Here is a 143,244-nt window from a genome sequence, read left to right on the forward strand (position 1 = left end):
AGTAACAAATTATATATGGATGGGGTAGTGTTGTTTTTTGCTGCAGTTTTGGAGCAACAAAGAGGATAAGCTTATAAAAGAAACCTCTGAGTCTCAAAATATAATGCAATAAGCATTTACATTGCTTGCCAAACATCTGTACCAAAACACTACTTGAAATACAAGGAGCATTTTCAACCCCATCTCTCTGCTCCTCCACTTTCACGGGAGATTTCAAGCCACTTCTCTTCCAGAAAAACATTAGGCAAAATACAACATTGAAGGAAACTAGAAACAAGCCATCATGGTGGGAATAAAATTGCCTTTGTCATCCACCCTCATTGTTCATACCCAATGGCATTGATTTTTAGAGTTCCAGCTTTGTTTTTTACCTGCACATAACTTATGTCTTTCCAGCCAGCCAGCAGTCTGAATGGCTTCAGCATATCCATGTAGAATGGGCTGGAGTAGCACCAGGATGTTCAAAGCCACGTGTGCTGGCTTTCTTTGGCTCCATCGATGGAATGTCTGTGGGAATTCCCGGATTCTTCAAGGGAAACATACTTGTGCCAGAGAAGGAGGATACTTTTGAAAGTTTTATCACTGCCTCTAAAGAAATCCCTTTCCTTGCCACTGTCATAACCACTATTGCTCCTGAAGCACTTTGCAACCACTGCAGGCAGTTGAGAGATGACAACCACTTCATCAGAGTTGTATTAAAAGGAGAATTTCAGGCAAGCAGAATAGAATTACTGTAAACTGGAAATAAGCCAGGCCACTTCAGTTAACATCTGAATTTATTCAAAACGGAAGGTAGACGTGGTTGTTTTGCCTACAGAGATGAACAATCTTTCAATACTCTGGACTTTTTTTTTTTTTTTTTTTAATAAAAACTCATTTTTGGATTGATCTGTGTTAGAGTCATCTGCCAATGAATTAACAGAAGAACAAATCTGAAGGTTAGGGCATCCTAACACAGCCAGACTGCTTGGGAAAAGACCAAGGATTTACTTCCCAGCTTACAGTTTTGCTATTTCCTCATTTTAAAAGAGTATCTATGGGAGCTTCTGAAAAAGAACTCTGCTGACTGAAAACTAACCCTGGCTTCCCCTCGAGGTTTCCACGTGGACTGAGCCTAAACCTGCCTAGCAAAAAAAAGATCAAGAAATGAGACAAACGAGCCCCAGAAGCCAGATTTCATTTCCAGTGTCAACGTTTTACATTCACCAGCTTTTACCTATGTTAGTGCCATTTACTCATCTCAGACATGCTCGTACAGTCATTGGGAACACGCAACCGAGAGGACGTCATCCAAGATTCAGTATAACAGTGAAGAAGTCAAAATCTGTTTGTTCATTTGTTTGCTTTTCTTAATTCTGCCATTTGCCTTCTACAGAGATCTTGAGCATCCTGCTGCCAGCTCTGGGCTCAGTGGCATGAGTCAGGGAACTTGTGGAAGGGACGGAGGTCCCATGCACACTGGTGAGCACACGGGCTGGGCAAGAAGCTGGCCAGGAGGTTACAATCCCATCTATTAGTCAGTTCTTGACTGAACGACAAGGTATTTTTTCACATCTCTGCAGAGGCCAAGCACCCTGTCTTCAAATATGTCCACACTCCATCTTCCTAAGAAACGAGATAAGTTAATTCTGAGAGGGTAAAGGTACAACCGTTGGTGCTGAGTAATAGTACATATTAAAAAGTTTCATCTGCCACTTGCCCAAACTGTTTAGTATCCTTAGTTACTGAACAAATCTTGCTCCAAATACCCACCTATGAAGGCACAATTGCTTGAAGCCATGCGACAGGAGGGAGAAGGCCCTTGCTGAGAGCACAACTCCAGCTGACTTGGATGGCAGAGCATCTTATTCCCACAAGCACTGTTTCCAGTTTCCAGCTTGACGTATGAATTATGGAGCTATTCCCTGCTCTAAACAAGTCTGGGAGAAAGCAGCTGGGTCAGCTAGTTCCTGGCATTATGTCCAGCTTATTTTGCTTTGTTTCTAAATTCACTTTTCATGTATATCTCTCTACAGGTCTTGCCACGGCTACTGTTTGTTGAATACATTTCCATTCAAAGCAAGCCTCTCTTGTAATTTCTATTGCATTCTTTCAGGTCCCAGTTGTGCAGAATTATGTTTTCCCTACAGGATCAAAAAGAAAACCAAGAAGAAATAAAGGATTAGGTGCTATAAAATAAGAAATTAAGAAAATTAAGCTGCAAAAATGGAACAATCTGACCTGTTAACTGAGTTCGAAACAGAGAAATTAACACAGAGCAATTCCATGCTTGGAACTAATTAGCCCCATCAGCTTCTTGCGTGTTTATTTATCCATGATGAAAGAGGACAGAAATAGAAGGAAGAAAAAATAATAATCTAGGAACTGTGCTTTCTGTACAAGTGCTGTGAGAAGGCAAACCCACAAAATCCTGCAGGCTGAAGCACGACACAGCGCAGAGCCCTGCGCCCGCAGCCACTTTCCCTCCCCAGAGCAGTGTTCTTGTGTACAGCACACATCTTCCTTCCCTGCAAAGGGCTGTTCGCAGGGATATAGCTGAGGGAGCGAGAGCTCCTTCCTTCTCTTTTTCTTCCATTAGTCTGCTCTCAGATGATGGCAGAACCAAGCGAAGCCTCTCAGTGCAGGTGGTTTCCATGACTGAGAGCCTGGCTGAGTGTCTGACAAAGCTTTTTGGGCTGGTGACATGTACCGGGCTGTGCTTTGGGTTAGTTAGGGGCAGAGGGATCTTCTCTGTAACTGTGCAGATGCAACACATGTGAAATAAAGGTTTGGGCACTATGCCAGTGTATGAAAACTCTCTGCTCTCCCTCCCCTGCTGAAATGTGGTGGGCTCCTATCAAGACCTCACATTGCTGAGCTTCCACACCTGAGGTTTGTTCAGTCTGACATGGGCAGTGCTGGTCCCTGGAACTCTTTGGGCTTTCATTTGGCTGCCCTATAACCACTCCTTAAATAATTTAAAGTCATTCCTATCATATACGTCACAAGAAATAATAACTGTACTTAATAATAACTGCTGCACAGCAAGGCTTTCCAGCAAGAGTGCTTCTGGAAAGCTGCTGTTAACCTGTGTAAAAACAAGTGAAAATGCACTAGGAGACATGGTGAGGAGGCAGGATCAGACAGCCAAGAGGTTTCAACCCCCAGTGTCTATCAGGGTTTTGTTACTATTTCACACTTCACTAACTGGCCTTTAGGCTTTATGTTAAAATTGGGAATAGAGGAGTAACCAGAACCTAAATTAAAAGGATGCAACAAGATACATTGCAAGAATTATGCTACACTCGTTCCATACACATACAAATTTCAGAAGGAAATCAAATGTGATACATTGGTTCCTGAGGAATCTGAGCAAAGACCCTTCTCCCTTGCATGAGACCAGATTTTGGACAGGAAGCAGAATTGCTGTATGACAGCTACAACCTGGCTTTCAAATATCAGATATATATATTTTTTTATTATTTTTTTTTTACTTTTATCAACCAAGTGTTTTTTACGGACAGAGATTTTTTTAAAAAATCCATCAGACCCTAAGAGTTCACGATGGCTGCAGACATTGTGATTTGCGGTGAATTCAGAGAAGAAAAGCCATATTATTTTGATAAATTGTACTGTTTTATAATATTAATTTGATCTGCAAAATTCCTCTCATCTGGGATAAAGCAGATTTTTCTTTGGGCGCAAGTAAAATCTTATTATGCTTTCTCATTATCGTTCATCATTGTGGTAAAGAGTAAGATAATATTGCATTGTGCCTAGACTTCCACATTTTGAGAGAATGTAAAAAGCTATATGAATATCTTATGAAGTGATTGCAAAATAAAATTGACATCAAAGTGATTCAACTATGTAACATATTATTCCCTCCCTGTAAAATTGGATTCTTACTGAAAAGCACTTTTCTCCTTCTACATTTGTGAAAGAGAGAAAAATGAATCTCCTGCCCTTATGGAACAAACCAGTATTTTCCCATGTTTTACAAGGGCAAAAGTATTTATCAGCATCTATGCTTGCATTCAGAATTTAATTTTTGGACTTGGGTGCTTAATAAAAAAGTGAATCCACCCCCTCCTCATTCATTTCAGTTTACTGCCCTAAAACCAAGAGCTGAGCAAGAGACGCAGAGCAGTGGACAGAAGCCACAAAAGCATTAACATTAAAGGGTGTTAAAGGGGGTCCAGAACAATCGCCACATATTTATGACCTACTCAGCAGCTGGAGCAAAATATCTATGCAGCATGGTGACTGCCACCAAGGTCTGCACAGCTGCACCATGCTGCCTTGGTGCAGGGCTTCATGCCATTCCTGTAATTTTTCAAGCCTTGAAATCAGTAGGTAAATTCCTTAATGAACCTCAGGGTTAATGTCAATGAACTGCTGGGTGGGAACTCCATGTGCTGGAAGATTTTAAGCTCCATTGATGTTTTCTGGAGGTTGCTCTGCACATGTGCCTCTTGCTGGCACTCGGGGAGCTCACTCAGAGGAACAGTAAATCCCCCCAAAGAGTGCCAGCTCCTGGAGCAGAAACGTTGCGTCCACATGATGCAAAGTGCCGATCTGGTGCAAACTCACTTTGCCAGTTTAAATCTGTTTAATATGCTTTGAATAGAAAGCTCTGTCCTGAGAGAAATTATAGCAAGCAAGGTATAGGCTGTCCTGCTGCTGTTGGTGTGTTCTGAACACCCCGGTGTCTGCAGGTCAGTGATGATGTTCACCCATCTCATATTTACCCTGCTGGATGCTCCAGCCATGCCTGGCTTCAATTTTGTGACTGTGAGGCCATCACTATTAATTTATTCCCAAATTTAATTGGATTTGTGTAAATTAGCCCACAGTTCGTAACTTCCTTTGTCTTGGTATGCATTTGGAGCAAACCCTCAGCCTCTTCACAGTCACCCACAAAATACCCATTGACTCCAGCGGTGCTGGGATTACAACCTTCATTTTGCAATCTTTCTTTAATCTTCCCTTAATTAATTTAATTCTGATATCATTATCTAGATTGCCCCATTCATTTAGCATCACAGCATCCTTCTCTTCATTCTCACTGGAAGGCTTTGGTAACTTTGCAAATGCTGCAGCTCTATCTCCCATCCATACCTTTTGATCTTTGCTAACGACCTTCCTTTCATGTCTGCTGAGCTCAGCCTTTTATCAGGCGAGGCACTCCGCCCAGCCTGGCCGAGAGGACACTGGTCTGATGAACATAGGCACCAGGAGCTCAACTTCTCTGCCTGCTTTTCCTGGGTGATCCTGCTGGCCCCTTCTGGCTCTCCAGCCAGTTTTCAAACCAGTTCAGCCAAAACGAGTTTAAAAATGAAGGCAGACAGGGTTTCACAAAGTTTTTCAAGGCAGCCCATTCTGGTTTTAATGAATTTCAGGATTGTGTAGCGACACCCACCTTGTCTTTGCTGGGGATTTTCCTTCTGCAGGGCCTCTGGTGGACAATTCCTGTGTGGGTGGGGAGGCTTTGTAATCCACAGCTTATCTGCAGCTTAGGTTGGAAAGCAGCTATCATCCATGATGTGCTGCTGCTCCATTTACTTGGCTTTATAAAATGGGCTAAACTGATACCTCTTTTTTATTTCATCTAGCTACACAAAGATACCAGGCTGCTGCCGCATGGGCAGTTGACCCTAGTTGTCTATCTATGTGTGGACAAGTTGTGCCCTCTTCTCCTTGCCCTTGGCATGGTTGTGGCTTGCTGGGGTGAAGCAGAAACCCAGCACAGCCTCAGGGGGATAGATGGGCCAAGGTGCCAGAGTGCAGATGGGCAGGACAAACAGCCACAGTGGCTTAGACAGTGTGCTGGTGTAACCTCTCCCTCTCACTTATACTGGCATGACTATGCCGTACTGCATTGCTGTAATTCTCTGGATTTTTGAAAAGTTGGGCTAATGAGCTCATGAAAACACGGAGGCTAGTATTGCTGTGAAATTGCACAATAACTTCCACTGTGCTGGGAATGACACTATCCAGCCTGTCGGTCCCTGTAGTAAACACTTGGTGGTTTATCTCTACGCAGAGATAAACCTCCTGCTTACAGAGGACCACCATGAAATAGCTGGCATGCTGGGTGTCCCCCATGCCCTTCCCTCTCAGCCACAGGAACACAGACTGGTTGAGGCAGGGAGGGAGCATCTGGTCATCTGGGGTCTACCCTGCTCCAGCAGGAACACCCAGAGCAGGGTCCCCAGGACCATATCCAGGAGCCTTGTGAACTTCTCCAAGGAGGAGACCCCACAGCCTCTCTGGGCAACCTGTGCCAGTGCCCAATGCTCAATGCCTTGGTTGTGGCCAGGGATGGGGTTGCACAGGGCTGTTGCACATGGTTTAAGACACAGTAAGTCAATTCTCAGAGGTGCCAAGAGTTTGCAGGTCCCATTGCCTTGGGCTGCAGTTGGGGATCTTCATCACTTTTAAAGATCATTCCAAAAAACTACTGCGGTTTTACTCTCCCAAAGAAATAATGATTTCTGGATGAAAAGATACCAGGGATGGGATAAATCTGGGGTACAGTCAGATACAAGTGCACTGCCTGCCCTCTGCCATTCTTTCTGGGTAACTTTACACTCTGATGCACTCCAGCTCTCGGGGGAGTCAAATTTTCAGAAGCTCTCAGATGTCAGTGGATGCAAAGCTCAGCTGAAACTGAGCACAAATGGAAAATCCTGTCCCTTGGTCTCTCCTGACACTTCAGGATTTGCTTTGACGTCTTTAAGACTTACCTGCTCTGCTCTGATTTTATCATCTCCATTCGCTGGTACCTGCTGTGACCACTTGGTACTGTGACAAACCATTGCGAGCAGAAGATCAGCGTGACTTCACCATCATGGGCTGCGAAAAAAAAACACATCAAACATCCCTGAAGGCTGAGGGCAGAGACTGGACACAGGCAAATAACAGCAAGCTGTATCTGTGCAGTGCTGGGCTTCTGGAGTGATAGTCCATGATTATTTATGGGATTCTCTTTATACAAAGCTCTGCTTTTTCTACCCATCATCACTGAGGTGAAGTTGCACAGCATGACAACAAAATGAGCTTCTCTGCCCAGTGGTGGAAAGGTCTTTTCCCAGCACGTACTGCAGCGTGCTTAGCTGGGTGGCTAAAAATGGTGTGTTGATTTTAACAGAGATTGATCGTCAACATGAATACACTGCCTGCCTCACTTCTCTGCTGGACACTCAGCAGAGAGCCCAGAAAACCTTAAACAATGGGATTGTGTGTTGATTTTTGGATTAAAAGCTGCCTGTGGAAGAGCACACTGAGAAAATGTGCTGAGAGCTCCTGCTGAAGGGGCTAATTCATAGTCTAGTCAAGTAGCTTCATAACCATGTCTATCATGAAAATTTGTTATCAGCATACTGTTTGAATCACAGATCAATGCACACTGATTTTGGCAAATCTAATTAGATTTGATGGGGAAGAACATGTTTGCATTTTTTCAGACTCTGTAGTTCCCGGCTCTTTATGTGTAATTTCATTTGGATTTGTTTAACAGCGATTAAGGGCTGTGAATCATGACACAGCAGAGATGCCAGCCGTGGTTATCCCACTCACTTAGCTAGCCCTGTCTGTCACCCAGTGCTGAGATCAGCAGCCCGGGGTCGGTCCCTCTCGGTTACAGCAGCCAGCAGGCAATGTGCATGTCCCGTGTGGCCACAGGCAAGGCATTTTGCATATCTACACCTCAGTTTATGTATCTGTGAGCTTGGGTACGATATATATATGCATCTCAGGGGCATTGTCTGACTTCACTGATCATTACTGCTTCTGAATTGCTTCCATTTCCTCTGTTTCTCCGACACAGTGCAAAATTAATGACCATGGCTTGCCATGTGGAAGGGGCACAGCCTGGTATTTATCTACTTGTATGAGTGCTGTGGCTGTCCTGCTTTCTGTTTTTGCCTGTCCTATGCAATTGCTTAAATCTCTTCATGGAATACCAGCTGCATGGGTGTCTGGCTTGAGGCTCAGGACTCAAAATGGGTCACTCTTTGGGACTAAACTGGTGAGCAGCTTATGAGAATTGCCCAAACCTGGTACTTCTCCCTCCTTCCTGCAGTCCAGTGCTTGTGGATTTTCCTTAGTAGTTGTTAACCATCCACCCATATTCATATTTCTGTCCCAGGGGGAAATGCTATGCCTTGTAGTGTAGGAACATCATCATCGTCATGGCTATGGAATGGGCTTGCAGGTCTCAGGAGAGAATCCTGCCCACACCGTGACCTCTTCCTTGGGACGTGGGAAGAAAGGGCACCGCAGAGGCCAAAGGCTCCTTGCAGCCTGGGAGCAGATGCAAAGAAGGGTGTCAAACCAGGTCTCCTGCTTCTTAGGGAGGTGCTGGGGTGTTGTACAAGAAGCGGGCAGTGGTGCCACTGTCACCAGCTATGCTAAAAAGTACAAAAGTCCCTAAACTGCTCTTGAGGAAGATCATAGTGCTGCAATCACAACCTAGCCAGTCCAAGCCCCCGAAGGACCCAGCTGAGCCCCAGCTCCTGCTCCAGGCACCCCAGGTGGGTTTGGGGCACATACAAAAACAAGCACTTTGGGAAGGTTCAGCTCTAAAAGTGGGTGTGCAGATAGCAACTGGGCTTGAGAGGAGAGGATCTAGTGTGCATTTTATCTCTTTACCCTCTGCTTCCATCCTGCTGCTGGAAGTGCATTGAGCACCGCTCCCAACATCAGGTCACATCTTTGCTCTGTCAAAAAGCCTGCTGTGACACTCTAGGGGCTGCCGGTGTCATTCGTGCTGGAAAATGGCTTCTATAAATGTTGTGTGTTTGTTATAGAGGGAGAGATTAGCATAAAGGCTAAAAAAGTAAACAGAAAGGGAAGGACCCTGGGGATACCGCAGTGGTTTACACCAGCTTGGCTGGTCTGACCTGTTTCTAGTGTCTAACACAATCGCAGGTGCCAAAGAATAACTGATAAGTTAAACAGTTTCCTCTCCGATTTAGCAACAGGAGCCCGGTGTGAGGAGGGCAGGGCCCTGCTGCTTTCCCTGGAGCTGAGCGCTTCCCCCGCGGGAAAGCAGGCACGAGGCTCTTCTCCAGAGCCTGGTGGTGCCTCACCTGCTGTTTCTGTCCTCTGCTGCTGCCAAGACACGCAGTCCCTATCTCAAGCTTCTCAAACTGAGCATCTCCTGGTGGACATCCCTTTGGCACGCCATGTCATAGAGTCACAGAATCACAGAATTGTAGAAAATCTTGAGCGGGAAGGGACCCACAAGGACCATCCACACAGGACCACCCAAAAATCAGCCCATGTGTCTTAGAGCATTGCCCAAACACTTCTCGAACTCCAGAAGGCTCGGTGCTATGACCAATGCCCTGGGGAGCCTGTCCCAGTGCCCAACCACCTCTGGGTGCAGAACCTTTCCCTAACCCCCAGCCTGACCCTCCCCTGTCCCAGCTCCATGCTGCTCCCTCAGATCCTGTCACTGTGGAACATCCACCTAACACCATGGCATTGGCTTCAGTGGGCTTGTGACATCTCCTATAACCAGACCCACAATTCTTACCACCCATCTGATGATGTTCTTCATGCCCTGGGCTTTCTGTCCCTGCTGACAGCACCACTTTTCACTTCCTCTCCCAGGCCTGCAGCTTCTGGCCTGATCTTTTGCCCTTCACACAAAACAAACTCAGTTCCTTCTCCCCAACGACTCACTCAGTCTTTTTCAGGCACTTCCTTGGGAAATCTGGATGGGACCCAAATGGTGCTGCCTCTCTCTCCTCAATTCTCTCTTCCTTCTCTCACATTTGTTTTTTCACTTGTGATGTCAAACCTCCAGCCTGTGGTTTTATTAACTCTCCTCAAAACTCAGGCATGCTCATCTCTGGGTCTACTTTCAATCCTATCAGTCCAGCACAAATTTAGTAAGGCAGACATTTTTTTTTCTCTTGCTTTATTATTTATTAAATCACATCCATGTTATTTATCTGAAATTCCCTCCATAATTTCAAATAGAGTTTTTGCACCTCTCTGTCCTATTAGATCATTCATGCTGCAGACTCAGAAAGACATCAATTTAAAATGTCACTTTTTATTATTATTGTTTTTATATATTTATTTATTTATTTTGAGTTCCACAGGCATGGAGAATATACAGAGCATCTGAATCACATGCTCCTGCAGTTGGGCCATCCGAAGCAAGCCTGTTATTTCAGTGCTTCATATCAACCCTCTTTTGTCACTCTGGCATCGCTGCTAAGCTGTTCTGAATTAGGGCCTGAAGGAATCTCCTTCTCCTTGGAACATGTTCCCAATTCTTTGCCAAACGTCTTCCCTACAGTCCTTTAGAGAAGGATTCAGCATGCATTTCTGGGGTCTGAGAAATATCGTGCCTAAGGGAGCTGTATTACAAAATCAATCATCTCTCTGCTTCCTTTCTGCGTTATATTTCTCCGTGCCCAATGTACCCCAAGAGAGGTGCCAACCTATGGTTATGGAGAATTCGTGGAAAGGAACAGATGGGCAGAAATCCAGTGACATGTTTACATCAGAACAAAATTGCATGTAATCTGGGGAGTGGGACTGGTTATGGTGATGGTGCAATCTGCTGCCACAGCTCTGGGCAAAGACATTTCTTGAGTATCTATAGTACTACCATGACACCTTCCTCTCCTCTTCCTCTTACATTCAACACTGAGAGCACACAGCAGGCAGTGGGAGATTTCTACCAGCTTCAGAGAGTTTCCAGTCTTTGCTTCTGCCCTGTTATTGCCACCTGCTCCTCGTTCTCGGAGCTTTGCACCCCCAAAAGCCCTGGGTGAGTCACCATACCCTAGGAACAGATCACCGCTTGGGGATGGGAACACATTTTCAGTAGATGAATATGAGTACTTAAATTAAAAGGCAGGGGAATATAAATAAATTATGAGAACACCATTGCCTGGTACCTTTATTTTATCATGGAATGAACCTGATATGGGCCAACACAACAGGGAGGTATGTGTAAGGGTGAGAAGAGCTGGTTCTGTCAAATCCTAACACCTGCTGCAGAGCAGACGGGTGGGCAAACACTTTGAATACATTCAGGATGGAAATTAGGTGCTTTCTGACCTTCGGAGAGGTGAATCTCCAAGGTAATATCCCAGAAGGTGAGGTGAGGACAGGACACCAATGCTCACCTTGAAGGCCTTATGGCGGGATGTGTGAAATGATGGTTTCCAGTAGGAGAGCAACAGATGCAGTGACCCAGCCCTTTCTTCCCAGCATTTGAGTTCATGTATGTTTTGGGATGGCTCTAGAGTCAACCTGGAACAGAATCAGTCCCTGGATGATAGGAACTATAAAGTATTGCCACAATGATGACGCATTCTCAGCTGTTTTTTCCTTATGTGTCTCCCCATGCCCTGCATCTGGGCTGGGGGATGATAATTTTCACCCCAGTCTCGTTGCACCTCCCTGCTCCAGAGGCCCATGCTCACCATCTGGAGACTGCCACCTCTATGCCACGTTAACCACAGGCAGCACAGCTCCTGTTCACCCTGCTGGCACCTCACCTCGCTTGGCCAGCTCCGCCTGACACGGATTAAGCAGCTCTCATGTGATCCCTGCAGCCGGCAGGGCTGGTACGGGCATAGACAGGGAAGCAACAGCAGGCTGCCGGAGGGCAGAAGCCTTCAGCTGGCACATATGTTTATATATGTATTTATTTATTTTTTTTTCAGCATGCCTCTTGCTCTTCCTTTGGCCTTGTGAGAGCACATCGCATCATTTGGCCTTGGCTTTGCTGTGTTTGAGCTCAGAGCAGTGCCACCACCTTGTGTGGGTGTGCGGGGCTGTCGCAAAGGTGATTACACCGATTGACACAGGCCGAGCTTATTCAGCCTGTAACGTTGGATAATTTGCAGAGTGAGACCACCACGCAGGCTGCGGAGCTAAACAATGCAGGCACTGAGCAGGTATTACACGTGTTTGTGGAAAGAGGATTGTGGGGTTTCCTCCTGCAATGGGAGACACTCAAGACTTTGCCGATCTTCCATGCCAGGGCTGGGGGGAATGCTTGGCAGCCAGCTGACACCCCACCACCAGCCTCCTGAGTGTGCCCTGAAGGGGCTCAGACCCAAAGGAGGGTTTGTGGGTGCTCACAGGGTCTGCACCCTGACTTCTGATCATCGGAGCTGCCTCACCGGGGGTGGCCACAGCAACACGTGTGACCATGGGTGGCTTCTCTGGGTAGTCGGGCAGCCGCTGGGTGGAGATGCCTCTGTCTCCTCATGGCACATGGAGCTGGCACAATGTAGCACACAGGCGAGTCTGGGGAGCTGGGAATCGCAGCTTCCTTTGGAGGTTATGTGGAACAGCAGCTCTGCATGTGTTTTGCAGAAGAAGGAAGGGAGTCCTAGGGAGAAAGGAATGAAAGCTCAATTTTGGGGGCTGTTTGATACATATTTCTCTTCCTCTCTGGCATCCAGAAGCTGTGAAGCAGCCATCAGGGCCCCAATAAGGGCAATATCCACGTGGAGGCACAGGGCCAGCTCTGTGCCACTGTTTCCGCCAGCCCCCAAAATGGGAACACTCTTGGTGAAATAATGTGCGAGACTGCTCCAGCACTCAAGCCCTTTCTGATGGAAGGATCCCTCATTTCCATCAGGACCCCCAGATTTTGGTCTTTATCCCAGGTTCACTGACCTCAGGATGTCACTTATTTGGGACCTGGGCTGCAGCCAGGTGGGAGAGAGTGGCCCAAATCCACCTTCATGTCACCTCCTCTGTCCCACTGGGGCACAGCAGCTCCCTGGAGGTATTCGGGTCCCCCCGCTCAGGACAGCTCTCCCAGCTCTCACCATGAGCATGCAAAGTTGTTTTTTTCCAATCCATCTTTCTGTGCCTGGCTCAAACTGCTAGACCACAGAGTCACTTTGGACAAAGCCTCATTTTGTACCCTCATTTTGTACCTTTTGCATTTGCAATGACTGGGCTGTTCCTGCAGATGAGCTTTTTATTGCACCATTCAAAGAGCTGTCGGGGAGTCAGGACCATACTCACTGATTAATTGAAATGGCTCTCGCTATTCATGTTTTCAGAATTACATCGAACATCTCACCTGAGCTGGGTATGGATGTGTGCTGTGCAGGTGAGCTTGGTGTGGCAGAAGTAGCTTCTAGCCCAGCCACTGCATCTGATGGGTACTGTTGGGGTGTGCGTGCAGTGGGGAGAACATGCAGCAGCTCCTGCTTCTCCCAAAGGTGCTCCTGGATGGAGCAAAATTTGTGTAGAAAAAAAAAAATAAAAATCACCTAGCATTGAAGGTTCCAGTTCCAGCCCTGAACGGAGGAGGATGCCTTTCATTTCACAGAACTGCAGAATCATCAGGGTTGGAAAAGCCCTCCAAGACCATCTGCTCCAACCATCCCCCAACCACCAATGTCACCCACTGAACCACGTCCCCAAGCACCACATCCAACCTCTCCTTGAACACCCCCAGGGAGGGGGACTCCACCACCTCCCTGGGCAACCCGTCCCAGTGCCTGACTGCTCTTGCTGAGCAGAAATGTCTCCTCATTTCCAGCCTGAACCTCCCCTGGCACAGCTTGAGGCCATTCCCTCTGGTCCTATCACTGGTTACCTGTGAGAAGAGGCCGACCCCCAGCTCCCCACCCCTTCCTTTCAGGCAGTTGCAGAGAGCAATGAGGTCTCCCCTGAGCCTCCTCTTCTCCAGACTAAACAACCCCAGCTCCCTCAGCCACTCCTCACAGGACATGTGTTCCAGATTTTTTTTTTTTTTACTTCTTACATTTTTACTTGCTGAAAGTAAGCAAATACATAAATAAAAAGGAAAATAGTGCTTGTTTTGCCCTCATTGTGGAGATTCGCTCTGCTTTTACTGCTCCACCAGCATCCGCATTTTCGATTATTATCCCCCCCACCACACCAACACACACTCCCCGCACTGCCAACCACCACCCTTAACCCGAACGGGGGCTGCCTACCCCCTCCTTTCATTCTGGGGAAGGTGTGCGGGACCCTCCGACCCTTCACCCCTCCATCCATCCCCGGGCACTTCGCGAACCCAAAAAGAGGGGGGAGTGTGGGGGGGGCGGTGACGTCACGAGCCGCTCGCCAGCACAACGTTCCATTGAGGCGAGCGCGTGCTCCGCCGAGCACATGGGCGCTCCGCGCTGCTTTGCCTTTTTTATTTTCCTTTGCAGCGCTCCATGGCTTATTTCTATTTCTATTTCTTTTATTTATTTATTTATTTATTTTGCTCCCGGCCCTCCGGACCCCTTTCTCAGAGAGAAAGGGAGAGAGGTTGTTTTTTTTTTTTTTTTTTTTTTTTTTTTTGGGGGGGGGAAAGGGCGCGGTGAGTACCGGGGCTTGCAGTTAACGGCGGTGGGGTGAGGGGAGGTTGTTTGCGTGTGTGCTCTTTACTTCTTTTATTATCATTGTTGTTATTATTATTTTCCCCTTGCTTTAATCATTTCTCCCTCCCCCCCCCTCCCCCCCGCTGTGGGGCTCGCAGGTCGCGGTGGAGTTTTGCAGCGTTGGCGCGGATGGAGGTGGGGAGAGGGTTTGTGTGTGTGCGTGTTTGTTGTTTTTGTTTTTCCTTTTATTTTCTTATTTTTTGAAGTCTTTTTAAAGCGTTGGGGGCGACGGTGGGCTAAAAATAGAGCGTGCGGAGCCAAATCCCTGCGGATGGGGAGGCGAAGGGGTCGGGATGCCTCCCATCGCGGCCATAAAGGTCGGCGGCGGTCGGGGTGCGGGAGGCTGGGGAATGCCCCGGCGGCGTCTCCCCCCATTCCCCCTGTCCCCCATATCCCGGCCCTACAGCCGGGGGGTGCTCCCCGAGGCCCTGCCAAGCCGTTTCGGAGCGGGGCAGCTCGGGGTGGGCAGGGGGGGTCCGGGGGTGCCGGCTGCGGGGGGCGTTGGTGCTGTGCGATGCGCGCAGCCGGGGGGCTGCGGGGGGCTGCGGGACCCGGCCCGAGCCCTCCTGATGTCAGCTGGGTGCCACCGAGGCCTTAGGAGGAGGATGCAAGAAGGGCTTAGGCCTCCTTTTCCTTAAAAAAAAAAAAAAAAAAGGCTGTTTTCGGTTTGTTTGTTTATTTGGTTTTGGAAGCCCGGGTTAATTTGGAGAGGCCACATCTCCTGGTTATGGATAAGCGGTGATAAAATGTTTTCGTCGACGAGGCACTTCAGGACTCGAGTCTTAACCTAGCAAACCGTCGGTTAGTGCATCTTAAAATACCCTGCGGAGAAATGCCAGCAGAACTGATAATCCTGCCTGAAAGATGCTGGAGGCCTGCGCAGAAATCTCTTTTAATCACATTTGTGTTGACAAGTTTAGGCATGTTGGCCTGTCCACGTATCTGGTCAGAGGCAGGGCGGTGCAAACCCCGTGCTAGTTCCTTTTTGCTAATGTGTTTGTTCCAAAATAGGCATTATTTAAGGCATTGATTTGGAACGAAACATGCGCCTGATGAGCTTTTCTGGGGGTATGTTAGACCGTATTAGCTAGTGTGTTGTGGATGTGTTATGGCTGTACAGAATGAGATTGTTTGTTTCTTCATCAAGCAGAAATAGGCTCGTCAATATCAGTTTGTGCCACTGGTTTGGATTGTCATAACAGCACTAGTACCTATTGCTGTAAAATACGAGTATTTTTAAAAAAATCTAGCTCAGAAGTGTTGACATCTCTGTTAGAAATGATGTTGCAGTGCAATATTCGGTAATGTCTTACAAACACCATTTCCTTTCCACTGTGATTTTAAAAATTATATAATAAGCATGTGTATTTTCCTAGCACGTGGACCAGTCGGATGCTCTTTTGTGCTAGGTGCTGTGTGTCTCTGATAAGTGCCAGTTCACACCCCAGGGACTTTGGAGTGTTTTTATGCATACTTTGCATTGTTTTAGAAACAAACCTCTAACTTCTGTTGTTTGTTTTTTTCTTTTTTCCCTCTCTCTCCCTTCTAACAGCATTAAGTCATAGGTTAGCAGTGCAATAATTCTGATAGATAAGACTGTGCCTTTGTGTATTTTAAGTTATATGAACGTAGTTAGCTGTGCAGGTGCAATTTGCCAGCCATTGGGAATGCCTCTGTGCTTGTTAGGTGTGAAATAGGCCGTGCATCTTCACCTCCAGCATCCCTGCACGGGCACAGCGAGAGCAGCGCAAGCTCCCTGCCTCCACAGGGCTGAAATGATTTTGCATCCAGAGGGCTGAAACGATTTTGCATCCCCTGCTCGATCTGGGTGCTGATGGCCACGTAGCGTGGGAGCAGCTCAGCAACAGTGAAAATAAGGGAAGGCTCAGGCCTGCCTCTGGTGAACAGCCCATCTGTTGCAAAAATGGATTATGTATATGAAGTGGTTCTTAAAATGGAAGATCGGTTCCTTGCGTGAACTTGCGTGTGTGGAATATAACTTTTGTGGGAGCCAACTGCTTTCTGAAACGGATGAAGTTGTGTCTGCCGACAGCACAGCCCATTTGTGCGGTTGTGTTTGTCTCTCCCCGTGACCCTGCCGAACCAAAGCATAGATTTCGGTTTAATTATCTGCTAAACTTTGAGCTTGTGCTTAATTCTTTGCAGGATCTGAACCATATCTTCCTGTTTTTAATCAGAATGCTTTGCAAAGAGTGCTTACAGTTCCCAGCTGTGTGTATTTCACCGACTTTTACACCAAGAATTGCTGGTAGGGGAAGCTGCCCATAGTGCCGAGGTTGTGGAGCAAGGGTAGGGAAAATTTGTATTTCTATGAACTTTTAATCTGTTGGAATATCTTGTGTTTTTTGTTACCTTTCAGATGAAGATGTTCAGTGGGTTACTACAGTATCGCTTTTTCTGTAATTATCTGGTGCAGCCATACTAGGAATTGCAAGGTAGGGCTTACATGAGCTATATCTCCATAAAAAAAATGTCAGATATATTTATCTATAGGTGTGTGCATGCACACAAACAGATATATTTCCCCTATTGGTCTGCGCAGGCACTGACAGGCCATGGCAAGGGGAAATGCTGGGCTTGTGACCTGGGAGGTGTTTCTGGGCTTTGCAGGAGCTCTGGGGCTCATCCTTTGCTCCTGACACGTGGATTTAGAGCAGGCTCGTGCCAGAACCTGTGGTGTGGTGCACTGCAGCTTGGAGTGGTGCCAGAGATTTGGGGACGCATTCACCGAGGCTGCTGTCGCTGGTGTAAGTGGCTGCTGCTTCGGGGCGGATGTCACGTCCAGCGGGTCAGTCCCCAGAGCGACAGAGGAGGACAAAGTGGTTTGTGTTTGCACCAGTTAGGAAATATGGAGGGGGGTCTCTCTGAACTTCGGGGGAGCCACCGAGCTGGTCTCCGTGCTTCTGCTGGAGGTGGGGGGCTTGCTGCCCCGACCCTCTGCTGCTGGCCCTGGTGTAGGGTGGCCACGTGGTGTAAGGTCCTGCTTTGCGAGCTGAGAAGGGTGCAAGGCTGCAAACAGAAATAGCACAGAGGAAGATGCGTACCTGCTCAGGAAGCTTTTGACTGTTTGCAGCAAGGTGATACAGATCTTGCTTTGAAGCACGGGAGGATGCATTATTTTCTGTCTCCTCGCTGGCTGATGGCTTTAACACCAAACACCTGCTTACCTCCTGGCTAGATTTATGGAGAACGTGAGAGGGGGAATAAAGAAACAACCTGCCTCTTGGACCCATCACTGCCGTGTATGGGCCACGTTTCCCTTTGGCACAGCTGCCTCTATTCTGAGTCAGCCTGCCTTATGTAGCAAAGTGCGTGGGGTCCTGCAAGGCATGCAGCAGTCCATGTGCAGCTCCCTGAGGTTTATTTATACCTATATACATGCAGGTGCAGTGCCTGCCTGCCCTGTGCTTGCTGTGCTCCCGGTTTGGTGGAGGACAGCATTTTTCAGAGACCAGCATTGTGCTAAAGCAGCCTTCCTTAGTGTTTCCTGAATTCTGGCTCTGGGAAGTGCCAGGGGACATTTGGGAGAGGATCGTGGCTGCCTGTCGCTGCACATGAGATGGATGACAAGCAGCGAGGTGCTTACCCGGTGCCTCAGCTCTGCCAAGCTGAAGGCAGCGCCTGCGAGGAATGCAGGGTAACATGAGCACAGGGACGGCCAGGTGTGCAGAGCATCCTCAGTTGTTTGCAAGCCAGACCTGTATGAATGAAATGCCTTTCAACTCATTCTGAGGTGGTGCTGTATTCTTTAGATACAGGTGTGAGTATCAGTGTGGAGCTGGGTCTTGGAAATCAGGGTCTGCCTGCATATCTCTTAGCATTTCCCAGCAGGTTTGTCCTGCCTGTGCTGAAGCCTCTGCTGTCACATCTCCACGGCTATTGATGTCTTAGATTTGTCAGCAGATCCTGCAGTTATACCCCCATCACCTTGAAGGAAAAATGATCCGTGTGTGAATTGCTGCTGGTGGAAATACATGAGGCAGGGAAGGGCTGCGTAATGCAGCAATGGGAGGCGTAGCTGGAACCAGTGGCTGGGGAGCCAGATGAGACAGTAAGCAACTGGAATCTGAAGTTATGGCACAGGTCTTTAATTGCAAGGTGATTAGCCACTGGAAGAAATGACCAAGAGAAGGGATGGGTTCTCTCTGTTGGTCATTTCTGCCTTAAAACCTGAGTTGGAAAAGGCAGCAGAGGAAATCTTGTATGGAAATTATTGAATGGGTTCCCGCAAATTGGCTCCCGTGCCAGAAGAAGAGAGGTTTGGCCATGGCTGCATCAGGGTTGTGTGGGTGGTGGGAGCTTGTCTGTGCTGCCAGAGGATGGGCCGAGCTGAGATGGGGTTTGCAGAGCAGCCTGGTGAGAAAGAGCAGTCCAAAGCCCTGGAAAGACTGTGCGTTTGCACATAGGAGCGTCATTGCTACAAGATGTTTTGGAAGACAGCGTTTTCTTTGAGAGTCATCTCTTTGAATGCTTTGGTCAGGAAAACCTGGTGCAACTGCCCTTCTGCCTAGAAACCCTTTATTATATTCCTAGTCAGAGCTGTGGTGGGGCTCTTGCTGTGCCAGGCACGACCTGGTGGCCTCGTGGTGCTCCAGAACCTGCACGTGGCCAGGAGCTGCAGGACATGGAGCGCTTCCCTGGGGGGGGTGAGAGAATGGCATTGCCAGGGCCCTCACCTGAAAGCTGGGGCCTTGTCCAGGTGCTGGCCGAGCCCCAGTCCTGCGAAGGAGTGCAGAGGAGCCCCCAAAAGCTCTCTTCTGTTTTGGGAGCAGAGGTCCCTACCTCAAGAGCAGTGCTCAGAGCTGTAGGCTGCTTTGTAAGGGCTTGGTGGAGAGCAGAAGTGGGTGGAAGAGGCAAGACAACATCCCATTACACACTGTGTGGAGCAGCTTGTGGGGGTCCTTGATGTGATCTGGATTGTACTGGGAGCCCCCAGGCTCTGAAGCAGGGCCACTGCAGGGATCCAGTCCCATTTCCAGCCCACCATCATCTTTCCTTTATCGAGCCAGCACAGTCCAGTCCACTTCTCCCTGGTTTCTTCTGAAAACCTTTTCCCTGCTGCTTGGCTTCCCTGGATAACTACTGGTTCCATGCCAGGGACACATTTTAGCATTACTGGTGAAGTTGAGCTGGTTAAGGGTATGTCACGCCAGTAACACCTTCAGTGTGGGTGGAGCATCACAGTGGTGATAGAGGCCAACATGTTAGAACTGTTATAAGCTCTTCAGCATTAGGATAGCTGGACTTCAAAGATTGCTTGCCTTGCTTTTTTCTTACAGTTAGAAGGACTGAAATTTTTGATCTTTTCACCGATTACAGAAGGTCAACGTCCTATGTGGTCCTGTATAAATCTCAGCTGGTGTCGGGGGACAGTTGTCAGTAACTTAGAAAGAAGAAGAAAAATCCAACTTAACAGCATGTGAAAGAAAAAGCAACAACTAACAACTTCTGATCGACTCAACACTTAGAAATTTGAGCCATAGGTTTGATCATACTGTAAAGCACTTCTTTTTGAAAGCTGAGCAAAATCTGTGCCAAAATAACTTGCATTGTATTGCCTTGTGCAGTGCCTTGCCCAGGCAGGGGCGAGCCCTGTGGGACAGGACTGGGTGTGCAGCTGGAAAGGACTTGCCAGCTGTGCAAGGAGAGTGTGGCTCAAGAATTTGGAGCCTTACTGCCTACATAGGGACTGCTCCCTGTGTGTGCCTGCAGGTCATCAGCACGTAGACCCCTTGGGGTGTGCTGCTGGTTTACTGGGGTGTTTGGACATGAGAGAGTACGGATGTAAATGAGTGCTGCAAGGTAAAGAATGAAACACAGGTATCAGAACTGTGAAAGCTGCTTAAGGGAAGGTGGCTTTTCCTGGAGAGCTTTCTGCCAGGTGCTGTATCCTTGCAGCTTGGTGTTCGATCCTCTATCACTGACCTCTGGCAACCATTGAGCTGCTGTTGTAGAAACGTGCTGCTCTGTGCTGGTTGACGTGGTGGAAACTGCAGCTGTGGGCTTGTGCCTGGCCTGTGTCAGAGCGTGTGGGACGTGGAGCAGCGGCCAAAGCCCAGGCTGCCCTCGGCTTTGTATTTTGTCTTTTCCACATGGAAACATTTCTAGCTTGGGTCCCTCTTTGCTAGTGTTAGAGTTTGGTAATGATACAAGTAAATACATTTTTAATATTAACTGTGGTAGAGACATGATGTTTATGAATGTATCCCTGCTGCATTCCCTAGATGTGATAGAGACCCTAACATTTATGATACATCAATGTAGCCCTGCTATAGCAGCCCCTAGATGTGATAGACCAAAACTCCTTTGTTTCAGTTGATTTTATAAACAGGTAGTCACACGTATCAATGAAGTGATCTGTAATTTATCACACAGAGCAAACAGCTAATATACGTCATTTTGGAAATATTTAGTAACATTTCCAGCCTCATTTAAATAGTAACAGCTTGTTTATTTTTTGTCTCCTACATCAGGGTAGGAAGGTGTGAAATACACTTTCCCAGAAATGATCATGAGGGGAGCAAAGGCCAAGAGCTTGGTGCTGTGGCACAGGTGGCTTGAAATGCCACTCTGAGGCTTTCAGATGGTGGTGTGTTTGCTTTCAGGTATCTCACAACTGGCTCTGGTTCTTATATTAGCTTGCTTTTAGGTGTATGGTGTGTAAAGCTTTAAATTTTTCTTAAACACTAAAAAGGCTTCCATTAGATGACATAATAATACTAACAAAAAAGTACATGCTTGATTTTACAGAGGAAAATAAGCAGTCTTGTTTACAAGATGGGAGGTTGGACTGGAGACCCTGGGGGGTTCTTCCTGCCAATGTTTCTCTGCTTCTGTGGTTACTGAGGGAAAAATGGAAAAGACAAGCTTCAGGTCTTGGTTTGTGGAATGAGATGGAAGGAGGCCCAGCTTTCTGGAATACAAATGATTAGTAAATAAAAACAGTTAAAATTAGAAGGAAGAACATTAGAGGGAGAACTCTGTCTCCATGATGGGGTGAAGAGCCTGTACCAGGTCCTATACCTACACCTGCAGCCCCCCCCAAGTACCTGGGCATGGGCACCAGCACCCCAAATGTGGTAGGATGGGTGAAGGCTAAGCTGCTACATGAAACGTGCAGCTTGGGTGAAGGTAGGGTTGATACCTTGGACCAGTGCAATCACAACAACATGAGTCAGATCAGGAATTTGATGTGTACGTAAAGTTGCTAAAGGAAATCATACTTGCACTTGTGTGGTGTCTTCCAAATTGCTGCTCGGGTGCGACTGAAGGAAACGCCCCAAGCACCTCAGTGAGAGGAGGAGATGCTGCTGCTATTTGCCATCCAGGAAGCTGAAGGAGTGAGAAGTTAGTTTTGAAATGTTTTCCATATCTTAGTTGGCATTAAGACCCACCAGAGCTGGTTGTCACAGGCAGCTTGGATAGACGGTGGGGTTCCCCGTACTTGGCTGTGGGCAGGGTGTGAGGGCTCTGCCCTCAGCAGCCATTTCTTCTCCTTCCTCTTCCGCTCTTCACCTTTGAATGCATCGGGGCAGTCACTGCATTTGTATTTTTGTTCACAGTGGAGGACGGCAGGGCCCTGATGTTACCTTGACCCTCAGAGCCTCACTGAAATAGTAAAGGTCCTGTGCTTGTGCTTGGCATGGTCAGAGATGGCAGTGGTGACTTTGGTAGGCTGTCTTTGAGGGGAAGGTCTGGTGACCACAACTGACACTACTGGGCAGAAAAAAACTTGAAAACTTTTCACCAGTTAGCTCTGTGAGGTCATGCAAGTGTTGAAGGACTGGAAATAAAATCTCCCTTAGCTCCTAGCTTAGTGCAGAAGGAAAATGTGAGTACCAGCTTTTCATCACCCATACCACAGTCTACTCCCATTCTTCCTACGGAGGTAGGAGCAGGAGGAAAAGGGGAAGGGAAGGGAGGTTTGCAGTAATTTTATAATTTTAATTTTAAAGTTAAGTGCATTAAGTACAATTTACAGGTTACTAAGTGGTAATGTGAGTATAACCATCTTTCATACAGTTTGCAGACTATTTGGAGCCCAAGAGACTGTACCTTAGCATAAGGCATAACACATTGCCTTGTATTGTAGGCTGTGCACTACTGTTGGTACCCTGTGTCCCTGTGTTCCTTTTAAATTTTGATGACCTAAGAGATTTTTAGCAAAAACCTTATTTTGCAGGATGTTTTCAGTGACTTCTAGTAAGTATTTTTCTTGGATACTTTCATGAGATACATTACAGGATTTATCTGTATTTTAAAATATCTGTGTTTTTAAAATTTATATTTTAAAATAGGATTTAAATTATTTTTATTCTTAGAATCATAGCATGGTTTGTGTTGGGAGGGGCCTTTAAAGATCATACAACCCACCTGTGATGGGCAGGGACATCTTTCACTAGGTAGGTTGCTCAAAGCCCCATCCCCAGCTTCTGTGGACAACCTGTTCCAGCATCTTATCACCTTCATTATCAGAAATTTCTTCCTTTAGTAACTGCTAACAGCACCTCACAGAGCAAGCATTATAGAAGGGGACAGTAAGACAGAGGGATTAAAAAACCTGCCCTCACTTGTGCTAATCCATCATGTCTGGGAGAGCTTATAGTTGGTCTTGGTAATGTAATAATATTAGGAGTGCTAATATTCACAGTAACCAACAGCGGTATCTTGTCCTTCTTAGAACATAGGGATACTGAGCATTTAAAATGCTGTTGTCTCTACTGTGGCAGCAGAAACAGCCTAAGATACCAACAGGGACAGGGTTGGTGTGTGGGATCTGGCTCCCAGGCCTGGACCCTCTCTGTTATGCCATGCACTCTTGAAAGTCTTGAAGTCTAGACTAAATCTATTTTAGGTCTCCTTGAGGCATGGCAAAGCCTGTAGACCCATGAAATACTGCTTATAACATCAATATTCCTTTGGAATATATGAAAGCATTTCAATGCCTATTAGAAGTTGGCAAACAGTAAGGTTGAGCTCATGCAGCTGTGGTTTCATTGGAGGCTTGGCAGGCAGAGAAGGTCTGCCCAGGGAGGTTCCCAACCTCCCTCCACCATGGCAGGCCACAGTGGGTCTAGAAGAAGGATCTTGTAATCATGTTCAAGTCCTTTTGGGGTGGCTGGTACCCAGGGAGAAACAATGGTACTGCCTTCTCCCACCAGTTTCCATGCTTGGGGCACTCAATGGTGATGATAAGCCTTAGCTCTGTTTACCCTTTTGCACCTCTCTGCTGCCGGAGAGACGAATTGTTAGACACTGTTGGCTCAGGGGTGAAGAGCAACTCTCTGAAGTGAGCTCCAGCAGTGCAGAAAAGCTGACAGTCATGAGGAAGGGATTGAAGAATCTGCTGCCTTCCTGGTGGCTCCATTCCACAACCATAGCTGGTCACTTGAGTTGGTAGGTTAGGAGTGCTCTTGAACTCTTTCTGATGATAAACTCTTCTCTAACAGTGCCCATCTTTCCATCATCTCTGGCTCATTGAGAGGGTAAATGCCATCTTCCCAGGCAGAGTCCTGCTCTTGGTTATGCTGACATTCAATGCATCTTGTCTTGACAGCAGCAATGAAAGACCTGAGTACGGAGCCTGCAAGCAAGGGAAACTCCATCCAGACCAGAAAGCTGCAGCCCATCTCTGCAGCGTGGGCAGCTTGCAATGCCTTTCTATATAGGCTTCTGTTGGAAATACAGATAAAGCAGAGGTCTTCTGTTCTCTTTTCAAGGTGCTCCCTCTGTCACCTCAGGTAGCAGAAGGACTGCTTAAATCTTTGTGCCAGAGACTAGAGGAGTTTTCTGCAAGGAAATGGAGCTCTGCTCTCTGAGGGTCCAGTTTCACATGGAGGGACTGGACATCCCAGGGTGATAAGGACCACCACAAAACTCATCATATTCTGCTCCAAGTGCAAGGTATGTTGTCCCTGACAGTCCTTTTTCTAAATATTTCACATTAATGTTTCACATAATGATTAAAGATAGTTAGGGAACACACAAGCAAAACCAGGCCCTGCTGGGTTGGAAGAAAGAGGAGAAACAACATGTATCAGATGTGAGTTCATTACTTAGTACATTAGCTGAAAGGTAATGTTGTGATGACTTCAGTCTTTAATCTGAGCATTGAGGAAAACATATTTGACTGGAATTCCCATTACTTGCAGTGATTTGTGCTTTTTCAGAATATATATATATAAAAGAGGAAGTAATGAGATTGAGGTAAGTGCCCAGACATCCTTAACCCTGTCCTGCCTTTCTGCTCTTCACCCTCTCCAAACTAGCGTTAATTACCAGGAATTTTCTGCACAGACAAGATTGATTTGTAACACCCTATCATGTTAATGTGGTCAAAACAAACCATTTTATCTAGCTGACATTTTAAATGTTAAATTACTATACTTAATTACATCACCTCCTTTACCACCCTGTGGATGGACTCACAGAAGTTAATTAATGTATGACTTTTGGTCCCCATCTGTTTTGAATGTCCTAAAATGTGATATTTAAACAAACCAGCATGCAGAAAAGGAATTGTAAAGTTGGGATCATGGTGGACATTGTGGCCACATTAGTTTGGGTTGTTTGCTGGGTGGTTTGATGGATGTGGTGATTTTGATATGGGTTACTACTTACTGCTGGTTAAGTAATGGGGGTTCTTTGCACCATTTCCATTAGTGGTTTAAGTGGGAATTTGGAGAAGAGGGAATGGGTGGGTCTTTGCTTGTGCTCTGTTGTGGTTCACCCCTTCCCAGATGCCTTTTTAAAGCAAGACTTTTGGATGTGCCCATCCAGGATTGCCATGTATGCTGAGGGGATGGTATCTCCTTTTGCATATCTCTTATTCCACTCCTCTTAGTCTGCCTTATTTGCTTTTACTTTCTGTATATTTTTTTGCCTTGGTCATTGGGTCTGTGGGACAGAGACTGGCCTTTCTATTCTATTTTTATATGATGTCAAGCACAGAAAGACACATCAGGTATCTCAAGCTCTTGGTGGTGTTATATGTAATGCCAATATTAGCACTGATAGTCCTCTGTGGCTCTCTGTGCATGCCTGATGTGGCAGCTGTAAACATGCTGCCCTGCTGTGAGCTTTCTTACATGGCTTCTGTGTTACTTTTGCTGTAAAAAAAACACCTCTGTGTGGAAGCTGTCTGTGCTGACCTGTCTGTCAGAGGCCTGTGGTAAAGCATTAACTTCTATTCAGGGCAACACAGGTAAAGCACAACACAATTCTGCTTGGGTGTGTACGTGTATATCTGTATCTATATCTAAGTATGTTTTAGGTATGTTTATATAGACAAACACTTGTGAAATCATTGTTGCTTTAACTTTCTAGTTGCTTCCTCCTCTTAGTTTCCATCCACTTCTCTTTTTCTGTTCCACTTCATGTTAGAATTTTATGCCTGTGGTGTTTTTCATATGAGTATTTCCCTTTTTTCTTACCTTCTTTCCTCTTTCTTTCCTATTCTGGCCATTCCTTGCTTACCTTTTACCCTGCATGTTTCTGCCTCCTTCTGCTCCAAGGTGTTTTATAATTCCTCTTTATAATTTCTCTTCTGTGCGGCTGGTACATTCTCAGAGACAGATTGGTCAAGCATCCTGGTAGCATCTCTGCATGCCCCTGAGAGCCAGCTGCTGTCTGAGGAGTGAAAAACAGGAATAGGGGAGCTAGAGCTGCTCCCATTTCTCTTCTCTGTAAATGAGTGTCAACCTGTCCATTTTTGCTTCTCTTACTGACTTCAGGTTGCAGCTTCTAAGCGAGTATAATGCACCTCAGACCTGATGGTAAGAACTGAAGGGTATAAGTGGGGTTAATGGCCATAGTGCTACATTGCTGGTGATTGCAGGCTGTGCTCAGAGCTCTGGGCCTGCATTCCAGCAATTAGCTCCCTTATCTGTCTGCTGCTAATTTTAATGGCATTCCGCCTTGCTGCAAGCCTGGGGCTTTCCACCCTGGTTTTGAATCCGTTTCCCCCCCTCCTGAGGGCTTTGGCCCCAGTTTGGGCTCAGCCACTTGATGCGGTGCTATGCAGGAACAGAGGGCTCCTGGGGGTGCCAGCAGCTGAGCAGGCTGGCTTGTGTGTGATGGTAACAGCTCGATCTGTCTGATCAGACCATGTCCCTGTAAGAAAATGCTGCGTGAGGACAGCACGTGGCAGTGCCGGTCCCACAGCATGGGCAGCAGAGGGAATTTTAAATGGAGCCGAGGCACCGTCCTGTACAACACTTGCAATTTCCATGAAAGCAGCGAGAGCTGTAAAGCTCAGCGTCTTTTAGTTTGACTTGTCGGCTATAAAGCCGAGTGTTTTGACTGCTTCTGATTATAGAAGCAGAGGGATCTGAGATTCGGAAATGCTTTGATGTTGGCAATTTGAAGAACATGCTCAATATCACTTTGTGGCAGGCGTTTTATTCTTGGCTGTGTTAGCCCCGTGGGCCCAGGGCAGCAAGCAAGTCGGTTGGATGGCTTTGCTTGCACAGCTGTTTTTTTCCAAAAAATCCCAGGACTCAGCACTGCATTTCCCGTGCTGGGAAGCCAACGCTTTCCAGGCTGCTGTTTGCGGCGTTGGCAATTGTGCCCGAGCATTTCTCCAACGGGTGGCAATTCCTGAACGTGCTCAGCCCGCACTCCTCGGAGGTCAGGTCGGGTGATCTCTCTAACAAGCGTGGTTTATGCAAGTGTGTCTGCGGAGGGGGCTTTCGTTTGGGTGGCAGTTGCCTCTCGGGAAGATGTAACGCGATCACAAAAATTTTAAGGGGTATCAGCAGGGTGAATGCCCAGAAGCCAAGCTCCAGACCCAACAGTTCATGTTGCTGATAATATGTGAGACTTCTTAAACGAGATGTAAACACTGAGTGTTATGTTTCACTCAGGATGACTCTTCATTTTTTTTTCTGAATGTCTCTGCAGTGCAGACTCCTCTCCAAGCAGTGATGTGTCCTGTCCACCCACCTCTGCCCCCATTGGGCAAGGGGCTATTTCAGGACACATCCATAACTTGATCTTTCTGGTGACTCTTGCCCACAAGGACCAGCTAGTGCCAATTGTTAGGGTGGATTTCTATTTTCAAGACCCAGTGGCCTGATCCTGTTTCCTTTGCATGCCTGAATGAGATTTTTTTGCTCTGGTTTAGTTCAGAGTGGCAGCAGACTGTTTATCTAACGAAGAGTTTGGTGGTGATGTCGGTCCCACATCCCCATGCAATAGCACGTGAACTTCTTTACCAGCTGCAGCCTTCAGCATGGGGCTGTTTGACATGGGAGCTGCAGAGGGACCTTGCCTTGAAACGGATAAGGAGCGAGTCATGTCTGAGGTAGCCTGGCAGGAGGAATTGTTTTTAAAAGCCCGATCTACTTAATGCAGAGCTGTCACCGTCTGGGGTTGTTCCAGGTTAGCGTTGATGGCGATGCTTGCACTCCTGCTCCTCCTACATTTTGGGCTCAAATGCAACAGACCTGCAGTAGTGGGGCAGATGCTTCTGTTTTTCATACAGCATCTTGTTGCTGGCCCTGGCCAAAGCCAGATGTTTTAGAAGAAAGTGGGTGAAAGTGAAATAGATGGCTAGAAATTGGCCAGACCAGATCGTTTTCTACCACAACATTTCAAGCTCAGGCTGGCATGTGCCCAAGTCATGCGTGCCCACTGGAGAGATTGTTTATGAGTTGTAGGTGGCAGATTTCAGCTAGCTTACAGCATCTAGACAGATAAATCTTTTTTCCCCTCTCTCTCTCTCTTTTTTTTTTTTTTTCTCCCCAGTATCTAAGTGTGTGGCCTTTGCTGCTTCAGTGTCTCTTTTAAGCAGCTACAAAGTTTTTCTAAATGAAATATGTTTCTAGGCTGAAGTTGAGAGATAAGTATGGCTCTGAGCTGGTGAATTGAAAGAAGGACATAGTAAGTGTTATGTTGCCTTGCCCAGTATTTTTTTTCCTTGTTTTTGTGGTAATTCTGTTCTGACTTAAAATGGAAAACCTCCTGAAAGACGTTATTTTTCCTGTTAAAAGAAATTACATGCTGGAATGCCATTCACTGGTTTATGCTGCAGCCAGTGAAGGATTAGAGCCCCCCCACCCCTCTTTTTCAGCCGAGTGCTGTGTGTTTGGAAAGCAGACGCGTTTGCAGCTGAGCCAACTGTAATAATAATAATTCAGCTTGAGAAGCGCAGAGCACCCTGTGATTAGCAAAATAATTATTGCATACTGTAGAAATTGAGAGATGTTTTTTGACATAGCAAGAGGAACGTATGTTGCAGCTGCTTCGAGAGGCAATCGGCTCATGTCACCCTGTTGATGTTTTCAGCATACAGTTTTGTGCAGGAGCCACACTGAGCAAAGCAAGCTTGTGAAAGGATGATTGCCTGATTGCCTTTGAGTTTTCCAGTGAATTCTGCTGATAAATGAGCAGCCAGAAAACTTGTAAACAAAAGTTTTACATACTGTGCTCTGATCCCCATGGTAATTTTTATTTATTTATTTATTTTTAATTTGGATTCAGTTGCTGCGTATGTTCTCTCTGCCTGCCAGGAGACCAGACTTTGGCTCTAGGACTTACAAAATGGGATAGGAAGTCTTCCAGAACTTTTCCTCTACGGGTGCTAGCTCAGATCCAGGTCGGTGTGAGTGTGACAGAAGTCTCTATTACACGCTGCTGCTCTGACATTTATAAAGTGAGTTCCTAGGCTTGTTGCTGATTACTTGCTGCCTTAAAATCTAATCTACCCTTCTGTGTAACAGCAAACTGTGGATTTTATGCATACTTTCCTTTGATGTTTTGTCAGCAAGGCTTGATAAAGAGGGCAGGGTTTCTCAGGCTGTGTGCTGCTGCCCTGGTTTATCTATCTCAACCTTTGGCGTTGGAGCTGTGGGGCCCTTTCTAAGACCTGCCTCGCTTCCGTCATCTTTGTGGCTTCAGTGGCCTCGTGCTGACCGTTTTCGGTATCAAAGCCCTGTGGTAGTGATAGATGCAGCTCAAGCAGTGTGGCAAACTGAGCCAGCCAAAAACCAGCAGAAAAACTGGTGAAATAGTCATGGCATGGAGGCGTAGTGTGAAAGAGCAGAAACAGCTACGGTTGGTGAGGCTGAAGGGAGATTTGGTGGTGGATCTGGGGGAGTTCACACCACATCTGTGTGCTCAGTGCTTGGGAAACATTTCCTTATGGGCACTATTGGGCTTCCCCAGCCCTGGGCTGTGGTTCTGCCCCTGCCTGGGCTGCTGCCCAACCTGTGCACCCTGCCCCTTTGCTAAGAGTTGATTTGTATATGAATACTGTACCAATATAAATAAGACTTCAAAAAAAATATATATATAAACTGATTTATTCCTTTAGGAGTACCCTATATTAATATTATCTGAAGTCTAGTACTCCTCTCTAGATCTCTTCAAAACTGCCTTAAGTATTTGCATAGAACTTAAGTAGGGCCCTTATTTTTCCCATGACACCTGCTACTGCAATAAAGAAACAATAATAATTATAGAAAAGTCTTAATTAGGCTTGTTTTTCTTCAGGCAAGCAGGTGGAGTATGTCCTTTGATCCCTTCCGACCTTGTTTTCTCCGATTTCATATTTTTCTATATATCTCTTTTGCTGACAGTAATCAGAAGGATGTGTGTGTTTATGCAAGTATGTGCATATATGGATACACATGCACACATTCACATACACACATACGTGCTCCTTTTGCTTTATTACAACACACATTTTTCCCTGATTCGAAAACAGCCTTTTTTTGCTTGTATGCAACTGAACAAGCCATTGAGTTAATACCACTGCATGAGGTTCAGGAAAGACCAGTGACCATTTTTCTAATAAGAGGATATTCTGGTCCTCTTGATAATCAGCCCCCCATTGTAAAGACTTTTTGAGTCACAGGTTTAAATCTTTGTTCCAGTGGAAAAGATTTTTGTGGTCAGCCCAATCATGTTTTTTAGCAGAGTTGCTTAAAATAGTACAGATATTGAATCGGAAGAGTGACTCCAAGGGAAAAGAGAAAAAGTTGAAACAATACATATCAAGGTCTGGTGGCACAGACCTTTTGTTCCACCCCAAACCCTGATAGAAATTTGGCAGAGACAGCAGGCTGGTTTTCTTTCTGTGGGACACTGCATGCTTCACATGGCTCTAAGGGATTGGATTTAGATCTTCCCTGAGGGTGGTTACCCTCCTTTGTTTTAGGGATTCCAGTAAAGTATTTTGGCATAGTTTGCACTGTTTTTTTTTTTTTTTTTTTTTTCTATGAAACCTGATTCCCTTGCTTCCTACACCCATTCTGTATTCGGAGGGAAAAGGATTTTCTGGAAAATGTACCCATGGTTTGGAAATATGGTGTCTTTTCAGGGTTTTGACCTCTTATTTCCTTACCCTTCTCCCATACTGTTTACGCAAGTAGGACTGCCCAAAACAGACCTGTAACTCTTCACAGCGGTTCTGCACAGCTTATCTGTTTCATTTGCTTTCAGTCACTGGGATTGCCATGGCAGCAGCAGCCCTTGAGATTATGATTTCATCACGACAGAACATTATGTCAGGACAGCCCACACCAAGGGGAGGGTGCGACTGGAGCATTGACGAGATGGTGGCTGACTGAGAGGAGCTCATGCTGAGGTGAGCTGGGAAACCTGCAGGATTTTCTGGGGATGTGGAGGGGCTCTGCCCTGAACGCGGTGTGTTTTGCTGGCAATGTTGCAGCAGTGGGACTTAGGGCTCTTAAAATGCATTTTGCTCTTCCTCAGAAATGTAGTATTGAAAAGGTATCATTTCCTACTTGTCCCTGTGCAGACACAGGTCTTAGTGCACACGTAGCATCTCTGTACCCCTCGTGTATGGTCTTGCTTCTGGAGCCCTATGCAATCACTCTTAGGTCTATGGTGCTGCAGGCAGTGGATACGCTGCCTCCCCTGTGGTCCCCTTTTGTCCCAGGATCTGTGCTTGTCCTCAGATGGGTGCCTTCCCCTGGTTGTGTCCCTTGCTGGCGCAGCTGGCATTTGGCAGCTCTCTGAGCTGACCCTGGAAACTTGGAGTGCAGCTGCCCTGCACATCTCTTCTTGCTGTTTTCCATGCCCTGTGCTTGAGCACCTGTCACCTCGTGTCCTGGTCCTGCCCTCAATCCTCCCACGTCCCACTTGCTTTCTTGCTCATGGTGGGGTGGCCAAAAGACTGAGAGCATCCACTTGGTTTGCTCTCAGTGAGGTCCACTGTGGAAAAGCTGCTGAAGTAGCCCTGGGAGCTGGCTGGAGGTGAGCGAAACTCTCAGTGCGTATCTGGGCTTGTGCATGTTTTCCCTGAGCAGACGAGAACTAAGCTTCCATTGCTCCTCTGTCACATAGGAATGGCAGTCATGGTATAAAGAGGTTTTCCTCTGCACAGGGTGTGAGCATGCTCTGCCTCCCATTTTTCTGTCTCAAGTACTTCCTTAGTTCTCGTGGCTGTGATATTGAAGCATCTTTCCAAAATGGAAAGATGGTTTTAGTCTTTTCCTTAAAACAGTTCCTGAGCAGGGAAGAACAGTGATGGTAGCATATGGAACTGACGTATTTATTATTGATGATACCTTTAAATGATTAAACATTTTTTCCTTGCATTATTTAGGGGAATTAGGATATTCATCATTAATGGAAGGATGTCTGTCTAGGGATATGCGTGATTCATACTCATAAGTACCTTCTCTCCTCTCATTATTTCCTTCCTGTCTTCTCCCAGCTCCTGCTTGTCCTTTTGGAGCAAGTGTTCATCCTTCTGTAAATGCTTTCTACTGCCTCCTCTGTTGGTGTAATTACCCTGTGGCTGTTACAGGGTGAGGTGTTTCTCTAGACAGGTCACTAACTTATATAAGATAACACTTATGTAAGAGACATGCCAATTCAAGTAAGGAAATAATGTTTAGAAAAACTAATTACATGTGAGAGCTCTTTCTAGGAAATATTATTCAGATTAATGTTCTTTATTTTACTGCCAGTGATACTGGAAGTGTGAAAAATCCCACTGTTATGTGTGTTTGTCTTCCCACAATATGGTGCGATATTGCAGCTGGATTTTATTGCAAAATACGACAATAGTAAATGATAATTTGGTTATGATAGAGTAGGCTTCCCTGAGTGCATGAAGACGTGAGTCAGGTTCAGCACGTTGTGGTGATTCTGTCAGTGAAAAATGTTATTTAGATATTGGATATGTCTGATGTCACATGAAAAGCTTCCTAATGCTGTCCTTGGGTCCTTAATGTCTCTGAAAATCTGCACCTTATCTCTCTTGACTCTTCAGAGTGAGTAATTCTTGTCCTAACACAGGTGTCTGCTCATCCATGAGAAGAGAAAAATGAACAGCCTTGCTCTTTCTTTTTTTTCTTTTTTTTTCTTTTTTTTTTTGGCTTTTTCTTGTGGAAATGGAGAGTCCCTCTGCACTAGTTATTTGGATACATGTTGTTAAAACACCTCTTTTTTCCCACATAGCAGAAATGGTGTGTTTTAAAGATGAGATCTGTGTGTAAGCTTACCTGCTGGTCAGGACATCAAAATATGTTGGTAAAACTTGGGTTATCTTCCCGAGCCCCCATGTTTCATGCATACTGAAAAACAGCACCTTTTAACTCACTGAAGAGAGCAAAATAGAATATCCCAAGTTGGAAGGGACCCACAAGGATTATCAAGTCCAACTCCTGGCTCCTCACAGGACCACCCCAAAATCAGACCATGTGTCCGAGAGCGTTGTCCAAACGCTTCTTGAACTCCTGCAGGCTCGGTGCCGTGACCAATTCCCAGGGAGCATGTCCCAGTGCCCGACCACCTCTGGGTGCAGAACCTTTCCTTAACCCCCAGCCTGACCCTCCCCTGTCCCAGCTCCATGCCGTTCCCTCGGGTCCTGTTGCTGTCCCCAGAGAGCAGAGCTCAGCGCTTGCCCTTCCACTGCCCTCATCAGGGAGCTGCAGGCCGCTATGAGGCTTCCCCTCAGTCTCTCCTCTTCTCCAGGCTGAACAATCCAAGTGACTTCAGCCACTCCTCATATATCTCGCCCTTAGGCCTTTCATCATCTTTTCCATCCTTTGGACACCCTCTAACAGCTTTGTGTCCTTCTCACACTGTGGCACCCCAACCTGCACACAGTGTCTGAGGTGAGGCCACACAGCGCAGAGCAGAGCAGGACAATCCCTGCCCTCACCTGGCTGGCGGTGCTGGGCCTGAGGCACCCAGGGTAGGGATGGCCCTTAGGGTTGCCAGGGCACACTGCTGGCTCATCTGCAACTTGCCATGGACCAAAACCCCAAATCTTTTTCTGAGGGACTGATCTCTAGCCTCTTGTCCCCCAGTTTGTATGTACAGCCAGGGTTGCCCCGTCCCAGGTACAGAATCCGGCACTTACTCCTGTTAAATCTCATATTGTTGGTGATTGCTCAGCCCTCTAATATGTCAAGATCTCTCTGCAAAGCCTTTCTACCCTCAAAGGAGTCAACAGCTCCTAATTTAATACCAGCTGCAAACCTAACAGCTTGTTGAAGTTTCATGCTTCTTATGTCTTTAAACAGATTCTAATAGATTTTAATAAATTAAGACTTTGATGTTAGTTTTCTTAAATCATCAGTCTAAAAGCTGTTTCTTAAAGAAAACAGGGTATTTAAATGGAATCTTGATTGTTGACATGAATTATTTTGGTTGAAACTGTAAAATGGATGGGATTATTTTTTTCTTCTGAAGTTGGATAGCAAGGACAGAGGAATGATGTCTCCCGCTAACATGCAGACTTGCTTCACTGACATTTGTAGTGTTTTGGATTTGAGATTTCTGTCTGAAACTTCCACTGGAAGGTCTCTCTATTTTATACCTGCCTCATGTAGCAGCAGTCTGGCCCTGAAAGACAGTGTGGTGGACAAGAGGAGGTGCCTCCAGGTGTGGTGGGGTGCTAGGAACATTGATGTCAAAGGGCTGTGTTGAAAGGGTAAAAACTGCACTTTGAGTCAGTAGCATCACAGAATGGCTCAGGTTGGAAGATCATCTAGTCCAACACCCCTGCTGAGCAGGATCACGCAGGGCATGTTGTGTAAGATGGCATCAAGGTGGGTTTTGAATATCTCCAGAGAAGGAGACTCCACAACCTCTCCGGGCAGCCCGTCCCAGTGCTCTGTCACCTCACAGTAAGGAAGGGCACCTCTCATACTCAGCCAGAACCTTGTGTGCTTCAGTTTGTGCCCGGTGCCTTTTGTCCTGTCACTGGGCACAGCTGAAAAGAGACTGGCTTCATCCTCTCAACACTGTCCCCTCAGATACTTGTACACATTGAGGAGGTCTCCCCTCAGTCTTCTCTTTTGCAAGGTAAACAGGCACAGTTCTCTCAGCCTGTGCCTGTATTACAGGTACTCCAGTCTCCTAATCATCTTAGTGGCCTTCCTGTGAAATTGCTCCAGTAGCTCGTTATCCCTCTGGTACTGGGGAGCCCAGAACTGGACACAATGCTCCAGGTGTGGCCTCACCAGGGCTGAGTAGAGGGACAGGGTCACCTCCCTTGTCATGCTGGTAACACTCTTCCAAATGCACCCCAGGATACTTTTGGCCTTCTTGGCCACAGTGGAACAGCATGCTGGCCACCAGGACTCCGAGGTCCCTCTCTACAGTGCTTCCTCTATAGTATGCAGAACAGAAATAACCATTAAGTCAAAAAAAAAAAAAAAAAAAGAGAAAAAAAAAAAGAAAGGAAAAAAAGAAAGAAAAAAAAAGAAAAAAAGGATGGATGTAAGAGATTGCTCCCCACCCCTTTCATTTTTCTTCAATCTCTGCTTGCCTTGATTAATGTTTGTTTCTGACTTTCAGCCTCAAAAACACCTGTAGGAGCCTGAAAAAGGGTTAATGTTTTTGTAGCTTCTCCCTGTGCAGCTGTACCAGGGAAAACAATTTACTGCTGCTTCACTTTGTTTTATTCCTGCCCTGCTTGCCCAGCCTCCAGCCTCTTGTGCTGAAGAAGGTGAGGTGCTCTTCACGTTGGCATCTCAGGCTTGCTGAAGTGCCCTTACACCGTCTTTCTGGGAAGAGTGGGGTAACAAGCTCACAGACGCCTATGAACCTGGTGATGTAGTGAGTTTCTGAGTGGGGCCTGATGAAGGTATCACAGATATTTTTGTACTCCATATTTTGCAGCCCCTAGCCTTTGGGCAAGCTGTTGAACTCTAATACACTCGGTTTCACAGGGCACCAAGAGGCTGTTTGCTGCCAATTGGCTTTTGCTGCCAATCAGCTCATTGCCAAGGACATAAGGATTTTTTTTTATATTCTACCTAATCTTCCTACAGAGGCTCTGTTTAATGTCTTACCCTTGTTTGAAATGTGGAATTCATCTGCTGCTATTATTATCCAAATGCAGAGAGGCTGCAAGGCTTTTTGTTTTGTTCAGTCCAGCAGGGATCACTTTGTGCTCGGTGTTTGTGCAGCACCGGCATGGCTGGGTGCAGGATGGGGCTGCTTAGGCTATAGAATACACAAAACAGTGTTTCTCCCCATATTCTCCAGCAGTCTGTCCTGCAGCTGTAATTCCTTTTTGCTTAAAAAATGCAAGCTGGGTGGCAGGCTGAGTTAGGGTGCTTCTAGAGGTCTCATTCCCCAGGCAAAGTATCCTTCGTCACCTGCAATGCTGAAAGCACCAAGTGGGGATGCAGAGCATGGTCTCTCTAGCTAGAAATCCCTTGTGACCCCACCGTCCTGCTACTGAATTGCGTTCCACTGAACTTGAACATGTCCTGGGGACACCCTGGGTCAGTTCCAGATAGGTGAAGAAATGTAGGTGCTTAGATGCTGATCTTCAGCTTACAGTCTATCAAGACGGCACTGTGTGGAGGTGCTGGGTGCTGTGCGACACAATTCACCTTCCAGATGAACTGTGGGGGGTGGAAACAAAAAACACATTTTTTTTTGCCTCAAAAATGTGCTGTTGAAAGAAATGGGAGTGGTGGGGTGTATGATGACAAGTGCAGGCATACCTTATGCGCTTAGCACAAGAGGCACCGCGGGGTTGTCCCCAGCTCTGCAGGTCCCCCCTACTTCATGGGTCATTGCTCGTCACTGCCTGACTACCACCTCTCTAAGGCTGTGTCCCCATCCCGGTGTTTTTCTCCGTGCCTCCTGTGTAGCATTTTGCAGCCAGCCTTCCCTTTGGCCTCGAGTAACCTCCTGTTTGTCTCCCGTTTAATGTGCGCCCCCCCTGCTTGCTGGAGAGGCCGGCTGTGGGGCCGCGCGTGTTTACGGCGGTCACGGGGCTGTGACGGGTTCCCAGGCGCTGAGCATCCAAGGGCACGTGGCTCGGGCGTGCAGCACTTGGCTGAGCAGAGGGGAAAGGGAAAAATCTGAATTCATAACCCTTGACTGCAAAGGGGAGTTAATGAGCGAGATGGCAGAAAGCCCCCCCTGTTTTGGGGGGGAGCCTGAAATGATGAGGCTGCTCTGAGTCTGTGCTCTGGCTCTGAGCTGTGAGGCTGCGCCGAATGAATCATGGGGAGGAGGAATAAAAGTCTGAGTCATAATCCCTAATACTACAGAGTGGATTTGCTTTGTTATTTTGTTCTTGCGTGCTGAACTGATGTGCGGAGGCGCAGCGAGAGCCCTTTCTCTGCTGTTTCATCGGTAAAAAATGCAGCCCTGGTCCTCATGGCTGGTTGGAGTGCAGCGGGACCCACGCTTTCCATCTGGGTGACCCACCCCACTGGGCAGTGCTGCCCCCAACCACAAACCCACACCCCCACACACCGGGGGCAGCAGTCTTGTGGCCTCGTCACTGCTGGGCAATGGGACGGGAGCCTTAAAATACCCCGGTTTTGCAACGAGCACCTGTTCATGGAGCTTCTCAGAGTGATTTACAAAGGCTTGGTGTGGTGATGGCCACCCAGCACCCACAGCTCAGCAATATAAATGCACTGACGTAAACTAGCTATCACTTCCCCAGAGATATTCCTACAGCTGCCTGTGTCTAAGACCCAAAAAATCTTTAAATAATCATATTTTTATAGGATAGCTTACTTTTGGAATGTTATTCTCTAAACCTGTTCTCATTGTGCAGGTTCAGAATGAGCAGTGAGTCCTATTCTGCTGAACTAATTTTGACTAGACCTCCCTCCCCAAAAGACATACATAAAATTAAAAGTAATTTAAAAATATATACCTGACCCTTTGCCTCCATTTGAATAGGGTCAGGAATAGAGCATTGATCCAAGTCCCTGGGACCAGCACTGCTGATGGCATGAGATGCAGTGGACATCCCCAAGGATGTGGCCAAGAGAGCGTGGTGGTCACAGGGGGTTAAATTGTGCCATGGTGGGTGGCGGAGCTGGTCCGCCCCCATGGGCAGCTTCTCCTTTTGGAGCCAAGTTTTGGCTCTCTTATTATTTTAGCTGATTAGATTAATTTCCTGGATGATGTAAGTAAGTGACATTAATTATGTTATATTACCAATAAGAGCTGCTGTTTTAGGCCCTGCATGCATTTAAAAATATTTTAAATAATTTCCTTTGCTTGAAGGTTATTGCACAAATTGAAAACTTGGGCACACACATTGCACACAGAGACAGAGAAAAGAGGTGTGGGTGATTTAAATTTCATGTTTCATTGGAAGATGAGGCTGTTCTTTTCGTCTTACAGTGTTCTTAATTAGTTTTTCATTATACAGGAATTGGTGATAGGATAAATGTTATCCCCAGAGAAAAACTGGCAGCATCTCAGTTCAGTCATGGTAGGCAGGAATTGCTGGTACCAGATCCAAGTTTCACTGCCCTTTGTGCACCAAAAAATGCTCTGATAGAGCTATAACACACAGTATGAAGCTTATAGGTTGTTTAGATTTTTTGTTTAGATTTTTTTTTTCTATCATTATTTTTCAGCCAGATCAGTTTCCTTACCAAGTTTGCTGCCTAACTTTAGGAAAGGAGGAAGCAGGATTTTCTAGGGGGTAATTTGTTGTTAGAGCAACATATATGGGGAGCTGAGAAGTGTGAGTGTGGGCTAGTGGAATTGGTCCACTGCTGCTTTGGATGCTAGACATCACCTGTGGCTCTGCAGGTTGAGGCACCTGGCAGGGGCATTTACTTGCTGCTATATCCCTTCTGCTGGAGCAGCCAAAACCTGTTCCCAGGAGGAAAGAAGCTTCTGCAGCAAAAAAAGATCTTTTTCTCTTTCCTTCATCTCTCCCCTCCCCAGCCTCTACAGAGTTTGTTCTAAATCAGTTGCATTTTGTCAGCGTAGCTGGGGCTGTGGGTGTATTTTGGAGATATTTATATATATTCATTTTAATTTTCTTTTAATAATTTTACAAGCTGCAAGCAAATCTTAAGTATAGATCAAGCCAAGGCAAATGTGAGATGTCTTGGTTTCTTGCCTGTGGAAAGGAGCTAGTATGCCTTTGGCTGTGAGGATGGGGAATTTGCAAGTCCTGGGTATGGATCCCCCCGCCTTGTGTTTGAGATTTAAGGGGGAAAGGAAGTCTTTGGATAATAAATTGGAATATATATTTTGTAAATACTAAAGCATTTCCTTGTAGGGAAAATCTTCACTGATTTGATATTTAATTCTTCATTTTTTTTAGCCACCTGTAGTGATACAGACATTTTGCTGATCTGGAATGCAGACAACCCTTTTCCAAGTCAAATAAAGCACTTTGACATAGGATCTCTATAATAACCTGCCTGATTTCTGCCTTCAGTCTCTATCTCAGACAGCCTGTTTAGGCCAACCCTGCTTCTGAAGTGATCTCACCCATGATGATACGATGATAGCAACCCCTGGCATGTGAGCAGGCAGGGACAGGGAGTAAATAATAAATATCCATCCAGTTGGCCCTGGCCAAGGGTCTGAAATGCAAAGTGCAATGAGATCTTTGCAAAGATCTCTCCCCCTCCCATTACACTAAATCTACATGAAATGGAGATGCTGATTTAATTCATGCATTCCTGGCATGTAGAAATGTCTAAATATGAGTGCATTAAAGCAGGTGAAATGATTCCAGCAGCTTTACTTGGGGGGAAGAGCATTATTGCTGTGAGGCTTTGATAGAATGAGGGCAAACTTGTATAAGTTGCCAACGCTTCCTGTTCACTCCGCATTTGCATAATTCTCAATGCCTTCACAGGGCTCCTCGCTTCCAAATGTTTGTCCAAACATTAAGTAATCCTCAGGAGCCTGGGGCTATCGGTGGCTGTAGTTTCTGCCGGGGAGGATGGGGAGGCTTTTGGATGGGGTTTTGCTCTTCCAAGAGATGGGCACCCGGCTGCCAGAGCCTGGGACAACCCTGCCAAGCACAGCAAGACCTGCCTAAGCTTGGGCTTGTTATATTTGAGAGTAAATTCAGGTGCTGCTTTAATTTGGATTAAAAGATCAAAAGATCTCTCTTGGTTATTCCTGAACAGCTGTGGCTGGAACATTTTAGGGGATTTACCCAGTTTTTTTTTTGCTTGTTGTGGGATGGCTCATGATTTGTCCCCAGATAGTTGCCCCTGTGGGTTATGGTTGCTGGGGTACTGCCTGCACTCAGTCTTTTACCCATGTAAATGTGCCGGTGGGATTTGTTTCAGCCTGGGTAAAGCCTGTGCTGCAGCCGTGCCTGTATACAGCCAGGTCTTCCTCCTTGCTTGGCTGAGAGCCTGAAGGCAAAGCCAGAGACCCAGCTTCACCAGGCACCTCGGATGGGCTCAGCAAACAGGCAGAGAGGTGAGGGTGTCCTAACTGGTATAAACCCACTCATCCCATGAAAACCCTTGCAGTCCACAATCAGGCATTGCGTTAGAAGGCAGTGGAGTACAAGGAATGAATCAATTCGCACATTCTGGTACTTGTGCAGCAGCCACGGGGTTGTCCAGTAGGAAATGGTGTCACACATTGGCAAGGCAGCAGCCGCATTTACTGCCTTAGTCGAGAACTGTTCATTGAAAATCTGCAGCTGAAAGGCTAAACTCTGGATGTTGGTTTTATCTAAACATACAGAGCTGAAAGCTGGAAACCTGTCAGAGGTACAGGCAAATTATTGGTGTGCCTTTGAAAACAAATGGCTCGGAAGAACATTGAGCGGTAATCTCCAAAAACATCCCCAAAAGAGATGGAAGTATTTGGGGGATAGGAAGCCTGAACATCTGCAGGGGGCTGCTGGACAGAGGGATGAAGACATGCTGGGTGGTGGTAGGGACAACCTCTGTCTTAAATAGGTCAAGGTTGTATGGAGTTTATTGTAGCATGTATAGGAAGAACATTTGGTGATGGGTGGGAGTGGTGGAGCTTTGCTTGTCATTTACGTGGTGGCAAAGGGTAACTAAAGTCAGGCTCAGCTGAAAGCTTCTGTTCTTGTTGTGGGGGCGGTGCTTAGAGGAGTGGGTAACGTGTTGATGTCTCTGTCACTGTGTGGTTTTGTCCCTGCTGGTAGTTCGAGTTTGGTGTGTAATTCATGTCAATCCTACATACATGGCACAATGCTGAGAGGTGAGTCCCTTTGCTGTGGAAACAGATTGCTTCTGTCCTCATTGCTGCACCTGTAAAATCAGGTATATAATACTTCTTTTCTCTTCAGCAGCCTTTTAAACCTCTGGGTTGCTGGAGTTTCCTGTCCCATGCCCAGAATGAGTTCCCAGCACAGTGGATGGCTGTAACAGTCGTGGCATGTCAGTGAGAGAGGATAGGAAAAAAACAACAAAGAGATGTGGCTAATGAGCAGAACAACACGAGCACACAATTCTGGTGGGACTATGAAGGCTTCTTTCTTACCCTCACGAGCAGCCAAGGGGTATAATCTCATTAATAAATTTCTCAAGATGCATCTTAAGGCTGATTGGGTTCCCTGCCCCACTGCGGCTGGAGTGCATCCTCTTTGCTCCAGCCTGAAGTTGTTCATAGACAGCTTATCCTCATTTGTTCTTGTGGCAATATTGTCCTTTGCTCTTTTTATCAGTGATTTAAGCTAATCTTATGCCCTCAGAGCCAGGCAGGTTAAATACAGCCAGCTCCCTGCCCTCCCTAGTAAGGGTGACTCCTCACCCCCCTTCTGCTCCTGGCAGCTCACTCCTCTGATGGGCTCTGTTTAAATGCATCGTCTTGAACAAAAGCTCCCAAATGGGGCATCTTAGAGGCAGGGTATTCTGCTCTTACAGGTATAGCCTTGTATCTTCTTTAAATCTGCCAGAAATACTTTGCCCTCTGACATTTGCCAGTCATGTTGCCCTTGAAGCCTGGCTGTGCTGACATCCCTGGCCTCTGGCAATGGCTAGAGGGATGCAGAGTTGGGTCTTCTAATTGCTAAAGCCTAATGCCTGGAGAAATGGCGGGGGTGATCCCAGTCCACCCACAAAGCTTGACAAAATTTCTAGTGGGAATGGTCTAAAACCGACCTTCCCCCAGCTCTCAAGCCAAGCCCCAGGCTTGGTGTCTGTGTGAAAGAAACAATGTGCAGTTCCTAGAAGGAACTGCTATTGAAACTATTTTTTTGCATGTTTGGGTCTTCTTTACTGGGATTGTTTGGCAATACGGGGTATAAAAAAGTACATCTAATTTGATGGCATATTTATTTTTGGTTTTAATTGTGGTATCGATGACTAAGAAGATCCAGTCCTTGTGATCTTTTCATTCATAATATACTTTCTGCTGCTAAAATTAAAATTTTGCTTCCAATTTTCTGCAGACCGGCAGGTGCTTCGGTTATTTGTTTAAAGCATTTGCATCTTTTTAATGGGGAAGACAGGAGCTGAAGTGAAGCACTGAAGCTTTTAGGCAGTGCTACGGTTCACCTGGCTTTCAAGGGGCCCCCTCTGCACCGTGGGTTTATGGCAACTCCAGCTACCCATGCAGTGAAGTCGTGACCAACTCCTGCTATAGATGGTTAAAGTTGCCTTTTGCAGCAGCACGGTGTGAAATAGGGGTGTACTCTGCTGTAAATAAGGGCTTTATCTCTGGGAGAAGTTTATCTGTCCAAGTTGTACTTTTGGTGGCTGTAATTTGAGGTCTGTCTTTCTGGATTGCCATTAGAAATGAACAATCAGTGCAGAACGGATGCTGACAGGGCCCTTGCTTTCCATGCTTCGTTTCATTTGTGTGGAAGGGAGGAAAAAGAAAGAAAAGCCAGCAAAAACAAAAGCAGAATTTCTGCTACAGCTGTTTGAAACAATAAATGAACCACGATGTGATGTTGTGGGATGTTTTTTTTTTTATTATTTTTTTTTTCTTTTTTATTTCTCATTTCCTCATCCAACTTTGTTATTTCTCAGTCCTGGCAGAGGGAAGGACCATTCTCGAGACTTGGTGCTGTGCCTCAGTGACTCACTGCAGCCAGATGTACTCTGTTTACTAGAGTGCAGAACCTGCTCGTGCCCCGCTGCTTCCCCCTTGCTGCGTGGCTTTCCCTTTGTGCGGGGTTATCCGTCCGGGATGGTCACGGGAACGTATCTCTGCAGAGCCAGCACCTGAGCTACTGAATAAGGGAGCCTGCAGTGCAGTCGAGGTCAGCATGCTACGTAACCACAGTGACATAATACATAAGGTTTTGACTTACGGGAGGTTCACCTGGGGTGGCTGAAGTGCTTGCAGACCCAGCCATCCGTGCTGCCCTTCTCTTGGAGTTTGCTCTGGGATGTGTGGGAAGGGAGAACATCACGTGAAGCAGCTCAGACCTTGCCATGCCTTGCAACTTGGTGTATTGAAGTCACTTGAAATGGGTTACAGGCAGTACTCTGCTCTTTTCTAGGAAGAGGAATGAAGGGGAGAGCAGTGGGTAGTAGACACCTAAGCTATATCACTGGGATTCACCTGTGGAAGGGAACCACCACCCTCCTCTACTGTGAGACATGAAATTGTACCCTGGTATGAAAGTCCAAGTAGGTCTGTTGGGGCAGCAACACAATAGGAAAACTACCTGCGAGATAGTATATGCATATCTGCAAAAAAAAAAAAAAAGTTGGTTTCCATCAGTGACCGTGTGGTTACATGGACCTATAAGGGCTGTGGCAGGTGGTCTCAGGGCAATGCAGCCGTGTTGTCATCTCTGTCAGCTGTCTGTTCTGCTTCCTGGAGGCCACTGGGCTTGCCATTGGTGGCAGAAGGGGAACTGCTACGGGTTGCAGCTGATGAATGAGTTCAAACTGCCGATTTAAGCTGCAGGTCCTCCGTGTATGCCTGGTGGGTGATGGGGGAGCTGGGTGCAGGTCTGCGTGCCAGAACATCTGAGGTTGGAGGCCGGATGCTGAGCAAGAGCGGTGGTTGGTTTTGATCCTGTCTGGTGATTCCTGTGTTACTATGTTTAAAAACCATCCATTTCACTGCCGGGCTCGTCACATGCATCACATGCAGGGTTCAAATTCTGCGGAGTTATTCCTGGTTCCTTTAGATACGCAGAGCTGTGATGCTTACGTATTAGTGCCTAGCGTGCCTCGGGGCATCCTAATGAATAGGACTCCATTGATGCAACTGAGCCATTTAAAATGACGGACAATAAACTGCAGGCTTCCAGGTTGTGCATGTCCATGGGGATACTTGAGGGCTTGGGTTTGGAAGGCAATTTCATGGGTTTCCGGAGGTCCATTGCTGTGGGGGGCATAATGAGGCAGAGGGCAGCAGGAAGTGGTGATGTTAAGGCAGTTGAGGATCACAAGGTCTCTAATCCCCCAGTGCCCCACAAGCGAGGCTATTTATGCCTCTCCGTTCCACTTCATTAGGGTCAGAGGAGAATGGACTCCTGCCGTCCTTTCCCAGTCCCACGTGCTGCCCTTCAGTGGCTTTACACCGTCATGAACACTAAAAAGAAAGGAAGATAGGATGCCGTCACATTGACTCTGCTGCACTCATGCAGATCTCTATCAATGTGATGGTTTTGCTTAAAAGAAAACCAGAAATTTCCCTTTTTGCTCGGTGCTGAGTGGTGGGAGTGCTGGTACAGGAGTAGCATATGGAACATGTAGAGGCTGTGCATGTTCCCGGATCTGCTGGAGAGCAGTCAGACCTCTACAGATAAAACAAAAATGGGCTCAGAGTAGCTGTAAATACTTATTTCTTGTTTGCAGCAAGTTATTTGTGTCCAGCTTGAGTAGCCAAATGGACTCAGGTTGGCAGCTCTGTGAAAGAGTAGTTCTGAGAGAGCGAATTCTAGCTTGAAATTGACTTTTGTCCACGTCATTGAGAATAAGAGTTACAAGCTAAGTTACGCTTTGTCAACTCAAGGCCAAAACTTTAGTGTAGCTGTGGAAAGAGCAGGATGGCTTTGGCATATTGGGATATTGACATGATGCATTTCCTGGTGGTAGGTGTTGGGAAAGCCTGCATCTGCTGTAAAACGAACAAATCTTTCCTTGGAAAAGTTCTCACTGAGATATTGATGATGGACACGTCTCTTGATAAATGTGACTTCACGGATCGTGTTTTCAGCCTCATGGAAAAAAACGGAAAAGGTATCAAATGTGTCAAGCTATTTAAAGGACAAGTTTGAAGGTTTGAAGGTAATGCATTCTAAAAATAAACATTAAAAATGATTTTTGAGCTCGGGCCAGGTTATTTCAAGATCAAAATCAAGGCCACAGCACTTTAACTCTCAGTATGGGTTTCCAGGTCACTTTCATTGGCTTTGTTCATCTGTGCTGCTTTTGAGGTAGGAAAAAATGCTAATAATCTATGAGGATCTTTACACTGTGTTCTTGAAAGTATGTTCCCAAGGAGTCCCGACTGTTCTGCCAGTCTTGTGATTGCAGCCCTACGTTGTCTGTCTGACGTATCTCCTTTGATACATCAATTTACCCATCGGGAAAAAAAAAAAAAAAAAGAAGAAGAAAAAAAAAGAGCTGTGGTGCATTTTGTATGATTTTTTTTTTTTTTGGGGGGTGGTGATGTGTATGTAATGACAGTGTGTGGAGGACTTCAAAGGGACATTGAAGCACTTTTAAAAGATGGCAAAAAAATAAAATAATCCCATACTGTCAGTCTAAACCTGGATAGGCAGACCAAAAACTTAGCAAATAACACCTAAGGTAATTTATTGGGTTTTCTGCCATCTCTCAGGCTGCCTCCGCCATTTCTGATGCATCAGAGTTCCATCCTGCTGGATGGCAGAGCTCAAGTGAGCACATCATCCTGTCCAGAAAGAGAAGGACGTGTCTGCGTGGCAGGAATCACTGGTGGTGCAGGCGATGCCCAGGGTGCTGCAGTGGGACCTAGAACTTGGGACCTGGGGGAGAAGTGGAGGAGAAGTGGTCGGTCACTACTAACAGCCACTACATACACATCACCAGACCAAAAAACTGTTCCTGCCCATGGTGGGGGGAGGTGGATTTGGATGATCTGTAGTGTTCCTTCCAGCCCAAACCTTTCTGTGGTCCTGTGGTTTGCATGAACAGCCTTGTCCAAGAGGGGAGGCAGGGAGAGCACTTTGACGGATTCAACATCAGGTCAGGACCTAAACATCCTCCTGATGGTAGCTCCTGGCAGCTTCCCCTGCGGTTGATGTGTTTCCGATATGTTTTTCCTCCGCAGGTTGATGAAGTCCAGTCTCCCAGCTCCCAGGTCCTGAGTCCCTCATGCTTTGCCTGAGAGCTGGGGCTTTCCAACACGCATCCCTGGTGCTGCCCTTGCCGTGCTGTTTCCCCATGACCTCCCTCTCTCCAGAGTCCCCCCGCCAACCCGTTTTGCCCCCCCTGCTCTGGGGGATGGCTTTGGCTATAGGGTTTTCCCCCCTGACATCGTTCAGCTTGCTGGGTCCTACAAGGACATAGCGAGGCAGGTCCTGGGACTTGCCAGGGCAAGCAGCCGTGATGGGCTTGTTTTTCCAAGGTAATGTTTGATTGGGAAAGCAGCTCCGTGGATGTAGGTGAAAGGTGATACGAGCACAGCTTTGCCGTGCTCCTGGCTGCGTCCTCAGCTTTTTATAACCTCGCGGCATCACGCCGCAGCTCCCGGGCTGCTCCCCTCCTCCTAGTGGGCTTGGGCTGCTCTGGGGTCACAGGACAGATTTTGGGGGACTGGAGAAGCACAAGGTGGTGTCTGAGTGTGTGGGAGCGTGAGGTTTGTTGTGTGGCAAACGTGAGTTGGTATCTTGACTGCCGAATGAGCCCCATCGGCTGGAGGGTAGGAGGTGCCATCTCCTTCAAAAGAGGCTGAATAAGTTTACTCTGCTCTATTCACTTTTATTTTTATTTTTCACTGCTTGTAAGCCCTGAAAGATGAAATTCCATTGTTACAATGCCACTTAATTATGATACTCCTGATCTACATGAAAATGCCCCCTCCTTTCTTTTCTCTTTCTTTAACCTTGGGACCTCCTCTCACCAAATATATTCCACGGTTTGATTAGGTACCGTGTGGAAAAATATCTCCCTTTATCAGTTTTACGTTGGCTATCTTATGTAAACAGGGAAACTTGTCTAGAAAGACCACAAACGTTTGCTCCTGCATAGTCCCTGAGACGAGGGCGTTCAGAGGAGGAAGGAGGTTGGCAAAAAAGTTTCTGGAGCGAGTGGCATTTTAGAAGGAAGAAATTTCAAATAGTCCAGGCTGGATCGCACCTAGGGATTGGAGCTGCTGCAGCTTCAGTTAAGATTATATCTACCTGCAATAATCTCTCTCCATTCATGGGATAAACGATGGCCATCTACATGAAAACAGATGTTCTGTTCTCTTGCTATACCCCTAAAGCAGGTTGTGACCATGAGAGGGAAGTGCTGATTCCACTGAAATTAGTAGAGAAACCTAAAACAGGACTCTCACCCCTGGCAAGGGCAGGCAACAGGAATTCAGCCTTTCTTAAACATCAGATTTACCTTCTTACACAGGTCTTGGGGAGGAGGGAGAGCAGCCGGGGGCCCAGGCAGCAGCTTTTCACAGCCACCCCTTGGCTAGTCGTTCAGCAGGGGTGACAGACGGACCTGCTTTTGATGTTAATGTCCTTGCACAGTAGGTGGGACACAGCTGGGATTTGACACATAGGTGTTTGGGCAGACAAGCTGGTGTGCCTTTCTCCACCCTGAGGCTAGAAGCCCATATGCACGTTTTGGCTGAGGCTGAGGCAGGGGAGCTGTGGAAATGGTGGATGGTCAATGCCACACGAGTTGTAGAGGCTCCAGACATTTTCCCCCTGGTCCAGTGAGCTCACATGACCATTAAACAGCTTTTTATGACCCTACTGATTCCTTTTTGGCGGGAGCAAATCAAGGAGCACTCACCTGAATCACTCTCTTGGCAAGGCTGCAGGGGCAGTGCTTCCAGTGACCAGGCCACGCAAGGCGCAGGTAGGCAGCAATGCTTCACGTGAGGCATGTTCAGAGCGAACCTTGCACCTGGCAGGGCACCGCCATCTGTAAAAGAAAAGGGACCTTTTGGACTCATAAAATACGCTGAGATTCATGGGCCAGTCCTTCTAGGCGAATACAGGATCTAGCTGCATTCACATGGAACAAAAGGTATGCGGCTCGGAATTCCTCTGATGCCTTTAGATGCTAATGTAGTAGTAAAGTAAGCCTACCAGGTTTTATTTACTTTTCTGGCCATTCTAGTCTGAACAACAGCAGGTGGAATTCCTTTCAGAAGCAGCATGCAAGCTCTTCAGAAAACTTGAGCGTTAAGCATGCAAGAGTCTGGACTGCGTAACACGGTGATATAAAAATACTAGTGGTGGATAAATGGGTGAGAAGATGCACAGTACATAACCAGTCTTAAAATGTAGAAAATAAAAAAATAAAAAATCTCTGAGTTGCAAGAAATATGGTTGGTTTGGTGAGTGCATTCAGGCATCTTAACCCCAGGGCAGGCCATGCATCCCTCTAGCACAGCTGGAGCATGGTGCAGAAGCAAGGGGAGGCAGCCTGGGGGGCAAGGAGCAATCAGACGGTTCCCTGAAGCTCCCTGCCAGTGGTAGGCTGTGTATTCAGCAAACTCAGAGAGTGTTGCACAGAAGTCAGACGCGCTTGCAGGCATCTTGGGTTTTGTGTGTTTGTTTTTTCCTCCCCTTGGTGTGGCTGCAATAAACTTGACCAAGGGCAGATGTGAAGCAGGAGGAAAGCAGAGTGGTGGGAACAGGTTGAGTGGACGTGGCTTTGGTCAGGAGTATTAAAACTCCTTGATAGGGAGTGATTTTAGCAGGGGAAGGGGGGCTTTGTGGGTATGAGACAATCAGCAAAATCTCTTTTCACAAATTCATGGGAAGGGGCAGGTAGAGACGGAGACCAGTGCTTGACAGGAATCTTTGCATCTCTTCCTCCAAGCAGAAGAGGGACTCTCCTTGGCAAAAGAATGAGCTCTGGGCTGGAACTTCATAATGCAACTGTACTGATGCAATAAATAAAACGTTTCCATGCTGGATTTAGTTAAACCAATGCCACATCTATGTTTGGACGAAGCTTAATCCTACAGTTATGAAATCTTTCCTAATAATAATATTTTCTTTCACCTCAAGAGGGTCCTGAGCTAGTGCCCATTGACTTCACCATGCTGCACGTTAGAGCTGCCCATAACAGCGGGTAGGCATTTATTCGGCTTTGCCAGCAGTTGCTGAAATGAGTCAAATTATTCCATGGGCTTTGGTTTGACTGAAAACACTTTCTGTTATTATTTACGGAATATTGAACATGTGCCCTTAATAAATGGGAGTTTAAAAAAAGTAACAGGAAAATGGAGCCTGATCTGCCAAAATGTCTCTGGACTGCCGTTCCCAGAGATGTTTTGAAGTCTTCACCTCGGCTGCCTTAGCTGCGCCGTGTGCCAGCCCGCAGCATGTGGGGCTTCTCCTGGGCTCCGTGGGGGTGCGGGTGCGTGCCCAGGCTGCAGTGCAGACCTCAAGCCAAGCGTGACAGTGCTCAGAGAAAGCAATTATCGCTCAGCTCCCATCCAGGTCTTGGAGAAGGAGGCAGCTGCTGAGATTTAAGCTTTAAAAGGAGCCAAATACTATGCTTGAAATCCATCGGCTGTAGAAGGGGTGATTTACAGTGATGTAAAAATGTCTTTTTCCTTCTTGGCTCTCAACCCATTGCTTCTCTTTGCTTTACTCACAGACCCACTAAAACACTCTCAGCAAAGAGCAGTGTTTGGTTTCCCTGCGGGTTGGTGAGCTGAATTGGTTTGGAGAAGGGGCCATGAATCGCCAGATGTAGTGCCTGGAGAGTGGTGAAAAGGAACAGCTTGGTAGGAAATCTCCCCTTCTTGCCTTTGTGGACCAACAAATCAATTTGCTGGACCCGAAGACGTGACAGTCCTGATGTGGCTTCTGCAGCGACCAGACTTGGCCAACACTGGGGTTTTTTGCTTTGTCTTGGTCCCACGTGTGCCTGTGGGCTGTACCAGTGCCCTCAGCACTGCCATTGTGGCTGCAGGAGTGGGCACATCTGTAACTTCTGGGGTTGCATGTGTGCTATTTAAGCAGCGTCAGTGGAGGATTTGACGATGTGAATTGCAAACCCAAGTTAATGGAGGCTTTTCAGGAGGTTGCAGTTGTGGGGGGTTGATGAAAGCCAACGTTAACTGTGAAGGAAATGCCTCGTGTTGGTTGGTTTTACTTTTGGTTAAATTAAGGAGCTGATGTCTGCTGTTTTTTTTTTTAATGGGATCTAATTAATCTCACTGTTAGCCACTTTTATAATTTTAGCGCAACTCCTTCACTCCTGAAGAGATGCAGTCACATGAGAATTTCAGCATTTGTTCAACTATAAAGCATGCTTTGAGCCTTTATGGTAACAAAGCAAATCCTGAATGCTTAAAGAATAGGTCTAACATAAAGAACCAAAATAGAGTGATCAGAAGGATTATTTTTGTACCTGCAGCAGTGCCCAGTGGAGAACCCCCACACCAGGCTGTGTGAGATGCAACCCAGTGGCCCTGGAGATGGAGCAGCAACTCCCTCTCGTACCTGTGAGAGCTCTTTTCAGGCCTTTGGGGCTAGACACCGGCTGGCAGGAGAGCTGATGGTTTCCTTATTGCCACGTGCCTCTGTGTAAGGGACCCGAGGAAAGAAAGAGGCTCTTGTTGGAGCCCGCCGGCAGCGCGGGAGGCGAAGTGGTGCCCGCCTGGGTGTGAACAGAGGGGCAGGGATGGAAACCTGGGCGAGTGCCAGCGGACGGGTAAATACCAAATGTCTGTTCTGTCGTAAGGAATTAAAAGAATTACGGAATTAAAAAGCCAAAAAGGCTGAGCCTGTGTGTTAATTAGGCTCCCGCTCAGGGTTATCTGTAGCTTCTTTTCTCCGTCGGACGGGGACCGTGATCACCGTCCAGTCCTTGCGCCTTTATTATAGCTGTTGCACACTCCGCTGGGCATAAGTGAAACTCCAAAGTAATTGCATCTGCGCGAGATACAGAAGTGCCTTTTGTTTCTTTTGCAAGCGGAGAAGTCAGCTGTTCGGGAGGGCTGTTCTCTAGCCGTGTTCACGTAAAAGGGCTTTTCTGTGCGGCTGAACTCTTTATCGTGCCTGATCTGTGATTTGGGTCTTTGTCACGGCTAGTGATTGCCTCCCACTGGCTTGTAACATGCTCAGAGCTGGAGAGTCACCCAGGCCTTTTCAGAATAATGAATTCCAAGCCCCTTTCTTCTCTGTAAGGGGTGATGTGACACTTAGCTCAGGCTATTGCCCCAGGCAGCCTCATCCCAATGGGGTTGTTGCTTCAGATATGTAGGTAGATAATGTGTTTTGGTAGCTTGAACTGTTCTAAGTGGACATTCTTCTCTTTCTGGATACATTGAATGGTAGAAAGAAGTGCTGGTAACACTGTAACATCTTTACAAACATGAGCCCTTCCAATTCCTTTTAGTGGGGAGGAGAAGCACTGCTGTATGATCCCCGTATGTTGATGGTCAGGTAGCAGTGATCTGTATGGGCTGTCGAGCATCTCCTGGCTCAGTTGTGAGGTTACCAAGGCAAAACCGAATTCAGTCATTTTACACCCATCACATAACTTTTTTATTGCAGTGTAAGCCATGGGAGACCCCTCCTGTAAGACACAGCTGAAGTCCCCCTCCGTAAGCCAAATCAGCAACAATATTTGTGGCTTCTGGCACCTCCGTCAGCCCAGGGTCTTCCTGTCAAAAGGATGTTGCTCATAGAGCTGTACTGGCTTCTGGAGGTGTGGTTTGCATTGAGGAAAACACTGCCTTTGCCCCACTAAGTTTGGAAAAATGTCCCGAAAGGAAGAGTGGGCCAAAGAAAGCAGAAGCATAAGCCCCAGTGGTGCTGACGTGGAAGTGCTTTTGTCACTGTTGCATGTTTTACTTGTTGAACTGTGTACGGCAGCCTCCCTGTGAAGGGTCTCTCTGTGGTGTTCTCAGTAGGATGAACCTACAGACACTTCATTGCACTTCAGACTGATGCAGGTTTGTGAGATGTCCGGCTATGTCAGTCACTAGTTTGAGCAGGATTGAGATACAGACACAACCATCAGATATGGTTGTCCTAAGATGTGTGTGTAGGACCAAAATGAGTGTGAAGAGCAGAACAAAAAGTAGACATGAAGAATGAAGGAAAAGGACTGGCATCCTACAAAGTATTGCACTCCTTGTCCTTGCTCAGCTGCAGCAGGCATTGCTTTCCATTGTAGATTTTCAGAAAGGTGTTAAGAAAAGCATTTGCTCGCTTCTAAAACAGTGTGATGGCTTGAGTTGTGCGAAGTACTGACAGCAAGCAGTGCGACGCCCTCACATGTCCTTTTCCACTGCCTTCGGTCCATAGCACTGCACAACCTGCAACAGGTGCCATGCCCTCCTGTAGCTCTCGAGGCCCCCATAAAACACAGAAGATGAGATGTAGGTGGGACTGGTGTGGCTGTGCTCCACTTCTCCTGCAGGACCTGGACCTTGGGTTCCTCCGCTCATCTGCTGAAGAAAAAGCTGTAAAGTCTGCAATTGCTCTTACAGCGTGGCCAGTAGTATGTAGGGGAGTGCTGGGAGATGTTCCCCTGGAGCTGCTGTGCTTTGCTCAACCAAGCTGGCAGAGGAAGGCCCTTCCTCCTCCCAGTTGCCGTTCATGTCGATGCACGGATCTTTTATTTTAGGAGTTGATAGGTAGAGATTATTGATTTCGATCAGAGACTATTTAAAGCAGAAAGCAAACAAGCAAAAAAATATCCATTTCCTTTTCCACTTGAAGAGGCACAGCTTATCTCTGCAAGCTCAGCCTGGGGATCAGCATTTCTATAAAAGAGCTTTAAAGCCAGAATCCACAGTCCTGAGAGAGCAGGAGACACAAATTGCTGTCCCTTGCTTTGTATCCTTGTGCATCAGGTGTACAAGACTGATTTTCCCCTTACACATATCCCACGCCAGCAGCATTTGGGAACTGAAATGTCCTTGCTTCTGTGTAAAGGGAGTGGGCAGCTGGAGGGAGGGCAAGTGTATTGCAGCTCCCCTCTCATCATCCACACCCAGCTACAGCTGTAAGTGCAGGAGAGGGATGGTTTGTGCTGAGCTCTGGCACAGATGTTCTGAAACAAAGCGGAAAAAAAAAAAGGTTTTTAATGAGTTTGTTCATTGGCCATGCTTTTGGTGCATCACTGAGCAGTTGGGTGTCTGTTCCTGCTACACAGGGAGCCTGATTGCATCTCAGATGGAACTTAGCCCGAAATGGTCATTTTTGATAGATTTTGTATTTTTCAATAGTCTTTTATCTTTTTTTCTGGGTCAAGCAGTTCAGTATCTCTTGAGAATGACACTCTAATGCATTGCAGGGCACCTTTTGCAGAGAGGAGGAAGTGTGGAATGCTATTTTCCTTATTAGAGGTGATTTTCATAACATGCAATAAAATGATTTTTCTTGCTGCTGTGATCTACTAGGTTGAGGAAACATTCTTGTCTTGAATATTGCAAAACAAGGCTAATTAATATTTCCCTTACAATTCCTTCCTTTGGTCTTTTCTATGCAATGGTCTTCCTTTTATTAGGGGAATATCTCCTTCCAGTCCCCATTAGGGAACACTAACATTTTTCTCTTGATTCAGCTATGTCAGCTGGTGCAGATGGAGCAGAAGCTTATTAAATCTCACCCTAAAAATGATCAAGATGACATTAGATACTTAGAATGTTAGATTGTGGGGCATTTGCATAAAATTGTGCTTTTTATGTTAAATCCCCTTCAGGCTTAGAAGAACACTGCTGCTCAGCAGTGTTTTTTAAATAGTGTCCCTGTTCGTAGTACTCATTTGGAATATTTTTAAAATTGTATAATTCTGACATGCATTGTGTGTGTGGAAAACTTGGGCTCTAAAACCAGTGTCCCTCGGTCTGTTCTGGGGTGTTGGTTCAGGTTGGTTGGCAGATCCGTACTGAGTAGGGGTGAAGAGTCCTGAATGGATGTGAAAGGGAAGGATTTGTGTAATAATACCTAAAATTGAACATTTAAGTGTATGTTTTAAAGAGTGCACTTCTATGTGGAACTATTAAAAGAATCAGTAGTTCTTGGAAGTGTTTTGCTGTTTTTTTTTTTTGTTTTGTTTTGTTTTGTTTTTTTAATATCAAATGATTTGTCATTGTGAAGAGTGTAGGATGGAGATTCCAGTCTTGCTGGAGGATCCACAATGTGCTTGTCTTTCACCTTCCAGCCTCTTTTGGTTGGTGTTCATAGAAAGGAATTGACTTAAAAAGTCAATTTTGAATGAATTTGAATGAATTGACTTAAAAAGACAGTTTGAATGAAAAAATGTAGGGTGGGACATGATAAACAGTTGTGGCCTTTACCTTGTTTTCCTATGACACTAGCGGGTGACATTGGCAGTAGGATGATGGTTGGATCGGATGATCTTGAAGATCTTTTCCAACCTTAATGATTATATGATTCTATGTAATACAAACAGTGGCTTTTGCAGTCCATGTGAGGGTATGTTGGTGTGATGCACAGAGGCAAAATTACTGACTTTTGGGGCTAATGAGCAAAGTGAAGCCATCTCCTCCTGCCTGGCACTGGTAGTTGGGTGTGCCTTCACCTGGGAGCAGGCTGCTGGAGCATCAGCAAAGTGCCCTCCCCTCGTGAATCACAGCCCAGCCATGGCCACATTTTGTGATCAAGGAGCAAAAGCCTCTCTCTAGAGACCACCTTGTGAAGCCATCAAAATGAGTCAGGTTACTCCAAGAACTTGACATTACTAAGTGAGGTGGGAAAAGGAGCCTTTATGATTTTGGTGGTAGTAGGGAGAAGCACAACAGAATATTTGAAGTGTTTTGGTTTAAGGGTTGTGTTAGTTAACCTGTTATAAGGACATAAATGTGATGGGTAGACAAGCACACTGTTACTGCTGTCCTTCCATGACTCCATGAAGTAAACAAGCTCAGACTGCATGCTTCCTCACTGATGAAAAGCACAAGCCCTGTTGACCTGGAAACCCCTGATACTGCGACTGAATCCTCTGCCAGGTTCAGTCTGCAGCTCTTTTTGGATTCTGAGTTTGAGAGCAGGGTGGTAACAAATGAGGAGACATTTCAGAGGTGACCTGAACTGATTCACCGGCTGCATGCTGTTGCAAGGGACAGCCTAAACTTAATCCTGCCCTCTTCTTTCTATCAGCGCTGGTGTTGAGTCTCCTTCAGCTTACCAAACTGGGAGGAAACCATTCCCCTTTGGTGTCTGGGCTATGAATGGTGGTGAATTGTATCTGCTCCTTGAAGGATCTGATGAGTGCATGAGCTGACCTCAGCAAGGGCAGGGGCGAAGGAGAGAAGGGGGACAGAACTCTGTCCAGTGGTGACAGCTCTTGCTAAACTCAGTCACACCACAAGCATTGCTGACTTCCAGCATTTGTACCTGCAACCATTTGCTTAAAACGGGATGGAGAATATCTAGAAAAATAGAGAAGTTTTGTTTTCCTTTTTTCCCCCCCTTTCTTCTGCTGGTTAATGTTGACTTTGAGGAGACTCTGCAGGTGGACATGTGTTTCTGCACAGGAATGTAGTGAAACCATTTGAGGATGCTGATGCTGTGTTTTGGAGGGGTGAGCTCGGCATGTGTTGACTGAGTTGCCTGGTGGATGGGAGCAGTGGAGACAAATACCCCTGCTTGTTTTTATGTCCATAATAAAGTTACCACTGCAATTACTACTACATCAGATAGTGAGGCTTAACAGGTCCCTCACTGCACTTAACTCATGTGGTTGGTTTGTAATGAGCATGCTGAAGTGGAAAACAGCCCTTTCCTTAAAACAAAAAACACCCTTTGTTTTTCAAAACGAGACATTGCACTTGGGACTCTAGTGGTAAATATTTAACAAGTGAAACTCCTTATTCCTTTCTCTTTTCCCCTGCATTTCTTAATTAGCAACGAGTCTTTCTAACTTGTTTTTCATTGGGCTATTAATCATCTGGGGCTCTCCTTGGGCACTCTCCGTAGTTCTTTGCTTGCTGCTGTTTTCCTTCAACTCGTGACTCCTCCTTGCTGTCCTTGAGAAGGAGCTGTGGGCTCCGAGCACTGCTGTCTGTTTTTGCAGCCGAAACCTTACTTGTTTGGAGCTGAACACATGTTCAGCGCGTCCTGTTCCTCCGTGTGGGTGATTGAACTGTGCCCTTGTCTGCAAAAAGTGGAGTTATTCTTCATCAGGGGATGAGAAGGATGAATGTGTTTCTCAAGTGCTGGACCGTGACTTGCAATATGTAGACGTACTGCTGGGCTTTGCTACCAGCCAGCTGCATGACCTTCAGTCAGTTATTTAGGGCGAGACCTGCTGGTGTTAGGCAATGCTTGGAAGCAAACTGCAAGGCTCAAGGAGAGCAGCAAAAGGCTGCTGAAAGCCTGGAAGGGACAGAGCTGGAGGTGGAGGTAGGGTCTTCAGAGCAGGTGGAGTGCTGATAGCTATAATGACCTGGTGGATTTTAAGGGCAATTTGGAATGAACTGGAAAATAGTCTTCCCAGGTTTTTCTCTGGGCACAAGAGTGTTTGATCTCCATCCACATTCCAACCTGGGACAGCCTCATATATTGTCCTCACAGCCTGGAGTGGAAGGTGGTGAGCACATCACAGAATCATAAAGTATTAAGGTTGGAAGAGACCTCCAAGGTATCTGCTCCAACCATCCCCCTACCACCAATTTCACCCACTAAACCGTGTCCCTAAGTACCAAGTCTAACCTTTCCTTGAACACCCCCAGGGACAGGGACTCCACCATCTCCCTGGGCAACCCGTCCCAGTGCCTGACTGCTCTTTCTGAGAAGAAATGTCTCCTCGTTTCCAACCTGAACCTCCCCTGGCGCAACTTGAGGCCATTCCCTCTAGTCCTATCTGCCATCTCATGAAGGCAGATGCTTAAAATGAGCATTAATCATCAGTGTTGTTGGTTTATCAGTTGTCCCAACCCTCACAGCCTAACTAGAAAGGGATGGACGTTTTTGTAAAAGCACAGAGCACGCGTCCGCCTGCCTGTTGGTCCTCCATAGCCTCGGGTCCTTCTGCCACCCAGCTGGCTTTGCAGGAAGGAGAGAGTAGAAGAAAATGGGAAAACAATGGTTTTGTTCATTTGACAGTGAGAACCGTTAGGCTCAACTCCTGGGAGAAGTGGGCAAAGTGTGTTAAGTCTTGTAGTTCACAACCTAAACATGTTGGGAAGACACCGGATTTCAGCGGGTTACGGCGTTATCAGTCCCATTGGTGGCAGTTGTGACTCAGGTTAGCCTGGGTTCTGTTAAGACTGCATCTTTCCTGCAGAGAAGGCAATTTTTTTTGTATTCCCTGGTAAGACAAAGTATTGATTAAAGGCAGGTGTCATACTCAAGGTGATGAAAATATGATCAAAGTGAGTGGAATTTTATTTAAAATAAGCATGAGTTTCTTCAACACTTTAAAGAGGGGAAAAATTATGTCTTTTGTTCATTTAATTATTCACTTCATTATTTCTTATTTTTTACATCTGGTGACGTTTCAGCTGCTTGAGGAGAGATAGGACTTTATTGACACAATTAGCAAAACAAATTATTATCACACCTTTTATTTAACCCTGTGCTATTTAATCTATTTGCTTGCACTTTGATTACTCATTTTCTTGGTTACGTTACACAATGATATCACCTTTCCTGTGCTGCTAGAGCTAAAACAAAGCAAAAAAAAAAAATCTTTTGGCTCTGAGCTGCTCTCTGCTGTTTTTATTACAAATGAACTAGAAAGCAATGTTGGGCAGAGAGTTATTTGAGTTTCCTTTCACTGCTGGCTAGGCATTATTTCCGGGCCTGGCAATTCTGGCTGTGTTTGTGTGACAGTTTTCCTATCTTACAATAACAAACAAAAATCCCAGCAACTTTATTCCCAGCACAATTAGTAATATCAGATTTTAAAAGGAAAATAAAATAAAAGAATTCCGATGGTTTTATACAGTCAAATGACTAGAATCTTTATGACTGATTCCTTGGTATTTTGAGCCACTTTGCTGAGAGGTTTGTATTTTATTTGGACATGGAGGCAGGCGGTGTGCTGTAGCTGGTAGGAAGTGTAAATTAGGTTATTTTATTTGAGATCTGAGATGTCAGGGTTAGGATACAGCTGATCCTAACATCGGGATATTCCCTCCACCTTGGCCCAGACTCTTAACGGTGTGATGCTACCAGCTGTGGGTGGACATTTCTCTTGGAAATTAGGAAGGCAGGTGGTCCACCATAGGAAGAGCATGTGCTTTCTGCGTCCCTGTGGCTGCTGTCGTATAATGGCTGTTCCCTTTCCTCTCTCCAAAGGTCCCAGCCCCGTGCTTTCCACCACTCTGGAATAACATCTGAAGGAGCCCAGCAGCACAGTCCTTTCCATAGCTTCCAAGGATTTTTAGGATCATGGGATTTATGGACCCACAAAACCCTCTGAAGAACATCAGCTGCAGACAAAAGCGTTGGGAAATTCCTACTGTCTTCTTGCTCTTTGTTTTTTCCTGGGTCACTGAATTTGGGAAGGAAGCATGTCTGTCCTGAGGATTATAGCAGAGCAGTTACTCGCCACCCTTACTGGAATACGGTTTCTCAAGACGGAGCGATTATTGCTCAAGGCAGAAGGATATTTTTTCCCTTTCGCAGAGCTGTTCTGGTGCAGCAGTCGTCATGTCCAGCAGGTACGTAGAGGTTTCTCTCATTTACCAGCCATTTGGGTTTCCTGATGTTTAGGAAGTGAATCATTTTGTTTCCTTACTAGCCTCTGCTAAAAGGTAAGACCTTTCCAACTGTTTGGCACCGTGCTCTGAGATGGCTTTTCCTCGTTAGGACGCAGACAGTATTTGAAAGTTTTTTTCAAATATTTGAATATTTGAGGTTCTTGTGGGACCCAGCCTGGTGCTGCACACTTAGGGCACGCGGGAGCTACTGGGTGTGACTGCGAGGGATGTGGGGAAAATGTTTGAAAGTTTTGACAGCTGAGAAAAGGGGTGGCTTTATTGGCTCATCATTATGGCTCGTTATTCCTCCTCCTGGACCGCCCCCGGACACTCAGCCAGTTACTTGGCATATTTGTAACTTGGAGCAGACACCAGATGTGTGTGAACCTGCTTATCAAGCTTCGTCCCGTAATTTCAAAGTGATGATATGGGTGTTTAATCCATTTTTTCTCATCTTAATGTAACAGTATTTCTGCTGAAGAATAGCATCATTTAGAGGATGATTTATCCTATAAAAAGGAGATGGCTTAAATTTCAAAATTAAAATGATTCCCATTCAATACAGACATAGATAACTCCGTAATTGCAGTGATGATTACCAAATGTACATTTTTATAATCACAGTGACTTAGATGTTTTTCTGAAGGTGATGAGCTTTTTTTTTTTTTCTTTTTCTTTTTTTAAAGTCCTTAAACACCAGAAGTGGATCATTCTGTTGGTCTCTGGGGGTGTCAGCTTGCTGTCAAAATCCTAATTTTGACAATTGCATTGGCAGTTTTGGGAAGAATCTGCTCATGTGTGCTGATGCAAAGAATGCTTTTTTAAATAGATAGAGAATGGGGGAGAAAAGTTAGCTCTTCTGGGTTTATTTATTTCTCGTATACAAAGAAGAGGTGCTAAAGGGAAAGTGCTGAAAATGCTGTACTGTACATTTTTTCTGCGTTCCCATCAGTGTGTGTGAGGCATTAGAAGTTTAATCTTAATGCTTTGTAAGCACAATTTTATATCAGATTAAAGGAAGGAAATGGAGCTGGGGGTAGAGTGTGTGCGGGGAAACAAAATTGGTTGACAAGCTCTTGAATTTGGTGAGACCTGTAGGCCAGACTGAGATGGCAGACAGAGATTGAGAATAAAAAGGTTCTTTGCCTTACCTAGCAGGAAAGTTGAGTGCTTACTGTGCCTCTCATAGAGACCAGAGTTTAACTGCAGAGAGGTGAAAGCAGCAACGTAACAGTGAGCTGGGGAAGGTCATGTGCATTGCTTGTGTTTTGTGCTCTGTGGAGGGCTCTGCATTGAGCTGGTGGCCTGCAGGGTTTGGGGCAGAGGCATCCCCACGTGCCAGGATGCTCCGTGTTTGGCTTGACCTGCTGAATTCCCATCACTCACTTGGCATGTTGCAATCTGTCTCAAATGGCTTAGAAAATACGCTGGAAAATAATCGCATTTCTTTTTCCTAGTGACGTGCTTCTTCCATATGTTTGAAGGCAGCTTTCTCGGGTAGCTGAGAGAGAAGAAAGGGAATTAGGAAGTTTGTTTTCTGCAGCTGACTCCTCCAGTGACACCAAATCTGTGTCTCTGGTAAAGTCACCAAGAAATATATTTTCTTGTTCCATTCCACACATGCAGGGTGATACCGTTGTGTATGGTAGCATTTAGGTTTCTTCTCCTCCCCTAGTTTTAGGTCCTTCAGCACACAGAAGCAAATTACCAACCCCAATTAAACTCTGCTGAGGTTCACAAGGCCTTGCAGAGCCTCACTCTGCTCTCGCTGAGGCTCTGACCTGTACCTGGAGCTTGGCGTGCCGTGGATGCCACCGCCGAGCAGCCCCAGCTCTGGTGTCTGGGCTCAGGAGCTACTCCTCCATCCAGGCAAGGGCTTTGCTCAGAGCCTCCTCACCTTCTGCTCTGGCTTCAGAAACAACTGAAAAACCAAGGCTGGGCTCCTCCATTACTTGGATCTCAGCCATTCATTCAGGGCTGATAGTTTCCCTTCCTTAACCTGAACTAACTTTAAAGGGTTGGCAGTGCCCGCTGTGTGAAAGTCTGGAAAGTTGTTTGGCCCATTTCTGTTGGTTATTTCCCGATCACAGAAATTCCTGGTGTTTCATTAACTAGCTCCTAAAAACTTCTAAGGCACCCAAGATAGAGAGATCACTGGAAGTGTGAGCTTTCTAACTACGATTTAAATAAACACGGTCGATATCTGAGGTCCTTTCCTTTTTTACTTTTGCGGTGAGCTGTTTGATAGTGAAGTTGCAAACCAGTTCTCCACTTGTTACTGTAGGATGTGAAAAGATTCTTTGTCAGCAGTGTTCTGCAGCAGCATGAGCTTTATCTTTTGTACATAACGAGGAGCTCCGAGCCAAAAAAAAGACCTAATTAGAGCCTGGAACACCTGCAGAAGACTTAGAGCATATGTGGAAAATGTGTTTATTGGTCTCCTCCCAGCCCTGTTGCTCAGCCTTTCAGGAACAGCATCTCTATAATTTGATGTGAGGGAGTTCCCTGAGTTTCCTCTTTGTTGAAAGAGCAAAGTAAGCGTGATCACCGCTCGTATACTGGATTCTTTGTGCATCTGCAGTGCAAGACAGGGCGTAGGCTTTGATTCTGGAGTACCAGTGGTACTCAAGTGTGCCCCATGAATCAGGCTGTTTGTTGCTCTGCTCCTGTGCTGCAGTCACCTTGGTGCTTCTGCAGATGCCTGTTTGGAGACCGGCCAAAAGCTGTCCACCACACGTCATTTAGAGCAGCCCCAGTGTCACTTCGCACTGGATGAGTCCTCGCTGGCACTGGGCGTGGAGCAAAGCTGCAGTGGATGTGACCCAAATCTTCCATTCTGCATTGCCTGTTGCAAACACAGTCCTGCCTGTCCTGTGGGAGCTGTGGGACTATGCACACCTGAGCCTGGCTGTGTGTGCAGGTGGCACAGGTAAGGGAGCCTGGCAGAGCTGGGATACGGCTCCCACTTGGTGTATTTCACTGGGCGTGCTGCTTACACTGCATTGTGTTGCTCTGCATCCATCCCATGCGTGTCTATGGACAGAAGCATGTTATTAATTAATAATAATAATTAAAAAAAGCTTCAATTTATCTTATTATGAGGGTAGTGTATATGGGTGTGCAAGTTGGTGTGTCTCAAAAGCACATGGTTGATTTGGAGATTGCAACAGCAATATAAAAATTGTGGCTGTGCTAAGTCGGCTTTACCCGCGGTTACGTGAGAGTGAAAAGCAGCCCTGGCACATTGCAGAGATGCTCCTGCCATGACTAACCCCGCACTCTCACTGGAGAGGAATTTGTCAGTGCCCAGCACAGATGAACACTGAAATTGCAGGTTTGCAGAAGTCTTTCACAGCTGGCAGCAAATACAAGAATTGCAAGTATTTGTTGGTTAAAGGGGAAAAAAAAACCCTCAAAGCTATAAAACAAATTTGACAATGCAGATTTTTTAGTGTGGAGTCTTACTTTCTTTATGGCTCTGTGAGCTGAGTGTATTGAAGCTCAGCAAAGGAAGAGGATTTAATCTACAAACTCTGTCTCTTGCTTGATGGTTTCCTGCTTCTAAAAATGTCTCCCGGTTCTGTGGAATTGGGGCTGAAACTATTTGCAGCTTTCAGTTTGTGGGTGACTACCTTACCACTTCAGCAAACTGGATTTTCAAGGGTGTGGGGGAGTAAATGTGCTGTTAGAAGTTTCTTATCTCGGGTGCCAGAAGTCCATTTGTCATTATAAAAAATACTTACAACTTAAATCCTTGAATTCACTTCTTGCTCCAGGACATCACTTGGGGAAAGTGGAGGTGCTGCTGATGCTGAAATTTTGCTTCAATCTTTCCTTCCCTGTCCTTGCTGGCGGATTTCGAGGAAAACAAGCTGGGGGGCAAGTGGTGCTTGTGGCCCCTTCACTCTTTTTTTTTTTTTTTTTTAAGGTCTGGAATAATTGTGCTAGCATGTGTTGAATGGTCCTCTGTTTATTACTTCAAGATGTTTCTTGGTGCTTTCCATTGACTAAAGCATCGCAGCGATTACTTTCAGGGTATAACTCGTCCTTACTGTGACCTTTGCTTTTGCTGTGAATGACTATTTGCAGTTGCTGATTTAGCATGCCCAGTAAGTACTGGCTGCCTATCCACACGCTCACGGTGCTGCTCCAGATTGTCCTTAGGAAGAAACAGTGAAATACCACCAGATGCAATATTGCTACAACCAGCAAGGCAAGGATGTCAGCTTGGCTACTGAATCCCTCATACTACATTGCAGGGCTCTGCGGAGGTGTCGACAGGCTGTTTTCGTGGGCTCCCATCTGCTGAGCAGTGTGATGTGGATTAATACTGAGGAACTCATAGTGAAATTTGCCTCATGCCACTAAAATGTAAAACCTCCAAAGCTGGCTGGCATCCCGAGGCTGCGAGAGGCCCTGGGAGGGGGCCTTTCACTAAAGGTGTCAGGACTTGCAACACACCAACCCCCCCTGTATGTGAGCAGGAGGGGTTTGTAATTAAGTTTAAATCATCTCCAAAGCAGCCTGCTTGCTGATTTCGGGCTGCAGAAGAGCCCTGCAACCCAGAAAACACCTGCCATGAGGTCAGATTGCTGCGGAGGTGTCATGTTGTGAGGTGAGGCAGGTGAGGGCTTCTGGAAGGGTTTTCTGGAAGTTACAGCAGGGATGAGCTGCCTTCTGCTCTAGGAAGCAGCACCCATGTGGTGTTGGCGTTTGGGGCCAAGTGGAAGCCATGGTCTATTGCAAAAACCTGACTGCAGTGCCCTGGCATGAGGCACTGAATGGCAGGGGTGATGGCTGGATTGGCAGCGCTGGTGTTGCTCTTGGGCAGTGGCCAGTTCCAAGGAAGAGTCCTTCAATCTCTGCCATTTTACGTGGTTATCTGGGAGGATGTGAGCTGAGGCTCCCTAAAGGTTGGGAGAAGTCAACTGGTTGAGCTTTGGGATACAAGGGGAGGGTATATGTCTTGCCCCATGGACCCGAAGGGAAATACTTGCTTGTGGGGTCCGGGACCCCCACCTGGAGCTGGGGTTACCCTCAAAAAAGAGGGGCATCCCAGCAGGATCTGCCAGGACTCCTGGTCCTGCAGTGTGAAACCCAGTTCAGAAACAAAGTACTGTTTTGTAATTTTTTTTATTTTTATGAAACATAAATGAACTTGACTGGTCCTTCCCTAGCAGGACAGAAACCTCACACCCATCTTCCTGGTTATCCCAGCATTGTTTTTAAGATCCTGAAGCTTCACCCATTCTGCTTTGCAGGAAGCAATCATTGTATTGCCTCCTTTTTACATTAGCAATTTCAAAGCCATCAGGTCAAATCACAGCCTGCAATGGCTTTTTATTTCTGAGGCCTTTCGGCTCAGCTCCCTGGCATGAGGTGCCAGCATCCTGGTGGTGAATCGATGCTCACTGCTGGCACCGTCCCTTGTTTTCCACTCAGCCTTTTGCAGAGAGAAACTCCTTCAGCTGTGCTCCTTGTGCTGTTTTATCTCGTGCTGAGCAGCGTTGTGTTCACACCAGCATCAGGTGGGTTTTGTTTGACCTTTGCCCTGCTTAAAAATTAAATAACAAAGTACTAGGAAGAAAAATAATCTCCCTGATAAGCATTTTTTTCCTACTCTTTCTGTACTTCACGTGGGAGCCAGCTTACTCTGCTTTTGGATGACTAAGGAGGAAATTCTTTTTTGGTTAGGGCAATGCTGAGAGTTTGCTGGAATTTTTTTTATCACAGGTTTATCACTTCCTCCCTTGAAATCCGTAACTGTTACAGCATGAGGCAGAAAAATATGATGGTGACTGTAAGTTATGGCATTTGTGTTCCATGGAAAGGATGCAGATAGCTAATAGGCTTTTCCCAGGTTTTCTCTGTTTCACATGGAGAATTTGCTCCTTATCCAGATGTTTTTGTAACAAATAAACAGTCTGGGAATGAGTCTCAAATGTTCTAGCAGCTCTCATCTTTGAAATGTCTTCTTTTTTTTTCTTGTTTAAATTAATTAATACTCATATCTTGAGTATAGGTGAGTGCAAGTCTGCTCATTGTACAGATGGGTACTTCTGATTTATCACAGGTCTCTGAGAGATGACAGGGTCAAAATCAAGTTTGTGTCTGACGAGTTTCTGGTTCATCTTGTTAATCTCCATACCTTCTCGATTTATAGAGGGGATCTGGATGTGTATATCTGGAGGACACAGCTGGTGTTTGGACATAGCAGCACCTCAGAGGAGCCTTGCCTGTTGGCTAAACACGTGTTTATTCTAGCAGCATTTGCTTCCCAGTGGTGTTGCTGTGATTTCCCTGTTGATCCTCCCGAAAAGGCTGACAGGGCTTCTGAAAAGGTTTGACACTGCAAAGCGTTGTTTATTTGTGAAAGTATTATTACATTTTGAATATCTATTATTCATCTCCTTGTTCTAAAACTGACAATATATCACAAAATTGCTCTTAGATTTCAGAGCTTTGAGCAAAAGCTGTTTTTGTCTCCAGCTTCCTATGGCAGTGCTGGGAAGTGCCTTACCCTTTGTATCTCCTTAGTCTCCTTTTATGAATAGTGAGTGATGGCGGGGAAGTATAAAAGAGAGCAGAGGAGCTGGTTTGATGTTCATAAAAGGCTTTGATAAAAGATGCAGCACATAGACTTGATATTGTATCCTATTTTTAACTTCTTAAGAGCACAAAGCGCTCAGATCCAATATTTATGTAAATGCAAAAGGGGGGGGGCTGCGTTTTTTTTATTTTTATTTTTTATTTTTAGGATCGGCTCAAATAAAACGGCAAAGGCTCCATTTAGCATCCCAGTAAAACTTGGAGTTCCTGTGTCTGGTGGAGCTGAAGTGGCAGAGTTAGTGGCACGGCTGGTGCTGGAGGAGTGGCTCTGCCCACTGACCACGGGGCCAGCACCCAGCATGAGCAGCCATGGGATGCGGGGGTGATATTTTCCCCATGTTCCCACATTTCTCACAATCGATCTCTCCCCCGAGAAGCAGAAAAATAAAGTGTTTGAGAGAGAGGGCAGCTCCTCTCGTTTCTGTACAAGTCAGATTACGGTAAAGGCATCTCTGTAATAAGCAGCTTTGCTTGCTCGGTAGGAGATGAGAGGCTGTGTGCAGACGGGGTAATTTGGGTTTTACTGATGAAAGTGCTTGTCATTATTTCCAACCTCCTACATGTTTCGGTGTTCTCTTTAATCTCTTCTATCAGCCTTGCTCGCAGTGTGCCTGCATACCCATGCATATTCATGTGCGGAGCTGTGATTCAGGAATGCACATACGAGCGCACACATAAAGCTCATTAAGGTGCTTTCCTGTCTGCGTGTGCATACACATGCAGGGATGGAAATTGTCTGCAAGGAGAAGGGCGTGTAGCGCAGTGGCACAGTTGTTTGCGTGGTTGGGTTATTCATCTGTACGCAGGCTTTCGCCCTGGGTCTCGAGAATCCCAGTGGTGACGGCAGCATGCAAACCTGATTTTGATGTCACCGTGGTGCCTGATCACAAGCATCTTGCTTTTATTTTGTTGGGGAGAGGTGTCTTGAGCCAGGGAAGCTCAGAATGGGGAGATGGTGCTGAGTCCCCCCTTGTTGCAGTGTTGAGAAAGGTTTTTATCTTGATCTTGAGCGCAGCCAAGTAGCTGCTGGTGGTGGTTTTGAGTACTTCAGCAGCAAGCGCTCCTCTGAGGGGCTGCTCAAATCAGCAGATGGGCTAGGAATAGACGGATTTGGGCAAAGATGTCTCAGTCTGCCACCTGTCTGAGGTGCATATGCCACCTTCTGCTCAGGTCCTCACATGGGAACTTTCTGAAGGGAAATACCAGCCTTGGGCAGTCATCAGGAGATGCTGAGAAGATGCTTGGGTGTTGCTCGCAGTCCTCTTCTGCCTCTGCTGTCAGCCTGGGAGCTGGCAAAGCTGAAGCTGAGCATCTGCAGGATGAAATGCTCTGTCCAGGTACCCAGGCTCGCAGCAGACCCGCGTGGTGCTGCTTGATAGCCCCACACTTTGTCTGCACCTTCCTCCCGTCTGTATCGCAGCAGAGGTGAGTCCCAAGCATGTAAGTCACTTATATCCCGAGCCTTTTCGTGCACCCACACACAACTTTACAGGATGAATAAGATGAAAATACCTTGTCCAAAGAGTAGTTAACTTCTTTGGGCTCATCTGTAACAGTGCAGCACCATGGAGCTTTTATCAGAAGCGTGTCAGTAGATGCGATGTCTTCAACCTGTGGCAGATGGTCAGTTACCCGTGGGTACTCTACAAGCTATTGGAGAACTTTTTAGCATTGGAATGGACACTGTGGTTAACTGGAAAAGCTGAACCTTAATCCAGTAAAAACACAGGGGACAGTTCAGTGTGGGACTTGCTGACCTGCACTTAAATCCGTGGTGGGATGCAAGCCACTTGAGGTGGGCTGCTTGCACAGTCTCAGGTGTTCTGAGGTGTTTGTGCCTTGCCTTGCTACATGCTGTAAAGCAGTTCAGGTGCTTAAATTGTGTTTTCAGGAGCAATTCAGATGTTTCATTGCAAGTCACAGAGGACCAGGCTCTGAGGTGCACCAGGGGCTCCCCAAAACCGGGCTGCACCAAGCACGGATGTGACAATGCATTTGATGCTTGGCTTTCCTTTGAAGCATCCTCGCTCTGCACCCGTCGCATTCTTCAAGCCAGATTTTACAGGCTTTCTTATTAAATGAGCACTTTTGTGTAGCTGTGCTGAAGCAGGATCCCAGCAGGAGGAGCGCTGCCAGCTGTGAGAGGCAACCCAAAACAACAACAAGAGAAAGTGTCCAGATGAAAGGTCTGGTAAGCGTCAGGGTCTCCTCTGCCTTGTTTTCAGGCTCTTCTGTAATCAGCTGTCATTTTGGGGTCTGGGCATAGTGGAGCTCAGCAAGTACAGATTGAAACTTAAACAAACAGTGACTCTTCTATAAATATTTAGCTCGCAGTGTTTAGGAACTGCTGGGAGCAGGAGACAAAATAAATTTGAAGTTCATGACTGTCTGAAAAAGCTATTGGAGGATGGCACTTGGTCGCTGGACTGGCTGGCATGTAGGTTTTGAGTAGCTCTTCCTCTATTTTTCCTGAAGGAAAGGGCATATTTAAGCATCCTTTGCAGAGAAATGAGATTGCACTTTGCCAGTGTTTGCACATACTGTTTTTCCAAAAATACACGAGTGGGAAGAGCAAGGGTAAGGCTGAGTTCTTTGACCCCTGCTGCAATTAAGCCTGCCCTGCAAGTCACTGACAGCAGGGCTTGCCTCAGAACAGTTGCCACTTGTCTGCTGGATAAACTAATTTTGTCTTTGTTTTCACTGCAATGGGCAGAAGCAACCTCAGGGGCCGTGTCCTCTGAGGTTCATTGAGGTTTGTGGGGTTTCAGAGCATGGTTGTGCTGCAGCAGAGGTTCAGCGCGAGGTGGAGATCTGCAACTCAGCTTCTCTAACTCAGTGCCCAAGAACTGGGGCTCCTTGCTGAGAGATGGAGGAAAAGGATGGCCCTACACAGCTCTCTGTGCAAATGTGCATCTGTATGGAAGTCGAGGATGGAGCTGTGGTGCCTGGAGACGTCTCTGAGTTTTTGGCTGCTGCCTTGGGACCAGCACGGCTGCTGACCACTGGGCCTGTGCTAAATCTTGGGCTGCCACATTGTTCCTGCTTTTGCAAAAACCTCGATAGCAAGGTGGCCCTATCCCTGTCATCCTTTGTTTGTCTCTTAAATATGAAGATAATATCCTCCTTTTACCTCGCAGGGCTCTTGCAAGAAAGGGAGAGAATGAAATGTGCTGATAAGAAGCCGTATCAGCAGCTGAGACAGGCAGAGGCACGCATGCTTTGTGTAAGGAGAGAACTTCACCACACACAAAAGTCTGGGGTTGTTGATTAAAAAGAAAGAAAAAGATCAATAATGGATTACTTTCTTCTCTTGCCATTCTAATATGAAGTAGAGTTTTATAAAAATAAAAATTAAAAATATTAACTTTCTGCTCAGTACCTGCAGTGCTGCTTTGTACCAGAGCTGTCTTTGCCACCAATTGCACCTGCCTCCCAGCGTGCTGTCAGGCTCCTGGCCCTGCTGCCCTGTGCCCCAAATGGCTTTTCCCAATGATGAAAATTCCCAAATGTCCTGGGACAAGACAAAAACATTCAGAGCACTGAGGGACATAGGAGTCTCCTCGTGGAGCAGCTCCACATGCTGCTACCTGATCCTTTGGAGGACTAGAGGTAGCAGTGGCACAGGTTGCCCAGAGAGATTGTGGAGTCTCCTCCTTGGAGATATTCAGAAACCACCTGGACGTGGTGCTGGACACCCTGCTCTGGGTGTCCCTGCTTGGGCAGGATGGGACCAGATGGACCCCAGAGGGCCCTGCCAGCCTTAGCCCTTCTGGGTCACTCATCTTCACAGAATCCCATAGATACACATCGACAGCTGGGCAATATGGTGGAAAACCAGAGACAGATTCTTAATTGCTTAATTGAACCTCTTTGCCACCATCCTTCAGCCTGAAGCATTTGATTGACCTTATCTTACTTTGCAAAGTTAAAAAAAGAACCAACAGAAAACACAACCCCTGATGAATTGCTCGAGGAGGAGAGCGAGTACAGTGAAATGTTTTGCATGCCCTGCAAGACGTTCTGTGCTTGCTTGCACCGCCTCTGCCCCCAGCTCTGCTCGGGTTTCTGGAGAGCTGAAGGTGTGGGGAGGATTCAGCATGAGGGTGAGTGGTGCCTGGGTGCTCAGCATGAAACACCCTCCTGTTGGGGTGCTGGGAACATGATATGAAGGGAGAGCGGCTGAGGAGCTGACAGCAGGGAAGGAGGAGCGAGGAGAAGGTAAATTCCTTGGGTGCCAGCTCATTGAAACCATTTCTGGGGCTTGAGAGAAAATGCCAGTGTTTGAGTTGGATGCTGTGGTGGGCTTGATGGTTTTTCTCCTTCAATAGTTTCTTTTAACGCTCTTCCTAATTTAAAAGGAAGGTTTAAAATTATTAATATTCTCCCTCCTAAGTGAAGGGATTCCAAAGCCTTTTGCAACGCTCTGCTAAAGCATCTCATCTAGAAAATAGCCTCATAGTTTTTTCCCACCTTCATCTTCGACAGAAGCCACTCCTTGTCTTCACGCAAAATCTGCAGAAGTGGAGGTTGATTTCTCTATAACGTAATTTTCTTAAATGATGTTTGGCCAGAAAACATAAAGATGATAATTATATATATATAGTGATAGATATAATGATATATGTATATATATATATATATATATAATATATTTTTGGGGGGGCATAGTCTTTCCAGATTTCTGTGTTTCTGACCGTTGCTGAGACCACTCTTTCTGCCAGGGGTGTTGGTGCTCGGTCCGGGACACCCAAGGGGAGCGTGCCCCATGCCCACATCATCCTGGCAAGGGAGACAGGGAGCAGAGCTGAGGCTGCAGGCATCGATCTGTGCAAAAGCTGTAGTTAGAGCAGAGCCTCCCGTTAGATTTACGACGCATTCGCCCACTGAACCTCCCCATTCACTTTGGGTATTTATCCTGATTTTGAACCAAATCTCTTTCTTGCTACTTGTACTGACCCGCAGACAAGTATAAAGAATAACGTAGTATAACTTTGGCACGGGGCAGCTGTCCAAGGGATATATTGGGATACACTTGGCCTTTGAAAGAGGGACTTCAGTCTCTAGTCCTGTCGGTCCCTCTGGCTCCTGGAAGTTTTCCTTCCAAATGGTTACTTCTAACCTCAGAGAAGTTTGTGTTTTTCGGAGCTATGATTAATACCGTTTTTACGCTTCGTTGCAAAATGCCGCACAATAAATGAGACCAGCAGGGTGGTGTTTTACAGGGGTGTGGGGGGGAAATCAAACAAATGCTTTCAGACACTGTTTTGGAACAGTGATGCGTGTGTGTGTGTTGTATAATCTCTTGCAAACTGTGAGGTTTTGTTCCTGTTAAAAGGAAAGGGAAAAAAAAAAAAAGGCTTAAACCTCATCTATGAAAAAATGTCAGAAACAGTTGAGAAATTGAGTAATTACGGTCTTTTTGCACCAGGTCAGTGAGAGCTGAGTTAAGGTGCAGAATTGCAATGTGACACGTTTTGAAATAAGGTGAAGAGCGCTGTATTTCATCTCAGGTCCATGAGCCGTTTATAGGTTCCTGCTCATTCCCAATCCTTTTCCTTGTGAAGTTTTGTAGGTGTGACTGCGTGGAAGAGGTGCCTGATATGCAGCCGAGCTCAGCAGCAGGAGCAATGGGACAAGGTACTTGGTTCAAGCTTTGGAGATGGTCACGCTTGGTGCACGGTGCCAGAAACGTTCTCCTTGCTGCTGTGCACAGCTTGCCATGTGAAGGCAGGCTGCCTGACAGCTTGTGGTCCTCTGGGGACTCTGATTCAAACAATAAGCAGCAGCAGATGGCCCCAAGCAGAGGTAGCTGGTTGCCTTCTGCTTGTCCCTCCTGGGATCTGCCTTGGGATCAGGAAGCCCCTGGGGGCACGTGCTGTGCCGTGTGGGGCTGACAGCAGCACCCAGCCCTTCTCCATCCCAGGAATGCCACCCCAGCCCAAATCTTCCATCACCACCTTCGTACAGTGCCGCTGGATCCATCAGGATCCGTCTATGTGCACCAGTCCCCTTGTGGCCCACAGGCTCCCCAGTTCTTGAACTGGAAGTGATCTGGTTCTGGGGTTGTGCCTCCAGCTAGTTCTGCTGACTTTTGCTTTCCCTCCCATGGACACAGTGTGCTACTCCCAGCCAGCCCGAGGGCCTGAGTCATTCACCACAGGAATCTGAGACTCATTATCGACATCAAATGCAGCTTGTTAGACCTTTGAAGTGGCGTCAATCTTGATGGAGCTGCAGTGTGAGGTGCTGGTCCCATCACACTCCACAGGTGCCCCAGACAGCTCAGTCTCAGTGGCAGATACCAGAGAAGAGAGGTTGAGAGGTTGTTGCATGCCCAGATTCCTCATCTTGTGGTTCAGAGGATGCTCACATGCGTGGGAGATGCTGTCCTGCATCCCCTTGAGGTCACCGAGATTGTCGCGGGTTTGCTTCCTGGTAGCACCTTGGCTGATAGAACTCATGGCCTGGCTCCTTCGCTTGGTCTGTAGCGTTTCCTCCTGTTCTCCCTCCCTGGAAAGTAGCAGCCTTGTTTGTTGTCCTGGGTGCTTTTTTTTTTTTTTTTTTTTCCTCCAAGCTGCTTGTTTTCCATGGTCTCGCTGTCCCTGATAAACAGTGAGACTGGCAGGAATGAGGAGATGGTCACCGGCGAGCGCTCCCGCTGTCCACAGACTCACGCCATCAGCATGCTCAGCCCTCATGCCAGTGACATGGCTGTTTGCTCATTAAAAATAGACCACAGACAATGCCACTTCCTGAGGACTGTGATTTATCATTTAATAACAAGTGGTTACTCATTTTCCTTTGGAAAACTTTCTGGAAGTGTTATTTTGCTTTCTCCCCTGGCTTCCTTTTTTTTTTTATAAATTTTTTTTAATTTCCTTCTGAGTGCTTTATTACCCTTCCCAACCACTGTTCCTTTTAAATGAAGTACTCCTTTTTCAAGTGGGAATCATTTTTGTGAGTTAAAGATTGGGAAAAAAACGTTGTTAACCCTTTGGATGTCAGCTTTTTTTCATGGGCTCCCGCAGCCCTGGAGCTTGGCCATGGGAAATAACAGCAAGGAGATCAGTGAAACCCAGCTCGGAAGGTAAGACTTGAGGAAAAGCAGTGATCCTTCACCTAGTCTGCATAATCTGCATGATCTGACCTCTAAGAAAACTTGAAATAACTGCAGAGCTCTTCCATTTTCGCTCATATTGTCTGAGTTACCAGCTCGGCAGAGATGGAGGGCTTCAAGAGCTACTCATGCCAGTGGTGGCGTTTTAGTGACTGCACCAAAAAAAGTGCTGAAAGCTGTTGAGTAGCTCTCGAGGAAACATTGACAGTTTGATAAACAAACTTGGGAAATACGACCAAGATGAAATAGTCATAATTGGGTACTTAAGAAGCTATACTTAAAAAAAATAAAACTAAAATGGTTTGCTGTTGGATCAGTAAGGCATTTTGAGGAGTCTGCTTAAAGTCTAGTTTCTGTAGTAGGTTATATGGTAGGCTGCAAAGGATACAGAAGATAAAATGCAACCAGAGGCATTGCAGGTGCTTCAGGTGGTAGTATCCTCGCTTGCAGTTGTCTGAAGCTACAGGGGTGCTTTGAAGACAAGAAAAATAAATTTAGTAAAGACAAATGCAAATTAGTGGAGTTGGAAATGGTATGCACGTACCCAGAATGAACAATAACAGGTTAACTGCAGAAGGGGGTCTGGGAGCCGCAGTGAATCACAGTCTGGTTGTGTATTAGGAGTCGGATGCTGTTACAAGAAAGGCAAATCCTGAATAGTCCACAGGAAAACAGCAAAGGTAACAATTCTGTCTCGGTTGTCTCATGAAACCTTGCTTGAAAACACAGCATCCAGTCTCTGCCCCTCTATTTTTAATAGGAAAGCAGGTGGCTTGGGAAGATGGAGCTGCTGTTTGGGAAACTTCACTTATGAGGAATAGCGAGAAGGTTTGCATATGCTAAACCTAGGGAAAAAAAAAAAAAACAACCACAAAACAACCACAGGTGTTAGGCATGGTTGGATGGGATGCTGTCTTTAGCAGTGATTTTGGAGCCAGGTGTGTCTGCTCTCCTGGTGTTCCTGAGCTGCAGCTCATCATCTGGGCAGTGGTGTAGCCACGATGGTCTGTCTATATGTTGATACTGTGAGCTAGACAAAAGAACTTATATTTGTATAGAGAAATAAAGCCCCAAAATGTCCCTAAAATTATTTCACAATGTGGCTGCATGATTTTGCCTGGCCAATGGATAGGTTGCAGGAGGAAGGGCAAGAAGAGAAGAGGTTGAACATCTCTTTTGAATAGAGACTCGAAGGAAGGTTGCAGATTTGGGATGCCCAGGAAGGTGGTGTGAGGAGCACAGCATCTCTCCTCAGCTGAGGACAGGACCCGAGGAAGGCTGTCCATAAAGCAGCGCTTTCCTGGACGCTGCCTTGCAGTGCCTCAGCTCGGATGTGCCCGGTGGCAATGGGACCGGCTGGTATTCCTCAAAGTACAGGTTCCTGCTCCTGGTGGTGGCAGTGAGGGACGAACGAATGTTTCTGGAGCTGGGCCAAAAGGGATTAGAAAACACTTTGTTAGCGTCCCAGCAGCCCTTCCTGGATGGCGGGACGAATGCTGCTGGTGGCTGGGAGCTGCAGCTGAGTCTGGCTTCCTTCTTGGCAAGAGCGGAGCCGGTGTTGCCTTGGAGAGCAGCACGGAGACAAATGAGCCAAGAGGGCTTCAGGGTTGGATGGCTGTTGGACATCCCTCCTGGCCCAGTGTTTCTGCAGTCCTTGCATCCACATTTTGGCATGCGTCTGGCTGCTGCCCTTCGGTCCTGCTGAGCCTGCGTGTCCCAGCACTGAGGAGTTGTCTCCTGGCAGTCCGAGTCCAGATTTCCGACATGACTGCATTTTTGGCTCCTGGGAGCCGCTCCGTTGACCACAAATTGGTCACCCTGTGCCGTGATGCAAGCTGATGAGTTCCGCCCCGTGAATGCTAAACCAAATACCCCTGCGACTGCCGTCTCACCCGGTGTTCACAGCTGCTGGGAATGCTCTCCAGCCCTCCTGAGCCCAGATGATTCAAGCTGATACTTATGCTTATGATTAAATGCTAAATGCTTTGTCTCTTCTGCCCTCCCAGCTGTACCCCTGAGGGAAAAGAGGGGTTTTACCACGAGAAGAAAAGGTTTTCTGGTATTGGTTGGTCGGTATTAAGAATGCGTAGCATCAAACCTAAAACAGCATGCGCTGGCTTTTAAAATCACAGTAGGACATAAAAGTGCCTCGGTGAGGAAGATGATAGATAGGCAGAGCTACTGGGTACGCCTGCTCTTTTCCAGAGGTTGCAGCAGTTTCCACACGGTGTGCAGGGCTCCCTTGCCGTGCTGCGACCCTGTGCTGCGCTGAGCACAGTGTCTCGGGGGATGCAGATCTGAGCCTCGCTACCCAGCCCTGGGTTTCAGTTCTAGCTCAGTCACTGCTGAAATTTCCCTTTAAAAAAAAAAAAAAAAAGAAGAAAAAAAGAGCTTGATGTTGACACAGGCAACATGTGAGGTGCTGATTCTGACTTGTGTTGGTCTAGGTTGTTTAAAAAATCGTGATAATTTGCCTTAAAAAGGTTACTGAGAAGGTGAAGAAGAAGAAAACCAAATTGCTGTTTGTTGCTGCGTCCTCGCAGCTCACAGGCTGGGGCTTACACTGGAAAGAAGTCAAATGCAGTCATAAACCCACGCTGCGGAGAGGTGAGCAACTGGCAATTGAGTTGGACAGGCTGCAAGAGACTTACACTGTGTGTAAATAAATAAAAACAAGATGATTTTGAGCACAAAGCATGGAACAAAGAGCTCCCATGGGGCGGGGGACTGCATTACAGCATGTGCAAGCTTTGTTGGGTATGAACATGATCTAAGGAGGAATGATTTTTTTTTTTTCTCCAGCAGAAAAGCTGAAGGCTGCCCAGGCAGTTCCTCCCCATGATGTTGTATCAGAGGAAATGTCCACCAAGTGCATTTTGCTGGGAAGTGAGCTTGTGGCAGGGCTGCTGAGAGCAGTGTAAGAGGAGCAGCATCACGGGGACACTTCTTGGGGCATGCAGAAAGCGCCCAGAGTTGCCCAAACCCACCCTGATTTTGCAAACCATGGCGGGTGGTTTGGGCAACGCTGAAGGTTTTTATTTCTCACATGCTTGGTAGGGGCAGGGTGAGACCCCAGACTGTCTCACAGATACATAGGGTGGGTGAGTGAGGTGTTGGGTTATCTCTGTGCCACCCAGCCCGGACAGCAGCAAAGTGGACGTGGGGAGCATGTGCTGCCCTGATGGCACTGAGACTGGCTTGGAGGCTGCTATGGGAAGTGTGTGTCCCCTTGGTCACTTGTTCATGCCCAGGCATGATTATTTACTGGCGGCACCCTTTGCCCTGCATTTCCGAGGTGTCTCTCTGTACAGTAACATGTGCATCATTAAAAAAAATGGGACTGGGAGGAGCTATGAGGCTTCCAGGTTGGGTCAGGTCACTGCATCTGCCCGAGCACCCTGTCCTGTCCAGCAAGGGGGGATGAAACTCCTCCTGCAGCGATGGAGACCTCCAAAGAGCCAGCGAGGAGACCTCCACTGAGCCCTCAGGGCAGCACCAGCTCCAAGCTTTGCAACAGCAAACTTCTTCTCCCAGGGGGAAACTGCAGCTCCTAGGGTCAGGGTATTTGATGCAGTTTCCACCTGCCTGGTCCAAGGTCATCGTGCTGGTGCTAGTATTGATGGGTAGCATGCAGAAGCACCTGTAACGTGCCAGTGCTGCCCCATACCCTTGTCTTACTTTGTGTCATTGCAGCCCCGAGTCCTGCTGCAGATCCTTATTCAGGGACCTCATTTGGACATGTCTCTGGTGGATGGGGCATTCTATCCTTGGTGTACATTTGGGCTTGTATTAATACGAGTTTATTGGGGTAGTCCAAGTGGCTGTGGCTACCCAAATATTTGGCCACATGCAGCTATTTTGTCTGGCTCTTGCGAGTGTCCCGGTTATCACTGCCTCTCCCAAACCAGTTGGTGACTTCTGTCTCCTCCCTGTGGTTTGACTCCCTTCTGTATCTTTTCACCCCAAAATCATTTTTAAGAAGGCACTTTCGAGGCTGGCATGCCTTAGCAGGGCTCCACTGATGTGCACACTCTTTATCTCCCTTTATAGGCTGCCAGGGCAGGGCTGGAGTTGCAACTCTGCAGGCACCCAGAGCGAGTCACTGCAGCAGGTCTCCTGGTATGCAGCACATCTGCAGCAGATGGAGAAGAGCCTGTAACATCTTGCTGCCCGCCAGCCTCAGATTGGCAGCAAGCATGGCAATTTGGCATGGGAGCATTGAGAAAGCGTGTGTGCTGGGAGCACCAGCAGTGGGGAGCTGTGGCAGAGAGCCCTCGGAGCATCGTGGCTCCTCGGAGGCAGGGCTTGGCAGCCTTGACTTAGCCATGATCCTACTGGCCCATATCTGAGAAAGCTGGACTCTCCCATCCGCTTCAGGAGGCTCTGAATCAGGCCTTTATTAAGCAACCGGTGAGAGCTTCTCTTTGTGCTTGCATGCAAACGTTTCCCAACCCCACGGGCCAGCTGCTGCGCAGCAGCTTGTGTGCTGCAGAGCGGGCGGTGGAGAAAGTTGCTGGTGAAGGCAGCATTTGATGCTTCAATATGGGCAAAAGAGGGGATCTTTTTTAACTGATCAAGCATGTATTTTGTGAGTGTGAAAGGGGCTGGCTGGTGTCTGAGCCGTGTGTATCGCAGCCTCCATCAATGGGCACTGGGTTTGTTCCTGTTAGTTGTTCATCACTTTAGTAAGGTACAGGGGTAAGTAGCAGTGTTTGCTTGGCTTCTGCAGCCAGGCACTCGACTTTATGGAATTTTGGTTTGTTCCTGATGTTTGAGAGCTGTCGTTTGGGGCAGCAGCCTTTGCAACACAGCATCATGCCTCTGCCTGTCTGCTCCAGGTCGATCCCAAAGGCTGGTCTAGAGGCACAGTGTGCGCATCCCTCCTTAGGGAGGGATGTTGGAATTGATGGCCAGCAGCTGCCAGTGCAGGGATGTGTGGAGGAGCTGGAGGTGGGAAGTTGGGTGCAGGACCCTGGAGTGGGACCCTGAAGGTACCTGCCCGGAGATGTTTGATGTCTTTGTTCTCCCCTCAGTGTGCTTGTCCTGGAGCTGCAGGGTGTACTGAGCAGGTGGATACCAAGTAGCATTTCTGCCCAAGTGGGTAATCCATCATCTGGCCATTTCTGCTGGGAAAGCATCTCCTGGGCGGGTCCAGAGCCTTGCCAGGGTGATACCCATGTGGGGCATCCCTGCGGTGGGACCTCTGTGCCTCCCTCCCTGGGGACATCATTTCTGCTCGGAGCTGTCTCAGCAGAGCATCTGATTTGGGTGCTGGGGGGAGCATCCAGGTGAGCTACTGCTTCCCTGGAGCTGGGGAGGAGGAGGTCACCTTGCAGGGGACCTGTGCCAAGCTGCCGTCCGTGGCAGGGACAGCTGGCTGACGAGCCCGGCGAGGCGAGTGCCCATGGGGATTTACCCTTATCTCCTGGCGTGCTCACACTGGAGAGCAAGGAAGATCTGCCAGCAGCTTTCCTTTTTTCCATCCTCATTTTTCCTCTGGCTCTGTCCAGCTCTGCAGCTCGGGAGATTGTCAGAATGGGAAGCGTTGCCCACTGCCTCCCTGCGCTCATCCCCTCGGCTTTTTCCTCCCGCTCCTGGTGCTGAGTGGCTCCGACAGACTTTGGCTGGTGTCCCAGAAACAACCTCTGAACACACACAAACCGGGAAGGCTAAAATAACACTTTAAAATTGTTAAATAAATAGCGATCGGTCTCTGTTAAATGGGAAACGTGGCTTAACTTGTTAGATTTTTTTTTTGTCCTCCCTCGGACAGGGAATTTGTGTGTGTGTGTGTGTGTGGAGTGTTTCTTGTAGCTCGTAATTTCTGTGCTGTGGCCCCAAGTGGGCAGAGAAGGGTTATGAGACTGCAAGTTACTAAACACTTACAGTAAAAGTGTAGTCATCCTGAACCTCATCCAAACAGCCTTAGTTTTTTTTTTTTTTTTTTTTTTTTTGAGGGGGATGTTTTTTTTTTCTGCTATTTTTTTTTTTTCTCTATTCCGCCAGGATGCTGCTGCGTCACTTGCATTCTTCACCCCTACTGCCTTGTTGGGAAGGAGGAACCCTCCGAAACCGGCAGTAACTCTTTCCAGGCTCCTCGCAGCAGTGCCCAGGGCTGCTCAGTGCTGCTCTGCTCCAGCCCAGGGTGCTTGGAGAGTGCGGGTGCACCGCCGAGGGCTCTCTTTGCAGCGGGCAATGCTGCCGGGCCTTTCCGTGCCCAGTCTCTGCCAGCAGCCACCCAAAAAGGACTCGCTTCTTTCTCCCTGGCGCCTTTTCAGATCTCGAGCAGAAATAGCATAACAATTATCGTAGTGTGAGAGAGCGGGGAGCGCTGCAGGAAGCATTTGGGAAATGTCTGCTGCGAACGGCTGCCAGCAAAGGCTCTGCTGAGCAGGAAGAGGGATTGACATAGATACCAAAATTTGTGTGTCAGTGTGAGAAAGTGCACTTCTCATCCTTCCTGGGTCTCTTCCTAGCAAGCGTGACCTTCCCAGAGCTTTCCTGAAGGAGCCGGGGATGCAGCCTGGGGCTGGAGGGGAGGTGGCGGTGCTGTGGCTGCTGAACTTCTGGGCTTCTGGGCCCTGCTGCCTAACGGCCTTGCCAGTTTCTGTGTTTTAATATTTCTGTGATTCTGTGATTATGTGATTCTGTCATCTCTCAGAAGATGCTTCACTGCCACCGTATGCCTGTTCTTCTGGGTGTTGTGCCTGTATCCCTGCTGCCCACATGCAGAACATGTCTGCGTGTCTTTCCCAGGCAGCTCCAAAGATATCCTGGGGTTCAGTTTGTTGGAAAGCAAGATGCTCTCAGGACTGTGCTGGCCATCACCTCTCATAAGCATCAACAGGCACCCTACTGCATCCTTCTAGCAGGAGAAGGACGCAGAAATCACTCTTATGGCAGGGACTTGTGGTCATTTCTGCTGATGGTGGTGGGGAAGGCATGGTGCCCATGGTGGGGAGTTCACACCGTGTGGGCAGGTAGAGCAGCGAGGATCAGGTCCTGCTGTCGCCTGTGCTGTTGGCATCTTTGCAAGTCAAAGAAGAGTAATAGGATGTGAGTTTCTGTATAGGTCATTAATTGTCCAGTCAGCTCTGCCCTGGCTATGTCACTGGGTTGGAGCCATGAGAGCCCTTCCCTGCCAGGGCAAACTGTGGTCACACTGGGCACAGGAGCACCCACACCGACTCCAGACAGAGCTGTAGGAGTCAGCTTTTGGGTTTTCTGGGTTACAGCTTCCCTCCTGCCCTTGCTCACCCATGGTGGGGTGCATGGACTGTATCGGGGCTCGCCTCTCGCATTGCCCCTCGCTGCAGCACGGTGCATTGGGTGAGGGATGCAGGGAATGTACCCCTACACCTGGACCTGCTCCTGTTTCAGGCTGCTCTCCAGGTTTCTTTACACATGAATTCCCCCAGTCTGATGTTTTGAATAGTAGAAACTTGTCTGTGTGTTGGCCACATGGGAGACAATTGTTTCTTGCGAGCTAGCTGAATGGCAATAAATAAATAATAATAATAACCCTTAGCTCCCTACAGAGGCAAAATTGTACATTTCATTGCTCGGCTTCCCCAGATTTTCATGGTGGGGGTGAGCTGTGGGGCAGGGGGGCTTTGTGCTTCTGCCCCGTGAGCTGCAGGAGCTCAGTTGCCCGAGGTCTATCTCTTTGAATGAGAGCAGAGTAAAACTGCAGAAGTAGCCTGAGCGGGGATACCCAAAATGGACTTCAAAAGGACGGGAAGTGGGTGTCTAAATACAACCTGCAAGCCTTTAGTTCTTTATGACTGTGATGGCCTGAGCCTGTTATCTTGAGCATCGGTGTTGCTGCACCGATGGAAACAGATGATTATTTTTTTTTTTACCCCTTCCTCTCAGATGGGGTAGTCATGTTTCTTCAGTATGTACAATAAATCTTGATGCCTGGTGAAGCAAAGTGTCTCTTCGCTTCAGCCTTCTAAAAAGACATGGAGGAACAAAGCAAGAAGATTCACTATGTGTTAAAATGTTCCACATATAAAAAACCAAAACAATCAAAAAACAAAACAAATAATAATAATAAAAAAACACCACTTTTCTGTGGATGTCCTGTTTCAGCTTTGCTGTAAAACTCACCGGTCAGTAAACGGTGGATCTCGTGTTCCCATGGAGAAAGCTTTTAGGTCTGCAGCAGCCTTGCTGTGGGAAAGAAAAAAAAATAAATCAAAAAGATCCACTCTTGGTCTTGCAAACAAAGGTTGCCTTGGATTGTGGTCACATGTTGCAGTTCAGCTGATCTGCCTTGTGCCAAAAGGGGAAAGATTTCTAGTACTTGCCTGAACCCCACTGAACTGGTTTAGGGAATTAATTAGATGAAAACTCTTCATTCTTTTTTTTTTTTTTTTTTTTTTCCTCCTCGCTGTTTTTTTCTTAGACCCGATGGCCCTGGGTTGGCTTTACCTGCCCTGCTGCTGTGGGGGAGGCAGGGGCCCGGGGCAGTAGGGACAGAGCCACCTCCTTGATGACTTGTGGCCACTGAGTGAACTTGACTGTGATTTAAATTGCACCCCCAGCAGAGGGGTTTTGGCTTTTCCCTGCTGAAGGTGAAGGAGCCTGCCAAGGACCTGTGTAAATCATACCCAGCGATTCTCAGTGGCTAAGTTGCATCAAGGATATCAGGAGCAGACACCCCTACAAGATCTCCTGGAGGTGAATTGCAACCCCCAGGTATATGAAAGGTATCAATAAGCTGCTGGTGCTGGAAACTGGCAGCCCTTCTGTCCTGACCCAATGCTCTGTGTTCAGTAAACACCACTCAGGTCAAGTTCCTTGCCCTGAGCACATTGCATGGTCCATGCCGAAGGAGATGTTCAGGAGACCCTCCTAAGGCCAGAGATCAGAGGTTGTCTGAACACACCTGCAAAATCTTTGGCTTCAGAGTTGGTATTTAGCTACGTATGTGTGCTGCATGCATTACACGTGGGGTTTTGGGGCAAACCCAGTGCAACAGGTTTAGCTCTCATCCCAGGCAGTTTTCTCAGGGCTTGCTTCTAATTTTACCAAGCTCATCAGATCCCTGGTTCAGAGGGTGCTTCCTCTGAGGGGTATGGTCTCAGCAGAGCCAGGTAGTGAATTGATTTCCAGGATTTTATCACCTTGCCATGTCATGGGGCTTTCTGGGGGTGGAGGTTGTAAGTGCAGCCTCCATCACATGCTGTTCCTGTTGTCTTTTCCCCCAGTTGATGAGCTCTGGGTTCCCAGCTGGCACCTTCACCTGGTGGAGTCGGTCAAGTACTTGTAGGGCGCCCAGACCTGTTAGTGTGGAATGGGCTGGTGGTTGTTTTCCCTTTTTATTAGCGTTATTATTTGTTAGCCAAGGTAGTAAGGATTAGGGTCTGCTGAAGACAAAGGAATAAAAAACATTTTGTTTATACCTGCCTGCTTCTGTGAACTGGAAACGCCCAGCAAAGAGCCTGAGTGTGCCAGAGAGGATACTGAAGATCTTGGTTACAGACCTCTTTGATTGTTTGTTTTTTTAAAAAAAAAAATTATTATTATTATGCAGTAAAAAACATATCTCTGTTTTTTTGGGTGAGGTGGAGTTAAATACTTGCCTCTTCCCAAGTTTATTGTGCTTCCCTGTGGCATTGCACGCTTTGTTCGTAGCATCCTGTATGGGAGATGAAAAGGTTTCGTGCATACTCCCTCCGGGGCAATGTGGATTTCTCCTCAAAAACGCAGATTCTAGTGACTAGTTTTAAATGCCTAAAAAATGAGGCTTGTACTTTATCTCTTGGGAGATCATTGATGGATCCATTTCTCAGAAAGATATTTTATTCATTCGAACTATTCAGTTCTTTAATTCAGCGCCACTCCCTTCATTCGGATGCCTGGAGTCTTTTATCATGTCTCCTCTTACTCATTGCTTAGCCAAGTTAGACATATTTAGCTCTTTTAATCTTTCCTCGTAACTCAGTGTCTTTAATCATTGTTCTTGATGTCAGAGTGTTTGATGCCCACTTTTACAGAAAGTAAGCCTGGATTTGGTGTGTGTGTGCGAGTCATTTGGGAAGTGATCCAGGAGAGCAGCAGTAGCTGAAGTGCTGCAGCTGGTTGCATGGGCTCCCTCCTGGATTCCTCAAAAGCTCGCTCAAACCTCTCAGTGTGGGTGCTGGGAAAGGTTTCTGGCTCACCTTGTATGCCAGCAGACTTGGCACGCTCCGGGATTAATTAAAGTATTTGTTGGATGTGGGCAGCAACCCCCCCAAAGATGTCTTATGGCTTGGTTTTCCAGAGGCAGATTTCTCTGGACTTCCACAGAGCTAACTGAAGATGCAGGTGTTGATCATGGTACCTGCATTGCAGGTCCGGGTGATTTTGCTACACGCTGCTTGTGCTGGTAGCCCATTCTTGCTGCAGGTATTAATACTGTTTTTCCCAGCTGGTTCCTATATGTACACCCTATAAGAGGCATTCACAACTTCTCAGAGCAGCTTGAATGTAAGAACTCTTGCTGGCTGTTACTGAGCTAAGCAGTGCATCCCCTCAGGGCAGTGCCTTCAGACTGGGCTGTCGACTCCTTCCCTGTGCTGAGATAGGTGTACCTCCTGGAAACCTCACGTTTCAGTGGGAGCTGTAGGTATTTCTCTGCTTTAGAAAGTTTGACTTGATCATTTTCTTGGAACAGCCAAGCCCAGATGCTGAATCGAATGGGTTAATGCAGAGCATCTCCAGGTTTGCTGGCATCCCCACTAGGGTAGCTCGGGGTGGCACCTCTGCCTTGCAGGAGGAGCAGGGGCTCTGAGTTGCAGAACGCTTGGCAGGGAATTAAAGGAGGCCAGAGACTGCCTGTCCCTCCCCCACATCCCATTCTGCGGGAATGCTTCTCATACTCGCCCAAATTTAGCAGTGCAAATGTCACTCGGTTAAGTACGCTGAATGACGAAGCTATTCTGATCTTAACAGTCCCACCACCCTGCCTAGGTTCAGGCTTGGGCTACCAAAGATACCGTGTGATATAGGGCTGCCCTGACAAGGGGTCCCATGGCTTGGGAGGAAGAAGAGGAGGGAGCCCTGGTTTGTGGGAGAAAGCAGACCCCCAGCAGCGCTAGCTGCCAGACCAACAGACTGGTGTCCTCCAAGTGTCCCTTGCAACCTTTGTGCGAAAAAGGTTGTATCAGGGGACATCCATGAGACCTGGAGATGGCTAGTAGGAAAAACCTGTGCCCTCTTGTCAATGCTTTGGGACAGCAGGGGGCCTCTACCCCAGCCCTTGTCCTTGCAGCTCGCCATCCCTTCACCATCCGGAGCTCCTGGCTGAGCTTCCTCAGGAGTGTTTGGGGGATTGCTTCCCCAAAAGCTGACCTGAATGTCTCTTGAGGACCTTCAGGCTCGTTTTGGTGCCCCGTTGCTGGATCTCTCTGGGTGTTCGCCACGGGGTGGGCACAGTACTTCAGGGTTTCATCCCCAGGCTGCTCATGGGGGGCTCCATCCCCACCCCGTGGAGGGCACGTCACACCCTGCGTGCAATTACACTTGTATAGCTGGGGGATTTTCACTCCCTGCCTCTTTGATTGCAACCTTGGGGGCTGGAGTGAACACTTTTATATATAATTGCTTTACTTTGCAGCATTATTTTGGAGAAGAGAGGAAATGAAGCTTTTTTGGTTGGAGGGAGGGAACAGGGTTTGGCTTGCTGACATTTCTTTTGTTGTGATGTTGTGTAGGTCTCGCTTGACTGCGAAAAGGAGAAAGGAGGAGCGTGAGCAGGGATCTCAGGTCCTGCCAGGGCTTCCTGGGAAATGAGGTGAGTGGTGACAGCTTTCAGCGCTGGTGAGCTCAGAGGTACAAACCCTTCAGGGCTTCCCCACAGCCCTTTGGGTGAGAGCTCTTTTGTCGAGCCTCCAGACTTCTTTTTGTTACGGGTTTCTGGGTCTATGTGCCTTTATAGGGACAGGGCTGATGGGAGGTCTTTAGAGTCCTGAAGTTCTCGGGGTCACAGAGGACTGGAAACTAACCCGAGCATGCCAAGGTCTGTGGCTCACACAAACCTTGTATCTGGCTGTGGCCTGACTGCATTTGGGATTCACGGCATGGGCTGTGCTCCTCTAGATCGATGCTGCAATTACCTGCAGCTGAACAAGTCTCCCCCAGCCTTCTTTAACAGTCAGTGGAGGGAAATGGATAATTTTAGGAAGTGCCTACCCCTGACCTGTTGTAGGTGTCTGTGGAATGAATCATTCCCTACAACGCCTGCTGCTCTGTACTGCAGGCACAGCGGGGACGCCTTGTCTGGATGAAAGGTCTGCATTTGGCTGGAGGAATTGCAAGTTCAGTGTCTGCACCATGCACAGGATGACCTGAGACCAGGCTGTTTGCAGTAGCTTTGGATATCCGAACCCACTGGCTGATGAGAGCTTGGGCCTCTGCTAAACTACTAAGCGCCCTTGAATTTTCTTCTCCTTTGAGAGTAGTTTGGACACAGCCTAAATCTGTGAGCTTGTCTGAGCCTGCTGTCTGTGTTTATACACCCCAAATGACAGCGTAAGCACCTTCCTGAAGCATCACCCAGGCAGCTGCAGTCCAACTGGGTCAGCTCACGCCGGCTGCAGCGGTCTCAGTAGGGACCAGCAAGGCACCTCCTGCAGTGGCACAGAGAGCATGGCCCTGTGGCACTTCCCTCATGGGAACCAGCCCTGCAACAGCTCTCTGCAGTCCTTGAGCTTCTTGAGGAGTGTGTCTTGTGGCTTTGCAGCAGTGGGAAGGGTTGGGTTGAAGCTTACACTGTGCCTGTGGAATACTGGCACCAGTATGAGTAGTGTAGCACTGAAATACGCAGCATCCCAGTAACTCAGAAACAGCCCGCAGGTGTGAAAATGTGAAGAAATGAGTCCTACATGTCAGGGCTCTCTTGGTTGGTATCTCCCTTGAGAGCTTTTGTGCACTTTGCTACATGTCCTGTGCACAGGAAATTCCCTCCAGATATCCATCTGCCTTTGCTGCGCTGCCTCCTCCCCTGCATCTCCTCACCATAAGCTTTTTTGGGACAGGAACTTTGCTTTCTGCGTGTGTTTGCAGAATGCTCAGCATGTGCTGGCCAGTCTGTGTTGCAATGTGACTACATATTTTGTAGTAAAGGTTAAAATTTAGCAGCACAAGCTGTTTTATCCGAACAGCTGCAGCTCTGGAAGATCTTTTGTATGCTTCTGTCTCCACTGATGCCCTAGGCGTGCTCTCAGCGGTGCAGCCCATTGTCCTGCATTGAGAAAGTGGAACTGATATTGATGCATTCTGAGATTTTGACCTTAGGTGAAGGAGGAAATGCAGTTTGCTGCAGTACATCACAGTTGTTGAGTATTAAGTGGGCAAAGAGATGGAGTGTGTGTGCATGTATGCATATATAGTTTATTTTGCAATTTGCAATTTTGCAATTTGCTGTTACTGGTCATTCCAGTATTTTCACTGCAGCACTGGAGAGGCAAAATGCTTCCTTATATAGTGAGGGAAACACAATGACGCTGTATGGTCGCTGCCTGTTGGCTGAGCTCTGGCCATGTCCAAATGGGGGCTTCCATCCATCTGCCCTGGGGACCAGATGACATTGCAGGGGCTCACAGTGCCCTTGGGTTGGGTGATTGCTGGTCTCTGATCTCAAGCTGCGCCTTGATTCTCTATCCAGAGATAAGGATAAATCGAATCTTTGGAGCTGTGATGATTATGTGAAGGAAAAGGGATGCAACTGCAGGTCCTGGTTGCGTGTCTAAGCAGAGCTGGATGTGTTCTGCAGTATCAGTGGTTCCCAGTCAAAAAAACTCATTTTCACTTGGCTGCTCTGTCTGGCTGGGTTTTCCCAGATAAAATTCATCCAACACAACAGCTGCCTTCCCTCCTTTTTCCCTCCTTTTTTGGAAACATGCTTGTGCTGGGCTGACACCTCCAACATCAGCATATCGGGGCTCAGAGTTTAAGACTGGGGCCTCTTTGGTCTCTTGATATCGACTTGCTGTGGGGCCACCAAGCCCATGGCCTCGTGCAAGGCTTCGTGCTCTCCTTGGATTTTGTGTGCTGAGGTGGGTGAGAGCCAGGGTTTGACGAGCCTTTGGGATTCTTTAGGCGCTTAAACAGGGGAATGTACTCTTTGATAAAATGTGGCTCCTCCTTGATACAATGAGCAGCCTGCCTGCAGTAGTGGGGTGGGTGCAAGTGACACCAGCTGAACATCAGGAAGGGCCGTGAATTGGGCTGGGTGGAGAAGGAGGTTTTTTATCTGCTTTCCGGCAGCTAAAAACAGGTGTTCAGTTGACTGGGAGTTGCCCCGAAGGCAGAGAAGAAGGATGCAAATGATCTGTGAAGCATAAAAGGAACCATCCGAATGCCCTGTTCTGCCACGAAGTTTGCCTCCACCCTGAGTGATTTGCATGGTGTAAGTTGTTCATTGGCAGCCCCGAGAAAAGGTGGGTGAGTCCAGCCTGAGGAGACTCTTTCGAACCTGAAGATCTTTCCAAGAGACAAAAACAGACTAAGCCCAGAGGCCAGGGCATTTGCAGAGATAGGCCAGAAGACAGGTTTTGCACAACAGGGTGGGCTGCGTCTGTGCATTCCTGGCTGGGAGCTGCGTCCCTGAAGAGGCTGGGTGCTCAGCTTTGGGCGTTTTCGGTGCTGAGTAACTGCTAATGATAACTGTCTGGCCCTTGGAGGTCCCTGGATGAAGCCTCCCTCGAGTTTTGCAATAGTTTAGATAAATCAGTGCCAATCCCTGACGCGCATACCAGCTTAAAACCTCCTTTAGTCAGCGCAGTCTGAGGACTGAAGGCCTGGTGCTGGGTTCCCAAGCTTCTTGCAGCACACGGCTGTGAACACAAAACACCAGATAGTTTAATCCTACCTGCATGAGATTTTAGGCTGTACTTTCCTCAGTCCTGAAGGAATTGGGGTTTTACTCCGGAAAAGAGGAGGCTAAGGGGAGACCTCATTGCTCTCTACAACTACCTGAAAGGAGGTTGTACCAAAGAAGGTGTTGGTCTCTATTCTCAGGTGACAAGTGGTACAATTTGAGAAAACAGTCTCAAGATGCACCAGGGAAGGTTTAGATTGGACATTAGGAAGAATTTCTTCATGGAGAGGGTGGACCCTGTTCTGTTTTCTTCATTGGAACGGGCTGCCTGGGGAAACAGGGGAGTCCCCACAGTTGGAGGTATTTTAAGAACCATGTGGACACGGCACTAAGGGGACTTGGTAGGTCAGGTTGATGGTTGGACTTGGTGATCTTGAAGGTCTTTACCAACTTAGACGATTTTGTGATTCTCTCATGCAGTAGCAGGACACAAATCTAGTATATTACTGTGGCCCAGCAAAGTGGTAACTCATTAAGGGGTGGCATCCCACCAGTGTCCCCAACGTCTAAATTACAGCACAGCTGGGAGCCCTCTTGGATAGCACAGTGATGCTGAGCATGGTAGGGAGTGGAGCTGAGCTCTTCCCATGCTGCCGTTATTCTGCACTTGCCAAATTTTACACCCAAACCCTGTCTCTGTGAATTTAATGAAGTTGATGTTTTTGCTATGATTTGGGTATGTGTCTCTTCTGGAAAACATTTTTGGTTAATCCCTCGCCCACGGATTCTCCTTGCTCTCTCTGTCTGCTGTACTTTTATTGCATTGCACTCTGTACTCATGTGTGCTGTCCAGCAGTGTGACGTGTCCCAGCTCAGCTCAGTGATGGTTTTATTGTGCTGCAGTCTTGTTTTTCCCATGTTAACAGGTACTTCCCCAGCCTCCTCGTAAGCCAAGACACTGCCTCTTCACAGCAACATCTAAATGTTTATTTACTTTGTAGGTTAGTCCTTTCCCTTTGTGATTTCACTGCATAAGTGCAGGATGTAATGATAAAAAAAATCATTTGGGCTGTCTCCTATTTCAGACATTTTTACTTCTCTAGTGTAGCCATGTGGGGTCATGGCCTCAAAATAAACTGGTCCAGTCTTGTTTGTGAACTGGATTGTGTGTGACCCATCTGGGTCTTGTGTGTGGGGTCTGGCAGGGAGCTTTGGGAATGCCTGGTGTAGGTATTGTTTTTCTGATAGGTGGGTGATTTTTATTTTTAGCTGATGCTATGTATATGTTATTTTTCAAAGGTAGAAGGTGAAGTACTGAAATGTGTGTGTATTTTATGTTCATTTATGGTCAGGGCTAACTGCATATTGCTTATGTAGCATTGCAGAAATGTCATGTTTATGTGTTTCATGGCCATTTGAGCATTTTGACCATGTCTTCTAACCAGACCTAGCAGTTAAACATTACAATACTGCGATCGTAAACCTGACCCACCTCATGACCACAGCCTGGTATATTTATGATGATAACATCCAGGGGAAAGCAAACATACATGAATCATGTATACACACAAGGATAGTGGAGGGTGGGATCTGATTGTAAGGTGGAAGCTGCTTATGGAAGTGTCAAGATGCTGAGTATGGAGAAGCCAGATGTTTTCTGGTCTTTTTCTTAGGTTTTGCATCAGTGGTTTGTGCAATATTGCTGCTTCCTATTAAAGTTAACATTGTCTTATTAAAATTAACAGTGTCTTATTAAAATTAAGTGTCTATGGCTGCTTAAATCATATGTATGTGTACAAAAAGCTGCTCTCACAGGTGGTGTGTATCAGACTGTGTGTCTTTCCTGCCTGAGCTCGTCCCCCCATGCCTTTGCCTTCCTCACCATTCACAGAACTGCCCCCAGGACCTTTGCATCTCCGTAGGGTCTTCACTGCCTTTTCCTGGAAAGCCTGGGGACAGGACCAGGAAGGACTTGTTGGGGAGGTGAATGAGATCATCCAGACCTTGTCCATGGAAGGAAATGGAGCTGGCGATGAGGTGGGGAAGTTGTTAGGGATCAGCTGAACTGTCAGGGTCTGTTACAGCCAAGCAGGAGCCAGAGAAGGCACCTGAAACACTGCCCAGAAGGGACCTCAGGAAGTCTCTTGTGCTGCCAGTACTAGAGGGGAGCAACCAGAGCCAAGTCTTGAGAACCTTCAGGGATGGAGGTGTTATCTCTCCAAGTGACCCCTTCCAGCACTACACTGTCCTGCTCACAAGAAAGCTTTCCCTGGTGTCCTACACAATCCTTCCAGGCCAGTTTGTGAATGTTGCACTTTTTTATGTTGTCTGTTGTCTTAGCTAAGATGGGATGTTCAAGAATTTGGATGGAGACAGATGTCTTCTCTGGGCCACCTGTGGGAATCAAGTGATGGCACCAGTGGACACCGAATTCATCTGCAGATGTCTCCTCAAGACTATGCAACCTTGTACGAGGCTCTGATAGTAACTCTTTGTGTGAATAATGTCCCCTAGTAAATTTGATCCTTTTCCAGAGAACCACATACATTTCTGATTTATGAAGCTGTGCATTGAAAACCAGTGTGGAGCTAGAGTAAGGGGGTGGAGGTCATGAAGGATTCATTACTAAATCTGTGGTGTATTGGGCTAATATCTGAGTGTTCTGGGGATGATGTTTTATAACCTTCACACTGATTCATACCTGCAATTCTATTGGAGCCTGTGGCCAGATCAGTATCAGCTCACTTGAACCAACGGGGCTCCATGTGACATGGTTCACAGGCAAGTCATACCAAAATCACTTGGACACAGTGCACTTTCATTGAAGGGGGGAATAACAAACAGGTGGCAAAACATAAGAACTAGCAGCACTGCCAAATAGCTGCATGTGCTGGTTTTGGTTTCAGATTTTGTTTATTTTGCCTGAATTTATCAACTGGATGCCTAAAACAAGAGGATCTGAGAGGCCTTCGACAATAATAGGTGGAGCTCAGCTGTGGAAGAGAGGGTCACCCTTGTGACCAGGGTTTTTCTGCTCTCAGTGAGCCTGATGGGAGCTGTTGGCTTGGAATGAGATGAATGGGGATTTTGTAACTTGTCATTCCCTGGGGTCACGACAGGGAGAGCTGATGTTCCTGCAGATGGGCCATGCATAATGACATACCAAAAATACCTGTTTATTGGGTTGTGTCCTTCTGTGGGAAGACATCAGATACACATTGTGACAGGGATTAATTCCTTAGGCCATACCATAAAGATAATGCTTTCCAGATGATCTTTTCCTGGAAAGATTTCCTATCCAAATGTAGGTCCAAAGAACATAAAGCTGATGGTTTGGGCTATTATATATTACTCCTAAAAACCTGAATGTGTGTTTGGTATTTTGGATAAACGGGTATAGTTGCAACCCCTTCCTTGTGAGCTTGCCAGTGGGGGTGCCCCTGGTGCAGGCAGGGCTGCTGTGTGGTTCAGCAGAACCAGATGGAATGGGCTTTCATCACATCCAATCACTGGAAAATCACTTACCTTGAAGGTTATCCTGGAAGGAGATGTCTCGGTGATGGGGAAGAATGGGTTATCTTGTTGAATTGAATTTTCATATGTCTTTAGTGGTTGTGATAAAAAAAAAAAAAAAAAATCTTGATGCTTGTTGGGATTCATTTTTTGTGTGTTCCTTGAGAGCACAAGAAGATACAGGACCTAGTTTTCTTGAGAGACTAGTGGTTGTCCATGTTTTAATCTTTTGTCTAATTGAAGGCTTTTAAAGCATTTCATTTTCCTGAAGTGGGCAGGAGCCCAAGCTTGAGATTCTTTTGTTGCCACAAACTTCCTGTGTGACCTCGGGAAGGTGACACAGCTGGACACGTTCACAAGTGTGACTTGGCAGCCTGAACTCTGGCCCACTTGGACATGTTTGACCTGTGTGACTGTGCCAGTTAGAGCCAATGCTCTAAAACAAAACAAAACAAAACAAAAAACAACCAACCAACCAAAAAAAATCAAACAATTTCTAGCCTAATTTATTGGCAAGAGAGGGTACAAGTGATGCTCTGTAGGAGCCTTTTCCTCCATGGACTTTGGGAAGTTTCCAGACAGTTGGCTTAGATGAGGAACAGCTGAGAGAAATAAAATGGTTTAGACTGGAGAAAAGGAGGCTGAGGGAAGACTTCATCACTCGGCACAACTACCTGCAAGGAGGTTGTACTGAGGAAGTCATCAGTCTCTTTCCTCAGATCACAGGTGATAGTACTCACAGAGTCATAGAATATCCTGAGTTGGAAGGGACTCACAAGGGTCATCAAGTCCAATCCCTGGCTCCACACAGGGTCATCCAAAAATAAGACCATGTGTCTGAGAGCGTTGTAGAAACACTTCTTGAACTGCAAGGCTCGGTGCTGTGACCACTGCCCTGGGGAGCCTGTCCCAGTGCCCAACCACCTCTGGGTGCAGAACCTTTCCCTAACCCCCAGCCTGACCCTCCCCTGTCCCAGCTCCATGCCGTTCCCTCGGGTCCTGTTGCTGTCCCCAGAGAGCAGAGCTCAGCGCTTGCCCTTCCACTGCCCTCATCAGGGAGCTGCAGGCCGCTATGAGGCTTCCCCTCAGTCTCTCCTCTTCTCCAGGCTGAACAATCCAAGCGACTTCAGCCACTCCTCATACATCTTGCCCTTAGGCCTTTCATCATCTTTGCCCTCCTTTGAACACCCTCTAACAGCTTTGTGTCCTTCTCACACTGTGGCACTCCAACCTGCACACAGTGCTGGAGGTGAGGCCACACAGCTCAGAGCAGAGCAGGACAATCCCTGCCCTCACCCGGCTGGCGGTGCTGGGCCTGAGGCACCCAGGGTAGGGTTGGCCCTTAGGGCTGCCAGGGCACACTGCTGGCTCATCTGCAACTTGCCATGGACCAAAACCCCAAATCTTTTTCTGAGGGACTGATCTCTAGCCTCTTGTCCCCCAGTTTGTATGTACAGCCAGGGTTGCCCTGTCCCAGGTACAGAAGCCGGCACTAGCACATGTTAAAATTCATACTATTGTGATAGCCTAGCTCTCTAATTTGCTCAGATCTCTCTTCAAGGCTTCTCTACCCTCAAGGGAGTCAACAACTCCTCCCAATCTACTGTCACCTGCAAACTTACTTAGTATACCTAGTATACTCAAGAAAATGGTCTCAAGTTGAACCAGGGGAGGTTTAGATTGGATATCAGGAAGAATTTATTCATGGAGAGGATGATTGAAGATGGGAACAGGGTGCCCAGGGAAGCGGTGGAGTCCCCATCTCTGGACGTGTTTAAGAGACACATGAATATAGCATTTAGGGATATGGTTTAGTGGTGGACTTTACAAAATTAAGTTGCTGGTTGGATTTGATGGTCTCTTCCAACCTTCAAAGTTCTATGTTCCTAGATGAGATGCCTAATTTCTTGATAGATGAGATTAGGGAGATAGCAGTCCCTCCTGTAAATTGCTGTTGCTTGTATGTCAAATGAGTTTAATGATACAAATGAGTTTAATGATGGTCCTTGCTTTTTTGAAATTGAGGGTAAATACAAAATGTGGAGCTGCTGCCTGGCTACAGCAGTGGGTGGGTGACTGTGTTTGAGATCACAGGCAGTTCTGGTCATTGCCGCAGGCAGCATTTTAAAAATGACAGCATGCCAAGGGTTAATGTGTACACTTTGGTATCTCGTGATGAACTGATGAGTTCAGGCTTTTAAAGCAATTTTACTGCTGCACGCCACCACAAACCTTTTCATTTAAGATGTTCCTTTCATGAAGCTTCAAATAGCACCCACGTCGGACTGAAATCGAAATCTCCAGGAGAGATTAGGACAATTTCACTTGAGGTTTTTGTTGTGGTTTCTTGCAGGAGAAATGAAGAGGGTAAGATAACCAAGGTCAGCACCTCACTTCAAGCTGCCAGTTGGGCTCCTCGTGGGGAAGAGGTATTGAGTTACCATATGTGTGTAATTTATCCATTGTGCTGCTGACCAAATAATCCAGTAAAATGGCAGCAAAAAAGATGGGAAAATTATGAAAACTTTTTGCTGTAAACTGAGCTGACAAAATTGCACTCAGAGTTGTGTTTGGGTATCAAGTGAAGCATTCTCTTCAGAAAGTTCTGGAGAGACATTTTTATCCAAAGTTTTGCAGAAAAGTCACAGTGCCCATGAGGTGTGGAGCAGAGCATGTCTCTTCACACGGGGTCATGTTGATCTGGGTCTCGTTGCTCTTAGAGTTTTGGGCACACTGATTCTGATTATGGTTTGCATTTATTACTACTCAATATATTTTTTGTAATTAAATTTGATTAATTAGTGTTTAATATTAGGATATCTTTTATAAGAGCTACTACTACCTTGTACTTACTAGCCTCACTTTTCTAGTAAAGTTGCTAAATGCTTCCTAGCCCTGGGATGGGATGCACATGTGTCTCTTTTGACGTCCTTGGGCATGTTATCCAAGTGCAGATTACAGGTGCTGACAACCCTCTGACCCATTTTCTTTTGTTTGCAACCTCGTTTTGCACTTTAACTTGATTTGTATGAAATAATTGAACTAAGTACAGTATTATTTTAGTCTAATTTATACGCATTTGACATTATTGACTTTTTTGCTTTATCTGGGTTAAGTCTCAAAGATGACATTCCAGCTTTCTCTGCCAACATTGTTTTTTGTCTAGTTAATATAGAATTAGCCTTAAAGGAGTGAGTGGATTTTGAAAAGTTATTTCTGACCTTCTGCTTGTTTTTGCCATGTCAGAACTGCGTGTTTTTAAGAAAATCACACTTCAGCAGAAGGCTGCCTTCAACAACACGCTAGAGCACTGTGTGATGCCAAGGAAATCATTTGCTGCAGAGTCCCAATATTGCAATCCTTGTTTTTCCTGGGATATCTCCCATGGACCTTCTGGCTGATTTTTCTCTCATGAGATCCAACTTGATCATCGTCTGTTGTGGTATGTGGGGCTTCAAGCCAAGAATATCCATTATTTTTGAAGCATGATTATTACTGTTCAAAATAAGCTTTTTTTCCATGATCTTATAAGATTTTACCACATCTCTAATAAGCTAATTTTATCCCTGCTTTGGCATCTGTACTCCTTGATGTTATTTTGGTGTGTACTTTATATATATCTTATACATAGCTCTGTGCATGCATGCATCACTATATGTGATTTATATACAGTCTGCCTTGCCTGTGCTGTCACAGGGAAATCATTCTCACTTTTGTGGTGGGGGTCTTGGGTCAGATATGTCAGGGCCATTGCCAGACCTCTCTGTGAACTGTCCCAGTTTGCTTCCCTTCATCCCCAAATGAAACTGCTGCTCCTCCCAGGCAAGACAAGACACGAACCATCTGCTGCTTTAGCTATGTGCATGGGAGGGGTGTGTGGGCTTTGTAGCTGCAAGGTGGAAGCCCCCAGATCTCCAAGTTACAGGTGTGTACAGTCTTGGGTCCACAGATGCCTTCCTGTGGTCAAAGCAGAAATGAGGAAAATGGCTTTAAAAACTGGGATAAAACTGCCCTGAAAGATGAGGGGAAATGTGCTGGACCATGCCTGGAGTGACTGCTGTAGCACAGGTGTAGGTGAAGGCTGAAGGCAGTGGTGGTGGGTGGAGGAGAAGATCATCAGGGAGGAACTCTGCATCAGATGTGAGACTTGAAAGGAAAATACTGATTTGGATATTGAGATGGTTAATGGTGGTAAATGGATCCCCCTGTTGCTTCTTATATTCCTTACTTTGCTACATTTTCATTATTCACACTTTGGGTAAAACCAGGGATCTGCAGCCCAATAAAAAGACTTAAGTTGTCACAGTCTGAAATTGGGTGCAACCATCTCTTCTTCCCTCTTGTCCTCCATCCCCAGGTCTTTTAGGATGGGGAATTTTGAATGGGTTTGTGTAGAGAAGGAATTTCCTCCTGAGGGAAGGGGTGAGGATGTGTTTTGGTGGTGTATGTCCTAGGTTCACACGCACAAACTTAATAACAAAGGAGGAGGAACCCAACAAACCAATGTGCTTTTGGGGAAGAAAAGGAACCAGTTGTAACCATGGGGTCAAGTTGTGGGAGAAAATTGGACCCTAATGTTCAGCTCCAACCTGAAAGAACCCATGGAGCAAGATGGCCACTTAATTGACCTATCTTTTGGTCCTGTTTGGAAGAGGATGTTCTCATTGCATGAACATTAATGACCTTTATGGTCTCTGCACTGTCAGCATCATGTCTGCAAAGGAGATGGAGACATCGTCTGCCGTGACCGTGTCAGTTTTACATATTTGCATAATGTAAACCCCAGTGAAGCTGAATTGTGACAGGTGTCTTTGTAATAGGCAAATAGAGGTTTACAAGAAGCTCTGGAGTTTCTAGACTGAAAACGTGAAAACAGACACTTAAAATGTTTGTGGTCTAGTGTGTGGAGGAGGGTTTGTTTCTTTGTGACAGTTCAGTTTTGGGAAGAAGATAAGAAGATGAAGTTATTATTTATTACAGTAAATTTACCATGTACTTTCACGGTCAGTTTTGAGGTTGTCATCTGAGGCAGGTGTTATGCCCAACATAGGGGTCTTGGTGGGCTTCAATTTTAGCTAGATTTTACATCAAATTTCTGGACTGCATAAAGATGCAGCTCTTGCTTTGAGGAGTACTGCAGCTTGCCACCAGTTATTTGCATTAATAACATTGGTGGACCTCCATCCTCAGTACTGGGGCTGTTACTCTTTCTTGATTTGATGCAAACACCATTTTTCTACAAAAAAAAAAAAAAGAAAAGAAAAAAGAAAAAAGAAAGAAAGAATAAAAGAAAAAAAAAAGAGAGAAAGAAAAGAGAGAGACCTTACAGTTTGATACAGGCCACAAAGGTGTTAAAACATTGAGCCTGAGTTTTGTCACTTACTGTCACCTTCTTCAGTGAGAGCTCTGCTGATGATAAAAAGGTTTCAGCAGTGTGAAATTGCTGAAGGAAAGAAAACACTTAGAAGTTTCAGCTTAATAGTCACTCAAACCATAGCTCGTTCTGGAAGGGTTGGTGTGTGTGTGGACATGAGTAAGCCTTCAGAGATCAGCGTGGGCTGTATCAGACAGAGTGGGGGTTTCCCAGGTTAGACCTGAAGATCTCCAGTCAAGAGTTCAATGTCATTGCAGCTGCCTCTACAGGAAGGCTTTGGCTAATGCTGTGCGGCAACAGCTGTCAAAAATGGGTATTATTCCCTTGGCAGACAAAGCTATAACAGGAAAAATGTCTTGTGTCAACCTGGCCTTTGAAATTCAAATGAGTAAGAGCAACCTCACTTTTAAATGTCATCATGTGCTTTGTGTGCTTTCTTCATAACTTGGTTGCTTGCCTTTCTGTGGTTACTGCATTGCAAGGCTTTTACTTCAAATGGTGCTTCAACAAAGGGAAAGGAGAGGAGAAAGTGTTGTGTGGGGAGTCCTGCGGGGCTGCTGCCCAGCTGGAGGTTGTGCTGACCCCAGATCGACTCTGAAGCATCAAAATAAGCATTTTGTTCCTCTAAAAGCCCAGCTGATGGTAGAAATACCTGCAGCCTTGTTTTCTTTCATCATAAAACTTGGGGGAAAGGTGTGTGAAGGAGCATTGCTAACTTTGCTTTGCAGCATTGCTTTTTTCTGTACATTGCGGGTCCAATTTAGGGTCTTTTTGTGCCTGGCGTGCAAGGTGGGCTCTGGTGCTGCCGAAACGCCTTGAGGTTGGCTCATACCTGTGTTTATTGCCTTCTGCATGGTACAGTGCTGGGGTTTGCAGCACCATGCAGCTCCGTAGTGGACATCTGACCCTCCAGACTGAATCCCAAGGCATGTGCTGAGCCATGACTGGAAGTGGGGAAGTCCTTCTGTGGAAAGCCAGTTACGGAAATGAACTGTGTTATTTTGGGCTACACCATGACGAGCTGACTGGTAGGGAGGTTTCTGCTCTGTCTGCAATTAACCCAATGGTGACAATAAGAACAGAACAAAAAAAAAATCATTAAAAGTGAACAAAAAACCCGGAAGGATGTTTTGGATGCCAGAGGATGATCATCCACAGAATTTAATTGTTTTAAGCTAATCCAGTGATTAGTTCAAGTTGGCTTTACAGAATCCTGTCTGAGCAATGGACATTTCTGTGGAATTAATCAGAAAGAACTGCAGTTCCTTTTACCGTGTGCAAAAATAGCCCTCAGACTGAGGACAATGTGTAATAGCAATGACTGTAGCTGTTGACTTTAGCCAGAAATACGTAGCCAGTAAAAAATAAAAATAAAAATAAAAAATCTGGAAATATCTCACAGGCCTCTGAATCTCTGCTGTAAACCACTTGGAGCTTTATTGCGATGAGTGGGTAAGGGAGTTGAAAAGAGTAGCAGGAGTTTTGGGATGAGGTGCTGAGGTCGGATCCATGCTGTGGGATGGGATGGGATGGGATGGGATGGGATGGGATGGGATGGGATGGGATGGGATGGGATGGGATGGTTGTGTGCGTGCATGGGAGTAGCAGACCCACAGTGTGTCAGTCCGGGGCTTGAGGAGTGGTTTGCAGAGCTGGGGACAATGCTTGGTTAGTCAGCATACCATTGATGGCCTTTTACTTTGATGGGATGAAGGATCAGTTTGAAAAAAAAAAAAGAGATTGTGGGCACCTTTTCCTCCCTTTATTGATGTTGAAATGCTGTGTATCCTGCATTTCAGGTGATTTAAATCTGCCTCAAGGGTCAATGCACAGTGGTTCAATGAAATGCGCCGGCTTTTTGCAGAGGATGAGGCATTGCTAATCCAAACCATGTGGGTTTGGCTGGGTGTTGGGGGCACTGCTTGGGGTGGGTGGATGGGGCAGCTGCCCTACACATCTCCTCTGGTTGCTCACTCCTGGTTTATGGCACAGACAATGCAAAATGCAGCAGCTGGGATCTGCACAGCAGTGCTCACACAATGGAGGAGGTGGAATTTGTCTTGTCAGGTGTCTAGGAAGGGGTGAAGTGAGCAGCAGCATGTTCCCACCTCTTCTCAGCACCCTTCGCCTTGCAGACCTCATATTTTGACACTTTCAAATTGGTGATGTGCAGAGGGCTTTCCGCTCTAAGCATGGTTTTGCTAGTTTTCAGCAAAGTTCTTCCCCTCCCTCTGCTTTCAGCATATTACTTTTTTAAGGGTATAAACAGCCTGGTGTTTTGGGGCAGGCTGCTGGTGCTGGTGCTTAAAGGATGTGGGGGCACAAGCATTGGGGGATGCTGCAGCAAACACCACAGCGGATGGAGTGGGGCCTCCCCGGGCCGAGGTGAGCTTCACCCTCATGTAATGATCTCAGCTTCCTGCAACTCCCTGCTTGTATGGGTTAGTGTCTTTCCCACCCTACAGTGCCATTTGTGGGGTGAAGTCACAGTGATACTGATCCCTACAGCCTCTTCCTGCAAGGAACCTGCCCACAAACTGCTTTTATTTAGCGTGGCAAAGCACAGGTTTGTAAAAGGGCTTAGGTACTGTAAGTCCGTGCCAGCTCGTGTATTGTGTTAGTAAAATAAATGTTGTCATCTTTTGAAGGAAGGCGTTGAAAGCTGCCGTAGCCCGTTACAAACAGCTGGTGTGTTGGGTGACTAGCTACCGTCCCCTTTTCCATTTCCTTCTCCACTTCTCTTTCCGTTTCCTTTTCTGTTTCTATTAATAATGTTAAGTTTTTCTGCTTCATGCTTCTTTAACTTTTTGTTCACCTAAACCTTTCAAGGTGTGTGTTAACTTGACTGAGTTTAAATGCTTTGCCTTTGCTTTGTTGAGAATCGCACGTCGTTTGAATGATTGCTGTTATCTCAGTTTCCCTGTGTCTTCTGGGTGGCTGCTTTTGATTTCAAAGGTACATTTGTTGAAAAAAGGAAGATTTCCACAAAAATGCTTGTAGTTGCACCTCTGACTCTTTCACACAGGGTTCCTGTTGAGCAGCTGTCCCGTTTTACTGAGCAGCTGGAGTTGGAGGCTCATTAAAGGAGCAGGAAACCTAATTTCATTTATTTCTGCTGCATGCGTGTGAATTTGGGTGTGCGCTACTTTTGGGTGTGCTCTGCAGGGAAAATGTGTGCTTAATGTGGCTGAGCCTCCTCCTTTATAAATGGAGAATTGATCCAAATTTACCACTGGGTTTTCTTTAAGCTCTTTGAGAACATTTGGTAAAGGAACTTACTGAAATCCACACTTCTGCTTCGGTTACTGTTACCCTGGGGGTGAAGTGCATCTGATGTGGTCCTCCTGGGGATGAGGTGGGGAAGAGAAGGGTGCTGGGACCCCCACGACGTCTTTGGCTATTGTGTAGTCTTCAGCTTATGTAGTCTGTGGCTTCTGCCTCAGCATTTTCCCCCTTCTCTCCTTCCTTACACTTGGGCAGCTCACTTTCCAGTTACACTCAGGCAGCTTTACAGTTGAGGCTGCGCAACCCCTCTCTGTGGGTGCCTGGATGGAGAACTTCCCACCCACCTCAGGTGCTCCTGAGCGCTCCTAGGTCTCCCCCAGGAGGCTGCGCCTGTTCTCCCTCAGTGCTCTCCTCCCTTCCACCCAGATTTCTTTCCATTTCCCAGCCCTGCAACTGGTGTGGCCGGGGTAGGAGCATCCGTGCAGCACATCAGCACATCACAGACTCATACTGCCACTCCACCTTCCGCAGGGATTTAATCAGCAGTGCCTGATCTCAGCCCAACCCTCACCTGCTGCCTGTGTTGCCCTCAATGCACAGGGGTGGCAAACAGGCTGCTTCAAAGCTTCAGCATCACCTCTTCCATGTGGGGGAGCAGGAACCTTTTTTGGACATGAATTTGCAAATGAAGGCTGGTGGAGGTGAAGTCTGAAGCTTTTCCACATTGTGCTGCAGGAGCATGCCTGCTTCATGCCTCCTTCATGCCTCCTTCACTTGCTTTCCTTGTGGAATTCAGTGAATGGAAGTTACAGGCAGCACCCAGTTGGAGAAGAGACGTGGTTTTGCTGGGCACTGTAAGTACTTCCCATTGCATCAGTGCCTGTGCGTCCTGCAGGCGCAGCCTTCGCCCCGTTGCTGCCGGCCGGGCAGGCACCAGGCTGGCTGCTCCCATCTAATAGCTGGAAATTAAGGCTGGGAGCGAGTGAGAGCTGCTTGGCAGCAACGTAGAGGACTTGTGTGATGGAGCAGAGGCTGAAACTCAAGAGAGAAGATATTCCTACACATCAGGAGCTGAGTGTGGCAGAGCACGGTGGGGTACCTCCACAGCCTTGCAGGGTACTTGTGTACTTTTTCAAATGGATGAAGCTGAAACCCCACCAAAACAATTTCCAAAGAAACTGGTGTTTAAAAAAAATAAAACAAAAATAATCAAAGGCTGGAGTGTTTTGAGGTCTTTACAGCTGGCGCAGCCCCTGCTTGGGGACTGGCCCTCGGGCAGGTTGCAGTGCTTACAGGGCAGGGGGCTGGGGAGAGGAGGAGTCAGAGTGGGTTAAATTCCAGAGAGGGATGCGGAATTACAAGAGTTATCCTTGGGAAAGGTGGATCTGCAGGCATTCGGTGAAAGAGCTGAGAGGAGGAGGTGGATTAGGTGAGGGCGTGGATTCCAGGAAAGGGTTTATTTCTTAGATTGCAGATGCTTAATGTTATTAGCATCCAAATGGCTCCAGCTGGGCTTTGAAGTCAGCATCTCATTGAGAAGTAAAGAGCAAAAGAGGTGTGGGGAATAATTTATTTCATTTGGAGCTGGTGAATGTATTTCTCTGCAAGACCTCTGCAAAAATGTATTTTGCTGCAAGAGTTAGCAGCAGGACTGTACGTGGTTTATTTTGGGAGAATTGTTTCTGTGAAACACAAGGCATTTATCACTTTTTCTGTTTGTTTGTTTGTTTGTTTTTTGATCTTTTCTCTCTCAATAGTCAAGCTTGATTTATGCAGAAGACAGCAGAAAGCCACAAAACTAGAGCCTCAGTAATTTCTTTACACCCACCATTTCCCAGCGCTCTGGATTGGAAACCAACCTCGGCAGCTGCCGACTGTCTCGTCTTTCCTCCGTGTGAACCTGCTTCTAGGGAGCTAGCTGGGAGCTGCAACACTTCCCCCTTCCATCTCCTTCACAGATCTGGCTTTCACGACCATTACAACCAGTTCCTGCCCACAGGATGGCCCAGCAGCGTGCCTTTGATCCAGATCAGACGTGGGCTTCTCCGTGGGATGGGTGCCCATCAAGTCCAACCATCAACCTGACCTACCAAGTCCCCCATGTAGCAGCGTGCCCTGACTCGTCCCTGCTGAAACTGCCCCACTCCCTGCCCAGGGGCTCTGCTTTTCTGGGTGCCTGTTTGGGGCCATTGCTGATTCCTGGTGAAGTCTTTCCACCAATTCTGTCTTGCACCCTACATCCCTGTGTTTGTGCCCTACAGCTGCAGCCACCACATCGTCCACAGCAGCTCATCTGGGGTGGGACATACAGCATGGTGAGATGAGTTAGGCACTGGTCCCAGTGAAGTGTAGTCTGAGATTGGAGCTAGGAAAGCAACACCTGTAATTTTGGTTGTAATTTGGACAATGTCAGAGCCCTTTCTGACAAAGAGCATTTCAATGTTTTAACAAACAGAAGAGGAAGGGGAATATGGAGCTTGGAAGGAGTCTCCTGCTGCACTTTTAGGAGAAATGGGCGCTCCTGGCTGCCCTGCACCTGTGACATGAAGGGGGTGAAAGCAGCTCTCTTGTCTGTTCACTCGCTTTTCTTTCCCACTTATGTGGTCTGTGCAATTTTGAAAGCATTTTGTGTGTATTTTTTTCTTCTTCTCCTAGACAAAGTGGGTGTCTTCTCTTTTTTTCTTAGCTGGTTCATTCATGCAGAAGAATAGTGAAATATTATGGTTTTTTCCTTCTGAAAAGAGATAAATGTGTTTGGTAGTGAGAACAGTTTTTGGTAGTTGTCTGAGGCAGCTTGAAATTCTTAAGGAAAATCATAATCGTTCCATTAGGACAAGATGTTTGCAAGCATCTTGCTGAAAAGGCCAAGAAGCTCCAAACAAAACCAAAACAGAGACAAACACCATTCTTTCCAGCTATGAAATTTGCATCTGATTTGGAGTTTTGGTTATAAGCAGTTTCCCAGAAAAACAAAATGAGCCTCTTATACATACATTATGCCTTCCCTTCCTCCTCCTTCTCCTCCTTCTGCTGCTCATTGCCTGTGTGCTGGGCTGTCACCCTTCTGCCACCAACAGAGACAGCACCACTGGTGACCTCTGTCCTTGCACTCATTCAGCCACAGCTCACTGTGTTGTTAGAAAGGGGAGATGGGGAGAGGCTACCGGATTTTTGGCTGTGTTGAGTTGCTAGACTCATGCCATGTCACTGTGTTGTGGAACTGAACTATGAGTTTCAGCCCATTCTGCCTCACCCTTTGGGATTACATCCATGTGATTTATAGGATGAAAAAGTGTTTTTTCTTTGTTTTTTTTTCCCTCTCCAACTGTGTCAAGAGTTCTGAGGTATAGAAGGTCATTAATTTTCTTATTTTCTCCCTATTGAAACTAATTCCAGGCCTCCATAAATAAATACAGCACAGGGCAAAATTTTATTTCAACAGAAGGGAAAAGTCCAGTACGCCATCAGCTCCTTCTATTTCAGTGCGTGGTTCTCTTGTCACCCACCTACACCTAGAAATATGCTTTATTCTTGTGTGTTTACAGAGGCATTCGAGCTCAACGTGATCGAGCCTGGTGGTTGCTGGGATGGTTCGTCAGGCACTTCCAGGTGCCATCTGTACACAAGGACGTTGGTGATGTGGCAAATGGCTGTTTTCACATGGCTGTTGGACTTGCCTTTTGATGATCACCTAGGATCTTAAAGCCTTTGTACATTCATATTTATCTTTGTGTTGGCTGCATTTCAACTCACTTTCTTCCCTGTGAACAAGTTCTATTCTGTTGAATAAACCGTTCCTCGCAAACCATAGCAGTGAGGTCATTGCTGTTGTGGGGGTTTTGTTTGGGTTGGGTTGGGTTTTTAGCAGCTGTTGCCACCCAAGGGTGGATTTCCCTTCATTATACACCTTCTAACTGGTTTTCCACCGTTCTTACCTTGTGGATTCCTAAATATTTTTGTTTATTTTGTGGAGGTGTGGGATCCTTTCGAGGAACTTTTAAGTCTCCTGACAATAAGCTTGTGTTTCTTAATAATTTTTCCACAAACCTAAACAGTATGGTACACAGGTCCCCAAATTATTCCCAAAGCAATTGGCTTGAAAGGCACCATTCAAACAAGGCAGTGTTGTACACTTGTTCGCTTAAACCTATTCTTTCTAGAAGTTATTAGCTATGGCTATTAGGAATTTTCTGTATCATAGTGAATTTGTAACCCTTCATTCTCATGTAACTGTTGTGGAGGACAGAATCAAAGGTCTGCTGGGCATCCACTTGGGCATATGAGCTTGGGCAGAGCACTGTGTCTCCGTGGCTTTTGTCTTAAGCTGGACTGTGTCCAGTTGACCTTAGTATGAGTGGAGCAAGCCCAGGTCTGTTTGCACATGTCTAGGTAGACATGTTCCACTAGGATCTGGTGAAATCCCTGCTTCATCTGCTCATCAGAGCCACAGAGGGACCCATTTGCCTTTTCTGTACCTGTGGACTGTCTAGCATTGGATATACAGAACCTGCATGGCTGTAATCAAAGCTAGCCTGAAGATACCCGTAAAGTCTAATTGTTATGTTAATAAAACAAAAGGAATTGTTTGTGTTCAACCAAACAGAATCATACTTTTTCTGAGAAGCCAGTGTTTTCACCTTTGGAGAAATCCTTACCAAAGGCTCTGGTAGCTGACTTAAAGAACAGGTGAAAAGCACAGGCACTTGCCCAAAAAACACTTCCATGTGCAAGTTTGTAAACCTTCTGGTACGAGCCAGGAGAAATGCTTCCTGCTGGGGGCTGTTCTCAGCTGCAGCATGGACTTGGGGGAAGGCAGAGCAACCTTTGCATGGCTCAGGTTGATCCCAAATCTGCAGAGATGAGGCCGAGTCCCAGCAATGAGCACAAAAAGTGGCAAGTGAGCTCTCACTTCATTTCTAAGGTCTACTGTGTCTGTGGTTTGTGCCTGGCTTCTCTTGTTACAGTGTCAGTTCAGGCCAAGTTCAAAAGAAGGATGGGTGAGAAGCGGGAAAAGGAGAAAAACAAACAAACAAACAAAAAAACACACACGCACACAAAAAAACCCTGCTGATTGTGTATCTCCTTTTTGTGCTACAGGACACTGGTCTCATGTGGCTATCAAATTGTCACCAGGCAGTGATCTGGTGCCTGGCACCAGGTGCAGCACTCGCGGCTGCAGCGCTGGCTGGATCTGCCCCAATGGTCTTGTGAATGAAATGGCCATCCAAGCCTGTTCTGGAAAGCCACAGCCAAGGGAAAGTCATGTCCACGTGGACTTTTTTTTTTGTAGTAAATGTCTACATATCTGCTGAGTAGTGTCCTCAGAGACTTGCAAAGCTGGTTTGCTGTGAATGCCAATGTGAGAGCTGCCCGGCCTATGTTCCTGGCCAGCTGAGTATCTCCTCCTCTCCCCGCTCTTGGCCAGACTTTTCCAGCCACGTCTCGCTCTGCAGGTTTGGCAGATGCCTGCCAAGCAGTGTCACTTGCTGGTCAGGACTCCTGACATGACTATTCACGGGCATTTTGGCTGTTCTGCCATGTGAATGCAGAGAGGAGTAAATGCTGTGTTTGGATAAAAACCCTGATGTGTTTGCAGAAGCTGCAGCTCAGCATGCTCATGCAGCATGCTCTCTCCTCCTTGATGAATGTGTATCTCTGTTTGCTTGTTTCCCTCTGTGCTGGGTTGCAGCTGAGCTCCTGCCTTTCCAGGGTTTGATAGCAAGGGTAGTATTTTATTCTTCTACATGTACAGAAAATCATCATGGGATGCTTTCCGCATTACCAAGAGCAATGTGTCAAGAGATGCTTATAGGAACAGGTAGGAATCTGTGTGCTGCGATTTAATTGAGAACAAATATGACTTTTTTTGTACCCAGATGCAGCCACAGTAAGGCACCAAAGTAGAAGTCAGTTTTGTAAGAGTGAGCAGCAGGTTGTGGGTAATGCAGGGCATGGATTATGCCTTGAAAGTTAGGGAACTCTCGAGTATCGAGGTAAGGAAAGAGGGGAGCCTTGATAAGGTGAAGTGGGGTAGAGAAATTACCTTTGTGGTAAATGTACTCCTTAGTCAGAAGAAGTTACATTTCTCAAGCAAGGGTAGTTGTGTTGGCTGCAATGTGAGAAAAAAGAGCTTTGATAGAAGTGGGAGATTTGGGTGCTGGATGAGTGAGCATCCAAAGGATGTCCCAAGACTATTTTGAACATAAGGAGACCAGTCTGGAGTAGAGAGAAAAATCTTGAGTCGTGTGTGAGGAGGAGAGCTGGATGCGTGTTTTAATGGAAGTGAAGGAGAGGTGAAGAAAAATGGGACCATGGCTGAAGCCCACAGGAGGGAAGCCTGACATGGGACTGGGGGATGATGGAGAGGTGGGATGGGAGCAAGGCAGCGAAGGAGAGTTGCTGAAGTTTCTGAAGAGATGAGAGGTGGTGGTGTCAGAGGCAGGTTTGAGGAGCCAAGGTTGGGCAAAGCAATATGTGGATTCTCACCTTTGGCTAAGGAGCCACCGAGTTTTTCAGTGAAACCATGAACGAACAAATGCTATTATTGCTTCCAGACCCAGACAGGATCCTCTGCAGAAAGACCCGCACAGGTGAAAGGTGAAAAGGTTTGGGTGTAAAATGATCAGCATCAGCTGTGTGTGTGCCAGGGACCCGTGCTGCACCCGTGCCCAGCGAGGTGCTGCCACGCATTTTCTGTCCCATCCCTGCACACTTGCAGTGGGATCCTATTCCCATAAAATAGGCATGTGCTGACGTCTCCGCCTGGTTACACGAGCTGGCTCTGGAAAACCTCAGCTCCTAGATTACAAACATAGCAGGGCTCTGTCTGCAAAGGTGTAAGGTTACAAAACACACACACTCACGCAGCTTAACCAAAACCGCCTCGTTTTTTAGCAGTTGTGAGGGTTTATTCACTGCACAGCGGCAGAGGAATGCAGGAATGCGAGTAGCGTTAAACCTATTCATTTGGCTGGGGAGGCATCTCCTCTCCCCTGCTCCAGCCTGCTGAGCTTTCATGATAATTGCACCTCCTGGCTGGCTGAGCTGGCTCGCTGCCGCCTGCCCTGCCCCTGCTGATGCGGGTGGCACCGCTGGGGCCAGGAGGAGGGAGAGGAGGTGGTTGTGTCGGTGTGGGGCTCTCCTTCACCCTGCTTCTCACCCTGCTCACCCCTATCCCCAGCTCCTCTCCTTGGAGACCCACCTCCTCCCTCCAAAATGCTTTCTGTGTCTTCCCAGGGAGGGGAAATCCACCTCCCCTGCAGCCCTACAAATGGCCTCAGCTCAGGTTTGGATGTTTCCTGCTGAGCACGGTGTGATGGAGCCCTCCGTGCCAAAGAGCCCGTCCTGCAAGCCCTTGGCCACCCTGCTTTTACAGCACTGCCCCAGTGCCTGGGTGGAGTCAGGGCCGGGAGGAGGTGGGCAGCCATCCCCTAGCTCCCCTATATCCTGCTGGGGAACTTGTGTTGCTTTTACTTATTTATTCAGTGCTTCTGATTAACCACCCCCAGATGCATCTAACGATATCCTGGCATTTAAAAATTCAATATCGATCCCCAAAGCCTCGTTACTTTAAAAATGAAAGGGGAGGAAGAAGAAGAAGAAGAAAAAAAAAAAGAGCAGTAATTTTTGTTGGCTCGTTAAGAATTTGAAAGATGCCATAAAATCGGCTTTTCGGTTTATTCGCGCTGCCTGTTCCCAGGGGAGGAATGTGGTGCTCTGCACCACCCGCCTGCTCGCGGCAGCTGCTGCCGTCGCCGCTTCCAGTCCCGCTGCTGAAGTTTCTGGTGAAGCCAAAGGGCCTGGGAAGTTTGGGAAACCGGTAATGCCGGGTCTGTGCTGCGAAGGTGGATGCTATGCGTCGGCTGCGTGCGCAGGCTGGGGATCTTGCTGCCAGAAGTGAGCTGCCCTGGGGACAGTCATGCTGTTGGCATAACAGCAGCAGCTGGATTTGAGCCCCAGAGACACGGAGAGGTTTTTATTTAAGGTCTGTGTTTAAAGGACACTGCTTTAAAGGGTCTTTGAAGTCAGTTGAACCGCTAGTGGGGGTCACCAAGGTTTCCAGTGCTGCATAGTGCTGAGGGGACAGTCGTGCCTGAAGGATGGTGTTAAATGAGTGATGCTTCCCTAGCTGGGGGGCAGCCACAACACAGCATTTACACTTCTTATTCCTACTGGGAAATTTGAATTAAACTCTCCTTTCCAGCCTGATGGTTGTGCACCGGCCCTGGATTTGGGATGCTCAGTGCTTCTGTATGCAGTGTCTGGACTTTGCTGCTTCGTGCCCATGCTCCATGTCCATACAGTGAGAGTTGGGGCAGAGGTGGTCCTCCATGCTCTGTATCAGCCATACATTCGTTTTTGGTCATGGGTGTCACTAGGAGCGAGCTCCTGTCCAGTTTCTTCTTGGTTAAGTTGGTGGACTTCTCTGGAGATGTGACCTTTGGAGATGACGTCCTTGGTTGCTGTGAGTTTGGACGCCATCCTTAGTGGCTTTGATGGTAATTCAGGGGCTGGACAGTGCTAACAGAACAGTGGAGACAAAAGAAAAAAAAAAAAAAAAAAAAAAAAAAAGAAGAAACAAGTCGTATTATTCAGTCCATCATCTTAGCTGGGACAGTGGTCATAGGTTTCAGCCCGTGGGACAGTGATGGCAGTGCTATGCAGTGCAACCCTTTGGGACCTCCTGCGGGAAGGCAGCGTGGTCTGGTGGATGGAGGTGGTGGATCCATGTGCCAGACTCTTGTGCAGCCAGTCCTGTCTCCTCTGCTCCCAGTGGGTAGCTGGGCAGTGTTGGGCGGGTTCCCAACCTCCCCAAATTGCAGCTTCTCCACCAGCAAGGTGACGTCTGATAGGGCTGAATTCAGCTTTCAAAGTGCTTTTAAGTCTCTGGAGGAGACTTAAAAGAGACACAGGAAAGGGGTAGAAGAAGGGAGAGGATGCAGGTGTCAGGAGTGTAACCGGGAAACCTTTTTTCATCCTATCACCTTTATATGTATTCTGATCCCATTGCTACTGCCAGCTTCCTAGAGCTAGATCAAGACTGCGGTTAATGCAAGGCCCTGAACTTTGCTGTTGCTGCTGGCTGATGCCTGACATCATTACTGTGCTAACAGCAGTGACAATACTGATAAAAAATATTAGTGTCTCCTGGAACATAACTTCTTCAGGACGAGAAGGGCATCCTCTGTGTCCTGGCACTGCACTCTGCCCGGATTTAGCTGTCGATAATGGTTTTTAGTTTCCTGCGCATGTGTCTTTTGTTTTCTTTTGTAATAAGCCCTGCACCCAAGTAACCCTTCAGAACAACTTGCCTCTGTGCAGCACCGTGGTGCAAGGAGGAGCTTGCCAGGAAATAAAACACAGCTCGAGACCGTGTGCCTGGAAAAACCTCTTTCTCCAGATCCTGAATTCGCCAATGTGACAGCTGAGGTACAGATTCTGCCGAGTTAAAAAACAAACAGAGCCAGAATGTGGCTCTCATACGGGTATTTTAGGGTGATGCACGGCCATGCGATGCAGTCTGTTGGCGGCTGCTGGTGCCAGCCCTCCTCGCTGGCTGCCGTTTCGGAGCCCTGGCCCAGCGCAGCATCCGTGCCAGGCACGATGGGGCTGCGGGGAGCGGAGGAGCTGGGTTACGCAAGGCATGGCTTCAGCTGGGGCTGCCGAAATGGCTGGGCACTTGCTCAGCAGTGACGCTGCAGGTGCTGCCGCTCCCTCCCGTCATCTTCACCTGCCGCTGAGCTCAGCCCCGCGTGTCTGCACAGGCAGGTGCCTGCACGGAGGCATGGAGGCGATCACTGGCAGCCTTTCCTTCCTATTCTTCTTCCTACTCCTCCTCCTCCGTACGGCTGGCTTTGCTGCATGCCCAGAGCAACCGGAGCAGCAGAGCAACAAAGCAAAAATTTCCAATTTGCTCCTCTTCCCTCGCAGGGTCTGGTGCAGGCTCTCAGTGGTATTGAGCCTGCCTGGGAATGGGTGCAATTGCTGCGTGCCCGCCCACCCCGTGCATCACCTCTCATCTGGCAGGGCATGCACGGAGCAGGGGCTGAGCTCCGACTCTCCCCAAGGTTTGCCACGCAGCAGACAGGCTGCAAACCAGGGCAGAGCTGGGTTTCTTCCCCGGGGCTTGTTCTCACCGGGTCTCATCCTGGCTGGCAGCCCCGGGTTGTGCCCAGCGGCGAGGAACCCGTTACGGCTGCCGCGTGTCAGGGCACGACGGATGGCGAAACCTTTCCTCCCTGTGCGGGGTGACTCAGCCCAACTGCTGGGGCGAGTTCCTTGCTGGAACCTTCCTGTGGGTCGGGGCTGAGATTTCAGCCTCCTCCCTGCGCTTCTCGTTAACAGTCCCATTTTAAGAGGTGCCTGGCTGGAAGCAGAGGCAGGGGTTATTTATTTATACGCCCTCCCATCAGCACTGTCTCCCAGCTTGGTGCAGGCAACTTGGGATGCTCAGGCTGCAGAGGTCACCTAACTGCACCCAGAGCATTCCCTGATTTCCTCTTTTGAATTCTTGTCAATAAATATTTAATCCTGCTTTGCTTTGGTGAATGACAACAACAGGGCAGGAGTTGAGACTCCCCTTTCTGGTGCTGCCTCCCTCTAGGACCCTTCACAGTCTGGTGGCCTCAGCATGGAACATCAGGAGCTGCTGGAGAGAAATAACGTGGGTCAGGGCTGCGGGCTGAACCAGGATGGTTTTTGGAGTGTCCCACCTCCAGGAGCTCCAGGCTGCTGTCACTGCTTAGAGGGCTGGGGCTGCGGGGCAGGGAGCCTGCATCCTTCCCTTTGATATCCTCATGAATCTCTAAAGGACAAAAATATGAAATATATATGTGTGTGTATATATATAAATATATAGCTATGGAGAGCAGCTTGCTGGGCAGCAAGGGGTGTTTGTGTGTGTGGAGGGGAGGCAGAGCAATTACTCCTACTCTCAGTTATGAACAGATTATTCCCCAGACGGATGTCTCCAGGACCCTTTCTAAAGGCCATCACTGTCTGATTCAGATCCAGCCTGTGCCTGCTTGGATGGTTTTTGCTAGTGACACGCATCAGTCTCAGAAAACTACTGTGTGTTTTTTTCTGCACCTTTCCATGGGAAGCTCCTTTCTGAGCAGCAGAGGATGTCTTTGCATTTTCTGGGACATAGCATATATGCTTTCAGCAAATAATAACATAAATAGGGATATCTGTTCCACATGAGTATAGGCAAGGGTATCCAAGGTAGCTTCACCTGAAGAGGTCAGTGTCCTGTTGTTCAGGTCATGGTTGGAGTAAAATGCCCAGTTCTGGTCCCTCCAGTACCAGAGAGACACAGGCATACTGGGAAGAGTCTAGTGGAGGGCTCCCAAGATGATGAAGGGATGGCAGCACCTCTCCTATTAGAGATTAGAGTCCATCTTCCATTGGGGTTGGACCAGACGGACCCCAGAGGGCCCTGCCAACCTCAGCTCTTCTGGGATTCATCCATTGCTTTTTGGTCTGGGAAAGTGGTAGGGCTGTCCTGCCTGTGAATGATGCTGGACCTTGTACATGTGTTGTCCCAAGTGCACACTGACCTTAAAAGCCAGGTGTTTCACTCCTTGGCGTCTGGTCAGAAGTAACTGCTCTTGGGTTTGCAGTCTGTGGTTGTGGTTGGTTTCTTGGGTGCTGTGGGATCGCACAGAAAGGCAGTCAGCTGAAAAACGCCATCACTTGGTCGTGGAGCTGAATTCTGCTCAGCTTTTGGATAGCCCAAATAAATGCGGTTGCTCACTAAAAAAAAAAAAAAAAAAGCTCATGGCCACATTCACTAACTTTTACCTTGGGTGGCTGAGCAGCGTTAACACACAACCTGCAAATGACCTCAGGTTCCTGAGAGCCAAGGATGTCCCTGAGGCATCCCAGGGGGAACAGGGGCTCCCCTGGCCTTCTCCTGCAGCTGGCTCTGCTGCAAGCACATGGTGAGGAGCTCACCAGGCAACTCTACAGCTCACACAACTCTATTTTTTTTTCTTCCCCGGGTTATTGCTCTGTAGAATTGGTTCCCCAGTGCAGTGCATGGTTTTACATCACAAACTGGCTTGCATGACTTAATGGGAAAGATGGGTGGGAACAATATCACGGGTTGGACCTGGTGTCAAAAAACTTTTGTGGGGGAGAGTCATGGGTACGACCTCGTGGAAAGCTCGGGAGCTCCTTCTGAACCATGAACCTCCCTCAGGCTTTCTGCCTCTCCACTCTGGTTTGTTGTTGAGGGTGAAGGGAAAGCCTCTGCACCCAAGTACCTGCCTGTGCAGCCTGTTCCTTGGGTGATTTTTTGATGATAGGTTCACATCCTCATGTTTTGCCTTATTTGCTTCCCAAATGGTGCCCTCTACCAGCATCAGTCCGGGGCAAGACCAGATCGCAGAGATGTGAGGTCAGGAAGAGCTGGGCCAAGTGCCATCATCACAGCAGGATGCCCACAGTGGCCTTTCTTGTCCTTCTTGAGTCACAGAACAACCCAGGTTGGAAGAGACCCTCAAGACCACCAAGTCCAGCCATCAAACTGACGTACCGAGTCCTGTCACTAACCCACAGCCCTTAGTGCCACATTAAGAGGTGTCTCTCTTAAATACCTCCGGGGATGGGGTCACCACCATGTCCCTGGGCAGCCCATTCCAACGCTTGACCAGACCTTGACCTTTGGCTCATCTTGTCCCAGGTTAACTGAGGTCTTGTTTCCAACAGCCACATTTCTGTACAACTTGCGTGGCAGGTCTCTGCTCACTGAGTGGCCCCACAGATGATGCCGTGAAGGAGCTGGGTACTGAGCCTTCTGCTGATGCTCAGCCGTGGGCCATCATCTCTGTGGTGTGGAGATGGAGCCACTCATCCTCTGCAGCCTCCCGCAGCTCATGGCATTTCTGCGATGTGCCGGCCCCCAGGCTCAGTGTGTGGTAACACCAAACCTCCTCTCTTTCTTTGATCCACGGCTTTTAGCGGCACAGCAAGGAGCTCCTGCGCTGGCCAAATGGCTTTGATTCTGCCATGCAATGTGGTGTGCATGTGTCCAAGCTGACGGGGGTTATGAGCTCCCATTTCCTCACAAACTTTCCCCGGTCTGGTATTGCAGAAGCTGAGAGTAAATTCACAGTTTGCTATTGCAGATTTTTTATTTTTTCCCCCTCATAATAGCACATATTTTTAACACTTCCTAACGGATGCAGTGGCATCCTGTGTCAGTATGTACCTGCTGTGTTCCTCGCTAGTTCACAGCTCTCATCTCAGGTTCAAAACAGGACAGTAACAACAGTTAGGTCCCCAAAAGGTGTTTCCCTGTAAGCCCTGGGGATGAATCACCCTAATGGGAGGCAACTTGCTGCAAACTTGTGGCCAGAGAAGGATGGATGGTTCTGAGCAGGGATTTGTGACCCGAAACTTAAGCCTGTGGCTGGGTCACTGCCCTTCTTTCAAGTTGTTTTTTCTAGGCTGGAAGCTTTCTTGTTAGGCACTGAGTTGCATCCAGGGAGGATCTGAAAGGTCGCTTAACCCTTTGCTGTGCACTGAAAGCAGAAAGGAATGATAATACAATAAATCCAGGGCAAGCCAACCGCCTAGAAAAAAGACCCTGAAAGGCTGAAAGAGGGAGGATGCTGACTTTGTACTGCAAAACCAATGTGATAGTGGCCAGCCTGCAGCTGAGTTTGGGTTGCACCAAAGATTGTGCAGAAATTCAGTACTGCTTTGGATGTAACACAGGTAACAGCAATTTTTTTTTTTTTTCCCCTTCCTTCTCCTTTCCTCTCCTCCTTCATCTTTGTTCTAGTGTTTGACTCAATTACAGTGCAAATCCGTGGCTGTATAAATACCAAGTGGGAAAAAAAAAAACGACCGAAACCACAGGCATTGTTTAGGTGGTTCTTTGATGTAGTTCACCCATAAATAAAAACTCTGTGAGCCTTGTGGGATGGTTTTGGGCTAGAATTCTGAACAGGGGCTGGAGACTGCTTTGTTGGGTGCCCTTTAAAAACACTTCACAGAACTTTCCCTTCCCATCTTTTGTCTCTTCGTGTGTGCACGGATGGGGCCACGTACAACAAGCACTTTCACTTGTGGCTCCCAAAATTAAATCCACTTTTGCTGCACCAGTCCTGCTGGAAATCCGTCATTTGCACGCACAATGAGCCCCTTGGTGCTTACATTGGGGTTTTCCATACAGAAGGAGATAATCACAGGTGTAGGCTCTTCCAGACCACCTTGGTGTGTCCCAGGACCAACGGATGGGTGGCTTGGAGCAGGGTGGGTTGGCAGCCACACTCTTCAGTCTTTAGGGAGTGCTTGGGGACTCCTCCTCACTGATCCTGGGGAATAAATCTGGACTGCTGCTTAAGTACCAGTTCCCAGGAAATTGCCATTGGACTAATTAGCCTGCGCTGACTTATTTGTACAGTGATAATAGCAGGAAAGTATTGAAGCAGGAAAAGCAAACACATTATTCATCTGAACCTTCAATCCAGAGCCCTTACCTGACAGTTCACTATTTACAATATGCAGGTCTATTTTTAGGCTTTCCCATCAGGCGGGCTCTTTTTCCTTTGTTTGTTTTGTGTTTTTGTTTTTATTTTGCTGACAGAAATTGGAAATTAATCTGTGCTTAGAGATAAACAAACACATTTCTTAGATAAATTCTTTTGAATACCTAGGATTGTTTTCTGTGGAAATGCTGAAACGTTGGTAAGATGCCTTAAAAATGTGTGCCCTTGAAAGTGGGATGAGGATGCTGCAGGCAGGAGGAGCTCGCTGTACTTGAGGAGCTTGAGTGAGACCCCTGTTTCTGTTGGATATACGTTGTGTGACCACGAGCATCTTCTTTAGCCCAGGTTTTCCCACTTTGTGGTGAGTGCAGCTTAGCTAGCCTGGTTAAAATTGCCCTTTGAGATGTGAGCACCAAGGGGAAGGTTTCGTAACTTGGGTAATTATTGTTAACGAGAGGCCAAGGGAGGACAAACAGCATGGCACGGGGTCATGAGAGCTTGTAGTCATGAGGCACCTATGGAGGATGTTTGGGGAAGGGCATCTTTATGCATCTGGAGGAGCTGGTGCAGAGCATGTGTTTGGAAATGGAAAAGAAAGGTGGAGTGGAGAAATGGGTGGATTCACCTTGGGATGGAAAAAATAGGGATGAAAGTGTTTGAGCTGCCCTTCCTTTCAGTCCCTCCCTGCTCTTTTTTATGGCAGTGTCATCTTGGAGCAGCCCTTCCCTCTCAGACACTTGTGTTAAACCCTTTGAAAGCTCCTCTTCTCCTTCTGCAATTAGTAATAAATAAAAGGGTGGGGGCAGAAGACAGGCTGTCTCCATGGGAGGAGAGCTGGGGGGCCCCACGTTTTCTCCTGGAGATGTGTTTTGTGACCAGCAAGGAAATCAGCAGGCAAAGCACCTCCCACAGCCAGCAGCTGTATCACAGGAACCCCTATCTGCAAATGAAATAGAGATAAATCAGCGTTAAAGTGCCTTTTTTAAATACCAAAGGCTTTTAAGTATTTGAGCCAGCCATCAAAAAGGTGTGTTACCTTCTCCCTATCAGGAAATCTCTGCATGGAGCCTGCATGCCTCTCTGGAAGGTGGGGCTTGGGCAAACACTAACCATGGGGCTCAAATCAAAGGTGAAGGAGTGAAGCTTGAGACCTCTGTTACACAAGAGTCAGACCTGCTGACCCGATGGTCCCTTCAGCTGCTTTAGGAAGTCACAAAGCTTACCTGGGTCTTTGCTCTTCCCCAGCTCTTGTCTCTTGCTGTCTTGCCTCCTTGAGAGCAGCTGGGTACCCATAGCCGTGCCACTTTGTCTTCTGCTGAGCGGGGCGTCCACCACTGTGCCCTGCCAAGGTTTGCAGTAGCTGCAAAGCAACACCTGATACAAATGGTGATGAAAACCTCGTTTGCTTTTCATTGGCAGGAAGGACTTGGTGGGGCATTTGCATCCTTAGGGCTTTTCAGCCCAGTCTAAGCAAGGATCCGGGGAAGGACCTTGTCCTGGGACACAGTCTTTGGAGGCTTCGAGAAACCTGGGAGATGTGAAAATCCTGGAGTCCAGAGGCACAGAGGGAACCTGGAAGCCCAGTTACAATTAATGACAAGGGGTGTTCTGGTGCATCAGGGTTGAGAACTTCATACCCTGAACTCTTAGTGCCTGTAGTCCATGGATGTGGACATCTGTTTTCACACTCAGCCTGTGCTGGCAGAAGAATTAAGGTGTGACAATAACACAAGCAAAACAAAATCATCAGTAAGGTATAAAAAGACAACATTAAAAAAAAGTGTGCATGCATAATATGCTTATGCACACATACATATTCAAGACTCCTTTCATATATCTGTGACTTTCAAATGTTTTTTGTGATCTACAAGCACTTCCCAATCTATAAAATTTAGATAAGCTCTCCCTGTTTAGAAAGAAAGGCAAGATTTTGATGTTTTTGTTTTCACACAGCTCTAGAAGCTGCAGCTTTTCAGAAGCACATCTGATCTTGACCGGCTGAGTGTACTGGACGAAGCTGCACGGTCTAGACCTCTGTTATTTGGAAAGACAGAAACACAGAGGGTTTGTTTGTTTGTTTGTTTGCCAAGACAACACAGACACAGAGCTGGGCAGCAGTTGGCTCCTCCTAACACCGCAGCGATGCTGGGTTATGTTACTTCCTCCAGATGCCTGCAATCCTCTTGGGTTTTGCCCTTCTCCTCCATGGAGATGTTGTACTGTGCCTTGTGCTCACAAACACTTTTTTATGGCCATGTCCTTGCTTCAGGGGGAGGGTGGGTACTTCTCTTTGAAAACTGTGGCGGGGGATCAGGTCAGCACAATTGTCTGCACCATTCAGATCCCGAATTGGCCTCCCGCCAGCCTTATCGTAACACTGATGGGGGTTGTGATGATTTGCCTTTTGCTGGTGGTGTTTCGTTATTGCTGCTACTGGAGCAAATTTTGGCAGGCCTCCATTCCTCATATTGGCTAATTAGCCCTCCCACTTCCACCTTTTCTTCCCTACCCTCTTCCTAAGCCATTAAGACCAAGTGTGGTCAGAAGTAATCCTTATTAAAATATTTGGAGCCTTTCTAATGCCAGATGCCAGAGAGACAGTGCCTGTATTCCTGTAGGCCTCACATCATTTGAGCTCAATGACTTCAAAACACCTGTATTAACGCAACATAGAACTAGCTTTGAGGAGCATGGATCAGCAGGAATTAATAGGTTTCCTTTGCCAGCTGCTGCGGAAAATGCACCCAGCACTGATTCGTGTCTCAGTTGTGGTTGGCACCACTCCCTTGACTCACCACATGGACCCCATGGCCACATCCCTGCAGCTGAAAGCAGAAGAGGGCTGGAGAGTCTGAAGGCATCAGAGGTAGCTGCTTGGGAGACACCAGGTTGTCCATCAGGTGGAACAATGTAAATGCAAACTTCCCGTTGACATTCCTGAGTTAAAGGCCACTGATTTCCCAAGCAGATGTTCTGCTAAGCAACTTTTGAGCGATGGGCAGTCTGCTATTCTGTGCACAGTGTGGGATGTGGTCTTCTGCATGACCCTGCCAAACGTCATCTCTGGCCTGGAGGCATGATTTGATTTTTATCGTCATGTCTGCTGCGTTGGAGAGCAAGCTATTTTCAGATGGGTCACTGGGGCATGGGCTACTTGAATTGCTTTTGCCATGAGCTGGGCCACAAGGAAGGTGAGAAGAGGGCCAGGTCCAGTCCTGGTCCAGTTTGCTGTACACGAGGTACATGGCCAGTCTGCAGGCATCGCAGCTCAGGGCTGAACCCCAGCTGTGCCTGGGAAAACATTCAGCTGTGCCCTGAGCAGAGAAGCCCAGCAGTGCTCAAGCAGCTTGTCCTGAAAAAATAACAATCATAGTTCAGGTTGGAAGGGATCTTAAAGATCACCAGGTTCCAACCTCCCTGTCCCATCCAGCAGACCAGGTTGCCCGAAGCCCCATCCAGCCTGGCCTTGAACACCTCCTGGGATGGGGCATACACAGCTTCTCTGGGCAGCCTCACCACCCTCAGAGAAAAGAATTTCTTCCTAATATCTAATCTAAATCTACCTTCTTTTATTTAAAACCGTCACCCCTTGCTCTATAACCACAGGCCATAATAAAAAGTCTCTCCCCATCTTTCCTATAAGCCCCCTTTAAGTATCAACAGGCTGCTATAAGGTCTCTCCAGGGCCTTCTCTTCTGCAGGCTAACAATACAACAATTACTGGTGATATCTCAAAATGAGGAATTAAGGATTGGTGTCAAAACACAGCTGGTCTCCACTGGTTTTAAATGCTGCTCTGAGAAGCTCAGAAAGCCCAACAAGCTCTGTTAAATGTGTGTCCTCTTCCCCACTGTGGTGTAACACCTGCAGAGTTGGCTTGCCCTGCCACCCAAGACGGCTGGGCTGGGCTCTGGGATGGGGGTTGTGACGTGAGCAGCTGGGTAGGGCGATTCCTGGCTCTATTTTCTTTGCATTTCCTCATCTACTGGTAAATCTGGAGTCAACTCTGCCAAAAAGCAAATTGCAGGGACAGCCCTCCAAAGGACAGCCAGTGCTAGAAAGCCACATTTGTCCCATCATCTCACCTCCCAGGAGGTGGAGAAAATTTGCCTTCTGGGAAACCACTCAAGAAGAAATCCGACTGTGAGAGACAATTTTCTTCCTGTATTAACCTCCAAGTGCCCTTCTCTCACAGCTTAGAAAATAAAAATAGGGTGTTTGTTTTGTGTGCTTTTCACTGTGCTTTGTTTCTGCTTGGTCAGTGCAATTTTTTTGACTGCATTTTGTCTGGTTGTGGTTTTTCCCAATTCTTTGGGAAATTTAGAGCTGGAAAAAATCGCTGTGGTTTTCTTGGTTTAACCACAGCTCACTTTGTCACTTTTGCTGAGGATCTGGCACTTCTGCTGCTCCTTGGTGAAATCCACGCCTTGTTGCCGGAGGGGATGCAGAGGACCTGCAAGTGGGGTGGGGATTCCTGGGGGCTGGTGGGGTCCAACCTGTTGATAATTGGGCTTCTTGTTCTCTGTACCTCTTCTAGGTTTTAAGGTCATTGTGCTTGTCTGGTCTGACCTCCTGTACAGCAGAGATGATAGCGTTTGCCTGGATTAATTTCCTCTCTGGGTTCAGTGGGTGTGGATGGACCCAGAAATGCATTTTTGGGGGAGGAAGAGAGGTGAAGATGCATCCTATCTTAATTTTGTAATTGCCAGTGCTGGAGCCTTGACTGGAGGACTTTTCCCCCTGTTAATTCATAGCAGTATTGAAAATTTGTATTGTTGTTTCTGGTTTGTTTTCCGTCGGGCTTCAACTTTCAACCTTTGCTCTTGTTCTGCCTTTGTCTGGTAGGCTGGAGAGCACTCTTACTGACAGGTACTCACAGTCTGCCAGGCACCTTTTAACTTTCCCTTTGATTGACTTCCTTGAGCTCCTTGGTACAAGCCCGGTTTTGTTCTTACATCTTTTCTCTGAACTCTCTCCAGTTTTTCCAGCATTACTCTCAAAGTGTGGGTACAAGTATGAAACTCTGCACTCCATCAGCTGTGCCAACCCATGACCCAAAGATAACAGGGCCTCTCTGCTGGTACGTGACATCTCTCATTTGTGCATCCAAGCATTATGGACCTGCCTTGCAAGCTCACATTGGGCTAATTATGCCTCTTGCCTCAGCCAGTCCTGTAGGTCTCATAAGTTTGAAAAGTTTCCATATGGCCATTTCTTTAATACATTAAGCATCTCATTAGTCTTTTTGATGTTTTTTTTTTTTTTTTTTTCCCTTGATTAGTATTCTGAAAGGAGTTTTAGTCCAGCCATTCTCGCTGTACCAACCACATGTAAAAAAAAAATGTACATGGCCGAGAGCTGCTAGGTATGTATTTTACAGAACTGAGGGAAGGAAAGTGGTTCATGGGGGGATTTAACACTGAGTTACAACACCAGGAGATGCATGGTACAGACCACGTCTCACTGGGCCCCAGAGTCCAGCAATTTTTTTGACTTCATCAGCTCTTGATGGGCCACTTTCTCCCATGAAGTTTCATTGTAGAGAGGGTTAACCTGCAAGCCCAGTGCCAGCACAAGCTGTCATTGTAGCATCAAGCTCCTCACCTAGGAGTTGCAAGTTGGCTGCCCCCATTGAGAGTGTAGGGTCAGTGCTAGATGATTTCTAGACATTAGACATAGAGGACTGACTATGTCTAATTAGGGTGCTTTTATTTTCACTTTTATGTTGTTTCTTACATATAGTGACTCAGAGGAAACAAGAGTGTTGAGCTGATGGGGAGCCTAGAAAGCCTCTGGTAATAATATCCAGATGTTTCCTTAGCACATCTGCTGAGTTGGTTGAAGTCGGTGCATTCAGCAGCCCTGCCAGTGCCTTTTACTGCGTGCTGCTGTGTGTAACACTAATTTATTAGTAATGCAGGAATGGAGGAGGAGGCAATTTAGACAGAAGTGGGGTCAGCCAGCTGCTGAGGAAGCACAGGAGGGCAATACAGATTGTAACCCAAATTATTCTTGCTTTCACCATTTAGGTTGTGTGTTCGGAGGCGGTCTTGCATGTGATTGTTCCCTGTCGTAAGTTCTGTGCCCGGTGGGTTTGGCTGGTGGCAGGTGGCTGTGTACCTGTGCCCAAGCAGTTCAGCAGTGTGGGGAAGGCATTTGTCTGTGTCAACTGCCTATTCTTATTTGACTTCAGCTGAGAACAGGCCAAACTCCACCTACACAGATATTCCCATCTGTCTCTTTATCTATGGGAAACTGTTTCTCTCCCTGGTCGTATCTGTGTTTAGCACTTCGACACTGCATTGCTCAGCCCCTTGCCAGGATCGTCAGCATGCGATGTTCCTCCCGGGGAGGGTCGGCTTTGGTACAGCTCGGCTGCCCCCTGGCAGGGGCTCATGCAGGGGTACTTCTGGAAGCTGTGCTTTTCATGTCACTATGTCAGCGCCATGCCCTGCCAGCAGGAATAGTTCTGGCAGACAGAGAGCAACGCTCCCTAATCCCAAATGCCCTGAGCCGCGTGGTCTCTATAGGCTGCACATTGCAAACCCTCGGTGTATGGTCACATTTCTTCTGACCCAGCCACAGCTGCCCTTTCTCTGTCTTCCTCAATGACTTTGCTGGTAGCAAATTTTCAATGTCACAGCACATCTCCAGAGCAGACCAGTTTGTGGAGCTCATCGGAAAGCACTGATGTGGACGCCCAATCTTGAAAGGTGCTCGGCAGCCACAAGTGTTTGAATAAACAATGAAGCTCTGTCACCTCAAATTAAGCTAGTGTGTCATGTCCTTCCAGGGATGACAAGGTGACATTGGAGGTTGTCCGGGTTAAAATAGTGGAAGAATGTGGAAGCTTGTGGTTGGCGCGTAATGAAACACTTCAGTGGGGAGGAGATGTTCATGTGGCAGATGCATGTGAGATGGATGGCCTGAAGGTGTAGATCTCACCCTGTTCATGTTCCTTTCCCTATAATGAATGACACAGCATCGTGACCTGGCCCAGGATGGGCCATCTGGTGGATTTGGTTGCATGGCAGGAGGAGGCCTGGCCCAGTGATTCACAGGATGGAGACAGACGCAATGAATAGCTTTGTACAACCCAAGAGGAGCCTGCCTTGGCATGGCAGGTGGCGGCAGGGGCCATTAGAGAGACAGGCCCCCAAACAGCCCAGCAGATCTTGGAGCAGATGAGACAGTGTGGCATGAAAATGCTTTACACGTAAACACAGACATCAGCAAGAGAAGAGAAGGTCAGAGAGACACATCCCTCCAGAACTGTTGGTTGTATTGCCACCCTTGTGGCTTGGGCCCTTTTTCCAGCTCCTGTCTTCCGAGCTGTCTTCCCTGTGCTCCCAGGGAGTGCTAGAGTCATTTGCTTCCACCACATCACTCATGACCTTGTTTTGTTTGTCAGTGAGGCCATCTGCCTCTGAACTTCCCTGGTCCTCCTCTCACTTCCCTAGCAAAAATGAGTGTAAGCCTTGGTGTCTTTGTATGTCCTTCACCACATTCTGCACCCAAGGGAGAGAGATCTTTACCAGCATAGACCAGCCCTCTAGCTTCTCCTGCCAGCCTGTTATCTGACTGTGGGTCTCCCAGTAAGCAGAAATCAAAATTACAGCCAGATATACTAGAGAAATACCCTTCCCGTGACTGGCTTTTGACATTTTTGTTGCAAGATGTTTCCTTCACTAGCTTTGTGGAGGCACTAAGTGAAGATGTGCCTACATTGTTGTACAAGAGAAGGAGTTAGTGGCAGCATGCGTGTTCCCCCAGCGATGTGTCAGCAGAGACTCGTGTTCCCTCAACATCACATCTCAAGTCTTGAAAATTAGGTGAGGGTCAGAGCACTTCGAACTCATCAAGGTGGTAGTGTTTCACAGCTAGATCCACCTTGGGGAAGGCTCTTAAGCACACGAGAGAAGGAAAGAAACCAGCTGCCAAGAGAAGGATGCTGCTAAGGGTCTCTCTGCCACAAATATGAGGACAGACAGCAAGATGACTCAAAGCTTGGGTCTCTGTGGACAAAAGGCATGTCCACTCCAGGAGCCTCTCTTTCAAGTTATGAAAATCAAGAATGTAGAGATGTTGCTCTTCTTAGGAATTCCCAGCCATAACTACTGGTACTGGGCAAGATGGGCTTGGTGATGACTTGGAGCTTTCCTACGTGGATTGATTTCTGCTCTGATGGTGACAACTCTGCTGCAGCAGTGTGTCAGGGGGAGTTGTTTCAAGTCACCCATGGTGCTCCTCCGAGGTCTACTATGCACAGAACCAAGCTGTGTGGTGCTGCTCTTTGCTTGCTCCTATTGATGCACTAAGGGACATGGTTTAGTGATGGGACTCAGTAGGTCAGGCTAATGGTTGGACTTCATCTCAAAGGTCTTTTACAATCTAAATGATTCTATGAAAGAGTTCTTTTATGAGGATAAATTATGGGTTTGCCTCCTAGGATATGAGGATTATGAGGATAAATTATGGCCCCACTGCCTCCTAGACCTGACTTCTGTGTCTTTCACCCTGGTGGTCTTCCTTGTTGGGTTGGAGTTTGCTGTCTATTCCTAGTGAGATGGGGCTGCCTGTTCCTTCTTCTGTACCTCTCGTCATCCAAAGCAGCCTTTCCATTGCATTGATCCTCCATCCATTTCAAATGTCCTCTTAAAGCAGATGAAGGTTTCTTGTTTCTTTCTCAGGACTGTGTTTCTTACTTGTCTGGCTACTGTCAGCAGAATGAGTTCCTTGAGTTTCTTAAAATTCTCATTGAAGAACCTGGATGTTGTAGTTCTATTTCTGTCTCGCCTGTGCTCTGTACACAGACAAGCAACTGCTGTTCTTGATAAAACTTAGAATTTAATCTAGATCTGATCTGGGGAGATTTTTCTGCCTTCTCATGGGACAATTATATTATACCCAGTGGAACAATTTCGCCTTAGTATTAACCAACATGCAGTGTTGTCTTTTTGCTAGTTTATATGAATGTGTAGTTTACCACAGAAATTGTTTTAGTGTAAAATTTCCATGAAAAACTAATTCTACTGCATTGTATATGCAAACACATTTAATTTGATTAAATAGCTAGATATTTCCTTTGCCAGCATTTGAGCTGACTGGAAATTTTTCACTAATGTGCCACCATGTTCAAGTTGAATGCACCCTCAAGGGAGTTGGTTTCAATAAACACTCCTTTTGGGGAAAAGAATAGTATTCTTTCGGAAAGGTTTGGTTAGTGATTTGTCCATCTAAATTTTTGGACTGTGTATTTTACTTTGTGTTTGAACTGACTCTTTGCAAGTTGAAATGAAAAATGTAGAAGTTTATGACACTGAACGCAAAATTTCTAGCTATTAAAATAAAGCACTTCCAATCAAAATGAGTCTTAATTTTAGCAACATTCAAAATATCAACATTTTCATATTTTTTTTCACTCATTAAGAGTGGGAAAAAAATCAAGATACTGAAACCCTCCAAGGATGATAGTTGTTTTTGTTTATTCCCCCAGCTTCATTTGACATCCCGTGTTCATCTCAGTTTGACTAGTACCTGCTGTTGTCTCCTGTAAGGTCATGGTATCCCTTGAAGGGTGAACCAGACATTACTCTCCCATGGTGGTAAACATTCCAGCTCTTTTAACACTAGCAAAAATTGTGCATGAAATCTGAAAGTTTGTCAGTCTGTCCCAACCCAGATATCAGAATTGTGTTTTCTTTATAGGTTCATCCACTGTCTGGATGATGAAGTTTGACAAGCTGAGATTTGGCTTGGATTACAGCATGTGGAAAGACATTCTGAACTCTCCATATAAACCCCACCACAAACCTTGGGAAAGGGGAAGTATTAAGTTTATATTGCCAATATCACATGAGGAGAAAAGATGGAGCTGACTGCTTCACACAAGTAACTAAAATCAGTGCTGTGTTGCTGTCGGAAGTGCTCGAAGGAAGAAAAGCCTGGAATGTAGCTCTTATTTTGAAGAAATGGAATTTGCCCAGGAAAAGAGTGCACAAGAGAAGATACAGGAGGAAAGAGGAGAGGTGATCCCACAGACCAGCTTCCTGACCTCCAGAGTGGGACTGATGCTTTACAAAAAGGTAAAAAAATCCCAAAGCAGCCAAATGTTTTCCCTCCTTCCAGCCTCAGGCGAGAAGGGGATGAGTGCAGGCTTTGGTTTCTGGTTGAGTGTTTGTCCTACTGCCTCCAGCCTCCCCCCTGTTCCCTTGCCCACTTCCCAGGCTTTGTGTCATCCATGCTTGCCTCTGCAGAACCCATCGCAAAGGCCAGCAGACCCTTCAGCAGGCTTTATGTAAAAATGATCAGCAAATCGTTATAGTCTCACTTGTCCACGTATCCAAGACTTAATTCTTCAAGCGTCTCTGCTTACACATGCACACACACTAAAATATATCACTATTGGAGGAAGCTTTGTACCTTTATTTTATGCCAGAGGAACTAGCTGCTTTATTTTTGGAAGTGAGGATGACAAGTCCCTCACATTCAGCTGCACTATTTGCAACTCCAACTCCAGAGCATAGCAGTGATGTATTTTCCAAACTGATGAGATACAGTGAGAGCTGAAATAACTGGGCTTAACGCATTGCCGCTTCCAAAGCCACACAAGGAGAAATGTGGGAGCTGGGAAAAATAGAGCAAAATTGCCTGGTTTCAATTTATCACCTTTGGAGAATTGAGAAATGTTGGTTATAGAAAAGAAAGTTGAATCTTAATTTATTTTTTAAATCCCTCCTGCTGCAAACATTGTTCCTTGTAAACAGACATGGTTCCTTGTTTTTGTTGTGGGTTCTGATGTGTTGGAAGGGTTCTTTGTAGGGGAAAGGTGGCTGGGACTGCAGAGGGGTGACTTGGGCTTGCTCTGTCCTGCTGATAGAGTTCAATGGTTGTGCTGGGCACTTGGCTCTCCTCTGATGGGCATTGTGTGGTCCAGTTGGTTCATGTGAAGGCTGCGTGCCAGTAAGGATGGAAAGATAATAAGGCTCAAAGTGACAGTGTAACCAAATAATAAACACGTGAGTCATGGTTTTCATCGGACTCATCCTTTGAGGCTGTAGTGTATGATGTTGCAGTGAAAGCCCTGCCAGCACACACATCTAGACCCATATTGTCATGTTAACATTGTCTGATAAATTTGACAGTGATGAAGGATGCTGGATTGAACACCCCTGAGATGACAATCCCCTTGTTCTTTGCAGATCAGAGTTTCCCTGCTCCCCCTCACCACTGTGCCTCAGCACTGAGCTGGAAGGCCCATCTTTTAGGATTAGTGAGAAATTTCTAATCTCCGTGACTCATTCAGTCTCTGGTTTAACTGCTGATATTTCTAGTGAAAATGTCAATGACATTGGTAGATCTGGTGATGGAAAGATACTGCTGGTCAGGATGCACCACTGATTTCACATCAATGAATAGACTGTCCGTGACTAAGTGTGTAGCCACTGCATTTCTGCAGTGAGTTTGAATCAGAGAGAGGAAGGACGCTTTCAAAGTCTACGGCCACTCAGTTCCTTGGAAGCACCAACTCAAAATGTTTGCAGGTTAACGCTGAGTTTCTGTTTTGTGTGTGATATGTGTTGAGTAACAGCCATGCTGATGAAGATGAGAGGGAACAGAAGTGGCTGTACAGAGTTGTTCACTATCTCCTTGATGGTAACCAACAGAGAGTATTTGAGGAAAGAGTGTAAGAACCAAGGCACTTGAAGGATGAGCCTTCTCCAGCACATCCTGCCCGCAATCAGCAAATACATTAAGTGCTTCTGAGGAGTGTCCTCACTTCACCCCTATGGCTGAGGCGCAGTGGCCACAGCTCATGTTAGGCAGTTTGTTGCTCTCCCAGCAGCTGATTGCCAAGGCTGGCAACGCCTGGCCCAATATCGTGTTTCTGTGGATTAGCCCGAGTCGCCTAAATCATAGGTGCTAAGTTGAACTTGGCACTGGAGGATCGCAGCACCGACTGCATAGATAGTGCTGCAGGCCATTAATTTTAAACTGCTCTAACGACTGGGGCTGGTCTCCAGAGACAGGAGTTCAGCCCCTGGCTCTGCCAGTGCTGCGCAATTCTGTCACTTAACCCCTCAGCTGCCTCCCCTGCGTAGTATTTACTGACACTTCATACGAGCAGCTGGAATGTCTGTGGGTGTAAGTTCCTGTGTAATGAGTAGGATTTAATGAGAGGAACAGACCATAGAAAGTCCCATGCAGCACCACGTTCATTGGTTGTATGGTGGTGGTGTCTCTCTGGTAGCTTGATGCTCAGAAGGGATGCTGTTGGGCAGCGTATATGAGCTCCTTGTGTCTCTCAGGAGCCTCTTTCAGGTCTCCAAAGAAGAACGGAGTGTAATTTGGCACTTATTTCATTGCATCAGCTTTTCTGAGCCTGGAAGTGCTCTTAGCACAAGCAAATAAATTACCCGTCTCATTTTGCTGCATGCTCTGCAGCCAGCCATATGTTTGAGCCTGATAGATTCTTATCTCTCAGGCTAAAATTACTCAATGGATGATGACATTTCTTATCAAGGGCTTTGCTGAATCAGAGAGTGGCCCTGGCACCCAGCTCAGAGACACCGCTCCTCAGTGTCCGGCCTCCTGGCCAGCGATAAATGGATTTGTGTCTGTAGGTCAGAGGAGCTTGCGTCAAGGTTTGGTTGCAAATGGATGCTCTGAGGATTGTCTGTTTGCCTCAGGGGTTGTGGATAATCATCCCTTTCTACCAGCAGGAGAAGCTTTTCTCCATACTTACAGCTTGCATACAGCTTTGTTTCTCCATCCACCTGCTTCCTCATCCTCATCATCCCTTTCTCTCTTGTGTTATTCCGAGTTTTCCTGGTAGTTGCCTGTGATTCAAGGTGTTCTCCAGGTGTATAGCAGGTAGGGGAGAGACAGGGAGAAACAACTGCTCTTTCCTGATGCTTTTTCCCTTACAGCATCTTCCCTTTGCCTTCTCTTTGCCCATCCCACGGTGTTGCGGTGCAAGACTGGCAGCATGGGGCATTCAGCTTCTGCAGTGCATCTGTGCAAAGCTCTGACAGGGGCACCTGTTGATGTTTTTTACTTTCCTTGAGCTGTGTTCTGCCCAAGGAGGCAGCTTTATCCCTAGGAGCCTTCCTGAAACCATTCACCCAAGTGTGGCCAAGCTCCCTGTGATGGATTTCAGGGAAAGGCGTCTCTGAATCAGCATCAATGTTTTTTGCATTTTCTGTGACCATAAAAAGTTATTTTGCTCACCTTGTAATTGCAACCATCTTTAAGCTGGCCTGTGGTGACCATATAACAGTGCACAGCAGGAAGTCAAGTCCCACGAGTCCAGGACAAGACAATCTTTGGGTTGATACAAGGCTGAAAACCACGCAGTGTGTGATGAGGGCACTGAGGCTGAAGGCCCCAATGTGAGCATCCTACACGCTTTAGCCCTCAGGATGGGTCTTCAGCACATGGGGTGGGTCTGTGCTGAATTGCGTGAGAGGATTGCTTTGTTTTGAAGGCTGAAACCACCACCACAGCTTCTGCAGCACCCTGCAAGATGTGTGGAGATACCAGACCTCCAAAACCTGGTGGCAGGCCAGCACCACATCGTAGAGACCTCCACAAAGAGGTTCTTCTGCCATTGGCACCTGCCTGCCTTTTTCCAACCTGTGCTGTGGTGGATGGAGTCTGAGCCTCCACAAGAGCAGGGTGGGCTTGTCTGTGTGAGAGAATTGGGTATTAGACCAGGACCCCAGCTTCAGCAAACAGCATGGGCTCCCAGCTCCTCAGTGCCACCACCAGCTGGCTAGATCACCCTCCCTGCAGTGCCTGTCTTCCCCATTTTCCTCCCCGAATCGTGCTGAGTCACCTGGCCCCACCGCAGCGACCTCGGCCGGGCCTGTCACCCCTCGGCCTTGTGCCACTGGTTGAGCAACCGCTGCCTGTCCCCTGAGGTCACAGCGGGATGGAGGGCTCTGTGGTGGTGGATGACCAGCTGGCCCTTGGACTTTGCTCCCTGCCAGCTCCACATGATGTGCTACCGTCAGGTTTTGCCCTGTTACCCAGCTCATTGCCTCCTGTGGTGAATATCAGTTCCCTCAGATGGAGGTGGTGGGGCTGTCATGGGGAAGCAGCACGCCCCATGGGGATCCTGGCTGGGACAACCTACCAGGACGGCCACCTAACCTGCTGCTCAGTCGCTCTGGTGATCAAACTGGGTTTGTTACAAGCAATACCCGCAGCATGCATGCCCTACACCCATGGCATGCAGCCCCTGTGCCCACAGTAATCACCTCACATACTCACAGCATGCATCCAGTGTACCCGTAACTTGTGCATCCTAAGTGTTAAATTAGTTAAATTAATGGCTTGCCCAGGGAGGTGGTGGTGTCACCATCCCTGGGGTTGTTCAGGGAAAGGTTGGATGTGGTGCTTAGGGACATGGTTTAGTGGGTGACATTGGTGGTAGGGGGATGGTTGGAGCAGATGATCTTGGAAGTCTTTTCCAGCCTTAATGATTCTATGATTTTTCTGTGATTTGCTGTGTAATTTTCTGGAAGCGGTGCTGGAGGTGATGAGTGGAGCTCCCCTCTTTGCTATCTGGTCCCAGCCTGAGTCTGCAGGAATGACACCTGGAAAAGAAACAACAAAACCATCCTCATATTTATCAGCTGAAGTGTTTTTTCTCTGGAAGTCACTAAGACACAGTCAACCTGGGACTGCATTGCCTGTGGCTGGGCTCAACTCGTGCACTCCCAGGGGGTTGATGGAAGTGCTTCCAGCTTGTGGCTGGGGCGCTACCAGCATGAGAAGGACAAGCCAGAAGAACTGTGTTACGCCCCAGGGCAGAAGCAGACTAGCTCAGCCCCTCTTATTTTGAGCAGATCACACAATGGTTCCTGTCAGAGGGGACTCAGTAAAAGGTAATGTTGTGTTGCTCACAAGTGCTGTGCTGGGAGCTTGGTACTGGCTGGGACACCCTGGGTTTCAGGGTTAACAAACGGCAAGTTCCTCTCCTCACATCAGTGTGTACCTGATCACCTTCCCACCCGATTCATTACAAGTCAGGCAAGCAGTGATGAGCAGCTAATTTAGGTAATTGCTGTTCAGTTTTAATTAAGATTCTCAATGCCTTTTCATCCTAAAAAAAAAAAAAAGTTGAATTTTGATTGCTTCGGGGTGACGCACTGCGTGTAACTATGCGTCAGTGACTTCAGCAATCATTTAAGCACACGTGTGTAAGTGCTTGCCTAATCTGAACCAAAATGACAGAAAGTCTTGATGGTCTTGATGGCTCTTAATATGAGCCTTTCATCTGCATGAAGCTGTGTAACTGAGGGAATTATTGACAACTCCAGCAGCCAACAGAAAGACTGTGTCAGTTCTAGTGAGGAGGTGAGTTACGGTGGAGTTCAAAGCCTGACACACTTTACATACCCTATCTCAGGTGCCAGGAGGGGGTGGGCTCTTAAAATATGATGCCAGGGACAGAGGGCTTGTTTTGTGCCTCTGAGTTTTTCTGTGTGCCCTGGAGTTTGGGGCTGCCCACTGCCATGAGCTGCAGCTGTTGGAGCATCACAGGATACAGGACAGAGTTGCACTGAAGTCACTCGTTTCCTTTCGTGCCACAAGAGTAGCTTTGCAGAGTGGTCGGACCCTAGCTCAGGAAATATTTGTGTGCTGACCACATCACCAGCCAGCTATTGCTCCTTCTGGGAGGCAGAGGCAGGAAGAGTGAGCTTCTAGTGGAAGGTCTTCAATTTTCAAAATCAGCCTGAACTGTTTTTTAATACTGGATCTTTGTATTATTCTTTAAGGTGTCTTTCATTGGGGTTTGCAGAATGATTCATTTATTTTGAAAACCTTAAACCAGAATTTTGAAGCGGGAAGCATGCCAGTGATGCTCTGCCACTCCAGAGGATGCAGGCAGAAGGTGGTAATGGCAGGCAGAAGGGATTAGAGGTTAAAACAAATTAAATTTATGCAAAATTATCATTAAGATATTCAGCCTGGGAGGGGCATTGGGCAGCAAAACAGCTTCCCAAGGAGAGACTGATCATCAATGCCTTGCTAGTGTGACACAGGGATGGATCCAGCTCCCTTCCCCAGGGGAAGGAGTAGTGCATCTTTTCCATCTCTAATGTCTCCGATTCCTCATATCTGACGTAAATAATTTATAAGATTGAAACACGATCGTGGGCCGTCTGTGCAGCAGGCAGACAAGAGCCTGGCTGCTGGAGGTGCCAGGGAGCTGGCACCTGATGCGATACCTGCCCCTTAGCAGGCAGTGAGTCAGGTGACCAGCCCCAGCGGGCTGGATCAGTGCTTCAGCGTCGCTATAATGTCACCCCACCCCATCTTTTTGCTCTTTCCATCCTTGATTAGTGTCTTCTTTTTTTCTCCCGTTCTTTCCCTTTTTCATCTTTTTTTTTTTTTCTTTCTCCCCCCACCCTTTTCTTTTCTTCTTTTTTTCCCCTTTTCTCCATGTTTATCACTGCCCATGAAAAATTTGCAGCTCTATTTGCCAGCTCAGCTGTAATGTGAGCCACAGCTATTTTGGCCATGTAAGAAACCAGCAGTGGGGGCTCTCACCTCTGCACAGGTCTGGCTTCAACTTGGGGGACAAGCTGCAGGATCAGTGCACAAGGCTAAGGTGTGTACAAGTGTCCGTGAACCAACAGAAATGCTCCCTTGGAATATCCCTGGGATATTTCCCAGGTCCCTGGGAAACAGCTCTGCCTGCCAAATGAGATGGGAGTCGAGCATCATTACGTAGGAAAGTGACGTTTGCTGGCTTATCTTGCTGTGGGCTTTCTCTTGGCGCCTGTCACTGTGTTTGCTCAGAGCTCATTTAAATAGGTGGTAGCTCGTCCTTGTGCCTGGGCGGCTGGTCTTCAGCCCTCCTGGTGTCACTCATGGAAATAAATCTCAAAAATGTTTATTATTAAACTAAGCACTTTCATTACATCAGATACAGTGGCACAGTGTCCTTTTAGTGCTGTCTCAAATACATCCTTTACAGCACTGTTTCAAAATAGTGTAATAATCTCGTTGTAGACTTGAGTCTTACTCATAAGAGCAAGATGCTCACTATTTCCTCAGACTCTACAGTACTTCTCCTTTTTGCTTCTCTTTGAGAATCACGTAAACCACTCTTTACTTTGTAGTAAAACATCCATTTCAGCAAGTGACTGGAGCTATGGCCTTTGTTTCCCATGTCCTTGGAGCCAGAGGTGCTTCCCAATTGTATAGTCCCTTACTTCAAGGGACCTGGCAGCATCTGAACCCCCCACTTCCCACCACCCCTGTAAGCTGCTCCTGGCAGCACAAAGTTGTTAAATGCTTCCTAGCACTGGTTTTCCCTATTCTTAATTAAATTTTGCTTTGCTTATGAGTTAGGTGATTTTTCTTTTTTTTTTAAATGACTTTTTTTTTTTACAGTTTCCATGTGTTTTTCATGAGTGGTTTGCTTTGAAGGGCCTTGATCTGTCTTCAAACAGATAAAAGCCCTTTGGTCCATCAGATGCATTGGGCATCAGCCTCAGAGAGCACTTCCATAGCAATGAATTGCTTTAGCCTGACATAAAGGAACTTGGGGATATTGTAGAAAAATTTAGGGCATGGGTTTGAAGATGTTGCATGTGATCGATAAAGAAGAAAAAAGCATGCGTCAGGCATGTTCCTGCTCCTTCCAGGGCCATAACTTGGTGCTGCTTTCTTTTTGCGTTTCCATTTCTGTTGTGCAGAGTACAAACCCTAAGTCCCGATCAATAGCTAAGACCTTAGTGCTTTGCTGTGCAGTGCCCATGCACCCCAGAGCTGAATTACAATCAACAAGGTGCAGAGGAGACGAACTATCTCCCTTTCTGCTGTAGAGCCCTAAGAGAGGTTTAACAGTCCGCCCAAAATCCAGGAGGATGACTGCACAGCCAAGCTGGGTATTGTATCCATGTCCCAGCTCCTCAGCCACGAGCTGGGTCTCCTGTGGGACCTGGGGCTCAGCTGGGAGCTGGGGCTGCCTCTCGCCACCCAGGTTTCTTAAAGCCTTTGGGTTTCTTGGAGTTGATGATGGACAGAGTTATAATCACAGAATTGCCAGTTGTCGGAGGCTGACAGGGCTCTCTGGGGTCCATCTGGTCCCACCCTGCTTAAGCAGGGACACCCAGAGCAGGGTGCGCAGCACCATGTCCAGGTGGCTTTTAAAGGTCTCTGAGGAGGAAAGCTCCAGCTGGACATAATGTTTTCTTCAGCAGTGTGGCTGTGGTCCTAGGAACCTTACTAATGAGCTCTTCTCTGCCTCTTCCAGTATTTTATTTTATTTTATTTTATTTTATTTTATTTTATTTTATTTTATTTTATTTTATTTTATTTTATTTTATTTTATTTTATTTTATTTTATTTTATTTTATTTTATTTTATTTTATTTTATTTTATTTTATTTTATTTTATTTTAAAGTTTTGACATAAGGAATGACCTGTTTTGGTTATTACAAAGGCCTCCTTCTGCAAGCACTAGTGTTTCCAGTCATGCAGCTGAACAATGTAACAGGCAGCTGATGGCTGGTCCTGCTCCCAGCCACTGTTAAAGACTCTTTGCGGGGCCTCAGCACTGCATCCCTGGTTGTGTCAGTGATGCTGGATGGGAGTTTGGAAACCTACTGAGCCATGCATTGGATTCACATCTGCAAACCCCCACCTGCACACTGACATCCCGGGACATGGCATTTTGCTCATACGCTAGAAAACACCACGGGCATCATGAGCATTTGGTGCCCTGGCATTACAAGAGGGGCAAGGAGAGGAAACATGGTGCAAGAAAGAGGCTGCTCTTTTCCTGTCCCATCCATCTCTCTCTCCTACCTTCATTCCTACCCATCCCATTCTCATCCTCCCAGCTGGGGAGGATCTCACCACTGTTCCGGGTTAGAAGGCCACTTGTGCGGCCAACATGTGTCAGCTTTTTGAAGCCCTGCTTGGTGTTTCGGTTTGCTCCTCTGAGAGGTGAAATGTGAACAGTTGCAACCTGAGATGATGATAGCTGACAGTTACATCTAACAAATAACTTCAATTTTTTGTTATCTTCCTGCAGCTATTTTCACAAATACTCATATGAATGGTCCGCTTATCTCATTCCTGTCATGGTAAAAATGGCTAAAGAAAACATCCCTGTTTGTTTGTATTGAAACTGGTATGGTTTGTGGCTTTCATGGCTTCTATGTTTTCTTGCCCTTTTTTTTTTTTCTAGTATCTTGAACTCTTGAGAAAAAGGTAACAAAACACTCAAGGGCAGATTCTTATCTCTTTTATATCAGTGCAAAGGTAGGATAACTTCCCTCATTTACTGTGGCTTTGCATTATCTCATTTTCAGACACAGCCTCTCTGTTTTTAAGATAAATAAACAACATGCTCTGCAGATGATGGAGCGCATGAATTTTCTGCCCCTTTTCTCACTCATGAAGGCATATTGCACTAGGGGTGTTACGAGACAAGTCTCCTAGTGCAGCAGTTGTGTTGTCATTAAAGACGATTTTCTAAATGCTGTTGTGCAGCATTCGCATCAGGGAGGAGAAAGCAAGGTTGCTTCTGGGCATCCAGGGCAGTGCCAGAGTTATGACCATGCAACTGCTGCTTGCATGGGTGGGCAAGATGTTGCGTGTGTCTGGCTACCTCAGAGTGGCTGCATGAAGCCACCAGTGGTGTGGATTTGGGAAAAAAAATCCAAAGCTAGTCTGGAAGCTTGGGAGGTGGCAGGGCAGGCTGCGTAGTGCAAGGGTGCAGTAGTACCTCTGCAAGTCTGATCAAGGATTGGCCATCAGAGCTTCTCTGGAACATCAGGAGTTTGGAACAGGAACTGTGGGTCCTCATGCTTCCTGGGCAGCCTGCTCTGGGTGTCCCTGCTTGAGCAGGGTGGGACTAGGTTGCCTCCAGAGGGCTCTGCCAGCCTCAGCACTTCTGTGGTTATGTGATTCTGTGATGTTCTTGCTCTCTTCTGGCGTTTGGTGTCGTCTCCTGCTGCCAGACCTGAAGTCTTCCAGCACGGCAGTGGCATTTGTGAGCCTGGAAGAGTAGTCGGGGACCTGTTTGCCTTTGTACTTCGACTGAGAAGTTGCAAACTAGGAGAAGAAAGGGCTTGATTTCTCTGTCTTCTCTCAGGTGCGGGGCTGAGACCACGCTTGTCTGGTAGGAAGGCAGAATGTTTTGTTATGTCTTTAAAAGTCTCAGTGTCTTTGGTCATTAGCTAGATGCAAATCATAAGATTTTTAAATGGACTGGGGTTTGCATGGGGTGAATGACTCAGACGTTTCCCCCTTCGCAGTGGTCTTCCTGCCTGCAGATCGGCGCGGTGAGAGAGCTGGTGCACGAAGGGCTTGCCCGCTGCTCTGCTCCAGCAATGACTGGTCAGATAGAAAACAGCTCCAAAGCCTCTGCTTCTTTGATCGCCGATTACTGAACTTAGCTAGCTGGGGTAAATGTTACAGCTTTCTGGGAACCGTCACCTGAGTTGCCACACAAACGGCATGAAATTATTGTCACGGCACCAGTGCAACCACCACTGTGGTATTTTGCACTTGCGTGGAGATACCGCAGGGGCTTTCTCAGTGCTCCCAGACCTTGAGGAATCCAGCCTTGCAGCCTTTCAGATAAGTAATTTTTCTGACTGCTTTGTAACCTGTAAAACCGAAACACGCAGATTAAGAGGTTTACCCAAGATCGTGTAGGATATTGCTGCCCCTGAGATGAAAATCTTCTTCAGTGTCCCAGTTTTTTGCTCCATCTATTAATACACCAGCTCTATTTTTAACCCTCTTGAGTAGATACATCATTGTAATTTGCTTTCCTAATAACCTCTCTTCCATAGTCTTCGGCTTCTACCCGCGGAGGAGTACGCTATTCCGAAACAAGCCGTACAAAACAAAAGTCGAGCTAATAAAAGACATCCGTGTTTCAAGTTGGTTGTTGTTGAGCAGACGTGTCCTTGTAGCTCTTGTGTTCAGGCAGCTGCATAAATATAGCTCCTGTACCTTCGTTAGGAACGAGGTGTTACTGCAGGGTTTCCGGGGCGTTACCTTGCTGACCTTTGAAGAAAGTGAACGAGCACCATCCCTCCCTCTCCACCATATGCTGAGTCAAGGCTGCTGCTTTCGAAGACAGATAGCATCTCTCATTACCTAGAGCCGGAAATTTAATTAGTGGCTGCAGACATCTTGGATGACGGCTGTATTTACGCCCCTAGTGCACATGAGAATTAGTAGCTGCTGTAGAGGTTGGGTGGTATGAGTGGAGCACCTGGATGAAGCTGGGCAGCCAGACCAGATGCCAGGAGTAGATTAACCGTGGAGGTGATGTCAAGCTGTAGTTAACTCATACACCACTGTGACTGTCATTTTTCTCCATAAAAAAACACAGACGCTTCACCAATTCCAGGGTAAAGGTACTATCTAAACAAATGGCCACATTAGAGCTTTAGAGGAATGGACTAATTTTGCACTTTTTCTTCTTAAGAATCCAGACTCCAGACTTCAAAATTATGGGCCCCAAAATATTCTTTGGCTTGTAGGAACCGAGGAGCTAAGTGACCGCAATGCTGTGTCACCTCACGGCGTGCTTGCTATGTGACTTTGGCACCCAGGGAGTATAAAGCAGAAGTAGTAGGAGCAGCCAAGTGAGCTCACCGTTCAGCAGATGGGTCACGTCAGAGAGGTTATCGGCGCCGGAGCCCTGACCTCTGGTGAGAGCACCACACGTTTTCCTCCTGATCTTTGAGATCAGAGCAAACGTCACCATGCTTTGCATGCAAGATTTTTTCTCTCCCTCTTTGATATAAATACATATCTTTGATATAAATACATCAAGATAGTTATCTTTAACTGCACACACACGCCTGCAAGTCAAGCTGGTTCACTGAAAATCAGCACAAGCCATGTATGCTTACACCCGTGGTCTTTATTCAGGCAGAGCTCCTGTTGATTTTTCCTTACTTCTGTAAATTCCAGAGCCACAGTCCGAAGCTGGTCGTGCACATTTGTTTGCCTTTGTATTGTAATACGGATGGGTAATCCTTGTAATACGACTGCATTTATTTGCCAGTAAAGTTGTATGGAGCTGTGCTAGGCTGCTACATAGATAATCATTGATTATTTTTTTTCCTGAAAAACGGACTGGGCTAAATGCTGTATTAGACCAAGTTTTCAATTGATTTGAGTCTGAAAATCCTCTAGTCTTTTTGTTTTAATTAAAAAATATTTTATAGCTGGCAAGATGGTCCTATTTTATTTTTCAGGAGTCTACTAATCTGCGTCTAATTTTGTATCACATGTGCTGCAAAAGCATGGTTGGGGCTAGATTGCAGCTGTGACCAGTTTGATTCCCACTCAGTGCTTTATTTGCATCTTGGCAGTAGAATGTGGTGGCTTTTCCTCTCTTCCTCTCTATACTGATTTCCTATGAATCATGTATTTAGCCATTTAAAAAGCATATGCAATTTTGCGTTCTCAGAAAAGAAAAAAAGAAAAAAAACACAACAAAAACCCCAAGTCCAAAAACCCGAGCGAAAGACTTTACTAGAAAGATCTCTGAGGAGCAGATGTGTGTTTAGGAAAGCTGGAGAACCTTCCTCAAGGGTGGAAGGTACAGGTCACGCTGCTGAGACAGGCTGTTGACTGTGTCTAGTTCTTGTGACGTCCCGGTAGAACAGGATCGTAGCATCATAGGATGATCACAGGATCATTTAGGTTGGAAAAGGTGGTTAAGATCATCAAGCCCAACCATCAAGTGACACAAACAAGTCCTCCACCAAACCATGTCCCTAATCATGCCCACAATGATCAGCTCAAATGGGAAAAGGCAGAAGGGATGAGCTGGGAGAGCCACTCTTGCATGGTGAGCAGAGGATGGCCGGGAAGATGCTTGTTGTCTGAGTGTGTTGGTAAGGGGGTGACCTTTTCACAGAGAAGGACACTATTGGTTCAGGATCTGTGGGATCTAACCTTCTGTGACTATGCTTAGGCTGGAAATAGAAATACAATTTCTAATTGCAACCGAAGAGAGGTTTTAGAGAAGCTTTTTAATAAGAGTGGTGGAAGCAAGGTGTTTGGTTGGCTTCTGGGAAGGGCTATGTGTTTGCTTTAGGTAGGCACAGATGGAGTTGGTGCTCCAGGGAAGCCAAAAAAAAAAAAAAAGGGAGGAAGGAAGGAAATGTATATAATGAAAATGAGTTTGAGGATTCAGGAGAGAATAACTTGGCCTGGTTTTATTTCTAGATGGCTGTCCACATACAGAGCCTGCACTCAAGCAAAGGAATTGGTTTTAATTCAAGGTTGGTGGTTAAGTGATGAGGTGACTGTCTGAGGCTTGGGGTGTGTGGCCATTGTCACCTGGCATGAGGGTGCTGATGCCAAACAGGCAGGTCCCACTTGCCTGCCTCTCCCAGATTTGTTTCCAGCCCATCCCTTGTGCTTGAGTTCACGTGGCCCTGCAGTGACCTAGATCAAAACACTGACTTGAATGAAATGTAACAGAAGGAAAAAAGTCATCCAAGCATGTTTTCAACTGGACTAATTCATGTGCCTGGCTTATGGGAGCCCCCAGCATGGGGACAGGTAGGGAGAATAGGGTAGCCCAGCTGGGGGGCAATGTGAGACTGGCTCCTCTGGCTGCATACAGAGTAGCCCAGTGGCAATCACTGGTCCCAGTGCAGGTTGTCACCACTCTGCTCGACCTCAGGCACCCATTAACATCCCCATCAACATCCCCAATAACCCCTTCCTAGCCCTGGGTTCCTTCAACCCTGCAGACAGTGAGGTTGTCTTAGCTCTGTGCATCTGGTCATAACTAGGTCAACCACAGGAGGCTGGCTGGGCTGTAAGCCCCTGCCATGGTGATATGTGCCAGGAGACAGAAGGAGGCAAGAACCTTCCAGACTGTCCTTTACAGCAAACAAACAAATAAATAAATAAATAAATACAATTTAGAAGCAAAGCCTGAGCCCATTGTCTGAATTAGGTGTATAAATGAAAATCTCTCATTGTCAGGAGAGCTGTAAATGAGTGGGTCAGCTTGACTTGATGGAATTGTTACCAGCACAACCCAGGTCCTACTGCACATGGGTCTGAGCTGGCATCACATCATGACGGTTGAAGTCTAGGTTGTAGCAGTAGGCCCTCCTAAAGAACATGCAGGTCCTTATAGAACGATGGATCCTTGGATCCCAGAGTCTGAAGTTCATTCCATCAAGATTATCTCCTGAGGAAAGCAAACCTAAATTGTGTTGACACTGCTGCGCATTGCATATTACCGGAACATTCAGGTTAGAAATGAGGAGACATTCCTTCTCAGAAAGAGCACTCAGGCATTGGGATGGGTTGCCCAGGGAGGTGGTGGCATCACTGTCTCTGGGGGTGTTCAAGGAAAAGTTGGACATGGTGCTTGGGGACATGGTTCAGTGGATGACATTGGTGATTGGGGGATGGTTGGAGCAGATGGTCTTGGAGGTCTTTTCCAACCTTAATGACTCTATGATTCTATGATTGTGTAGGAGGTAGGTCAGGAAAATGCCATCTTGTAAGCCTTAGCCATGGCAGAGCTTTTGTTTTCCAGTCCCAGCAGATAGGAGGAAATGGAGGTGGCCATTTCAGACTTCATGCTTGGGCGTGAAGGTCTCAGGGCTTGGTACTGAGGGCTTGGTACTGCAGGCTGTCAACAAGCTTCAGTCATGGGAAAAGGGAGACCCTAACCTGCATTGCCTCCCATGCTGGGTGGGTGGAAGATTTATGACTATGTTTGCACATGCAGAAGTCTGCTTGGTAGAAATGCATTTTGCCCAGCTTTGAATCTCCTTACCCTGCAAAACCATGCCGGCACAGTGGGCTGTGAGACCAACGAGCCAGGAGACCTGGTGGCAGCCCGTGTGACATGCTTTGGTGGCTCTTTGCGAGAGATGTTGGGGCAGGGCGCGAAGACAGCACAGCGCGAGTGATTCATAGCCGGGGTTTTCTCTTCCTTTCTGTCATGTGAAGTTGCAGAGGTGTTGGGAGTTTTCTCCCCTATACCCCCGTCCCCCCGCCCCATCACCAGCTACCCCTCCAAAATCGCTGTGCGAGGCCCGTGTGATGACTCAGCCCCCTCGGGAGACCCGTGGGGTATTTCCCCCGCCTCCCCACCAGCAATTTCCCCTGTGAGAAAGTCCTCCAAGGCTTTGCCCTGGCTCTTGTGGCTCACCAGAGCGCAAAGGTCACGTCCTGCTGGGTGCGATCGAGCAAGCGTGCTTGTTCAGGATTGTTTTGATCAAGCGGAGACCTGAAACAAGATGACTTGTCTTTTTCTTTCATTATCTGCACGATGAAAATGTTTGCAATTTAGCTGCTATTCGAGCTTCCCTGAAAACAGGTTTAGAAGGGAAAGCATGGCTGTTGTTTGGGATCTCTCCTCACCCTCCACGGGGCTGGATGGGGATTTTATAGGCACCAACCCCAGATTTCTGCAGAGCCTCTTCACCAGGCTCTGTGCATCCTGTGGCTGATGCTCCAGGACTCCTTGCCCAGCACCACCTGTGACATGGAAGCAATGGGCATCATCCCCCAGATGCCATAGGTCGTGTTAAATTTGAGTCCCAATCCCCAAACAAAGCTGCATCATGTACAAGCTCTGCCATCCACATTGGCTGCAGCATTTACCAACAGGAAGGGGCACTATGTGGATTGTTGATGGTACCGGTTGATTGTCACCAGTACCCAGATGGGCTCTTAGAGTTCTCTTGTTCCTCATGGTACCTGTGTTTCTTCAGTCCAACCTGAGCTGCATCCCCCTCTTCTGCTTTGGGTGCTGTCTTGCGGCACAGGTCCTGTCCCGGGTGTGCTCACAGTGCCCTTTCTTTTACTTCTTTACTCTCATGTTCTGATATTTTCTTCCCATTTGTTTTCTTGCAGATATATCTGGAAAGTATGAGCGGCAGGAGCAGCTTACTCACCATTAGATAAGTATTACAGATGACTCATGCTAGAATACCGACGGCTGTGCAGCTGAGAGGAACGTGTTGTTTTCTAATAGCCCTACTTCTGTACCGAGAGCCAGGAACCGTAATCCCCCTGTGCTTTCCCACTGACACTCTTTGGTTCTCTGGGACCTTTTATCCCTTGGTTTACCCACCTAAACATCTCACAGAGGAGATTTTGCCTCCCTCCAGGGGATACAGGCAATGGGGCAGCTCATGTCACTTCAAGCCACATTGCAAGATGTCATCTTAAAACGAAAGTTGGCATCGAAAGGCCACAGTAGTGTAGCTATACTCCAGGACAACACAGTTTTTGTCTTTTTAACAGATGTGGTTAGCGGCTTTCCTCGATTCTTTGTGGGTTTTGTTTTTGTTTTCTTTCCAGAGCCATCACTCCCTTTTCCAGCATGACAGTCACAAAGGTCCAGAACAGGTAAGACAACTGCTACTTCAGTGTGATTGATTTGATTCATTAAGGGTGGGTCGATTTGATTCATTAAGGGTGAAACACAGACTCCAGTGCAGGCCGCATAAAAATCCCATTGACTTGCAGAAAGAATTGCACCCAGCACACTCAGACCCATCAAAGCAAGGGGAGTAAATGTGTTTGGGGCAGAATGAGCAGGTTTGCTGGAGCTGCACCCCTGAGCATAGCCCTGACTCCAGAAACACCCGTCATCACCTTCCAGCATCCTCCCCTTGGTATGACTGCCTGTTTTCCACCTCTAGTCTGCTCAGTGCAGCACTCGGCACAGGGAGGACTCCAGGCAGTAGGCAAGGAGACCAAAGGAGTAACGAGCAAGGGGAAAACCTGGGGGAGATGCAGAAGGATCTGAGCTGAGACAAGGAGACTTGGGTGGGAGCTTATCAATGTCTGTAAATACCTGAAGGGATGGTGCAACGATGACAGAGCCAGGCTCTTTCCAGTGGTGCCCAGTAACAGGACAAAAGGCACTGGGCACAAGCTGTCACACAGGAGGCTCCCTATGAATACTTTTGTGCTGTGCCGAGTGCTGGCACAGGTTGCACAGAGAGGTTGTGGGGTCTGCGTCCTTGGAGATCTTCAAAAGCCACCTGGACGTGGTGCTGGGCACCCTGCTCAGGGTGTCCCTGCCAGAGATTCTGTGATTCTGGGATTCCGTGAAGGAAGCAGGTGTTTGGAGCTGCGTGGCAGGTGCATTAATACAGAAGTCATTAATACTGAAGATACATCAGACTTGAGGATCTGTGCCTGCGTCTCGATGGCGTGATTTGGGTCTCTGATGCTCTCTTACAGTCATTGCAAGCACAGATGCAGGATCCACTTTAAATGGTGCTTTCTGCTGAGGTCTTTATGGAAACTTTCATCCTTGAGGCTTTTAAGCATGCTGCAGTAATGAGCTGTGTCCTGCGTGTGCAGCAAAATTAAACAGCCTTGCAGCTGGCTCTGGGAACAACTGGTGTAGCAGAAGCCCCTGAATGACAGCTTATCTCACAGGGTCAGTTATGTCCCTTGCCAGTAAAGCAGAAAATGCCCAGAAGACCTTCTCCCTATAGACTCTGTATCAGATATCCGCATGGCTTGGACTGATCTCATGACAAAATTGTCCTGAGTGATAACCTAGCATTGCTCTTTGGGGAAGGGATGGGAATTTTGCTCCCAGATATTGTGTGTCATCTGCCAGCATCAGTCACCGGGAGTTTTACTGGCACGGTCTTTTGCTGTAGGCATGTCCTCCTACTATGCTGTGCTTAAAAAAATCTATGAAAAAAAAAAATCCACCCTGATGAATGCTTTTAACCAGGGCTCGATGGAAATTCTTCTGGGGCAGAGAAATGAAAGTGGCAATCCCTGTCCTGCTCACCTTGTGCTCCCTGGGGTGAGGATTGCAGCTCAGAGGCAGGATCTGGTGCATCCCCCCTGACTGTGCGTATTCAAATCGAGCACCCAGGCATGTCGCTGTGCCACGGTGTGGGGCCCGGAGGTACACAGGGGCTTTCCAGCCACACAGGCCATTATTAGTAAGTCGGTTCATGCATGTGCCTCTTGGTTCAAGCTCTGAGCTGCCTACAGGCTCTAAAAACTGCTGCTCTGCCTCGTAAATAATACACTTGCACAAAGTTTCCGAGAAGCGTAATAACTTCCCTAAATATATGTGTGTTTTACATCTCTAGATGCTCAGTCGCGTGTGTGTGCTGAGAGTTTGCTGAGCCCGGTTGAGGATGTGTGCCCTTGGTCTTGTTTGGGAAGCTCAAGCAGGAGATGGATAAGGAGGTTGCTGGGGGGAGGAATTTGCTTCTCTCTCTCTGCTTGGGAAGGTAGATTTCAGGGCGTGTTTCTGTGGTTTTGGTGGGTAGGTAGAAAGGGCGATTTGAGCAGTGTGAATGACTTGTGTGGTAACTTCCAGATCCTGACAGCTGTGCAGCTAGATCAGAGTCTGAATCTCCCATGGCACCGAGAGTCCAAATAGGTTTTTAAATTGCACAGGTCATTTTACCAAAGATAATTAAGTTCCCGAGTTACTCAGTAATGCCTACAAATGTTACTACAAATGGCTCATGAAGCACTCGCAGTCTCTAACTTCAGCCGGTGGTAAATGCACTATTAGGAGCAAATTAGCTGTCCGTGCAGCATCTTCTTTCTTGGAGTCTCAGAGTGTTTTACTGCAATGTGCTAGTACAGCTATGCCGAATGGGCCGTGCTTACTTGTATGCTCTGATAACCCTCCCTGGCTAAAGTGAATCTCCATGGAGTGCTGTGAGATGTCTCTGCTCCCATTTCCAACCTTGGGCGCTGCCCAAGGCTGCTACCGTCAGGGGCATTTGCACCTTATTCTTCATTTTGTATTAGTACAAAGCTATCTTCGCTTACTGGGAGAGCTGGAGCACGAGGAGGGGATGCTGAAACATGGCACATATACTCTGCTTCCCCTTGCTGTGGGGATGGGGGATTAACCTCTGGGAACATGGTGGGTGAGGACAGTGACATCTCAGCGTGCTGGATGCGCAGCACTGCCCCAGGTACTGAACCAAAATACTGGATTAAGGAGAGGCTGGTGGTGGGCTCAGGCTGCCATCAGCTCACGGCTCTGGAGAGCTGCTAGGGAGTCCTCATCAGCATTTTCAGTGGGGTTAAGGAGTGATTGATCGGGTGATTGATGAGATGGATTTCACCCTCAGCTTTTCCGGCTATGTTGGCACTCTCTTCCGCAGCTGTGAAACGAGCCTATGCTGACTTGTTCAGATGCAGATCACAATTTTGTAGCCACCTTTTTTTAATCAGATGTGGTGTGCCTGCAGCCAGCTAGCTTAGACTAGATACAGAGGCTTTGGATGGCTGTAGGATAGGTGGGATAGGTCCTACACCTGCTACAGCAAAGCTCGTGCCATGGGCTGTGGAGGGCTGTTTGGGGGTGTTTTTAAAGCAAATTTTATGAGGCTCCCTTACAGCACAACTTTATTTCCATCCATTTCTGGAGAAGAGGGTCGTCAGATCAAGCCCATCTTGGGAAGGGAAATCTCTTATGGGTCAGCAGCAGTTTGTCAGTGGCTGTGTCACCTTCAGTCTGCGCACCTACTGCAGCTGTGGTACTTGGTGGTGATGGGGAGGCAAAGGGAGGTCTTCAGGGTATGCACAAGGATTATGGGGGGGCTTCTAAGGATGGATGTTGCTTGGGAGAGGCAGAAGATAAGTACCATCCTCTTTTCCCGAGACTGCTCAAGGTTTCCATGGCTGGTGGTCCTCTAGGTTGAGAAGCAGATCTCTACATCTGAATTGCGTCTGCT

At 47.1% G+C, this 143,244-nt stretch overlaps 1 long non-coding RNA gene across 2 annotated transcripts; it reads left to right on the forward strand.

Moving 5' to 3' along the window:
• The first annotated feature begins 14,110 nt into the window (after window positions 1–14,110).
• On the forward strand, window positions 14,111–102,818 carry LOC311207080. 2 transcript variants are annotated; one of them, XR_014618249.1, is made up of 4 exons: window positions 14,111–14,262; window positions 57,973–58,337; window positions 83,805–83,884; window positions 100,781–102,818. It is a non-coding gene; the product is annotated as an uncharacterized lncRNA (long non-coding RNA). The 2 variants fall into 2 exon arrangements; XR_014618250.1 differs by lacking the exon at window positions 14,111–14,262 and adding an exon at window positions 30,918–30,984.
• The last annotated feature ends 40,426 nt before the right edge of the window (window positions 102,819–143,244 follow it).

The sequence above is a fragment of the Netta rufina genome, assembly GCF_964035555.1.
Source record: "Netta rufina genome assembly, chromosome: 2".
NCBI classification, from domain to species: domain Eukaryota; kingdom Metazoa; phylum Chordata; class Aves; order Anseriformes; family Anatidae; genus Netta; species Netta rufina.